The following is a 114,208-nucleotide window of genomic DNA, read 5'->3' on the forward strand; positions in this document are numbered from 1 at the left end:
ATGTACAGTGGTGTTGGGTACAGTGGTGTTGGGTACAGTGGTGTTGGGTACAGTGGTGTTGGGTACAGTGGTGTTGGGTACAGTGGTGTTGGGTACAGTGGTGTTGGGTACAGTGGTGTTGGGTACAGTGGTCAGTGGTGTTAGGTACAGTGGTGTTAGGTACAGTGGTGTTAGGTACAGTGGTGTTAGGTACAGTGGTGTTGGGTACAGTGGTGTTGGGTACAGTGGTGTTGGGTACAGTGGTGTTGGGTACAGTGGTGTTAGGTACAGTGGTGTTGGGGTCAGTGGTGTCAGGTACAGTGGTGTTGGGGTCAGTGGTGTTGGGGTCAGTGGCGTTAGGTACAGTGGTGTTAGGTACAGTGGTGTTAGGTACAGTGGTGTCAGGTACAGTGGTGTTGGGGTCAGTGGTGTTGGGGTCAGTGGTGTTGGGGTCAGTGGCGTTAGGTACAGTGGTGTTAGGTACAGTAGCTTTGTGCTAAAATATTTTTGCGGCGTTTGATCACTTTCATGTCGTGGTATTAACTCGAGTTGCAGAATTGGGATAAAAAGTCTACCCTTTTGGCTTATAGCTGTCTGGATCCAAATAATGTGGCCACGGCTTTGTTTCATCTGTTAGGAAGAATGACAACAAGTACTGCATGCTGTGTCTAGAGATTGCAGAAGAGGCTTGGGAATGTCCTTAACCACTGCCAAAATGTAGTGCTTTTTCGTGCACTTTTCAGCTGCCGTGGCATCACCCAGGTGGGTGCTACAAGTTTGGCAATGGAGGAGTGGGTCCTATAGAGGAACTGGCCATCAGAGACGCAGATGTGGTGCACTGATGAAGAGCTCCGGGCCGGTTTGTTTCTCTCTGGCTGTACCATCGATGCCCCGTCTGCTGAAGCTACACTGCCTTTCCAAGCCAAACGGCCTCAACTCCCAGCCTTTCACCAGAAGCCAAATGGAGACATTCGATGTCCATCTCTACCATCTGAATTTGAATTTAGTTTAGCTTTTTTATGCGCTTTGAGATGAACTGTAATGAAAAGCTCTGCAAGTTAAATTATTATTACAAAACAATGCCAATGACTAAATATACAAGGAAAGCTAACGTTGATTTATTGGAAATACATTAACAATAATAATGTACTAAAATGTATTTCAATACATTTTCCCCCAACACCTCTAGAGAATGCCAATCTGCAACCATTCATCAGTTAGGGGGTGTATTTATTATGAACCAAACGAAAGCCAACACTCTGAAACATTGAGGGACATACCTGAACTTGTCCAATAAGAAACTCTTGTTTTTGTTACAAAAGTTTAGAGTTTCAAAACATTTTGCTACAGTGTGCACTAATGAATACACCCAAGCCTTGACAATGTAGTAGCCTGGGTAGACCAGACTGAACAGTGTTTCATTGTGAGCGCAGAATTCAGTCTAGTTTAACCGGGGCCAGGCTATCAAAATATTCCCCAGATCCCTTGGTGAGATGGATGTTGGAGTAGAGTGACACAGGTCAATTTGGGCATTTTCACCAGAAGTGGTTTAGGTTAGGATTTGGGGAGGGTGAATTGATCCTAAATCTGTGCCTAAGGGCAACTTCTATCTGGAGCTGAAACGTCAGCCAACAGCAAGTAGTCCTTAAAGTTGTCCCTAGACACTGATCTAAGGTTAGTTTTAGCCTTGGGAGGGAAAGCTGGTCCTAGATCAGTCTACAGTATCTGGTGCTGATATGGTATGTCAGCCACCGCAATGTAGTCCTTAAAGTTGTCCCTAGACACTGATCTAAGGTTAGTTTTATCCTTGGGAGGGAAAGCTGGTCCTAGATCAGTCTACAGTATCTGGTGCTGATATGGTATGTCAGCCACTGTGATGCAAGCCTTAACATGTCTTCATGTGTTACCGTCTCTAGCTGTCGCTGCAGACGTCAAAGTCCCACTCAGTTGTAGCATGTGGTTATGTAAATAGTGATGGGAGAGAGAGGGGGGGAGTCACAGGGTGGTGGTAGTGTTGTCATGGACCAGCACAGGTGAAAATACAAGGTTCCTCTTTATCCCTACACACTTGTCAAGGAGTTGATTGGGCACTATACTATATAGGTGAAAAATGTATATAGGAAGTGAGTGGCCTGTGTCGTCCAGCAGCCGCTGACATGGCATGCATGCCAGAGACAGCGTGGCTTTGAATCCGGCCCACTGCCCGTTGACCCTTCCCCTATCTTTCCTGTCTTTCCAACACAATTGATAAATAAAGCGAGAAAAAAAAATAGAAAGGGAATATACCTTGTCCATAAAAAATAAAATAGTATTTTTGTTGGAATGATTATAGGTCAATTGTCGATGCAATAGCTTCCACTCGGCTACGCGTATTCTCAAGCAATAACATCGACATCTGTATTATCAACCCAAGAATACCCGTGGTCGAGACGGGAGCACCGGGTATAAACTCCTCCCTCCATCCTGTCTTCTTCCCTCTATCATTCTCTCCTCTTCTTCACCCGTAGAATGACAGATGAGAGGGAGGGAGGGAAGGGGCCGAAGACATCTGTGAAAATGGTGGCCTGGGAAAGAAAAGTGTTGGATTAGAAAACAAACAATAACATGCACTGTACACAAAGAAATACATAAATTGGTGCTTGAAGTGAACTGGTAAACAGTATCAAACAAGCTTTTAACCTACTGTAGCCCTCTCTCTCCCTGCCTGCCTGTCTCATTCTCTCTCTCTCTCGTCCTCTCTCCCCATTTTATTTTCCTCTCTTCCTGCCTCCCTCCCTCCTGCTCTCTACCTCCTCTCTCTGCCTGTCCCATTGCGAATAAGGCAGTCAGCATGACTCAACCACACTCTCACTTTCTAATTAGAGGCAGTGGATGTCAATCAACAGCTGGGAGTAGAAGAGGAAAAAGGGGGGAAGAGGAGAGGGAGAGATTGAATGTATCAGCACCATGGACAGCTCCCTGTGGAGAACTCAGGGCTGGTTTACAAACATTGAGTTTACTCCTCTCTCTCACACACACTCTCTCTACCTCTACTGTTGAATTTAAGGTTTATATCTTTATTGACTGATATTCTCTCTACCAGCCCATCAATCACATGGTGTAACCTGCACCTTGAATAGAGGAAATGAGAGAGAGTCCCACTCTGTCAAAACTCGCACCAACCTTCTTCCTGTCTGTCTACTTCCCCTCTCATCGTCATTGACAGGAAGTGCCAAAACAAGTCCGACACGTCAAGTATTCTGACACTATATCCCTCATTACCTGGCTTATAGCTTTCTACCTCTCGCTCGCACTCTTTCTCTATCTCCCTCTCTTCCGCTCTCTCTCTCATGTGGTAGACACTAGCAAAGAGGGTGTTTACTGGTAGGCTATGAGAACAGCAAGCTCATCATTAAAGGAGGACATTCCTCCTCTACATTACTGTTGGAACAAAAGCACTGCTGTCAATATGTTGCTGCTGTTTGTCTACAGCATCAGCTCTCCTCCAGGCCCTCTAGCCCCTGATGCTGGAGTCAGAGTCACTATCCTGGAACTTCAGGGATCTCCAGGCCCTATAGCCACTGATGCTGGAGTCAGAGTCACTATCCTCGAACTTCAGGGATCCATTGACAACGTGATCAATCTGTAGCACACGTATTGCATTTTGTTCCTCATAGTTTTTGGTGTCACTTAGTGACAAAGAAAGAGGTGTTTTGTAGAAGAGGCTAAATACACAGTAATGACTATTCCATAAAGACACCTTCTGACCATTGTTAATAGCAGCACCTGTTTTGTCGTCTACGTGAGAGGATTGTGTATTAGGGTTTCTTTGTTTGTAGATACTGTACATCCGGTAGACCAGTTCCTCTAAGTGGAACATACTCTACATTATTCATCTCATATGTATACGTATATACTGTACTCTATATCATCTACTGCATCTTTATGTAATACATGTATCACTAGCCACTTTAACTATGCCACTTTGTTTACATACTCATCTCATATGTATATACTGTACTCAATACCATCTACTGTATCTTGCCTATGCCGCTCTGTACCATCACTCATTCATATATCTTTATGTACATATTCTTTATCCCCTTACACTTGTGTCTATAAGGTAGTAGTTTTGGAATTGTTAGCTAGATTACTTGTTGGTTATTACTGCATTGTCGGAACTAGAAGCACAAGCATTTCGCTACACTCGCTTTAACATCTGCTAACCATGTGTATGTGACAAAATAAAATTTGATTTGATTTGATTTAGTAAGCTACTCAGAATAGCAGTGAACTGATTCTTTCAGCCTTATACTGCACACTGTTCATTTCCCCCTCAAGTAACAGACCTTAAAGCAGCCATCAGCAGTAGAAACAGTAACAAAGCTCTTTCCTCGTCCGTTTCTGTAAAAAGCTGAGGGGATGGGTCTGGAGAAATGCAACCACTCTCAAATTCACTGACTTCGCTTTGGATGCAAGGACTGACCATGCAAGATATCAAAATGATAGTTGTAATCATGTTTTGGGCTCTGATGGGGTACGACAGTTGAACTAAGCTCATGAGGCATTTATTTACAAGTTAAGTTCTATTCTTCAAGAATCAATTGGTACATATGACTTTATAAGTAAAATAAAATGATGTAGCAACTGCTGATTTCCCTTTTAATTATTCCTAAAATAAAGAAATTAAATAACATTCCAAGAACAACAAAATAGCCTAACCAATATAACACAGTAGAATAATATTCTGTGATATTGTTGACAGTTTTGACAGTGCATGTTTATTTTTAATGGGACCTGTCTTTGGTTATCTATTCATCAACATATTACTGCTTCCTTCCATCAATAAACAATGTGTTATTCATCTATACTGAACAAAAATATAAATGTAACATGTAAAGTGTTGGTTCCATGTTTCATGAGCTGAAATAAAAGATCCCGGAATTTTCCCATACCCACAAAAAAGCTTATTTCTTTCTAATCTTGTGCACACATTTGTTTACATCTCTGTTAGTGAGCATTTATCCTTTGCCAAGATAATCCATCCACCTGACAGGTGTGGCATATCAAGAAGCTGATTAATCAGCATGATCATTACACAGGTGCACCTTGTGCTGGGGACAATACTGGCCACTCTTAAATGTGCAGTTTTGTCACACAACACAATGCCACAGATGTCTACATTTTGAGGGAGCATGCAATTGGCATGCTGACTGTAGGAATGTTCACCAGAGCTGTTGCCAGATAATTTAATGTTAATTTCTCTACCATAAATCGCCTCCAACGTCGTTTTAGATAAATTGGCAGTACCCCCCGACCAGCCTCGCAACCGTAGACCACGTGTAACCACGCCAGCCCAGGACCTCTACATCTGGCTTCTTGACCTGCATGATCATCTGAGACCAGGCACCCTGACAGCTGATGAAATTGAGGAGTATTTCTGTCTGTAATCATGCCCATTTGTGGGGAAAAACAAATTCTGATTGGCTGGGCCTGGTTCTACAGCACGTCTGCCCAGTCATGTGAAATCCATGAATTAGGGCCTAATGAATGTATTTAAATTTACTGATTTCCTTATATGAACTGTAACTCAGTAAAATCGTTGAAATTGTTGCATGTTGCGTTTATATTTTTGTTCAGTATAGATTTCGTTTAGAATAGCCTACCAACAAAAATATAAATAAAACTCGATACTAAGCCACTGGTGAATTGTAGCCTAAATGTCGCAACACCCGGCACGAAATGACAGGCTTAATAGCTCATAATAATAAGTGATAAGCTCACCCATCCATCGCACTTCCACCGTTGTCCCAGATCGAATATCTCGAGTCCGTACCACATAGAGTAACCATGTTTTCATAAAAAATATATCAGCGAGAAACGCCCCCCAATTCATTTATCTTTCGCGGTTTGCATGGTTTAGGCGGTAGGGACGTTCCAAGGATCCCAGATAGCACTGATCCGAAAGCTCTGGGATGAACCAACGCTCGTGTCATCTCCCGGTTGATTCTGAACTGCACCCTCTCACTTCTCCGACCCCCATCCTGAAAAAAGAGCACGCCCTCCATCACTCCTAGCTCACACGCTCCTGTAGAAAATGCATAAAACCAAAAGGCCCAGTGGACTTCTTCTTCAAGCTTATTTCCACTGAACAAGAGTGAGGAAAGTCAAATGATGTCCAACAACGACGTGCGTAGAGGCTAAATGACAGTCGGATTGAAGTTACTGTACAACTCCATATAATGACCATTGTACTAGGTTGCTAAGGGGAATGGTAGCTGTGCCACTTACCTTGGCCCAGAGCGTGTCCAACTTGTGCTCTCTCTGCCTGCCTCTCTCTTTCTCACACACGGTTAATGGCTCCATAATCGTCCGAGGCAGACTATTTGGTAATCAGGCGACTGCAGCAAGGCAAAGACCAATATTTGTAATTTACTACGACAGATAGTAGACTCTCTTTGTATTCTGGGGTTCGGTGGTTTGCATTTGGACTTGATCAACACACACACACACACACACACACACACACACACACACACACACACACACACACACACACACACACACACACACACACACACACACACACACACACACACACACACACACACACACACAGCATTAGCAGAGGAATACTAATGGTCCTGGTTGCATGGTGGTCCAGATAGTATACAGTGTCAAGTGTGTGTGTGTGGGGTCCAGACTCCAGACAGACTGTGACTCCAGGGTCATAGGCATTGTGCCAGGCATACAGAGTGTGAGTCAGGGAGGAGACATCACCATAGCACCAGGAGTCAGAACACACTCATACACACACACACTCTCATTTATAAAACGGGCTAGATGAGTAGACACGTCTGCTTTTCTTTGCCAACCCGATATCTATGACTGCCTCCAAAATGGCACCCTATTCCCTACACAGTGCACTACATTTGACCACAATGGGCTATATACAGTATATAGTAGTGCACTATGTTCAACGTCTAGTTTTGATTTACATTTGGTTGAGTTGTCAACTAACGTGAATTCAACATGAAATCAAAACATTTCACCATGTCATTGGATTTAGGTTGAATGTTGCGTAAAAAAATAGGAAATGCCTTTAAGTTGATGACTGTTTACTAATCCAATCAGTTTTCCACTTTGATTCAACGTTATCACATAGATTGTTTTGGTTGAAATGGTATGGAAACAATGTTGATTCAACGTTATCACATATATTGTTTTGGTTGAAATGGTATGGAAACAATGTTGATTCAACGTTATCACATAGATTGTTTTGGTTGAAATGGTATGGAAACAATGTTGATTCAACGTTATCACATAGATTGTTTTGGTTGAAATGGTATGGAAACAATGTTGATTCAACGTTATCACATAGATTGTTTTGGTTGAAATGGTATGGAAACAATGTTGATTCAACCAGCTTTTGCCCATTTGGTGTCAAGTGTAAATTAGATGGAGAGAACTTCATGAAGAGGGGGAGGAGGGTGGGAGAGACGAGGGGGAGGAGGGTGGGAGAGAGACATAGGAGTAGAGCGAGAGAGGGATAGAGGGGGAGAGAGAGAAAGAGGGAGATAGGAGTGTGTGTGTGTGTGTGTGTGAGAGTGAGCGAGAGAGGGACAGGAGGAGAGGGAGAGAGTGTGTGTAGGAGAGAGAGGGAGACAGTGTGTGTACGTGAGTGTGTAGGAGAGAGGGAGAGAGAGGGAGACAGTGTGTGTACGTGAGTGTGTATAGGAGAGAGGGACAGGAGGAGAGGGAGACAGAGAGAGAGAGGGAGACAGTGTGTGTACGTGAGTGTGTGTAGGAGAGAGAGGGAGACAGTGTGTGTACGTGAGTGTGTGTAGGAGAGAGAGAAGCAGGTGCATCACTAATGTCTTTTTAAAAAGGTTACAGCATGGCACTCCTCTTTTCTAATGGGGCTCCGACTGTGCTTGAGAGGCAATTTCCGGAGAAGATGATGGGGCTACGAGAGAGTGCTGGGAGTTCTCAGTGTGTGTGTGTGTGTGACTTTGTGTGTGATAGAGAGAGAAGATGTGTGTAGATATGCCAGCTTGCATCTGTCTGCATATTTTAAAATAATTATTGTAGCTTATCAATTAATGTATTTGAAAAATGCTGTACATAATATCAGCCAGCTGTTCCAAACACCCATTCTCAGCATTTTGTCAAATATCACATTTCCAAATTGAGTCTAAATTCATCAAAACGAATGCTTAATAACCCACATCAGCTTTTTTTTTATCAAACTGTGATGCGTGCATTTTCCTCTCAATAAATTACAAGTGAGGTAAATGTCGCCACCATGTGGCAACAGAACACTCTCACAGTTTGAGATTGACCGTTCCATGATTTCGAATGATTTGTTTGGAACCAATTTGTCCAAAATAAACAGCAACATTCGCTCACATGTTTTATTAGAAGAGAAACTGTGCCTTTATTTCTTTAAAGGGGCAAACTGCGATTGCTACATCCATTTTTTGACTTTTAAAATAAGAATATACACCCATTGATTCTTGAAGAATTATAAATGCCTCACAAGCTTAGTTACATTTTCAAACCCCAGCAGAAGCAAAAATATGAGCTTGTTTTAGTCTCCTTTATTTGTAAAAAAAAGAAGAAGAAGATGCAATTGTTAACAAATAGCCTCAAAACATGCTTAAAACTATCCGTTTGAATTGGAATTTGAGAGTGAGTTAATTTCTCCAGTCACATCCCTCCACTATTTACCAAAATACTGGCGGGGAGTTCGCCTGTTGTTGTTGGAACTGCAGATACACCTCTCATTCAGGGAGAAATATGTTCATAGAACACTAGGTGAAACATTGCACCGTACTGGATTGCTTTTCTCAGTGTCCTTACATTTCTTTTTGCTGAATTCTACTAGGAATCTCCACGAGTTAGAGTGGAATCCTTAAAGAAACGATACCTTCAGGGCTTAATCATATAAACATGTAATTAGTGAGAGGAATACGTTTTCTTCCAACCAGAGCTTCCAACAGCGCGGTGAAAATAACGAGAGCTTGTCAACCTTGGTATAACAAAAGGCATTTATTTTTCTGACAAATCTATACAAAATAGAGGATACATCCTAATATGAATACAACATTATGATGAGCACCGTCTTCATGGAGACAGCTTTGTAAGAGGTTCTCAACGAGTCCTCAGAGTGCCTGAAGAACCACTAAGTTATGATGACTGCATAGTTATGGTAGGAGTATATGACAGCCAGGGAACCCTAAAAAAAAAGTTTGGATCACCACATTAACAGTTAGGATGTTATGTTTTTCTCTCTCTCTCACACACACACACACACACACACACACACACACACACACACACACACACACACACACACACACACACACACACACACACACACACACACACACACACACACACACACACACACACACACACACTTCAGTCAGTCACCCAAGTTGAGTTAATTGTTGATCACTGACTGTACAGCCTGTGCGTTAACAATGCGTCTGTTTTAGAATGTCACTTCATCTCTCTCTCTTTATGCTACAATCCAGCTAAAGTTAGATGTTTGCTACTCTTGCTCTTAACAGACAGTTTCAGGATGTTTGATGCTCTGGTTAGGATGACTGATATAACATACAGTATAACATAATCAAACACAACAAGAAACCTATATACCTTTAAGACACGATACACTCTTGTTCCAGTGTTGTAACTTGACTGGAGACAGAATGGGGTAAAGGTGAAAGAGAGAATGAACGAGGGATCTAGATAGAGTGGTGAATAGGGATGAGAGGAGGCACAGTACAGATGTTGACCTGACAAAGACGGGGTTGAAGAGAAGCCTGGACTCCCAAGTGAACATGGTTCCATTTCACTTTTGTTACAACAGATCGATAGTTGCATTTCAAGCTATATTAAGGAGAAGGAGAAGTATGAAAGGGGAAAGTGATGACAATGGGGAGGAAGAGGAGCAGGAGGAAGAGGGCATGGTCTGTGTAAATGGATAGCAGCAAAACTGCCATGCTAAGTGAAAGCGAGAACCACACTGACCTCGCAGCAACATTTCACTTCATAAATATAAAAACGCTAGAAATACATCAATAGGTAAACAAACCACAGAAGTCCACTTCAACAGTGATAATGAACGACAGGTAGCCAGTCCACTTCAACAGTGATAATGAATGACAGGTAGCCAGTCCACTTCAACAGTGATAATGAATGACAGGTAGCCAGTCCACTTCAATAGTGATAATGAATGACAGGTAGCCAGTCCACTTCAATAGTGATAATGAATGACAGGTAGCCAGTCCACTTCAACAGTGATAATGAATGACAGGTAGCCAGTCCACTTCAACAGTGATAATGAATGACAGGTAGCCAGTCCACTTCAACAGTGATAATGAATGACAGGTAGCCAGTCCACTTCAACAGTGATAATGAATGACAGGTAGCCAGTCCACTTCAACAGTGATAATGAACGACAGGTAGCCAGTCCACTTCAATAGTGATAATGAATGACAGGTAGCCAGTCCACTTCAATAGTGATAATGAACGACAGGTAGCCAGTCCACTTCAATATTGATTATGAATGACAGGTAGCCAGTCCACTTCAATAGTGATAATGAATGACAGGTAGCCAGTCCACTTCAACAGTGATAATGAATGACAGGTAGCCAGTCCACTTCAACAGTGATAATGAATGACAGGTAGCCAGTCCACTTCAACAGTGATAATGAATGACAGGTAGCCAGTCCACTTCAACAGTGATAATGAATGACAGGTAGCCAGTCCACTTCAACAGTGATAATGAATGACAGGTAGCCAGTCCACTTCAACAGTGATAATGAATGACAGGTAGCCAGTCCACTTCAACAGTGATAATGAACGACAGGTAGCCAGTCCACTTCAATAGTGATAATGAATGACAGGTAGCCAGTCCACTTCAATAGTGATAATGAACGACAGGTAGCCAGTCCACTTCAATATTGATTATGAATGACAGGTAGCCAGTCCACTTCAATAGTGATAATGAATGACAGGTAGCCAGTCCACTTCAACAGTGATAATGAATGACAGGTAGCCAGTCCACTTCAACAGTGATAATGAATGACAGGTAGCCAGTCCACTTCAACAGTGATAATGAATGACAGGTAGCCAGTCCACTTCAATAGTGATAATGAATGACAGGTAGCCAGTCCACTTCAATAGTGATAATGAATGACAGGTAGCCAGTCCACTTCAACAGTGATAATGAACGACAGGTAGCCAGTCCACTTCAACAGTGATAATGAATGACAGGTAGCCAGTCCACTTCAATAGTGATAATGAATGACAGGTAGCCAGTCCACTTCAACAGTGATATTGAATGACAGGTAGCCAGTCCACTTCAACAGTGATAATGAATGACAGGTAGCCAGTCCACTTCAGTAGTGATAATGAATGACAGGTAGCCAGTCCACTTCAACAGTGATAATGAGCGACAGGTAGCCAGTCCACTTCAGTAGTGATAATGAATGACAGGTAGCCAGTCCACTTCAACAGTGATAATGAATGACAGGTAGCCAGTTCACTTCAGTAGTGATAATGAATGACAGGTAGCCAGTCCACTTCAGTAGTGATAATGAATGACAGGTAGCCAGTCCACTTCAACAGTGATAATGAATGACAGGTAGCCAGTTCACTTCAGTAGTGATAATGAATGACAGGTAGCCAGTCCACTTCAGTAGTGATAATGAATGTATATTTAAAGAAATATATCAAATGTATATTCCAGAATGTAGGAAAGTTATTGGGTGTTAGTAACTGGGCTGTTGCCTCGTGACGTCTTGAGGGTTGTTTGAGCTATTAATGTATGTTTTGTAACATTTGTATCCACCTGTATAATAACAGTCATGTAATCACATGTTGTTACAGTATATCCAGTTGAATGTTACTCCTTGTCAGGTGAGGGAAAACAACATCACATTACTATAGTGTGAAGCTACAGCAGAGGAGAGACTAGTATTTAACTAAACTAAATATCTCTCAAAACACAAAATACACAACATATACTTAATCATATATAAGCATATAAGCCTCTGGTAGTTAAACTGCGCCATCACCATCATTTGCAAAAGTGCATCTTCATTCATCACATACAAATATTTAAAATATCTTCTTAACTGTTCTTATTCCTTTGTCCTGGTTATTTTTCCTGAGTTTTACAAACAGCTCCTTTGATTCCATCGTTCAGTCACTGAGGACTTACAGTACCAGTCAAAAGTTTGGACACACATACTCATTCAAGGGTTTTTCTTTATTTTTACTATTTTCTACATTGTAGAATAATAGTGAAGACATCAAAACTATGGAATAACAAATATGGAATCATGTAGTAACCAGAAAAGTTTTAAACAAATTAAAATATATTTTATATTTGAGATTATTCAAAGTAGCCACCCTTTGACTTGATGACAGCCTTGCACACTCTTGACATTCTCTCAACCAGCTTCATGAGGTAGTCACCTGGAATGCATTTCAATTAACAGGTGTGCCTTGTTAAAAGTTAATTTGTGGAATTTCTTTCCTTTTTAATGCGTTTGAGGCGAATCAGTTGTGTTGTGACAAGTGAGGGGTGGCATACAGAAGATAGCCCTATTTGGTAAAAGACCAAGTCCATATTATAGCAAGAACAGCTCAAATAAGCAAAGAGAAATGACAGTCCATCATTACTTTAAGACATGAAGGTCAGTCAATATGGAACATTTCGAGAACTTTGAAAGTTTCTTCAAGTGGAGTCGCAAAAACCACCAAGCGCTGTGATGAAACTTGCTCTCATGAGGACCGCCACAGGAAAGGAAGAACAAGAGTTACCTCTGCTGCAGAGAATAAGTTCATTAGAGTTACCAGCCTCAGAAATTGTAGCCCAAATATATGCTTCACAGAGTTCAAGTAACAGACACATCTCAACATCAACTGTTCAGAGGAGACTGAGTGTATCAGTGCTTCATGGTCGAATTGCTGCAAAGAAACCATTACTAAAGGACACCAATAAGAAGAAGAGACTTGCTTGGGCCAAGAAATATGAGCAATGGACATTAGACCAATTTGTCCTTTGGTCTGATGAGTCCAAATTTGAGATTTTTGATCTCTGCATGTGTGGTTCCCACTGTGAAGCATGGAAGAGATGGTGTGATGGTGTGGGGTGACACTGCTTTGCTGGTGACACTGTCAGTCATTTACTTACAATTCAAGGCACACTTAACCAGCATGGCTACCACAGCATTCTGCAGCGATACGCCATTGCTGATTTTCAACAGCACAATGACCCAACACACCTCCAGGCTGTGTAAGGCCTATTTGACCAAGAAGGAGAGTGGTGTAGGGCTAAATCAGATGACCTGGCCTCCACACTCACCTGGCCTCAGCCCAATTGAGATGGTTTGGGATGAGTTGGACCGCAGAGTGAAGGAAAAAGCAGCCAACAAGTGTTCAGCGTATGTGGGAACTCCTTCAAGACTGTTGGAAAAGCATTCCAGGTGAAGCTGATTGAGAGAATGCCAAGAGTGTGCAAAGCTGTCATCAACGTAAATGGTGGCTACTTTGAAGAATCTCAAATATAAAATATTAACTTTTTTGGTTGCTACATGATTCCATATGTGTTATTTTATAGTTTTGATGTCTTCACTATTATTCTACAATGTAGAAAATAGTACAAATAAACAAACTTTTGACCGGTACTGTATATTGATCTCATCTTTCCATTGTGTTTTGTTTATTTTTATGCACCGTGCCCCTCTTTCTGTGTCGTTCAACCACTGTTTAGTGTTCTCTGTCTGTACATGAAAGTAGAGTAGAAGAAGACTTCTCTGTCTGTACATGAAAGTAGAGTAGAAGAAGACTTCTCTGTCTGTACATTAAAGTAGAGTAGAAGAAGAAGAAAAAGAGGAGACCCAAAAGGAGAAGTGGAGACAAAACAATAGAACTGTGGCGAAGGGAAAGGTACTGTAATTGCTTCCACAGCTCTTAGTAGTCTTGGCTTTGGTGAGTTTGTATTTGTACACCACTGGGTCATCTTGGGAAAAAATCTAAAGAGTAGAAGGCAAAAAAACAACATTTGATGAACAAGGTCGAGGCAGACAGAGGGAAAGGACGCCATATCCAATCAAATCCGTTTAGCCCGCAGAGGACTTAGCCGGTTACCATGGCCGTGGCCTGGGTCGTCTCCTTGGTGATGGAGGCTAACCACAGATCTAGGATCAGATTCCCCTTACCCCCAACCCTAACCATACAAGGATGACAAGATATTTGACCATGTATTAATGGTTAGGGTAAACTTCTACCTACTTCAGGGTCGTATTCATTACTGCACACCGTAGCAAAATGTTTTGCAACGGAAAACGAAAACAAGCCTTTCTTATTGGACAAGTCCAGGTAGTCCCTCCCAGGTAAGGTTGTTTTGAGGTTGGATCTGGGTGATTTAGGTTCTAGGTTCCATGTTCTAGACCTGGGTGGAGAATGAGCGTCGGAGAGGGGGCCGCCCCTCAGGGTGGGCGGGGCAGGGGGCGTGGTGCTCAGAGATGGATGGCAGGTCTAGACTTCGCTGGAGATGAAGCGCCGCGAGGGAAGGAGCACATCGGGAGGGACGGGACACAGGTATGGCTGATGGTCATGTGATCTCAGTGTACGGTCTTGGAACCTGGGGGAGGGGAGAGAGAAGGAGAGAACAAGGTTAGGAGGCAAGAAGGATAGGAATGTGTTAAATAATTAGAAGTACAGGGTAACTGAGGGGAATAATACAAATGGGATTGGAAGATTTAAAGAGGTAGAGGTCTGTGTTGGGAGGGGACAAGGTTTAGACAGATCGGGTTTCATAAAGCTGGAAAAGGGGAGGATAATATTACTGAACAGTATAATCTATTTAAATTAGATTTATCCAGGTTAATCATAAGGGATATGAGGGTTAACCAGGCAAGAGAACACATGTAGCAACCAAACCAATAAACTAAAGAGTAGAGGTCGACCGATTATGATTTTTCAGCGCCGATACCGATTATTGGAGGACCAAAAAGCCGATACCGATTAGTCTGACGATTTTTTTATTTTCTTTATTTGTAATAATGACAATTACAACAATACTGAATGAACACTTATTTTAACTTAATATAATACATCAATAAAAATGTATTTAGCCTCAAATAAATAATGAAACATGTTCAATTTGGTTTAAATAATGCAAAAACAAAAAAAAAGTGTTGGAGAAATAAAAGTGCAATATGTGCCATGTAAAAAAGCTAACGTTTAAGTTCCTTGCTCAGAACATGAGAACATATGAAAGTTGGTGGTTCCTTTTAACATGAAACTTCCAAGGTAAGAGGTTTTAGGTTGTAGTTAATATAGTATTTATAGGACTATCTCTCTATACCATTTGTATTTCATATACCTTTGGCTATTGGATGTTCTTATAGGCACTATAGTATTGCCAGTGTAACAGTATAGCTTCCGTCCCTCTCCTCGCCCCTACCTGGGCTCGAACCAGAAACACATCGACAACAGCCACACTCGAAGCAGCATTACCCATGCAGAGCAAGCGGAACAACTACTCTAAGTCTCAGAGCAAGTGACGTTTGAAACGCTATTAGCGCACACCCAGCTAACTAGCTAGCCATTTCACATCGGTTACACCAGCCATTAGGCCGATAGGCTTGAAGTCATAAACAGCGCTGTGCTTGGGAAGGGCTGCTGGCAAAACGCACAAAGTGCTGTTTGAATGAATGCTTACGAGCCTGTTGCTGCCTACCATCGCTCAGTCAGACTGTTCTATCAAATCATAGACTTAATTATAACATAATAACACACAGAAATACGAGCCTTTGGTCATTAATATGGTCGAATCCGGAAACTATAATTTAGAAAACAAAACGTTTATTATTTCAGTGAAATACGGAACCGTTTGGTATTTTATCTAACGGGTGGCATCCCTAAGTCTAAATATTCTTGTTACATTGCACAACCTTCACTGTTATGTCATAATTACGTAAAATTCTGGCAAATTAGTTCGCAATGAGCCAGGCTGCCCAAACTGTTGCATATACCCTGACTCTGCATGCAATGAACACCAGAGAAATGACACAATTTCACCTGGTTAATATTGCCTGCTAACCTGGATTTCTTTTAGCTAAATATGCAGGTTTAAAAATATATACTTCTGTGTATTGATTTTAAGAAAGGCATTGGTGTTTATGGTTAGGTACAGTCGTCCCAACGATTGTGCTTTTTTCGCAAATGCGCTTTTGTTAAATCATCCCCGAGCATTGCATCGATTATATGCAATGCAGGACAGGCTAGATAAACTAGTAATATCATCAACCATGTGTAGTTAACTAGTGATTATGATTGATTGATTGTTTTTTATAAGATACGTTTAATGCTAGCTAGCAACTTACCTTGGCTTCTACTGCATTCGCGTAACAGGCAGGCTCCTTGTGGAGTGCAATGGGAGGCAGGTGGTTAGAGCGTTGGACTAGTTAACTGTAAGGTTGCAAGATTGGATCTCCCGAGCTGACAAGGTTAAAATCTGTTGTTCTGCCCCTGAACAAGGCAGTTAACCCACCGTTCCTAGGCCGTCATTGAAAATAAGAATGTGTTCTTAACTGACTTGCCTAGTTAAATAAAGGTATAAAAAAATATATATAAAAAAAATTATCGGCAAAATAGGCGCCCAAAAATACCGATTTCCAATTGTTATGAAAACTTGATATCTGCCCTAATTAATCGGCCATTCCGATTAATTGGTCGACCTCTACTAAAGAGATCCATAAAAAATACCCTTCTTGTAAGAATGAATATGAACAAATGAATTAATTGAATTCACATTCATATTTACAAGAGATGTGAGGATGGCTCATTTTATGAGAACACTATCCCCTGTGACCCCCCAGCCCTTACCTGAGGGCAACTTAACTTTTCAAGTGGACTCTCCACGCGAGGTAGGGTGGACAGTAGCATGCCGTGGGGGGGCTGAGGGCGCTGGGGGGGCAGCGGGGGCAGGGCTGATGCCGTCTGCTGGAAATTGTTGATCACACATGTCACCTGGTAGAGAGAGGTGGAGATTGAAAGGATGGATGGAAAGAGAGACACAGAGAGAGAATGAGAGCGATAGATGGAGAGAGAAGGGGTAGGGAGAGAAGGGGTAGGGAGAGAAGGAAAGAGAGAGAGAGAGAGAGAAAGAGAGAGAGAGAGAGAGACTGTAAAAATGTGCTGCTGAAGACAAGTTATTTAAAGTGATGTAAATTGAAACATTGCAGCTCTAACTTGAAACTGAATGGGTAATGTCCCCATCCCCACCCCTACCCCCATCTAGCCCTCATCCCCACCACTACTCCCACCACTACCCCTACCCCCATCTAGCCCTCATCCCTACCTCTACTCCCACCACTACCCCTACCTCCATCTAGCCCTCATCCCCACCACTACTCCCACCACTACCCCTACCCCCATCTAGCCCTCACCCCCACCACTACTCCCACCACTACCCCTACCCCCATCTAGCCCTCATCCCTACCTCTATTCCCACCACTACCCCTACCTCCATCTAGCCCTCATCCCCACCACTACTCCCGCCACTACCCCTACCCCCATCTAGCCCTCATCCCTACCTCTACTCCCACCACTACCCCTACCTCCATCTAGCCCTCATCCCCACCACTACTCCCACCACTACCCCTACCCCCATCTAGCCCTCACCCCCACCACTACTCCCACCACTACCCCTACCCCCATCTAGCCCTCATCCCTACCTCTATTCCCACCACTACCCCTACCCCCATCTAGCCCTCATCCCCACCACTACTCCCACCACAACCCCTACCCCCATCTACCCCTCATCCCCACCACTACTCCCACCACTACCCCTACCCCCATCTTAGCCCTCATCCCTACCTCTACTCCCACCACTACCCCTACCCCCATCTAGCCCTCATCCCCACCACTACTCCCACCACTACCCCTACCCCCATCTAGCCCTCATCCCCACCACTACTCCCACCACTACCCCTACCCCCATCTAGCCCTCATCCCCACCACTACTCCCACCACTACCCCTACCCCCATCTAGCCCTCATCCCAACCACTACTCCCACCACTACCCCTACCCCCATCTAGCCCTCACCCCCACCACTACTCCCACCACTACCCCTACCCCCATCTAGCCCTCATCCCTACCTCTATTCCCACCACTACCCCTACCTCCATCTAGCCCTCATCCCCACCACTACTCCCGCCACTACCCCTACCCCCATCTAGCCCTCATCCCCACCACTACTCCCACCACAACCCCTACCCCCATCTAGCCCTCATCCCCACCACTACTCCCACCACTACCCCTACCCCCATCTTAGCCCTCATCCCTACCTCTACTCCCACCACTACCCCTACCCCCATCTAGCCCTCATCCCCACCACTACTCCCACCACTACCCCTACCCCCATCTAGCCCTCATCCCCACCACTACTCCCACCACTACCCCTACCCCCATCTAGCCCTCATCCCCACCACTACTCCCACCACTACCCCTACCCCCATCTAGCCCTCATCCCCACCACTACTCCCACCACTACCCCTACCCCCATCTAGCCCTCATCCCCACCTCTACTCCCACCAATACCCCCATCTAGCCCTCATCCCCACCTCTACTCCCACCACTACTCCTACCCCCATCTAGCCCTCAACCCCACCTCTACTCTCACCACTACCCCTACCCCCATCTAGCCCTCATCCCCACCACTACTCCCACCACTACCCCTACCCCCATCTAGCCCTCATCCCCACCACTACTCCCACCACTACCCCTACCCCCATCTAGCCCTCATCCACACCACTACTCCCACCACTACCCCTACCCCCATCTAGCCCTCATCCCCACCACTACTCCCACCACTACCCCTACCCCCATCTAGCCCTCATCCCCACCACTACTCCCACCACTACCCCTACCCCCATCTAGCCCTCATCCCCACCACTACTCCCACCACAACCCCTACCCCCATCTAGCCCTCATCCCCACCACTACTCCCACCACTACCCCTACCCCCATCTTAGCCCTCATCCCTACCTCTACTCCCACCACTACCCCTACCCCCATCTAGCCCTCATCCCCACCACTACTCCCACCACTACCCCTACCCCCATCTAGCCCTCATCCCCACCACTACTCCCACCACTACCCCTACCCCCATCTAGCCCTCATCCACACCACTACTCCCACCACTACCCCTACCCCCATCTAGCCCTCATCCCCACCACTACTCCCACCACTACCCCTACCCCCATCTAGCCCTCATCCCCACCACTACTCCCACCACTACCCCTACCCCCATCTAGCCCTCATCCCCACCTCTACTCCCACCACTACCCCTACCCCCATCTAGCCCTCATCCCCACCACTACTCCCACCACTACCCCTACCCCCATCTAGCCCTCATCCCCACCTCTACTCCCACCAATACCCCCATCTAGCCCTCATCCCCACCTCTACTCCCACCACTACTCCTACCCCCATCTAGCCCTCAACCCCACCTCTACTCTCACCACTACCCCTACCCCCATCTAGCCTAGTTAAATAAAGGTAAAATTAAATAAAAATAAAAATCCCCACCTCTACTCCCACCACTGCCCTCATCTCCCCATCTAGCCCCTACCCCCATCTCCACATCTAGCCCTCATCCCCACCCCTACACCCACCACTACACCTAACCCCATCTCCCCATCTAGCCCTCATCACTACTCCCATCTCCCCATCTAGCCCTCATCACTACCCCTACCCACATCTAACCCCATCTAGCCCTCATCTCCCCATCAACCCCCCCTACAACTAGCCCTCACCCCTACACCCACCACTACCCCTACCCCCATCTAGCCCTCATCACTACCCCATATAGCCCTCATCCCCACCTCTACTCCCCCAGTCCCCAGACAAGGAAGATAGCGATGGCCCCCCCAGTCAGGTATCCAACCAGGACGTTCGCCACCCTACCCCCACCTCCCCACCCCCTACTCCCGAGTCTTCTCACCAGGAAGGCAGCGATGGCCCCTCCGGTCAGGTATCCAGCCAAGACGTCACCCCAATGGTTCCTGTACTCCGTGACCCTCACCACCCCCACCAGCACAGCCAGGGACAGGAGGGTCAGACACAGGGTGGGCTTGGTCAGCCGGGTGCCCTTTGTACGGAACACCAGCGTCACGTACATCTGAAACACACACACAGAAAGGAATAGTTCATTTAAAAGTTATTCTGCAGACACACACACACAGGGGTGGAGGTTAAGATGCAAGCAGAGCTATACGTTCTAGATATACAGTACCTCCACAGAAGCACACACAGAGGTGGAGGTTAAGATGCAAGCAGAGCTATACATTCTAGATATACAGTACCGCCACAGAAGCACACACAGAGCTATAAAAGTCTACATATACAGGATATCACGACTTCCGCCGAAGTTGGTCCCTCTCCTTGTTCGGGCGGTGTTCGGCGGTCGAAGTCGCTGACTGACCTTCTAGCCATCGCTGATCCTCTTTTCATTTTCCTTTGGTTATGTCTTGTCTTGTATCACACCTGGTTCCAATCCCATTCATTACATGTGTGTATTTAACCCTCTGTTCCCCCTCATTGTCCTTGTCGGTGATTGTTTGTTTGTAAACTATGTGCAGGATATGTTCTGGTGTGCGACGGGTTTTGTACCCACTTGTATTATTTTGTATATTTTGGTTTTTGAGCACTTTTTAAACTGCTCCGTTTTATACCAAGTTCGATCTCCTGCGCCTGACTTCCCTGCCACCAGCACGCACTCTTACACAGTACCTCCACAGAAGCACACACAGAGCTATACATTCTAGATATACAGTACCTCCACAGAAGCACACAGAGAGCTATGAAGTCTAGATATACCGTACCTCCACAGAAGCACACACAGAGATATAAAGTCTAAATATACAGTGCCTCCACAGAAGCAGACAGAGCTATAGAGTCTAGATATACATCACCGCCACAGAAGCACACACAGAGTTATAAAGTCTAAATATACAGTACCTCCACAGAAGCACACACAGAGATATAAATTCTAGATATACCCTCTTCCTCCACTAAGCACATAGAAATGTACAGAAACATACATTCACACTTCAAAACACTGATATCAGAAAACATATCTCTATTCTTCCCGGTGTCACACTTTATTCCTTCCCCTCTAACTTCCCCCTAGTTCCTACCACTGTGTAGACAGCAGAGTAGATGCTGAGGGCCGCGTCCTTGGAGGGGAAGGACTTGCGTGCAGACGCAACCAGGTAGGGGTTCCCAGTGCAGGCGCGGCGCTCTGTGATGTACTGCATGGGGGACTGGCAGCCCAAGACTGTGTAGTTGGGGCGGCAAGCAGACAGGAAGTGAGGGGTCTGGTTTCCTGTCACCACCTGGCCTGCGTTGGCGAAGATGGTGGTGGCGAAGAGGCCAAAGGAGTAGACGCCTGAGGGGGCGGAGGAGGAGAACGGGGGTGGAGGAGGTGGAGGGTGAGGGGAGAGGATGGGGGAGGAGAGAGAGAGGGATAGGAAGAGAGGGAGAGGAGAAGGGAGAAACAGAGAGACAGACGAGAGGGCAGAGAGAGATAAAAACCCTTCATTCAATGCTGAATGACAGTAGTGAGGCAGCATGCCCAATATATTGCACAATATATTAGGACCAATATACACCAGGTTTAATATGGTCTAATGTACAGTGGGACCTATAGCCGAGGCTCACCCAGAAAGCGTACTATCCTGCGGAGGAGGGGGTTGAAGTAACAGCAGTCAGCCGTCACAATGGTCTTCTCCTGAGCCCCCTCCGCTTTCACAAAGAACGTTGTCACCTCTCCAATCAGAATCTACAGACAGACGAACAGACGGACGGATGGACAGACAGACAGAGAGAAAGGCAGAGAGGTTAGTGTAAAACACTGAAAGAGCTACGAGCAAATCCAAACCCACTACAAAAGAACGGTATCCTGTATTTGTTCAAAGTATACTCAGTTCTTGTATATGGCATTATTTATGGCTAGTTTCAGACAGCCACAGTAACCTATGTGGTCATACAGTATTAACAGTACAACAACTGGAAGTATTCCATTCAGTTACTTTCCTCTGGGGAAGAAACCCGCCGACTGTACATTACATTTTTATGGTTGCTGAATAATCAATGTTCAGTGGAGGAAACAGCAGGGCAGGACCCTGGTTTAGTGTAGAGAGGAGGTGGGTACTGGTTTAGTGTGGAGAGGAGGTGGGGACTGGTTTAGTGTGGAGAGGAGGTGGGTACTGGTTTAGTGTGGAGAGGAGGTGGGTACTGGTTTAGTGTGGAGAGGAGGTGGGTACTTGTTTAGTGTGGAGAGGAGGTGGGTACTGGTTTAGTGTGGAGAGGAGGTGGGTACTGGTTTAGTGTGGAGAGGAGGTGGGTACTGGTTTAGTGTGTAGAGGAGGTGGGTACTGGTTTAGTGTGGAGAGGAGGTGGGTACTGGTTTAGTGTGTAGAGGAGGTGGGGCCTGGTTTAGTGTGGAGAGGAGGTGGGTACTGGTTTAGTGTGGAGAGGAGGTGGGTACTGGTTTAGTGTGGAGAGGAGGTGGGTACTGGTTTAGTGTGGAGAGGAGGTGGGTACTGGTTTAGTGTGGAGAGGAGGTGGGTAATGGTTTAGTGTGGAGAGGGGGTGGGGACTGGTTTAGTGTGGAGAGGAGGTGGGTACTGGTTTAGTGTGGAGAGGAGGTGGGTACTGGTTTAGTGTGGAGAGGAGGTGGGTACTGATTTAGTGTGGAGAGGAGGTGGGTACTGGTTTAGTGTGGAGAGGAGGTGGGGACTGGTTTAGTGTGGAGAGGAGGTGGGTACTGGTTTAGTGTGGAGAGGAGGTGGGTACTGGTTTAGTGTGGAGAGGAGGTGGGTACTGGTTTAGTGTGGAGAGGAGGTGGGTACTGGTTTAGTGTGGAGAGGAGGTGTGTACTGGTTTAGTGTGGAGAGGAGGTGGGTACTGGTTTAGTGTGGAGAGGAGGTGGGTAATGGTTTAGTGTGGAGAGGAGGTGGGGACTGGTTTAGTGTGGAGAGGAGGTGGGTACTGGTTTAGTGTGGAGAGGAGGTGGGTACTGGTTTAGTGTGGAGAGGAGGTGGGTACTGGTTTAGTGTAGAGAGGAGGTGGGTACTGGTTTAGTGTGGAGAGGAGGTGGGTACTGGTTTAGTGTGGAGAGGAGGTGGGTACTGGTTTAGTGTGGAGAGGAGGTGGGTACTGGTTTAGTGTGGAGAGGAGGTGGGTACTGGTTTAGTGTGGAGAGGAGGTGAGTACTGGTTTAGTGTGGAGAGGAGGTGGGTACTAGTTTAGTGTGGAGAGAGGAAGGTTTCTGGTTTAGTGTGGAGAGGAGGTGGGTACTGGTTTAGTGTGGAGAGGAGGTGGGTAATGGTTTAGTGTGGAGAGGAGGTGGGTACTGGTTTAGTGTGGAGAGGAGGTGGGTACTGGTTTAGTGTGGAGAGGAGGTGAGTACTGGTTTAGTGTAGAGAGGAGGAGGGTACTAGTTTAGTGTGGAGAGAGGAAGGGTTCTGGTTTAGTGTGGAGAGGAGGTGGGTACTGGTTTAGTGTGGAGAGGAGGTGGGTAATGGTTTAGTGTGGAGAGAGGAAGGGTTCTGGTTTAGTGTGGAGAGGAGGTGGGTACTGGTTTAGTGTGGAGAGGAGGTGGGTACTGGTTTAGTGTGGAGAGGAGGTGGGTACTGGTTTAGTGTGGAGAGGAGGTGGGTACTGGTTTAGTGTGGAGAGGAGGTGGGGACTGGTTTAGTGTGGAGAGGAGGTGGGTACTGGTTTAGTGTGGAGAGGAGGTGGGTACTGGTTTAGTGTGGAGAGGAGGTGGGTACTGGTTTAGTGTGGAGAGGAGGTGGGTACTGGTTTAGTGTGGAGAGGAGGTGTGTACTGGTTTAGTGTGGAGAGGAGGTGGGTACTGGTTTAGTGTGGAGAGGAGGTGGGTAATGGTTTAGTGTGGAGAGGAGGTGGGGACTGGTTTAGTGTGGAGAGGAGGTGGGTACTGGTTTAGTGTGGAGAGGAGGTGGGTACTGGTTTAGTGTGGAGAGGAGGTGGGTACTGGTTTAGTGTGGAGAGGAGGTGGGTACTGGTTTAGTGTGAAGAGGAGGTGGGTACTGGTTTAGTGTGGAGAGGAGGTGGGTACTGGTTTAGTGTGGAGAGGAGGTGGGTACTGGTTTAGTGTGGAGAGGAGGTGTGTACTGGTTTAGTGTGGAGAGGAGGTGGGTAATGGTTTAGTGTGAAGAGTAGGTGGGTACTGGTATAGTGGAGAGAGGTGGGTACTGGTATAGTGGGTACTGGTATAGTGGGAAGAGGTGGGTACTGGTCTGGTATAGTGGGGAGAGGTGGGTAATGACATAGTGGGGAGAGGTGGGTATTGGTTTCGTGGGTAGCAGTGGGTACTGGTATAGTGGGGAGAAGAGGGTACTGGTGTAGTGGGGAGAGGTGGGTACTGGTATAGTGGGGAGAAGTGGGTACTGGCATAGAGGGGAGAGGTGGGTATTGGTATTGTGGGTAGAGGTGGGTACTGGTATAGTGGGGAGAGGTGGGTACTGGCATAGTGGGGAGAGGTGGGTATTGGTATAGTGGGGAGAGGTGGGTACTGGTATAGTGGGTAGAGGTGGGTACTGGCATAGTGGGGAGAGGTGGGTACTGGCATAGTGGGAAGAGGTGGGTACTGGTATAGTGGGTAGAGGTGGGTACTGGCATAGTGGGGAGAGGTGGGTACTGGCATAGTGGGGAGAGGTGGGTACTGGCATAGTGGGGAGAGGTGGGTACTGGCATAGTGGGGAGAGTGGGTACTGGCATAGTGGGGAGAGGTGGGTACTGGCATAGTGGGGAGAGTGGGTAGTGGTATATTTTTCTCTCATAGACAAAGATGTAGATGACGCAGTTATGTGAAAGACATAACTACTGTTAGAGATATAACTACTGCATAGAGATACACTATAACTACTGTATAGAGATATAAATACTGTTAGAGATATAACTACTGCAGAGAGATACACTATAACTACTTTATAGAGATATAACTACTGCATAGAGATATAACTCCTGTATAGAGATATAACTACTGCATAGAGATATAACTCCTGTATAGAGATATAACTACTGCATAGAGATATAACTACTGCATAGAGATATAACTCCTGTATAGAGATATAACTCCTGTATAGAGATATAACTACTGCATAGAGATATAACTCTTGTATAGAAATATAACTACTGTATGTTATATACCCTTTGTTGGCAATGGTCGTTGCACAATTGGTGGCTGACTAAATACATATAAATACAATAAATACATTTTACCCCACTGTATCTAGTTCTATTGATAGTTCTATATACATTGATACTGCTGCTTAACACAGCGGACAAGATTTACCATGTGACGTGGTTGTAAACTGTTTTTCTGGCTGAGAAGACGTCATTAGCTAACCAGATTACAACCACATAGACATTTTTTACTGTTTGCAACAACAAAAAGGGTGTAAAAAAACATCCTTTTATAACCAGTAAACAACCTGACCAGAACCACAACTCCTGGATGGATGCTGTAGTTCAATTAAATCTTATTACATACTGATCTAAACACATACTCTTCCATGTTACACAGACGGTTCTACATGGAACCCAAAATAGTTCTACCTGGAACCAAAAAAGGTTATTCAAAGGGTTCTCCTATGGGGACAGCCGAGGAATCATTTTAGGGTCTAGATTGCACCTTTTTTTCTAATAGTGTTCAGTATGCGGTGAGATTTAGCTATGTAGCGTTTTAGCATCCCACGCTCCTACCGCACCATGCATATTGCATGATCATGTACCCTACATCCTCGGTCTCTCTCTGTCAAAGGGTCTTGTGATCATTGGAGGGGCTCAGCAGTATTCTGATCAGAGCTGTTTGGAGGATCTAACAGGGGTTAGGGAGATAAAGGGCTTGTGTGTGAGTATGTGTGAATCTGTGTCAAAGGGGAGGTCTCTCTCTCTCTCTGTGTGTGTGTGTGTGTGTGTGTGTGTGTGTGTGTGTGTGTGTGTGTGTGTGTGTGATCAGATGAGTGGTTGTGTGTGTGTGTGCTACTGAGGATCTAAAGAGAAGAGGTTGAAACAGGGGTTGTGTGATCCACTGGGCTAACTCCCACTATGACCACCATAATAGAGAGAGTGTGTGTGTGTGTGTGTGTGTGTGTGTGTGTGTGTGTGTGTGTGTGTGTGTGTGTGTGTGTGTGGAAGTGAGGAAGTGAGTGGAGAAGCAGGGATGTGAGGAAGTGAGTGGAGAAGCAGGGATGTGAGTGGTGAAGCAGGGATGTGAGGAAGTGAGTGGTGAAGCAGGGATGTGAGGAAGTGAGCGGGGAAGCAGGGATGTGAGGAAGTGAGCGGGGAAGCAGGGATGTGAGGAAGTGAGTGGGGAAGCAGGGATGTGAGGAAGTGAGTGGTGAAGCAGGGATGTGAGGAAGTGAGTGGAGAAGCAGGGATGTGAGGAAGCAGGGATGTGAGGAAGTGAGTAGGGAAGCAGGGATGTGAGGAAGTGAGTGGGGAAGCAGGGATGTGAGGAAGCAGGGATGTGAGGAAGTGAGTGGGGAATCAGGGATGTGAGGAAGTGAGTGGAGAAGCAGGGATGTGAGGAAGCAGGGATGTGAGGAAGTGAGTGGGGAAGCAGGGATGTGAGGAAGTGAGTGGGGAAGCAGGGATGTGAGGAAGTGAGTGGAGAAGCAGGGATGTGAGGAAGTGAGTGGAGAAGCAGGGATGTGAGGAAGTGAGTGGTGAAGCAGGGATGTGAGGAAGTGAGTGGTGAAGCAGGGATGTGAGGAAGTGAGCGGGGAAGCAGGGATGTGAGGAAGTGAGCGGGGAAGCAGGGATGTGAGGAAGTGAGTGGGGAAGCAGGGATGTGAGGAAGTGAGTGGTGAAGCAGGGATGTGAGGAAGTGAGTGGAGAAGCAGGGATGTGAGGAAGCAGGGATGTGAGGAAGTGAGTGGGGAAGCAGGGATGTTAGGAAGTGAGTGGGGAAGCAGGGATGTGAGGAAGCAGGGATGTGAGGAAGTGAGTGGTGAAGCAGGGATGTGAGGAAGTGAGTGGTGAAGCAGGGATGTGAGGAAGTGAGCGGGGAAGCAGGGATGTGAGGAAGTGAGCGGGGAAGCAGGGATGTGAGGAAGTGAGTGGGGAAGCAGGGATGTGAGGAAGTGAGTGGTGAAGCAGGGATGTGAGGAAGTGAGTGGAGAAGCAGGGATGTGAGGAAGCAGGGATGTGAGGAAGTGAGTGGGGAAGCAGGGATGTGAGGAAGCAGGGATGTGAGGAAGTGAGTGGGGAATCAGGGATGTGAGGAAGTGAGTGGAGAAGCAGGGATGTGAGGAAGCAGGGATGTGAGGAAGTGAGTGGGGACGCAGGGATGTGAGGAAGTGAGTGGGGAAGCAGGGATGTGAGGAAGTGAGTGGAGAAGCAGGGATGTGAGGAAGTGAGTGGAGAAGCAGGGATGTGAGGAAGTGAGTGGGGAAGCAGGGATGTGAGGAAGTGAGTGTGGAAGCAGGGATGTGAGGAAGTGAGTGGTGAAGCAGGGATGTGAGGAAGCAGGGAAGTGAGGAAGTGAGTGGTGAAGCAGGGATGTGAGGAAGCAGGGATGTGAGGAAGTGAGCGGTGAAGCAGGGATGTGAGGAAGCAGGGATGTGAGGAAGTGAGCAATGAAGCAGGGATGTGAGGAAGTGAGCGGTGAAACAGGGATGTGAGGAAGTGAGTGGGGAAGCAGGGATGTGAGGAAGCAGGGATGTGAGGAAGTGAGCAATGAAGCAGGGATGTGAGGAAGTGAGCGGTGAAGCAGGGATGTGAGGATGTGAGGACAGCAGTATAACTATGGGACTCAAACAGAGAGGTAAATGGAGAACAGCTATGGTGTAAAACAGCTGTGGTGTAAAACAGTTATGGTGTAAAACAGCTATGGTGTAAAACAGTTATGGTGTAAAACAGCTATGGTGTAAAACAGCTATGGTGTAAAACAGTTATGGTGTAAAACAGCTGTGGTGTAAAACAGCTATGGTGTAAAACAGTTATGGTGTAAAACAGCTATGGTGTAAAACAGCTATGGTGTAAAACAGTTATGGTGTAAAACAGCTGTGGTGTAAAACAGCTATGGTGTAAAACAGCTATGGTGTAAAACAGCTATGGTGTAAAACAGCTATGGTGTAAAACAGTTATGGTGTAAAACAGCTATGGTGTAAAACAGTTATGGTGTAAAACAGCTATGGTGTAAAACAGCTATGGTGTAAAACAGTTATGGTGTAAAACAGCTATGGTGTAAAACAGCTATGGTGTAAAACAGTTATGGTGTAAAACAGCTGTGGTGTAAAACAGCTGTGGTGTAAAACAGTTATGGTGTAAAACAGTTATGGTGTAAAACAGCTATGGTGTAAAACAGCTATGGTGTAAAACAGCTATGGTGTAAAACAGTTATGGTGTAAAACAGCTATGGTGTAAAACCGTTATGGTGTAAAACAGCTATGGTGTAAAACAGCTATGGTGTAAAACAGCTATGGTGTAAAACAGCTATAGTGTAAAACAGCTATGGTGTAAAACAGCTATGGTGTAAAACAGTTATGGTGTAAAACAGCTATGGTGTAAAACAGCTATGGTGTAAAACAGCTATGGTGTAAAACAGCTATGGTGTAAAACAGTTATGGTGTAAAACAGCTATGGTGTAAAACAGCTATGGTGTAAAACCGTTATGGTGTAAAACAGCTGTGGTGTAAAACAGCTATGGTGTAAAACAGTTATGGTGTAAAACAGCTATGGTGTAAAACAGCTATGGTGTAAAACAGCTGTGGTGTAAAACAGCTATGGTGTAAAACAGCTATGGTGTAAAACAGCTATGGTGTAAAACCGTTATGGTGTAAAACAGCTATGGTGTAAAACAGCTGTGGTGTAAAACAGCTATGGTGTAAAACAGCTATGGTGTAAAACAGCTATGGTGTAAAACAGCTGTGGTGTAAAACAGCTATGGTGTAAAACAGCTATGGTGTAAAACAGCTATGGTGTAAAACCGTTGTGGTGTAAAACAGCTATGGTGTAAAACAGCTATGGTGTAAAACAGCTATGGTGTAAAACAGCTGTGGTGTAAAACAGCTATGGTTAAAACAGCTGTGGTGTAAAACAGCTATGGTGTAAAACAGCTATGGTGTAAAACCGTTATGGTGTAAAACAGCTATGGTGTAAAACAGCTATGGTGTAAAACCGTTATGGTGTAAAACAGCTATGGTTAAAACAGCTGTGGTGTAAAACAGCTATGGTGTAAAACAGCTATGGTGTAAAACAGCTATGGTGTAAAACAGCTATGGTGTAAAACAGCTATGGTGTAAAACCGTTATGGTGTAAAACAGTTATGGTGTAAAACAGTTATGGTGTAAAACAGTTATGGTGTAAAACCGTTATGGTGTAAAACAGCTGTGGTGTAAAACAGCTGTGGTGTAAAACAGTTATGGTGTAAAACAGCTATGGTTAAAACAGCTGTGGTGTAAAACAGCTATGGTGTAAAACAGCTATGGTGTAAAACAGCTATGGTGTAAAACAGCTATGGTGTAAAACAGTTATGGTGTAAAACAGCTATGGTGTAAAACAGCTATGGTGTAAAACAGTTATGGTGTAAAACAGCTGTGGTGTAAAACAGCTATGGTGTAAAACAGTTATGGTGTAAAACCGTTATGGTGTAAAACAGCTATGGTGTAAAACAGTTATGGTGTAAAACCGTTATGGTGTAAAACAGCTATGGTGTAAAACAGTTATGGTGTAAAACCGTTATGGTGTAAAACAGCTATGGTGTAAAACAGTTATGGTGTAAAACCGTTATGGTGTAAAACAGCTATGGTGTAAAACAGCTATGGTGTAAAACAGCTATGGTGTAAAACAGTTATGGTGTAAAACAGCTGTGGTGTAAAACAGTTATGGTGTAAAACAGCTATGGTGTAAAACAGTTATGGTGTAAAACAGCTATGGTGTAAAACAGCTATGGTGTAAAACAGCTATGGTGTAAAACAGCTGTGGTGTAAAACAGCTATGGTGTAAAACAGTTATGGTGTAAAACAGCTATGGTGTAAAACCGTTATGGTGTAAAACAGCTGTGGTGTAAAACCGTTATGGTGTAAAACAGCTGTGGTGTAAAACCGTTATGGTGTAAAACAGCTGTGGTGTAAAACAGCTATGGTGTAAAACAGTTATGGTGTAAAACAGCTATGGTGTAAAACCGTTATGGTGTAAAACAGCTGTGGTGTAAAACCGTTATGGTGTAAAACAGCTATGGTGTAAAACCGTTATGGTGTAAAACAGCTGTGGTGTAAAACCGTTATGGTGTAAAACAGCTGTGGTGTAAAACCGTTATGGTGTAAAACAGCTATGGTGTAAAACCGTTATGGTGTAAAACAGCTGTGGTGTAAAACCGTTATGGTGTAAAACAGCTGTGGTGTAAAACCGTTATGGTGTAAAACAGCTGTGGTGTAAAACAGCTATGGTGTAAAACAGTTATGGTGTAAAACCTTTTGTGAACACGGGGTCTATTTGTTTGGATGTGGAGTGGAGGTTATGTGTAATATCATTGTGCTCTCTTGTGCTCCTACTCTGTTGCACTTTGAACCTTTTAATCCAAATATGGATTCTGATTCCCGACAGGGACTGGATGCACAGTTGGAGGACAAACCCTGTAACCTCAGGATCTCACCACAGGCGCGATTCTAGTGTACCGTCAAACGTCAATACAACTCAATGGAAACCTATTAGATGAGTCGAGGCTTGAAATCGACCCAATATGGCAACCCTAATTAACAGAACCAACATCGCTACCCATATTATAATGGACTGTAATGGACTTCACACCGGCCTCACTTCAATATTAACACACACAACACATGTTAAGTGACTGAGCATTCACCACGTTTGGTTCAGTGTTAGCCTCCAGGCCTAATGTTAGTGGTGATGGTTAGTGTTTAGTGTTAGTCTGTAGTGTGTGTCTTTTTACAGGTGAGATACCAGTGTTCTACTACAGCAGTATGAAGGGAGGGGAAACAATAATAACACATTTTAAACAGTCAGCTATGGCACATCCTCTAACCAGGAGCCTTTACATTATTAACATGCACAAGTACACACACACACACACACACAGACACACAGACACACACACACACACACACACACACACACACACACACACACACACACACACACACACACACACACATACTGTACGTGTGCGCACGTACAGTACCAGGCATACACACACAAACACACCGCTGCACAGGCCTATGGGCATGAATACGCACAGACACACACACACTGAGGTTTGCTTGCAATGTCGGGCCCTTTGTGGATTCATGTGAACAGCTGCTGCCACAATATTATCAATAGGTAAACACTCTTAAAGAGACTTAGACTGTGTTAGACATACTGGTGACAATGAGTTTACATAACTGGCACTCACAGAGGAGTAGAACCTACAAATACTGGTATTCTGCTGTCTGTGACACTCGAAGACACTGCTGGACTCCAACGTGGAGCTTTAGATCAGAAGATGAGAAGTGAAGAGAGGACTGACAGACAGATGTGAAACACTAGTTAGAACAGATCAAATGAACCAAAGATGGACCTGCTCCTTCCTGCTGACTTTCAAGAGTAGCAGGAAGGGATGGAGGAAAGGAGAGGGAGAAAGAGAGAGATAGAGAGAGAGAGCAACAGAGAGAGAGAGAGATGAAGATGAAGAAAAATGAGGGAGGAGAGAGAGAAAGATGAAGAGAGAGAGAGAGGGGGGGGGGAGGGAGAGAGAGACAGAGAGAGAAGATGATAGATGAGGGTGACCAACGATGACTGATACTGGCTGTCTTCTCCTTCAGAGAGGATCACATTGCTGTGTTTTCCTTTGAAGTGTGTATATGTGTTTGTGTGTGTGTGTGTGTGTGTGTGTGTGTGAGAGAGAGAGTCTATGTGTGAACTGTGTGTGTGTGTATACTGTATCAGTGTGTGAGTGAGTGTGTGTGTGTGTTGGTGCTTGTGACTGCTGGTAGATCTGTCAAATCTCACGGTTGGAAAGTGGAGCAGAAGAGCTTTCTCATGTCCAACAGTGGAGCGTGTTCAGGAGTCACAGCCGTTTACAATAGAAGAGGAGAATGGATGATGGAGAGACGAGGGGAGAGGTTAATAAGTGATATAGAGATTTTATAATTATTTAATAAGATAATGTTGATGGGCAGTGGTAGGATTGGGCGGTATGCAGATATTCATACCGTCGTACCGTTTCTGTACTATACCGGAGCATATGGTATTACCAGAAGTGCACACAAGGGGTGCTATTTCAACCTAAATTATTGTTATTATTATATCTGTTTTTTTTGACGCACCAAACAATTTAGGTAACAGGGACCTTGATCCAGGAAGGGATTGAATGTCTCTGCTGTAACCTAGAAGCTTGATCTTGACATGTAGCCACCTAGCTAGCAAGTCAGCAAACCAAATCCAAAGCTGGATGTCATTTATTTGACACATCTTATTTTCCTTATAGATATACTTAACTTAAGCAGTGGTATAGCACACACCCACGCACACACCCACGCACACACCCACGCACACACCCACGCACGCACACACCCACGCACACACCCACGCACACACCCACGCACACACCCACGCACACACCCACGCACACACCCACGCACACGCACACACCCACACACACACCCACACACACACCCACACACACACCCACGCACACACCCACGCACACACCCACACACACACCCACGCACACACCCACACACACACCCACACACACACCCACGCACACACCCACACACACACCCACGCACACACCCACGCACACACCCACACACACACCCACGCACACACCCACACACACACCCACACACACACCCACACACACACCCACACACACACCCACACACACACCCACGCACACACCCACGCACACACCCACACACACACCCACGCACACACCCACACACACACCCACACACACACCCACACACACACCCACACACACACCCACACACACACCCACACACACACCCACACAACAAAAGTAACTCAAATAAACTAAATGTAAACAAAGCGTTCCACAGGGAGGCTGGTCGACTCCAATGCTTCCCACAGTTGTGTCAGGTTGTCTGGATGTCCTTTAGGTGGTGGACCCTTCCTGATACACACAGGAAACTGTTGAGTGTGAAAAACCCAGTAGCGCTGCAGTTCTTGACACAAACCTGTACCTTTTGGGATTCTGTGCATATTGTTTTGTATTGCTAGTTATTATTAGCATCTGCAAACCTATGCAAGTGACAACAATGAACTTTGATTTGATATTTCCCTATTGTTTGTTACACATCGTCATCTCACGGTATACACATGCATGTGTGTGTGTGTGTGTGTGTGTGTGTGTGTGTGTGTGTGTGTGTGTGTGTGTGTGTGTGTGTGTGTGTGTGTGTGTGTGTGTGTGTGTGTGTGTGTGTGTGTGTGTGTGTGTGTGTGTGTGTGTGTGTGTGTGTGTGTGTGTGAGTGAGTGAGTGTGTGAGTGAGTGAGTGAGTGAGTGAGTGAGTGAGTGAGTGAGTGAGTGAGTGCGTGTGAGTGTGATGGGGTCCGATGCATATAGTTAGTGCCTTACAAATTCTATATAAAAACGTTTGTAATAAATAACAGTTGAAGTCAGAAGTTTACATTCACTTAGATTGGAGTAATTAAAACTAGTTTTTCAACCACTCCACAAATGTTTTGTTAACAAACTATAGTTTTGATAAGTCGGTAAGGACATCTACTTTGTGCATGACACAAGTCATTTTTCCAACAATTGTTTTTCCAACAACCAATGTGTCGGAGGAAACACCGTGCACCTGGCAACCCGGCCCGCCACAGGAGTCGCTGGTGCCCGATGAGACAAGGACATCCCTACCGATGTAGGTGCATCGCCCCATGGACCTCCCGGTCACGGGCGGTTACGACAGAGCCTGGGCACGAACCCAGAGTCTCTGATGGCACAGCTGGCGCTGCAGTACCCGGGAGGCCACGTACACTAAGTTGACTGTGCCTTTAAACAGATTGGAAAATTCCCAAAAATGATGTCATGGCTTTAGAAGCTTCTGATAGGCTAATTGACATAATTTGAGTCAATTGGAGGTGTACCAGTGGATGTATTTCAAGGCCTACCTTCAAACTCAGTGCCTCTTTGCTTGACATCATTGGAAAATCAAAATAAATCAGCCAAGACCTCAGAAAAAAAATGTAGACCTGCACAAGTGTGGTTCATCCTTGGGAGCAATTTACAAACATCTGAAGGTACCACGTTCATCTGTACAAACAATAGTACGCAAGTATAAAACACCATGGGACCACGCAGCCGTCATACCGCTCAGGAAGGAGACGCGTTCTGTCTCCTAGAGATGAACGTACTTTGGTGCAAAAAGTGCAAATCAATCCCAGAACTCCAGCAAAGGACCTTGTGAAGATGCTGGAGGAAACAGGTACAAAAGTATCTATATCCAGAGTAAAATGGGTCCTATATCGGCATAACCTGAAAGGCTGCTCAGCAAGGAAGAAGCCACTGCTCCAAAACCACCACAAAAAAGCCAGACTGCGGTTTGCAACTGCATATGGGGACAAAGATCGTACTTTTTGGAGAAATGTCTTCTGGTCTGATGAAACAAAAATAGAACTGTTTGGCCATAATGACCGTCGTTATGTTTGGAGAAAAAAGGGGGAGGCTTGCAAGCCGAAGAATACCATCCCAACCGTGAAGCATGGGGGTGGCAGCATCATGTTGTGGGGGTGCTTTACTGCAGGAGGGACTGGTGCACTTCACAATATAGATGGCATCATGAGAACGAAAATTAAGTGGATATACTGAAGCAGTATCTCAAGACATCAGTCAGGAAATGAAAGCTTGTTTGCAAATTGCCAATGACCTCAAGCATACTTCCAAAGTTGTGGCAAAATGGCTTAAGGACAACAAAGTCAAGGTGACTGACCGCAATCCTATAGAAAATTTGTGGGCAGAACTGAAAAAGTGTGTTCAAGCAAGGAGGCCTACAAACCTGACTCAGTTACACCAGCTCTGTCAGGAGGAATGGCCAAAATTCACCCAACTTATTGTGGAAAACTTGTGGAATTCTACCCAAAATGTTTGACCCAAGTTAAACAATTTAAAGGCAATGCTACCAAATACTAATAATGAGTGTATGTAAATTTCTGACCCACTGGGAATGTGATGGAAGAAATATAAGCCCAAATAAATAATTCTCTCTAATATTATTTTGACATTTCACATTCTTAAAATAAAGTGGTGATCTTAACTGACCTAAGACAGGGAATTTTTACAAGATTAAATGATAGGAATTGTGAAAAACTGAGTTTAAATGTGTTTGGGTAAGGTGTATGTAAACTTCCGACTTCAACTGTACATGGCATAGAGTCTCACAAACCAGTCTTAGTGTTACCATGACGATTTAGCTTCCTACCCACACTCTCTCTTGCTCTTCCTTCTCTCTCATCCTTCCTTTATTCTCTCTTTCATTCCTGCCTGGGCAGACTTCCCGGTCGCTTTGTGGAGAATCTAGGTTATAGTCCAGACCATTTCTCCCCTTCCATCGCTCTCTTTCTATTCCATTTCATATGATCTCCCTCTCTCTTTCTATTCCATTTCATATGATCTCCCTCTCTCTTTCTACTCCATTTCATATGATCTCCCTCTCTCTTTCTACTCCATTTCATATGATCTCCCTCTCTCTTTCTATTCCATTTCATATGATCTCCCTCTCTCTTTCTACTCCATTTCATATGATCTCCCTCTCTCTTTCTACTCCATTTCATATGATCTCCCTCTCTCTTTCTACTCCATTTCATATGATCTCTCTCTCTCTTTCTACTCCATTTCATATGATCTCCCTCTCTTTCTACTCCATTTCATATGATCTCCCTCTCTCTTTCTATTCCATTTCATATGATCTCCCTCTCACTTTCTATTCCATTTCATATGATCTCCCTCTCTCTTTCTATTCCATTTCATATGATCTCCCTCTCTCTTTCTACTCCATTTCATATGATCTCCCTCTCTCTTTCTACTCCATTTCATATGATCTCCCTCTCACTTTCTATTCCATTTCATATGATCTCCCTCTCTCTTTCTATTCCATTTCATATGATCTCCCTCTCTCTTTCTACTCCATTTCATATGATCTCCCTCTCTCTTTCTACTCCATTTCATATGATCTCCCTCTCTCTTTCTACTCCATTTCATATGATCTCTCTCTCTCTTTCTACTCCATTTCATATGATCTCCCTCTCTCTTTCTGTCCTTCCCTCTCTTTCTATCCCTCTTTTTTTCTCCTCACAGTTCAACAAAATCCTGTTTAGTTGGACAAAGACACACAGACAGAGACACACAGACAGAGACACAGATAGAGACACAGACAGAGACAGACAGACAGACACACACACACACAGACACACAGACAGAGACACACACGAAGACAGACACACAGACAGAGACACACACACAGACAGACAGACATACAGACAAACAGAGACACACAGACAGACAGACACACACACAGATAGACAGACAGACAGACAGAGGGTAGTCTACTCTCTCTCACCTATTTTTCTTTATATAGGGAGGAACCAATCTCAATATCCAGGTCCCATTCAGTGGGACCGAGACAGAGGGGAAGGGTGTTGATGTGACACCACCACTATCCTCTGTCCTCTGGCTCTCTCTGGTTGCGTCCTAAATGTCACCCTTTTCCCGACATATATAGTGCACTACTTTTGCCCAGGGCCCATACCAAAAGTAGTGCACTATATAGAGGGAATAGGGTGCCATTTGGGACACAATCTATGTATGGTTATCAGCAGCAGCAGCTCTATCTGCCTGTCAGGATCCATTCCATAATTCAGGAGGAGAAGGGGACTTCCTACGGCTTGACTGACAGGCAACACAAACACACAAACAACAAGCCTCTCTTTCTCTCTCTCTCTCTCTCTCTCTCTCTCTCTCTCTCTCTCTCTCTCTCCCTCCCCCTCTATCATTCTCTGTCGTTCTTCCTCTTTCCTACTTTCTTCTTTCCTCCCCCTCTACTCTCTTTTCTCTTTATATCACCCTCTAAACTCCCTCTCTCTCTCTGCTCTCTATCCTTCTCCTCTTTCTCTCCCAGTCTTCCCCTCTTCTCTCTGTCTTCCCCCTTTCCTCTCTACTGTCTCTCTCTTTTTCTCCTTTCGCTACCTCGCCCTCTCTCCCTCTCCATAATGTTCCAAGGGCTTAGCAGCAGAACAGAGAACAGCTCTTCAGGGCACCAGTATTTAGCATTAGGTATGTGTGTGGGTGTGTGTGTGTGTGTGACCCAGATATTTACAAAGTTTCTAAAATAGCTCTTCAACTTCAAGCTGAGTTCCCATTCCCCACATCCCCTCCTATAGGGCACATGTATTATATGTAGGGTATTTTCAGACTTTATTGAACAGACAACGAGGATAACAGCGTGGAAAGATAGACGTTGTGTCAAAAGGCAGTAGGCCGGGGTTTAAACCTACTGTATGCCGACACCGTAGACGTGTACTGGAGGCTGCGGCATTACCGCTACACCAGCCAGACTACTTCCACATTCTATACATGGCTAACATGACCAAACGTTAACGCTGTTGAGCAGACGATCAGTTCAAATGTTAAACTGGTAAGTGCTTGTAACTCAACCCTCTCATTGTGTAGGTCCAAGGGTGGCTTGTCACATACAACACACGCACACACAACACACACACACGCACTCACACAGACACACACACATGTAATTAGCCACCGGGGCTTACAGTCCAGATATGGTATAAGTAGTGCTTCCAACTGCAGTGTTGCCATGTAGATGGCTACTGTAATTACTACTAGAGGCTGAGTGGTGTGTGTGTGTGTGTGTGTGTGTGTGTGTGTGTGTGTGTGTGTGTGTGTGTGTGTGTGTGTGTGTGTGTGTGTTGGCCAGAATTGTGCCCCACTTAGCCTTGGCATTCTCAATGGCTCTCATAGTGTGTAGAGCCTCCACACACACACACCTGCACACACACACCTACACACACACACACACACACACACACGACACACACACACACACACACTGGTGGTGAGATGTATCCGTCACACAGAATGTAACCCATTTCCGTAGCTGGAAGTGAAGGATGCTATAGCTGCCTGCTGTCCGCCCCCACACACACCAGACTACAGTGCCCTGTGATGTGCAGAGATGTTCTCCCTCGTATACGGATAGATAGAGGCAGACACATATTCACACACACGCAAGCAGGTAGTTGCGCACACACACTTGCATGGATGCACATATACAGTAAAACACACTTAACATGCTGTACAGATTCACTGTCTCTCACAAATACTGTCATCTCCACATAGACACACCCACCCACCCACCCACCCACACACCCACCCATCTATCCATTTATACTGAACTAAAATATAAACGCATCATGCAACAATTTCAAAGATTTGACTGAGTTACAGTTCATTTAAGGAAATCAGTCAATTGAAATAAATTCATTAGGCCCTAATCTATGGATTTCACATGACTTGGGAATGCAGATATTCACAGTTAGTCATCTGTTAGTCACAGATACCTTAAAAAAAGTTAGGGTCGTGGATCAGAAAACCAGTCAGTATCTGGTGTGACCACCATTTGCCTCATGCAGCGCAGCACATCTCCTTCTCATAGAGTTGATCAGGCTGTTGATTGTGGCCTGTGGAATGTTGTCCCACTCCTCTTCAATGGCTGGATATTGGAGGGAACTGGAAGACGCTTTCGTACATGTTGATCCAGAGCATCCCGAACATGCTCAATGGGTGACATGTCTGGTGAGTATACAGGCCATGGAAGAACTGGGGCATTTTCAGCTTCTAAGAATTGTGTACAGGTCCTCGTGACATGGGGCCGTGCGTTATCATGCTGAAACATGAGGTGATGGCGGTCCCGGTATCTCTGAGCATTCAGATTGTCATCGATAAAATGCAAATGTGTTTGTTCTCTGTAGATTATGCCTGCTCATACCATAACCCCACCGCCACCATGGGGCACTCTGTTCACAACAGTTGGTACTGCCAAATTCTCTAGCACTACGTTGGAGGCGGCTTATGGTAGAGAAATTATCTGGCAACAGCTCTGGTGGACATTCCTGCAGTCAACATGCCAATTGCACGCTCCCTCAAAACTTGGGAAATCTGGGGCATTGTGTTGTGTGACAATACTGCACATTTTAGAGTGACCTTTTATTGTCCCAAGCACAAGGTGCACCTGTGAATGTCATGCTGTTTAATGAGCTTCTTGTTATGCCACACCTGTCAGGTGGAAGGATTATCTTGGCAAAGTAGAAATGCTCACTAACAGGGATGTACACAAATTTGTGCCCAAAATTAGACAGAAATAAGCTTTTTGTGGGTATGGGTACTTTTATTTTAGCTCATGAAACATGGGACCAACACTTTACATGTTGAGTTTATATTATTGTTCAGTGTACATGCAATCTAATGTCCAAAGCCAGAGATTGCAGAAGTTCCAGTTTTCAGTGCAACTTATGGCTTCAATAAGCACTAAGGCGCGTGTCCAGTCCCTTGCCCACCCCTGCAACACTCAGCCACAGTCCACCACTGTTAATATCACACCCTTAATGTACTGGGCTCAGAGCTAAAGCCTTAATGAAGTGATAGGAGTAGACTGAAGTAGAGCATAGAGACCAGCCTGGAGGGGAAGGTCAAGGGTCAGCTCTGTCTATGGGGTTCACTTCTACTCGTACAATGTATAATTTATACTATACTGTACTGTAGTGTCTAATACTCATCCACGCATACTGTAGATATGTGAATGCATTGACATCCCATGGGAACACACACGCATACCATGCACACTGACGCCACACACACACACACACATACGCACGCACGCACACACACACACACACACACACACACACACACACACACACACACACACACACACACACACACACACACACACACACACACACACACACACACACACACACACACACACACACACACACACACACTCACCACACAAGCTGCTGCTACAGTCTATTATCTATCCTGTTGCCTAGTCACTTTACCCCTCCCTATATGTACATAGCTACCTCAGTTACCTTGTATTCCTGCACATCGACTCGCTGCTGCTACTTCCTGTATATAGACATGTTATTTTGACTCATTATTGTTATTCGTTATTCACTGTGTATTTATTACTCATGTCACTATTTGTATATACTGTATATATATATATATATATATATATATTTATTTATTTATTTATCATTAACTCTGCATTGTTGGAAAAGGGCCCATAAGTAAGCATTTCCCTGGTAGTCTACACCTGATGTTTATGAAGCATTTGACAAATTCAATTTCATTTGAAAGCATATGTATGTCAGTCTGTGTGGGAAGAAACCTCCCATATTATATTATATACACACATGCTGCATACTCACTGACACATGCTGCATACTCACTGACACATGCTGCATACTCACTGACACATGCTGCATACTCACTGACACATGCTGCATACTCACTGACACACATGCTGCATACTCACTGACACACATGCTGCATACTCACTGACACATTCTGCATACTCACTGACACATGTGGCATACTCACTGACACATTCTGCATACTCACTGACACATGCTGCATACTCACTGACACATGCTGCATACTCACTGACACATGCTGCATACTCACTGACACATGCTGCATACTCACTGACACATGCTGCATACTCACTGACACACATGCTGCATACTCACTGACACACATGCTGCATACTCACTGACACATTCTGCATACTCACTGACACATGTGGCATACTCACTGACACATTCTGCATACTCACTGACACATGCTGCATACTCACTGACACATGCTGCATACTCACTGACACATGCTGCATACCCACTGATATACATGCTGCATACTCACTGACACATGCTGCATACTCACTGACACATGCTGCATACCCACTGACACATGCTGCATACCCACTGACACATGCTGCATACCCACTGACACATGCTGCATACCCACTGACACATGCTGCATACCCACTGACACATGCTGCATACCCACTGACACATGCTGCATACCCACTGACACATGCTGCATACCCACTGACACATGCTGCATACTCACTGACACACATGCTGCATACCCACTGACACATGCTGCATACCCACTGACACATGCTGCATACCCACTGACACATGCTGCATACCCACTGACACATGCTGCATACCCACTGACACATGCTGCATACCCACTGACACATGCTGCATACCCACTGACACATGCTGCATACCCACTGACACATGCTGCATACTCACTGACACATGCTGCATACTCACTGACACATGCTGCATACTCACTGACACATGCTGCATACTCACTGACACATGCTGCATACTCACTGACACATGCTGCATACTCACTGACACATGCTGCATACTCACTGACATACATGCTGCATACTCACTGACACATGCTGCATACTCACTGACACATGCTGCATACTCACTGACACATGCTGCATACTCACTGACACATGCTGCATACTCACTGACACATGCTGCATACTCACTGACACATGCTGCATACTCACTGACACACATGCTGCATACTCACTGACACACATGCTGCATACTCACTGACACACATGCTGCATACTCACTGACACATGCTGCATACTCACTAACACACATGCTGCATACTCACTGACACATGCTGCATACTCACTGACATACATGCTGCATACCCCCTGACACACAACATATGGTATACACTTGCTCAACATAAAGTTTATGCTGCACACATTGAGTTCAATAGATAAAACAAATTATTGCATTATTCCTCCAAAGAAATGTTAGTAACACATGGATACACACCCACTTATAAACACACACCTCCATCCAAACACCACGTGTGTGACGCTACGCCAGGTGTGTGTGTGTGTGTGTGTGTGTCTGTAGGCTACTCCAGTCCAGTCTTACCGTGACAGTGGGGATAGCGGTGACCAGAGAGTAGACCAGTGCCGGCGGCGCCTTGCTGTCATCCTCGGGTCCGGGGTACGGTTTGGAGAACGTCTTGTCGAAACAGAAGAACCCTTGGACGTGAACGGGGAACGTGTCTGTGTACTCAAAGTAGTACGCCAGGAGAACCGTCCCAGCCATGATCACCAGCTGGAAATAGAACATGGTTCTAGGTTTAGAAAGAAGGGAAGAGAACCGAAGAGAACTGAAGAGAACCGAAGGATAGTAAGGTGGATGGGAAAACAAAAATAAGCTATTGATGAGAAAAAGGAGAGAGGAGAAGGAGGCGATTCCTTTTTGAGCGCGGTGACATATGCTTCCGGAGTGTGTAGAATGAAAGAGAGCAAAAGAGGACAGAGAGAGAGAGAGAAACAGAAAGAGAAAGAGCGAAACAGAGAGAGAGAGAGAAACAGATAATGAGAGAGAGAAAGAGCGAAACAGAGAGAGAAACAGAGAGAGAGAGAAACAGAGATAATGAGCGAGAGAAACAGAGAGAGAAACAGAGAGAAACAGAGAGAGAAACAGAAGAGAGAGAAAGAGGGAGAGAAAAAAAGAGGATAGAGAGAGAAATAGAGAGACATACACAGAGACCGAGGAAGAGAGAGAAAGAGAGAGTGAGAGTGAGAGTGAGAGTGAGAGTGAGAGTGAGAGTGAGAGATAGATAGAGTGAGAGAGAGAGGTAGAGCGAGAGAGATAGAGAGAGAGAGAGAGAGAGAGAGAGAGAGAGAGAGAGAGCGAGAGAGAGAGAGAGACTGAGCGAGAGAGAGAGAGAGAGAGAGAGAGAGAGAGAGTTGGAGAGAGAGAGAGAGTTGGAGAGAGAGAGAGAGAGAGACTGAGTCCGAAGGATGAGGGTAAAAGAAAGAAACAGAACATGAAGAAAGATGCTGCTGTTCTGTAAAGGGGGAAAAAATAAATGGAATTACAGTGGAAGAGTGAGAGAGAAAAGAGGCAGAAAGAGAGAGAAATAGGTGGGAAGAGCAAGGAGGATAGCACAAGTGCAAGCATGGGAGGGAGGGAAAGGGGGTGTGTGCTGTGTGTGTGTGTGACGCTGGTGTGCTGTCGATCACATGCAGTGTATGCATGAGTGGTAGTGTGCCGTACACTAGAGCGAGAGGTGATTCACAAAAACATATTTGGAGACTGCAATGTGCACAGCATGATACTAAACATCTGTTAGCACGTTATCATGAATATGTCTGTGTGTGTGTGTGTGTTTGTGTGTGTGTTCAAGAAACACTGGACATGTGCATGTGTGAATGAATTGTACACATTCATTGACTGTGTTTCTTGTCTGTGTGTGTGGGTGGGCTCAGCAGGTGTGTGTATTTATAGACTGTTTATAACCATACATCCATATTGTCCTGTGGAGCTTTCTCTCCTTTGCTGTCTATCTGTGGGAGGTAAAGCTCTTTGAACTGTGGGTCCCCTGTGAATCAATATGGGTTTTGTGTGAGTGTGTGTGTGTACATACTTCTGCTACAACGGCATACCCCTGCAGGGCTCCAACCATCATGTCAAGAGCAAAGTCATTGGGGACAACAAACAAACAAACAAACAAACAAACAAACAAACAAACAAACACACACACACACACACACACACACACACACACACACACACACACACACACACACACACACACACACACACACACACACACACACACACACACACACACACACACACACACACACACACAGGCAAAGCGTCTAGCAGCAGTCAGCACAGTAGTTTATTTATAGATGCACACATCAAGCTACGTGCATCTCCTCTCCATACGCTGCTCTGGGATGCACACCGCATCCTGATCATCCCTCTTTCTCTATGTAGCTGCTCAGAAACATTATGTACCAATAAAGAGCAACATTTTCAGGAGACATTCTCCCATCGACCAAAGCTCAGCGTTCAACACCATAGTGCCCTCCAGGCTCATCACTAAGCTCAAGACCCTGGGTCTGAACATCTCCCTCTGCAACTGGATCCTGATTTCCTGACGGCAACAACACATCCGCCACGCTGTCACTCAACACAGGGCCCTCTTAGGGGTGCATGCTTAGTCCCCTCCTGTACTCCCTGTTCACCCATTACTCCGTGGCCGCGCATGACTCCAACACCATCATTAAGTTTGCTGACAACACCACGGTGGTGTCACCGATGACGATGAGACAGCCTACAGTGACCTGGCAGTGTGGACAACAACCTCTCCCTCAGCCTCTCCCTCCATGTCAGCAAGACAAAGGAGCTGATTGTGGACTAAAGGAAGCGGAGGGCTGGGCACATCGCCATCCACATCGACAGGGCTGTAGTGGAGCAGGTCAAGGTCCTCGGTGGCTACATGGTGAATTATCATGGTCCACGCACACCAACACAGACATGAAGAAGGCACAAAGGTCCTCGGTGGCTACAAGGTGAATTATCATGGTCCACACACACCAACACAGACATGAAGAAGGCACAAAGTTCCTCGGTGGCTACATGGTAAATTATCATGGTCCACACACACCAACACAGACATGAAGAAGGCACAAAGTTCCTCGGTGGCTACATGGTGAATTATCATGGTCCACACACACCAACACAGACATGAAGAAGGCACAACAGCGCCTCTTCCTCCTCAGGAGGCTGAAAAGATTTGTAACGGGCCCTCAGATGTTCAAAAACGTCTACAGCTGCACCATTGAGAGCATCTTGACTGGCTGCATCACTGCTAGGTATGGCAACAGCTCGGCATCCGACCGCAAGGTGCTTCAGAGGGTAGTGCGTACAGCCCAGTACATCACTGGGGCTGAGCTCCCTGTCATCTAGGACCTCTATACCAGGTGGTGTCAGAGGAAGGGCCTAAAAAAGACTTCAGCCACCCAAGTCACAGTCTGTTCTCTGTACTGTCTGGGATGATGGTGTTGATGTGAGCCATGAGCAGCCTTTAAAAGCATTTCATGGCTACATATGTGAGCGCTACGGGGCGATAGTCATTTAGACAGCTTGCCTTTGTGTTCTTGGGCACAGGGAACATGGGGGTCTGCTTGAAACCTGTACATGTAAACCTGGGTCAGGGAGAGATTGAAAATGTCAGTAAAGACACTTGCCAGCTGGTCAGCGCATACCGTGAGTACGTGTTCTGGTAATCTGTCTGGCCCGCAGCCATGTGAATGTTAACCTGTTTAAATGTCTTACTTACATCGGTTACGGAGAGCGAGATAACACAGTTGTCTGGAACAGAAGGTGCTCTCATGCATGGTTCAGTGTTGCTTGCCTCGAAGCGAGCATAGAAGGCATTTAGCTTGTTTGGTAGGCTTGCATCACTGGGCAGCTTGCGGCTGGGGTTCCCTTTGTAATCCGCTTTTGCAAGCCCTGTCACATCAGACGAGCGTCAGAGCCGACGTAGTAGGAACCGATCTTAGTCCTGTACTGATGCTTTGGCTGTTTGATGGCTCGTCGGAGGTCTGTCACTTTTCAAGAACTCCTGTAGCTAACTTTCTCCCTCGGGGAAATATTTCTAATTTTTGATACGACCTCCCCCTTTCGTCCTATGTTACTAGTTCTTTTACTGAACCGATGACAGACTGCCACATTAAAACTGTTCATAAGGTGTCCTCTGTTTGGTAAAGTGTGTTTCTAGAGCCTTTTCTCTGTATTTAACCTGTGTACTAACACTATCAGTCTCTGTCTCCTGCTCTCAGCGGGGTGTTCACCTTGGACAGACAGGGACACATCGACCTCTCCAGCTTCCTCTCCTCCTTTTGTCCCCATTCAGTACACAGAGCAACCCACGCACTGCAGCCTCCCAGTCTCCATAGACTAACACTGGAACACTCTCCCTCACATAGAGGAGCATCGAGTCCTTGGGAGACTTTAACACCACCAGATACAACTGTCTACTGTTTAAACTCCTGTAGGACAGTTCTTGTCTCAGGGATCACTGTGACACTGCATACCATTAATCATCTCACTGATTTGTTCTGTATTTATGTTAATGTGGCCCAAATTGCCCTCTAACATGCTCCTAGATTTTCTCAAAAACAAGACGTCACATTTTTTACATTTACGTAACTCAAAGCAGAATTATATTACACAGCTTAATTTTTGGCACCATTCGCAGGGAAAATGAACTTATAAGAGGAATATTTATTTCAAGCTTATTGCTCTTATACAAGCTGACTCCACGCTAGAGGAGGCTCACATTAACACACAGGCAGAGACGAGGGTCATAACGTTTGTTACAGGCAGCTGGCCTTTGGTTGCGGCAGCCATTTTGACTTTTGGCCAATGGATTCCTTCCTCAAACAAAGCTTCAGCGATGCTTCAAATGAACTGTTCCTACTAGTGGAACTGAATGACGTGGCCTGGCTGGTCTGGCTGTAATGCCACGACCTCTGACACACGTCTACATTGTCGGCATGGATTGAAATCCAGCCTCCTGCCCTTTGCTACAACCTTTCTCTCTTTCCCACTGGCATCCTCTGTCACCATCTGTTCAATAAAATCAAAAAAATCGCTTAAAAATGTTTTTTCAATTTAAGATGTTAAAGTGTCTCTCTTGATGTTGTGGGTAAATAAATAAATGACTAAATAAGTAAGTACGCAGATACAGTAAGACAGCGTCTGTGAGTCAGTCTGAATCCCAAATGGCACCCTATGCCCTACATAGTGCACTACGTTTGACAAGAGCCCTATGGGCCCAGGTCAAAAGTAGTGCACTATGTGGGATAGGGCACAATTTGGGACGCAAACTAGTTAGAAGATGGTGTTGTGTTTGCTTAGCATAGCTAATGTCCCTGGGGTTTAGACACTGTGAGGCTTGTACATAAGCGTTGACATTAGACGCTGTCACAAGTGCTACGTCGACCTCTAGCTTCAGCAGAACACCAGATGGCAGAAGAGTCACCCGTAAAGGCAAACGTGTGTGTATATCACAGTGTGTGTGTGTTCAGATGACAGCAGCACCCTATGGAGACGAGTCCTGGGGCGGGTGAGCAGTAAGTGGAGAAACAATGGAAGACAGTTTCTTTGTTGTACATGGATTATAAAATAAAACATCTACATGTGTGTGTTCCAGAGAGAGAGAGAGGGAGAGGGAGAGAGAGGGGGAGAGAGAGAGAGGGAGAGGGAGAGAGAGGGGGAGAGAGAGAGGGAGAGAGAGGGAGAGAAAGGGAGAGAGAGGGAGAGAAAGGGGGAGAGAGAGGGGGAGAGAGAGAGGGAGAGAGAGGGAGAGAAAGGGGGAGAGAGAGGGGGAGAGAGAGAGGGAGAGAGAGGGAGAGAAAGGGGGAGAGAGGGACAGAGAGGGGCAGAGAGGGAGAGAGAGGGGGAGAGGGAGGGGGGGGAGAGAGGGAGAGAGAGGGGGAGAGAGAGAGGGAGAGAGAGGGAGAGAAAGGGGGAGAGGGACAGAGAGGGAGAGAGGGAGAGAGAGGGAGAGAGAGGGGGGGAGAGAGAGGGAGAGAGAGAGAGATGATGTGTTTAGATCAGTATGTAATAAGATTTAATTGAACTACAGCATCCATCCAGGAGTTTGAAAAATGTATCTAAAGAGTTTGGGAATCCCTGAAAAGAGTGATCTCTGATGCTAGATACTGTTCCTTCTATTTGAAAAACATTGTTCTGCTCTTGCACAGCCTTCACATTACTTCAGATAGTCTGACATCACAAGGGAAGGATCAAGGATCCTACAAAGCCCTACACATCTCCTCCTCCTCTCCTCACTTATCCTCTGCTATTCAAGACAGCCAAGCCTTCAAGTGTGACTCTCACACTCTGACAGATGATTAGAAGACCCAGACCTAGATTTCTGCCACTACATGGCCCTCCTCAGGCTATGGAGCGGTAAACAGACACACACACGGTAAACACACACACACACACACACACACACACACACACACACACACACACACACACACACACACACACACACACACACACACACACACACACACACAATCTTGGAAAAAAGGGTTCCAAAAGGGTTTATGCGGCTGTCCCAACAGGAGAACCCTTTTTGGTTCCAGGTAGAATTATTTTGGTTCCATGTAGAATCCTCTGTGGAAAGGCTTCTACATGGAACCCAAAAGGGTTCTACCTGGAACAAAAAGTGTTTCTTCAAAGTGTACTCTTATGGACAGCCAAATAACACTTTTCGGTTCTAGATAGCACCTTTTTTTCTAAAAGTGTACATGCAGTTTCACTTCAAGCACTAAAAGAGGTCAAAACCATCAAAGCGTCTCATGTGTTTACATGTGCACGCACGCATGTGTGTGTGTATATGGGTGTGTGAATGTGTGTGTGTGTGTGTGTGTGTGTGTGTATATGGGTGTGTGAATGTGTGTGTGTGTGTGTGTGTGTGTGTGTGTATATGGGTGTGTGAATGTGTGTGTGTGTGTGTGTGTGTGTGTGTGTGTGTGTGTGTGTATGGGTGTGTGAATGTGTGTGTGAGTGTATGCATCATATGAGAGACTTTCTTAGATTACAGGGACCAGTCTGTCACCTTGTGTTGGAAATGTGCGTAGCAACAATCTCAACGGGGGGACTTGTGTTGAGAAAGATGAGCTGCCTGATAGAAATGAATGGATGGACCAGAGGGAAGGAAGATAGTGAGGCTTGAAAGAGATGAGGGAGAAAACCAAAGTGAGGGAAAGAGATAAAAGACTTAATGAGTGTTAGGGACATGGAGGGAAGCGCTGCATAGGATGCCCTAGGGAAATAAAGTGGTCTGAGGAGGAGAGAGGCAGGGAAATAAAGTGGTCTGAGGAGGAGAGAGGCAGGGAAATAAAGTGGTCTGAGGAGGAGAGAGGCAGGGAAATAAAGTGGTCTGAGGAGGAGAGAGGCAGGGAAATAAAGTGGTCTGAGGAGGAGAGAGGCAGGGAAATAAAGTGGTCTGAGGAGGAGAGAGGCAGGGAAATAAAGTGGTCTGAGGAGGAGAGAGACAGGGAAATAAAGTGGTCTGAGGAGGAGAGAGGCAGGAAAATAAAGTGGTCTGAGGAGGAGAGAGACAGGGAAATAAAGTGGTCTGAGGAGGAGAGAGGCAGGGAAATAAAGTGGTCTGAGGAGGAGAGAGGCAGGGAAATAAAGTGGTCTGAGGAGGAGAGAGGCAGGGAAATAAAGTGGTCTGAGGAGGAGAGAGGCAGGGAAATAAAGTGGTCTGAGGAGGAGAGAGGCAGGGAAATAAAGTGGTCTGAGGAGGAGAGAGACAGGGAAATAAAGTGGTCTGAGGAGGAGAGAGGCAGGGAAATAAAGTGGTCTGAGGAGGAGAGAGGCAGGGAAATAAAGTGGTCTGAGGAGGAGAGAGGCAGGGAAATAAAGTGGTCTGAGGAGGAGAGAGACAGGGAAATAAAGTGGTCTGAGGAGGAGAGAGGCAGGGAAATAAAGTGGTCTGAGGAGGAGAGAGGCAGGGAAATAAAGTGGTCTGAGGAGGAGAGAGGCAGGGAAATAAAGTGGTCTGAGGAGGAGAGAGACAGGGAAATAAAGTGGTCTGAGGAGGAGAGAGACAGGGAAATAAAGTGGTCTGAGGAGGAGAGAGACAGGGAAATAAAGTGGTCTGAGGAGGAGAGAGACAGGGAAATAAAGTGGTCTGAGGAGGAGAGAGGCAGGGAAATAAAGTGGTCTGAGGAGGAGAGAGGCAGGGAAATAAAGTGGTCTGAGGAGGAGAGAGGCAGGGAAATAAAGTGGTCTGAGGAGGAGAGAGACAGGGAAATAAAGTGGTCTGAGGAGGAGAGAGGCAGGGAAATAAAGTGGTCTGAGCAGGAGAGAGGCAGGGAAATAAAGTGGTCTGAGGAGGAGAGAGGCAGGGAAATAAAGTGGTCTGAGGAGGAGAGAGACAGGGAAATAAAGTGGTCTGAGGAGGAGAGAGGCAGGGAAATAAAGTGGTCTGAGGAGGAGAGAGGCAGGGAAATAAAGTGGTCTGAGGAGGAGAGAGGCAGGGAAATAAAGTGGTCTGAGGAGGAGAGAGACAGGGAAATAAAGTGGTCTGAGGAGGAGAGAGACAGGGAAATAAAGTGGTCTGAGGAGGAGAGAGGCAGGGAAATAAAGTGGTCTGAGGAGGAGAGAGGCAGGGAAATAAAGTGGTCTGAGGAGGAGAGGCAGGGAAATAAAGTGGTCTGAGCAGGAGAGAGGCAGGGAAATAAAGTGGTCTGAGGAGGAGAGAGACAGGGAAATAAAGTGGTCTGAGGAGGAGAGAGGCAGGGAAATAAAGTGGTCTGAGGAGGAGAGAGACAGGGAAATAAAGTGGTCTGAGGAGGAGAGAGACAGGGAAATAAAGTGGTCTGAGGAGGAGAGAGACAGGGAAATAAAGTGGTCTGAGGAGGAGAGAGACAGGGAAATAAAGTGGTCTGAGGAGGAGAGAGGCAGGGAAATAAAGTGGTCTGAGGAGGAGAGAGACAGGGAAATAAAGTGGTCTGAGGAGGAGAGAGGCAGGGAAATAAAGTGGTCTGAGGAGGAGAGAGGCAGGGAAATAAAGTGGTCTGAGGAGGAGAGAGACAGGGAAATAAAGTGGTCTGAGGAGGAGAGAGACAGTGCTAAATTTGTCAATTGGTGCCGGAACAAAAAGTGAGCCAAGAGGGGGATGACCTGGGGGGCTCTGAAGTACCAGAACGCATGAATAAAAATCACCTTTATAATAAAGCATTGCAGGCATTATCCTCGCTTGTGTGTGCTGCAGTAGAAGAGTAAAGCCGCATGCAGATGATGCACAGATGTGCAAAAAAAAAGCCTCAAGCCTCGAGTTCAGAATTTTTGGGGGGCCTTTTATAAGTGCATTTCATGCAACTCTACATCATTTTAGATGACTGGAGACTTCAGCAGAATCTGTTTTAATACCTCACAGATGATGGAGATGACAGGATAGACTGACACTGACAAGAGTCTGAGATCAAGAAAAACAACCTTGTCATGAATCCATCATTAGTGGGCCTAGGTAGGTGGAGACACATATTGTTCAATATGAGGAGGAAATTACAGTCCTACAAAAAGCTTCCCAGTTTCACTGACTCACCCGGTGCACAGTTCACTTAATGGCGATGGCTGACGTGCTCGTGCCAAACTCCTATCTCTCTGCGAAGACGTCTATGTTGGTTCGCTACTACAGGACTAGTAAAGACCCAGTGCACTTACTTTTGTGATGATCTTTTCCTCCCAACTTTTTCAGGGGGTGTTGCAGCACCCTCAGCACCCCTACTTCCAGCTGCTGTGCTATTGATCTTCTGTGGCTAAATGACAGGCCTACTCCTGATGTAGTCATCTAAATGATGTCACTTCTTTCTGAACACACAGCAGTAATCACATCACTTTGGCACATGTATTTAGATTCTTCAGGGCTGCTGAGGCACCTCCGTCTCCCTTCGCACGTCTATGATTCTACAAGGAAAATACATGATGAAGGGCAACGCAAGGAGAGACGTTTTGCAGGCTCATGTCTATCAGAACAGAGAGAGGGAGAGAGACCATAGAAAGTGAATGTCATTCTGGTTCTGCGGGAGACAGCGATGGCCCGCGCAAACCATGATCCTGGGCCGGACCAAGACAAATCCATTCGTAGAATATCAGGCACATTTTTACGTTACTTTTTTAGGGGGCGTGAGAATTACAGAGGAGGCAGCTTGAATTGTTCATGCCACCAGAGGTACCGGATCCTGGTAAATGGGTTCCAGAACGAAACAGTCCAAAACTGAGAGGTGCCTGATACTGTTCCGGTAGGAACTGGCTCAAATGAAGCACTGGAGAGAGGAGGGGGAGAGAGAGGGACAGAGAGGGAGAGAGAGAGGGTGAGAGAGAGGGGGAGAGAGAGGGAGAGAGAGAGAGACAGAGAGGGAGAGAGAGAGGGAGAGAGAGAGGGAGAGAGAGAGGGAGAGAGAGGGACAGAGAGGAAGAGAGAGGGAGAGAGAGAGGGAGAGAGAGAGGGAGAGAGAGAGGGACAGAGAGAAAGAGAGAGGGAGAGAGAGGGAGAGAGAGAGGGAGAGAGGGAGAGAGAGGGAGAGAGAGAGGGAGAGAGAGAGGGACAGAGAGGAAGAGAGAGAGAGAGAGAGGAAGAGAGAGAGAGAGAGAGAGAGAGAGAGAGGGAGAGGGAAAGAGAGGGAGGGAGAGGGAGAGCGCGACAGACACAGAGAGAGTAGAGGGAGGGTGAGGAGCAGGAGGGGGAGGTAAAGAAATAGAGAAAGGAGATAGAGAGAGAAACATGGCGATTGTGAAGGATCAAAGCATTAGCATGCATACATCTTTTGGCGCCCACACACTCCTCTACACCCTCCTTCTGTTCTCTCCTTTGTTTCCCTCACCACCCGTCATTCTTTCCTAATCCATGTTTTTCTTTCATTAGAATGTCCTCTTCAGAATCCTATCTGTCAAATCCTTTTCTACATATTTTCTCTCTCTCTCAATTCAATTCAAAGGGCTTTATTGGCATGGGAAACATATGTTTACACTGTGCAATAAACAATCAAAAATGAACAGTAAACATTACACTCACAAAAGTTCCAAAGGAATAGAGACATTTCAGATGGCATATTATGGCGAAAGTATAACGATGTGCAAATAGTTAAAGTCCAAAATGCTGCTGTGATGGCACACTGTGTGTGGTATTTCACCCAATAGATATGGGACTTTATCAAAACTGGATGTATTTTCTAATTCTTGAAGGTGTCAGTGTAATCTCAGGGAAATATGTCTCTCTAATATGGTCACACATTTGGTAGGAAGTCAGGAAGTGCATCTCAGTTTCTACCTCATTTTGTGGGCAGTGTGCACATAGCCTGTCTTCTCTTGAGAGCCAGGTCTGCCTACAGCGCCTTCTCTCAATAGCAAGGCTATGCTCACTGAGTCTGTACATAGTCAAAGACTTCCTTCATTTTGGGTCAGTCACAGTGGTATTCTGCCATTGTGTACTCTCTGTTTAGGGCCAAATAACATTCTAGTTTGCTTTTTTGTTCATTCTTTCCAATATGTCAAGTAATTATCTTTTTGTTTTCTCATGATTTGGTTGGGTCTAATTGTGCTGCTGTCCTGAGTCTCTGTGGGGTCTGTTTGTGTTTGTAAACAGAGCCCCAGGACCAGCTTGCTGAGGGGACTCTTCTCCAGGTTCGTCTATCTGTAGGTGATGGCTTTGTTATGGAAGGTTTGGGAATCGCTTCCTTTTAGGTGGTTGTAGAATTTAACAGCTTGTTTCTTGATTTTGATCATTAGCTGGTATCGGCCTAATTCGACTCTGCATGCATTATTTGGTGTTTAACGTTGTACACTGAGGATATGACATTTAATTCCAAAATCATGGGCATTAAAATGGAGCTGGTCCCCCCTATGCTGCTATAACAGCCTCCACTCTTCTGGGAAGGCTATCCACTAGATCACATATGTCAGAGTCAAGGCCCGCGGGCCACATCCGGCCCGCAAGAAGGTTTTTTACGGCCCCTGGGATGATCTTGATTTATTATTAGAACCGGCCCGCAGCAAGCCGGCAGCCCGCAGATCTTTTACACGCACCAATACTACATTTCCCACAATGCAAAGGTGACGCACCGAGCAGTAGGCTGCTTCATTTCAATATTTATTGGCACAGCAGTCGTCAGCATCACAGTAAAATTAACTTTCAGATACCCATCAAAAATGGCAAAACGGAAGGTGGATACTGAGAACCGGGGGTTTCAAACAAGGTGGGAGTCGGAGTATATGTTCACGAAGGTAGCTGGAAAACCTGTGTGTCTTCTGTGTGGAGAAAGTGTGGCGGTACTGAAAGAGTATAATCTGAGACGACATTATGAAACGAAACACGCGGACAAAAACAAGAATATGGACATGGAACAAAGGCTACAAAAGGCAGAGGAATTAAAACGAGGCCTCAAATCTCGACAGGCTCTGTTCAAAAAAGCCAAATCACAAGGCCAGGCTGCTGTCAAGGCCAGTTTTATTTTGGCAGAAGAGATCGCTAAATCAGCCCGGCCATTTACGGAGGGGGATTTCATCAAAAACTGCATGATTAAAGTTTGTGACGAAGTTTGCCCAGAAAAAAGGCAACTCTTTTTAAATGTGAGTCTGAGCAGAAACACCATTGCCGAGAGAGTAGACCAGTTGTCCATCAATCTAAAAGAGCAGCTTGTGAAAAAGGGAAAAGATTTTATTGCATATTCCTTGGCTGTGGATGAGAGCACCGACATTTCTGACATTGCCCAGTTGTCAATTTTCATCCGCGGAGTGGACTCCAACCTAAGCGTGACAGAGGAGTTTTTGGCTTTACGTCCTATGCATGGCACAACTACGGGGCATGATTTGTATGAAGAGGTGTCAAGATGTGTAAATGAGATGGAGCTGCCTTGGGAAAAACTCGTGGGTTTGACAACCGACGGAGCACCTGCGATGTGTGGACACAGGAGCGGACTGGTGGCGAAGATACGGGAAAAGATGCAAGAGGAAAACGCGACAGGTGAGCTGACAGCTTATCATTGTATCATACACCAGGAAGCGTTGTGCGGTAAAGCCTTGAAAATGGAGCATGTAATGAGCATCATCACGCGCACAGTTAACTTTATCAGAGCCAAAGGTTTGAATCACCGCCAGTTCAAGGCATTTCTGACGGAGTTAGAAACGGAGCATGGTGATTTGCCTTATCACACAGAGGTGCGATGGCTAAGCCAGGGAAAGGTGCTTCAAAGATGTTTCGAGCTTCGTGAGGAGATTTGTCTGTTCTTGGACAGCAAAGGCAAAGACACAACACAACTCCGAGACGAAATGTTTCTGTGTGAAATGGCTTTTCTGTGTGACATTACGAGTCATCTGAATGCAATAAACTTGCAGCTGCAGGGTCGGGATCGTGTCATCTCTGATATGTACAGTACAGTGAAGGCATTTAAAACCAAACTGACTCTGTGGGAGACGCAGATGCGGAAAGAAAATTTGAGCCACTTTCCCAGCTGCCAGACCATGAAAGAGAAGCTCTCTACCAGTGCGTTCCCGAGCACACAGTTGGCTGATAAAATAGGTATGCTTGCCGCTGACTTTCGACGCCGATTTGCTGACTTTGAAGCACAAAAAAGCAGGTTGGAACTGCTCGGTAACCCATTTGCTGTTGACGTGGAAAGCTCACCACCAAACCTCCAAATGGAGTTGATTGACCTCCAATGCAATGATGCACTGAGGGCAAAATATGCGGCAGTGGGTGCTGCGGAGTTCGCCCGTTTCCTCCCCGGCACAATGCCCCAGCTGCGCATCCAGGCTGCTCAAACGTTGTCTATGTTTGGCAGCACATACCTGTGTGAACAACTGTTTTCTTTGATGAACCTGAACAAAACATCACACAGAAGTCGACTTACTGCTGAACACCTCCACTCAATTCTGAGGATTTCTTCAGCTCAGAGCCTTACCCCGAACATTGATGAACTTGTGGAAAAGATGGGACACCACCAAGTATCACCCTCAACCTCAAACAAGTGAACATTACTGTGCAATCACATATTTAGAGTTTTTACTCAGTTCAAGTTTAAAAGTTAAAATTTAATATTTGTTTTCACTGCATGTTACTTCTCCTTAAACAAAGTGTTGTTTTTGATTAATAGATTTTTGCACTTTATTTTTTTGTATTTCAATCCAATTATATTTTAAAAATATTTCAGTTGAGTGGATGATAGAAAATTGCTATTATTGTTTTTTCTTTGAAGTAAATTTAGCCCACTTTTGCTAAAATAGAAAATATAGTCTACTGATGGTGCCTTGAATACCGGTTTCTTTCATTTAATGTTCATGTTATGGGGATATTTATATAAAGGAAATTTGTCTTTTGTGTCTGTTGAAAATTAAAGATTACTGACAGAGCCATAAGAAAATATTGCTTTATTTATCTGATCATATTGTAATATATTTGTTAGGTTTTCAGTAGGTTCAATTAGGTTCACTAGACTATATGCGTCATTTAAAAATTTTTCAATGAACATTCGAACAGTCCGGCCCTCGTCTTGTAGCTGATTTTTTTATTTGGCCCTCCGTCCATTTGACTTTGACACCCCTGCACTAGATGATGGAACATTGCTGTGGGGACTTGCTTCCATTCAGCCACAAGAGCATTAGTGAGGTCAGGCACTGATGTTGAGCGATTAGGCCTGACTCGCAGTCCGTGTTCCAATTCATCCCAAAGGTGTTTGATGGGGTTGAGGTCAGGCATCTGGTGCAGGCCAGTCAAGTTCTTCCACACCGATCTCAACAAACCATTTCTGTATGGACCTCACTTTGTGCACAGGGGCATTGTCATGCTGAAACAAGAAAGGGGCTTCCCTAAATTGTTGCCACACAGTTGGAAGCACAGAATCGTCTAGAATGTAATTGTATGCTGTAACATTAAGATTTTCCTTCACTGGAACTAAGGGGCCTAGCCCGAACAGCCCCAGACCATTATTCCTCCTCCACCAAACTTTACAGTTGGCACTATGCATTGGGGCAGGTAGCGTTCTCCTGGCATCTGTCAAACCCAGATTTGTCTGTCGGACTGCCAGATGTTGACGTGTTATTCATTACTCCAGAGTCCAATGGAGGCTACTTTTACACCACTCCAGCGACGCTTGGCATTGCTCATGGTGATCTTAGGCTTGTGTGTGGCTGCTTGACCATGGAAACCCATTTCATGAAGCTCCCGACGAACAGTTATTGTGCTGATGTTACTTCCAGAGGCAGTTTGGAACTCGGTAGTGAATGTTGCAACCGAGGACAGATTATTTTTATGCTCTACGCGCTTCAGTGGTCCCGTTCTGTGAGCTTGTGTGGCCTACTACTTTGCGCCTGAGCCGTTGTTGCTTCTAGACGTTTCCACTTTACAATAACAGCACTTGACTAGGGCAGCTCTGGCAGGGCAGAAATTTGACGAACTGACGTGTTGGAAAGGTGGCATCCTATGACGGTGCCACGTTGAAAGTCACTGAGCTCTCCAGTAAGACCATTCTAATGCCATGTCTATGGCGGTGTGATAGATTTTATACACTTGTCAGAAACGGGTGTGGCTGAAATAGCCAAAACCACTAATTTGAAGGGGTGTCTACATACTTCTGTATATACAGTATAGTGTATTTTTTTAACTTAATCTTTATTTAACTAGGCAAGTCAGTTAAGAATAAATTAGGAACAGTGGGTTAACTGCCTTGTTCAGGGGCAGAGCGACAGATTTTTACCTTGTCAGCTCAGGGATTTGATCTTGCAACCTTACAGTTACTAGTCCAATGCTCTAACCACTAGGCTACCTGCCGCCCCCATGTGTATATGTTGAAGAGGTTGGGGCTCAAGCTGCACCACTGTCTTACCCCACGGCCCTGTGGAAAGAAATGGGTGTGTTTTTTGCCAATTCTAACCACACACCTGTTTGTGTACTTTCATATTGTTGTATGTTTTTCCCCCAACACCGCTTTCCATCCATTTGTATAGTAGGCCCTCATGCCAAATAGAAATCAACAAAGCATGAGAAGACTTTGCCTTTGTTTTGTTTTGTTTGTTAGTACATTGGGGTGTGTAGATGTATACATGGTCTGTCGTATGGTAATTTGGTAAAAAGCCATTGAACATTTGCTCAGTACATAGTTTTTTTTGGATGGACAGGTTTCTCAATATCTTCCTTAGGTTTATGCATTCTTCATCAAACCATCTGCCATTTGTTTCTCTCTCTCTCCTGTCTCTCTCTCTAACCCCCCCTCCTCTCTCCCTATTCCTGATAGAATGAGACAAGGCTTGGTCTACATAATGACATCACCTCAGTAGTTTACTCTTAGGGGAAACTCAGCAACATTGTGTTAAACATGGTTTACAATGCAGCACAGTAGATGAGCAACTCTGCATTGAACATCACATAGGCAAGAAGATATGGACATTACACACAGTCCATGTGTCTCAGCACATTAGTAGGAACATACCGTATGTGTTCACATATTACGCACATCTGACACAGTCCCTTGCATTTACTCAGTACACATAACCAGTGATAACCAAGACCTTCTGTTAGATGGGTGCAATAATGTATGTGTATTTCTGGTATTGTGAAGTCTCTATCTCTCTTTCTCTCGCGCCTCTCCTCTGTCTCTCCCTCCCTCTCGCTCCTTCTCTCTCTCCCACCCTTCTCTCACTACCCCCCACACCCCTCTTCCCCCATCTCCTAAACCCTTCCCTCTCGCTCCTTCTCTCTCTCGCTCCTTCTCTCACTACCCCCCACCCCTCTTCCCCCATCTCCTAAACCCTTCCCTCTAGCTCTCTCTCCGTCTCCCTATCTCTCTCATATTAACAAACAGGTGGGAGCTAACGAGTGCTTCGGGCTGCATCCGTTAGATCATCACTGCAGGTGCTATTCATAGAACCACTCCTCCTTTTCTTCATGACTGTCTTAAAGTCCTCTTTTCCTCCCCCATACTCCTCCGAGAGAGACTCTAGACCATCTAGTGTGAGTGGGCTACTAACTCTTTCTTGACAGCCAGAAAGAGATGGATTTGAATGAGGTGTGTGTGTCTGTGTGTGTGTGTGTGTGTGTGTGTGTGTGTGTGTGTGTGTGTGTGTGTGTGTGTGTGTGTGTGTGTGTGTGTGAGTGCATACAGGCGGACTTGATACACAACCTTACGCAACCAATGCCTATTCTGGAAACTGGAAACATGGACAGGTGTCCACCTCTTATCTATACAGAACCAACATCCTACTGCCGTTTCTGTTGACTGTGGTTTGTGTGTTTCTATGCTGCAGCTATGTAGCATAAATACGACAATGCTGGTTGGAGGGACAAATGGCACCCTATTCCCTATACAGAAGAGTGTGCTACCTTTGACCAGGGCCCATAGGGAATGTCTCAGATGAGTTCTCTATGGGGCGATCTGAATACAAAACACTTGTCAGTTTTCTCATCAGCCATTCATTTAGTAAACTAATGAATGTAGTTTACAAGAAAAGATGCCAAATCATTTGACAGTTGTCGGGTACGACAGTTGAACTAAACTCATGAGGTATTTCATTAAAAAGTTAGACTCTTCAAGAATCAATGGGAATATTATGAATGAAAAAGAAAACAAAAATGGATGTACCAATTGCTGATTGCCCCTGTATTTCCATATAGTATGACCTTCCAATTGCCACTTCCTTCCTCTTCCACTGAAGCCCGGAGCAAAATCAGTTACAGTACATCAAAACGACTCTTTATGCGCTTCAGTCTTTGAAGTGAAGGAGCCAGTTAGCCTTGAGAGCAGACACTTTGTGCCACTTTGTGCCCCTACAGCACGTCTACCATGTTACACACTGCTGGACCAGGAGAGACGAGAAAGAACGAGAGAGAGTGTGTCTGTGCGTCCGTGCATGTGCATGTGCATTTCAGTGTGTCTATGTGTGTGAGTGTGTGTGTGCGTGTCTTTTCACACCAGGATTATTCTGCCTGGAAGGAGGAGAGGTTAGAAGAGAGAGATGGAGCAGCTTAGCTTCCATTTTCCATTCTGAAGTTCTCATCCCAGTCAAAAGGATGGGAAGGGGGAGATCCTGTGTAATCCCTTGTTTATTAACGGGACTGATAAGAAATGTTCGCACGTTCTAGGCTAGAGAAAGATGGAAATGGTTGGAAAATACGAAAAAATGCCCAGAGAAAGAGAGAGACAGAGAAAGAGAGAGACAGAGAATGAGAGAGAGCGAGAGAGAGAGAGAGAGAGAGAGAGAAAGCAAGCCAGAGAGAGCGAGAGAGAAAGACAGAATAAGAGATGAAGAGAAGAGAGGCGTAAAAAAGGAGAATGTCAGCCCGTTTGTTTTAGAGAATAGAGTGTAATGAGATGCTAATGTAACAACAGAAGACTGGATGCCCTCTGGGGTGCTGTACAGTAGCAAGGCGTTTACTCTCTCACTCCCTTCCACCGACGGACGAGAGGAGGAGAGAAGAAGGAGAGGAGGGATGGAGAAAGAGAGGAGAGGGGACCCTGGAGGAGTGTTGGAGAGAGGGATGAGAGGAGGAGAGAAGAAGGAGAGGAGGGATGGAGAAAGAGAGGAGAGGGGACCCTGGAGGAGTGTTGGAGAGAGGGATGAGAGGAGGAGAGAAGAAGGAGAGGAGGGATGGAGAAAGAGAGGAGAGGGGACCCTGGAGGAGTGTTGGAGAGAGGGATGAGTGTTTTGGAGGAGTGTAAAAATAGCTGGATGGCTTGGTTGTAAGAGTGGAGGAGTATGTTTGAAGAAAGGAGGGCTAAAGGAGGTGAAAGGAGGCTCAGGTCAAAAGTAGTGCGCTATAAAGGGAATAGGGTGCCATTTGGGACACAAACTGAGTGTGTCGGGTAGAGAATGGTATAATGTGTGTAGGAGGCGAATGCCCCAGAGATGTACTACTGTTTTCTCCGACTACAGTGGTACAAACACACATTAAACTCCAGCTCTCACGACACCCCATTGGGGTATGCTGGCCCTGCGTCCCAAATGCCGCCATATTTCCTACATAGTGCACTACTTTTGACCAGAGCACTGTGGGCCCTATAGGGAATAGGGTGCCATTCGGGAACGTAGCCTGCATGTCTAGTGACTGAGCTCAAATTCGGACTCAACCGCTAATACGCTGCAAACTGCATTTTTGTTTACTGCTGTTTCTCCGACAGTCTGCGTCTGTACAAAAACACATTATGAAGTCCACTCTCCAACTCTCCGGACACCCTGGGATATAGCTACATCGATCCCAACCATTAACCCTATGTGGTACCATGACTAACTGCTAGCCCTACAATGTCTCTGATTTGAACAAAAACACATTATGAAGTCCACTCTCCAACTCTCCGGACACCCTGGGATATAGCTACATCGATCCCAACCATTAACCCTATGTGGTACCATGACTAACTGCTAGCCCTACAATGTCTCTGACTTGAACAAAAACACATTATGAAGTCCACTCTCCAACTCTCCGGACACCCTGGGATATAGCTACATCGATCCCAACCATTAACCCTATGTGGTACCATGACTAACTGCTAGCCCTACAATGTCTCTGACTTGAACAAAAACACATTATGAAGTCCACTCTCCAACTCTCCGGACACCCTGGGATATAGCTACATCGATCCCAACCATTAACCCTATGTGGTACCATGACTAACTGCTAGCCCTACAATGTCTCTGACTTGAACAAAAACACATTATGAAGTCCACTCTCCAACTCTCCGGACACCCTGGGATATAGCTACATCGATCCCAACCATTAACCCTATGTGGTACCATGACTAACTGCTAGCCCTACAATGTCTCTGATTTGAACAAAAACACATTATGAAGTCCACTCTCCAACTCTCCGGACACCCTGGGATATAGCTACATCGATCCCAACCATTAACCCTATGTGGTACCATGACTAACTGCTAGCCCTACAATGTCTCTGATTTGAACAAAAACACATTCAACTGTCATAACAGAGGTTTGACGGACATCACGCCGCTTGCTTAGCGAGTACCGTGTTCTCCTGATTTGGCTCACACCAAGGCTCGAACCCAGGACCTCTGCTTTGCTTGCACACGTGACGGCACTCCCGGAGCGTCTTACCAGTCAGCGCCACCGAAAATGTACAATTTGTTACAGCAAGTGAGGATATTTTAGGTTGCGGAGTACATTTCACACATCCCCATGTGCTACACATGAGAAATACAGTGGCTAGTTACATCTGATACCTAAACTGAATTCTACACTGTAAAGAGGTTAACCATGCTTACTGTCTAACTCGATAGCCCTACAGTTTCTCTCACTGCAGTTGAACAAAAACACATTTGTCCACTCCAACTGTCATAACACCCCACGGGATATATACAGTTGTCTTGTGGCTAAACTCAAAACAACCTCTTACCCTAAACTGTAGCTACTAATGTTAGCCCTGATATTAAAACCCCATGAAATATATAGTCCACTGTATAGCTAATACTAAAATCAACTTAGAACCCTATGATAATGCTAAAACTCTATAAACTTGCTACGCTAGCTCTGCCCACAGGCTCCGCGTGCACAGCTGGTGCACGGTCTCAGTAACGTGTTAGATATACTGTAAAGCTAATGGCAAAAATCCCCCTCTTACCTCATGATAATGCTAGAACTGCTAACTCTGCTAACCCACTACGCTAGCCCTTGTTGCAGGCTCTATGGGCAGTGGGCACAGCATTAGCAATAGCGTAGAGTGCTAGCGGCTGAGCGGGCTAATTGCATTTCCTTGTGTTAATTAGGCCGTTTAATTAGGAAATGCATGTGAGGGTTTATAGAATACAGAGGGACCTGAGAATGAGAGGGGGTAGAGGAGGGAGGAGAGGCGAGGAGAAGAAGAAGGGAGAGGAGAGGGGGGATAAGAGGAGGGAGGGGAACGGAGGATGGAGGGGGGGATGAGAGGAGAGGAAAGGAGGGAGAGGAGGAGAGGAGGAAGAGGGGGGATGTGAGGAGAGGAGGGAGAGGGGGATCAGAGGAGAGGAGAGGAAAGGAGAAGAGAAGAAGGGAAAGGAGAGGGGGGATGAGAGGAGCAGAGGGAGAGGAGGGAGAGGAGAGGAGCGGAGGAGAGGAGAGGAGGGAGAGGAGGAGAGGAGAGGAGAGGAGAGGAGAGGAGAGGAGAGGAGAGGAGAGGAGAGGAGAGGAGAGGAGAGGAGAAGAAGGGAGTGGAGAGGGGGGATGAGAGGAGCAGAGGGAGAGGAGGGAGAGGAGCAGAGGAGAGGAGAGGAGGAAGTACAGACAGAGCAATGAACAAAGAGGTCTCTGCACTGAAGCCATGTTCCAATATATAGGATTGGATTTATTGTGTGTTGAAAGGGGACAAGAGAAAGGGTGATTGAAATATTGGAATGTATCCTTTTTCTTTCACCATATCATACAAATGATTGGTCACTATGCTGCCCACTCACCTCCACTAACAGGAAGCAGGGTACGATGTAGGTGCTGGTCTTCTGTAGGTCTCTGTCCCCTATATTCCTCATTGTTCCTTCTTCCCAGTTCCTCTTCTGTTAGCTGGACTGATGCACCTGTAGAATCATAACCTTTAGCAACAGCACCAGAAAAGTATTGCTGTGCCAAATTGCTCCAGTTCAGTCCATTACGGAACCATTTTGAGTTATTTAAAAAAAATGTTTTTATCACACACACACACAAGCACACGCACACGGACACACACACACACACATACACGAAATATGGTTCCATTTGGGACGCAGGGACAGTCAGTCAGATACAGTTTTCAGATACAGTCAGTCAGACACAGTCAGTCAGATACAGTTTTCAGACACAGTCAGTCAGATACAGCTTTCAGACACAGTCAGTCAGTCAGACACAATCAGTCAGATACAGTTTTCAGACACAGTCAGTCAGACACAGTCAGTCAGTCATACAGTTTTCAGACACAGCCAGTCAGTCAGACACAGTCAGTCAAACACAGTCAGATACAGTTTTCAGACAGTCAGTCAGACACAGTCAGTCAGATACAGTTTTCAGACACAGTCAGTCAGATACAGTTTTCAGACACAGTCAGTCAGTCAGACACAGTCAGTCAGATACAGTTTTCAGACACAGTCAGTCAGACACAGTCAGTCAGTCATACAGTTTTCAGACACAGCCAGTCAGTCAGACACAGTCAGTCAAACACAGTCAGATGCAGTTTTCAGACACAGTCAGTCAGATACGGTCAGTCAGACACAGTCAGTCAGACACAGTCAGTCAGATACAGTCAGTCAGACACAGTCAGTCAGACACAGTCAGTCAGATACAGTCAGTCAGACACAGCCAGTCAGATACGGTCAGTCAGACACAGTCAGTCAGACACAGTCAGTCAGATACAGTTTTCAGACACAGTCAGTCAAACACAGTCAGTCAGATACGGTCAGTCAGACACAGTCAGTCAGACACAGTCAGTCAGATACAGTCAGTCAGACACAGTCAGTCAGATACAGTTTTCAGACACAGTCAGTCAAACACAGCATGGAAATAGGATATACATAAGAGCGACAGGGAGAGAAGGTTAAAAAAAGATGATTGAACGAGGGAAGAGAAAACATTGAACAACAACAATCCCAAATTGAAGTCAACTCAGGGATTCCCCCCACAGGACAGCAAAAGATAAGAGAACATATATTAAAGAAAGGCATTTGGCAAAGAAAGTGGCATAAGATAAGAAGGCTTCCTTCCACCTACCCACAAGCAGATACCCGCATGGGGAAAGAACTGTAGGCTCCAAGGACTATGGATACTGTTCCATCAAAGTCAACAGTACATTTCTCACCACGTAGCAGCAAAAAAAGCCTGTCTGAGTTGATTTGCAGTTGAAGTGTTTGATTCACACAGTCAATATTATTCTGGGTAGTGCATAAACCCCAAGTATGAATTCCGATACAGAGCGAGAATAATGCATTTCTTTACTTGAAAAGCAGTCCCAAGGTTTGATTGACAGCCCTTAGTCCCTTCTGTATACTCTTCTTAGAAAGCCTCCTTCGGGTCACCCTTTCCTCGCCTATGTCCCAAATGGCACCCTATTCCCTACATAGTGCACTACTTAGGGAACGGGGTGCCATTGGGGACGCGGTCCTGATCTCATGCCTTTCTGAACAGAATCCTGAATTGACATACACTACCGTTCAAAAAATGTGGGGTCACTTAGAAATTAAAATAACATCAAATTGATCTGAAATACAGTGTAGACATTGTTAATGTTGTAAATGACTACTGTAGCTGGAAACAACAGATTTTAATGGAATATCTACATAGGCGTACAGAGGCCCATTATCAGCAATTATCACACTTGTGTTCCAATGGCACGTTGTGTTAGCTAATCCAAGTTGATCATTTTAAAAAGCTAATTGATCATTAGAAAACCCTTTTGCAATTATGTTAGCACAGCTGAAAACTATTGTTCTCATTAAAGAAGCAATAAAACTGGCCTTCTTTAGACTAGATGAGTATCTGGAGCATCAGCATTTGTGGGTTCGATTACAGGCTCAAAATGGCAAGAAACAATGAACGTTCTTCTGAAACTCGTCAGTCTATTCTTATTCTGAGAAATTAAGGCTATTCCATGCAAGAAATTGCCAAGATACTGAAGATCTCGTACAACGCTGTGTACTACTCCCTTCACAGAACAGCGCACTACCGCTAACCAGAATAGAAAGAGGAGTGGGAGGCCCCGGTGCACAGCTGAGCAAGAGGACAAGTACATTAGAGTGTCTAGTTTGAGAAACAGACGCCTCACAAGTCCTCAACTGTCAGCTTCATTAAATAGTACCCACAAAACACCAGTCTCAATGTCAGTGAAGAGGCGACTCCGGGATGCTGGCCTTCTAGGCAGAGTTCCTCTGTCCAGTCTCTGTGTCCTTTTGCCCATCTTAATATTTTATTTTTATTGGCCAATCTGAGATATGGCTTTTTCTTTGCAACTCTGCCTAGGACAGCATCCCGGAGTCGCCTCTTCACTGTTGACGTTGAGACTGGTGTTTTGCGGGTACTATTTAATGAAGATGCCAGTTGAGGACTTGTGAGGCATCAATTTCTCATACTAGACACTCTAATGTACTTGTCCTCTTGCTCAGTTGTGCACCGGGGCCTCACACTCCTCTTTCTAGTCTGGTTAGAGCCAGTTTGCGTTCTGTGAAGGGAGTAGTATACAGCGTTGTACGAGATCTTCAGTTTCTTGGCAATTTCTCGCATTGAATAGCCTTCATTTCTCAGAACAAGAAGAGACTGATGAGTCTCAGAAGAAAGTTCTTTGTTTCTGGCCATTTTGAGCCTGTAATCGAACCCACAAATGTGGATGCTCCAGATACTCTCCTTCTCTCTCCTCACCCCACTCAGCCCATCTCTCCTTCTCTCTCCTCACCCCACTCAGCCCATCTCTCCTTCTCTCTCTTCACCCCACTCAGTCCTTCTCTCCTTCTCTCTCTTCACCCCACTCCGTCCATCTCTCCTTCTCTCTTCACCCCACTCAGTCCATCTCTCTCTCTCTCTTCACCCCACTCAGTCCATCTCTCCTTCTCTCTCTTCACCCCACTCAGTCCATCTCTCCTTCACTCTCTTCACCCCACTCAGTCCATCTCTCGTTCTCTCTCTTCGCCCGACTCGGTCCACCTCTCCTTCTCTCTCTTCACCCCACTCAGTCCACCTCTCCTTCTCTCTCTTCACCCCACTCAGTCCATCTCTCCTTCGCTCTCTTCACCCCACTCCGTCCATCTCTCTTTCTCTCTCTTCACCCAGCTCAGTCATCCCTCGTTTTTTCTCTTCATCTCTCTCTGTCTCACTCTCTCTCTCAATACATAATCTCTCTGTGTCTCTGTCATCATCTGTGTTCCATCTCATACCACTGCAGTATTGTCATGACACCCCAAAACCCTGCCTCACACACTACCACACACCTCCTCTCTCACTACCTACCAACAGCTACACACAATCCCACATACAGCGACACACAGTCCCACACAATTACACACACTCACCCACACACACGACTGATACGCTACTCTTTCTCCCTGACAATCCAGCAGATGTGTGTGTGTGCGTGTGTGTGTGTGTGTGCGTGTGTGTGTGTGTGTGGCGCAAGGGGAGTAAGACATTAATACAGCTCTGCATGTAGCACTACAGGTTCATCAATGTGGGTCAGGAAAGACGGAGACTGAGATATCTCTGCTACTGCACTCATCATCCTATCTATGGCTTTCTCTCTCTCTCTCTCTCACACACACACACACACACACACACACACACACACACACACACACACACACACACACACACACACACAGACACACACACACACACACACACACTATAACAGCGTCTACAGTATAATGTGTGTGGCAAAAACACACTTCTAATAATACTGTCTTTTATCAAAGAAAAAGAATGCCATGAATAAAATCTGGTCTTACCACAGATTCTGTGCAGAGAAGTAGTGGTGATGAAGTGTTGCTAGACAGTAGCCACAGCCTCTGCCTTTGACAGAGAAGAAGTGGAGTATTTTACAACTCGCTGAAGGCTCCCATCCTGCTGTCTTCTGTCTGTGTTTGTTTTATCTGCTCCGAGTCTTCAGTCAAAGTAGACCGCCTGCACTTTCACTGCTGCTTTCTCTAGTAAGCCAACGCTACAGAGACAGAATGAAAGAGAGAGAGAGAGAGAGATAGTGTGTTTGTCTGCTAGAGTGTGTGTTAATGTGTGTGTGTGTATAGATTCACAGTAAAGCACAAGCAACACAGTCTATCTATATGCACTGGGCAACATGCAGTCGCTACGCTACTTTGCTAATCTTCCATGGACGGACAAAGCTAATTAATGAATCCGTACGGCTTGAGGGGTTCAATAGAGAGAGAAAGAACTAGAGAGGCTGGGAGAGAGAGAGAGTGGAGGATGCGAGGAGTGAGAGATATAATTAGAGTAAGCGAAGGCAAGAGAGTGGAGAAGAGAGAGGAGATGAGAGAGAGTGAGGGAGAGTGAGAGTGAAAGAGTCGGAAGACGAAGGAATGAGAGCATGAGACCGCGGGAGAAGAGAGAACGCAGGCAGCGGAGTAGAGAGGGAGAGGGAGAGAATGAGTGAGAGAGAGAGAGGGAGAGGGAGAGGGAGAGAATGAGTGTGAGAGAGGGAGAGAATGAGTGAGGGAGAGGGAGAGAATGAGTGTGAGAGAGAGAGAGGGAGAGGGAGAGGGAGAGAATGAGTGTGAGAGAGAGAGAGAGAGAGAGAGAGAGAGAGAGAGAGATAGTGTGTGTATGTGTGTCAGCGGTATAGGAATAACAGCTGAATGATAGGCTAGTCTACACTCTTAGAGAAAAGGGTTCTTCAGCTGTCCACATAGGAGAACCCTTTTTGGTTCTAGGTACAACTCTTTTGGGTTCCATGTAGAGCCCAACGTGGAAAGGGTTCTACATAGAACCCAAAGGGGTTCTTCTTGGAACCAAAAGTGTTTTTACCAGGAACCAAAAGGGGTTTTACAAAGGGTTCACCAATGAGGACAGCCGAAGAACCCTTTAAGGTTGTAGATGGTTTGTAGTTGTTTTCTATGATTGTAGGGGCAGGCAGCATACCTTTAGAAAGCTAAGCCCATGGCTGTGAGTGTGTGTTTGTGTGTGTGTGTGTGTGTGTGTGTGTGTGTGTGTGTGTGTGTGTGTGTGTGTGTGTGTGTGTGTGTGTGTGTGTGTGTGTGTGTGTGTGTATAAACGCGTGGGCTCAGGTGAGTGCCTCAGAATGACGGGATTAATGATGCGTCACCAAGTGGAAAAGTGGGGCATTTCAGACACACACACACACGCGCGCGCACACACGCACACACACACACACACCTGTGCACCAGGCCCTATATGGGTCATGGGCCTTCAAGTGCCAGGCACCAGCAGCCTCAGGCGGTGTGTGTGTGTGTGTGTGTGTGTGTGTGTGTGTGTTTCCCCACAAGAATAGTAAACTAACAAAAATTTGACCAACTGGGGATATTTTGTTGGTCCCCACGAGGTCAAATGCTGTTTCTAGGTGGTTTAGGGTTAAGGTTAGAATTAGTGTTAGGGTTAGAACTAGGTTAGGGTTAGGAGCTAGGGTTAGGTTTAGGGTTAAGTTTTTTTTGTTAAGGTTACGGTGAGAACATGGGTTATTGTGAATAGGATTTTGAACAGGACTGAATTGTGTGTCCCCACAAGGTTACCTGTACAAGACTGTGTATGTGTGTGTGTGTGTGTGTGTGTGTGTGTGTGTGTGTGTGTGTGCATGACTCCCCAAGGCAGTATGTACTGTACGTGGGCTGTGTATTCATGTGTAACGGATGTGAAACGGCTAGCTTAGTTAGCGTGGGCGCTAAATAGCGTTTCAATCAGTGACGTCACTTGCTCTGAGACCTTGAAGTAGTAGTTCCCCTTGCGATGGGTAACGATGCTTCGAGGGTGACTGTTGATGTGTGCAGAAGGTCCCTAGTTCGCGCCCGGGTATGGGCGAGGGGACGGTCTAAATTTGTACTGTTACACATGCATGTTCGTCCTGGGGGCTGCTGCTCCAGCCTGGATGTGGTATGACTTGCATCATGCTGCTGGATGTGCCTGTTACTCCACAAACGGTTCTGTACATACTGTACTAGTTTACCATAATGAACAACTATTGAATATTCCACATAGCTACAGCAAGGCCTTCAGGTCTGTGGTGGGGCTGGTTATCATTTCTCCCTGGTAGTTCATTGATTGGTAATGTCACTGATTGGTCCAAAGAGTCACTCACCAGGTGTCCCCCGGGTCTGAATCAGTCCCTGATTGGAGGGGAAGGATGACAACTTGAGGCCTGCATTTCAATAAGCCTGTTGGAGAGTGTGGATAGGATATATCATGTAAACACGCCTTCAATACAATATGTCCAGTGCATAGACCTGGCAAAGGGAGAGAGTTAGTTTCCTTGTGACTGACTGTTAAAAGCATCAAGATTTTTTTGTGTGTGTAGTTCCCATGGAAACACAGCATCCCATTCCCATGATAAGGAGTGACATTCATTGAGGCACGCACACATGTACACACGTACACCCACACGCAGTATGGTTGAGAGGGACATTGGCTGGGACTGTACTGCATCAACCCCAGACGATTTTAATGAGGTCTAAAGGAAGAGGTTTCAACAATACACCACCTGGCCAAGAGAGTAACAGTAGTTATTCATATCTTTACTGCAGTCTCTAACGGGCCACTCTCAAAGGACAAATAACATTAAATACTTTCTCACTACTTTGCAGATATGCGTTTTTCAATCATGTGATGTAAGATATTATTATGCATCATTTTTTACCTGTCTGAGAGCCATTATGATAATGTGTGAGCTCAAGCACAGATGCCAAGTCATGCATATTAACATAGTTTTAATAAGAGTCAAAGTCATGCATATGAATGTAGTTTTAATAAGAGTCAAAGGCATGCATATGAATGTAGTTTTAATAAGAGTCAAAGTCATGCATATGAATGTAGTTTTAATAAGAGTCAAAGTCATGCATATGAATGTAGTTTTAATAAGAGTCAAAGTCATGCATATGAATGTAGTTTTAATAAGAGTCAAAGGAGTAAAAGTGGAATACAAGGGCAAATCAGGGACAGTAGCAACCTCAATAGACAGGTACACTGTGGAGACGAAAGTAGAGCATGAGACAACGACTAACATACACTCTCTTGCTTTGTGCACGCACACGTGGGGGCATGTATGCGTGCGCATACGTGCGCATGAACGCGCACACACACATTGTTGGAAGGGACATGACTAATACAGTATTTGGCTCTCAATGTGAAGAACTCCTACGGTTTCCTTTTTATTCAAGAATCAAAACTAGGGCGATTCAGGGTACGTGTTATTGTGCCCATGTGTGTGTTTGTGAGAGTCCATTTGATGGATTACAGTCAAGGATATTATGTTTAAATAGCTTGGGAGTTAGTTTGGACATAATTATTCAGATCGGAATATGGAGCAATGAAATATATATAAGTAATCTGTAATTTACGGGAACGAGAATATTGCCCACATCTCCAGACGTTAAAATAGTAATGCCACTGTTGCTCTGGGTGCATTTAGCCTATATTCCAATATCACGCTTGTAGAATGAGAACATAGGAGGATACCGGGATGGATCAGGCTACTACTGCTCCCTTCTAGATGCTATTACTCTTTGTTTTGTCGATAACTTTTGTGATGTTCACATTGCCCATTCTCCATTTCACGTCACATAATAAACTATTGTCAGTTGTGTTACCTGTTGCTCCCTGGTTTCAATGTCTATGGTTGCTCCTGTGGAATGGAAAGTCCACTTCTCACTACCTACAGTTGGTACATACGAACAACACGCAACTATCCCTGTGCTGCTCTCTGAAAAGAGGGTTGGCCACCCAGCACAGCACAACACGGAACATGAGTCAGGTAACTGTAACAGAACGTTGCTTCTGAGCTCCCGTGCATTTTGGACACGCACCGACTCGGTTTGGGAGGCAGGGAGTGACAAACATATTTCTCTGAAAGGGATTTTGCTGTACTCCCATGTCTATTTTAAAAACCTAATAGACGTTTTAAGTTTTACGTTTTCGTGTGTCTGCTGCACTGATGTGACGTTTGGCGTTTCACAAGCGGATAAAACGCTCAGGTGTTTGTTTTTCATAGGTGGATTTCCTGCCTTTTTTAAAAAACAATTCCTAAGTAGAGGAGCGACAAGAGGCTTTCCCCTGCGGTATATTTCTTTATTGCAAAACTCTTGTTAAACCACGTCAGTGTTTTTCTTGCTTTCGTTTTTAAATATTTAATTTCTAACCACCGACAACGCCGAGTGGCCACGTTGGAACAAACAGGTAAGTGTCTGCAATAATATTATTAGGCAACACCTTTCGATTTCAAAGTTACTTTGCTTTTGTTTTCTACTGAATTTGACAGTTTTCCTGACTGCAGAAAGTTAGTAAACGTCCTTGGGTTGACACCTTTTCAACTCGTGCTACAAATGTGATCCGTGTGCGCGCGCAACGACAGGCCTGGCTGCAAGCGGATGATTTGCAACGTGCATGACCTCTGTAAACCATTAAGCCACAGATTCACCGAATAATTATAGAATCATAGTTACATTTGGTCCCATCTTATTTGTTGATATATTCATTCATCAGCTTAGAAATGAACTTGACAGTGAGTGTGGATAGTCACAAAGAGGCCTCATAGGGAAGAAAAACCACATTTGGAAGGAAAGGTTATATAATGTTGCCAAAATGATGTCGAGCTTTTCCATATCAATTCGAGTTATTTCACAGATCTCCCACATTTCTAGAGGGTACATTCAGAAATCATGATACACTTGAATGGAGTATTTAAATACAGAGGATATAATATACCTCAAAGGGACGGGTAAATGTAGCTCATTATAACCTAGTTAATGAATGCGTTCTGGGATGACGGAACAAATTGGGCCAGCTTTCTATCGCGGAGACTAATAGAGCATGGTGATAGTGCCTAGCTGCTGTTGCACCACCTACACACACAACAACATAGCCGACACGCTAAACTATTACCCATCCAACAGAATCCCTTGGCTCACACTGATTATGTGTCCTGTGTAAATGCAAGGGACCGTTAGATGTAGGAACTGACTTGCGTAATATGTGAACACATACGGTATGTTCCTACTAATGTGCTGAGACACATGGACTGTGTGTAATGTCCATATCTTCTTGCCTATGTGATGTTCAATGCACAGAGTTGCTCATTCACTCTGCTGCATTGTAAACTGCTGAGGTGACATCATTATGTAGACCAAGCCTGGTCTCATTCTGAGAGAAGAAGCCAGGGGCTTTAACCTGAGTCATCTAAAACCAACAGCACATAGATCTGCTTAGCTAGCAAACAGAGACATATGCATGTGGGGGGAGGGATCCCAGGTTACAGGGGAGACTCCCAACAGGTCTCGAGGGACGTACTCTTTAAAGTCTTCCTTCGCTGAACCCCCTAGGCCCTAACTGTGTGTGCTAGCCCGAGGGTGTCGTGAACATAATTGAACCTCTGACTCATTTTGTTTCTAGGAAGTAGTATGGTGTTCAGTTCACTCTTTAAGTCCCTATAACCAGGGGCATATTCATTACTGCACATTGTAGCTTTCTGTTTTGCAACAGAAAATCGAAAAACAAATGTTTCTTAATGGACAAATTCAGGTAGTTACTCCCTGTTTCATCCGTTTTTCTTCTGTTTGGTATCTAGTGAACCTGCCTGGTCTCAGAGCATTTTGTATTATTTTGGATGTAAATTTCACTTATTCAGATGTTTCGTATGGTGTATATGTTTAATGTCATCATCTATAAGTCTTTGCTAGGTAAAGCCCCGCCATTTTTCAGCTCACTGGTCAGCATAGCAACAGTAGCACGCGCTCCAGCAGGTATATTTCACTGGTCATCCCCAAAGCCAACACTTACTTTGGCCGCCTTTCCTTCCAGTTTTCTGCTGCCAATGACTCACTGAAGCTGGAGTCTTATATCTCCCTCTCCAACTTTAAGCATCAGCTGTCAGAGCAGCTTACCGATCACTGTACCTGTACATAGCCAATCTGTAAATGGCACACCCAACTACCTCATCCCCATATTGTTACTTATCCTCTTGCTCTTTTGCACCCCAGTATCTATACCTGCACATCATCATCTGCACATCTATCACTCCAGTGTTAATGCTAAATTGTAATTATTTCACTTCCATGGCCTATTTATTGCCTATCTCCCTACTCTTCTACATTTGCACACTGTACATTGATTTTTCTATTGTGTTATTGATTGTACGTTTGTTGATGTGTAACTCTGTGATGTTTTTGTTGCACTGCTTTGCTTTCTTGGCCAGTTGGCCAGTTTGCAGTTGTAAATTAACTTGTTCTCAACTGGCCTACCTGGTTAAATAAAGGTGAAATGAAATACAAATAAATAAAATATGTTACGAATTTGCTAAACATATGTTAATAATTCCAATTTGTTGTGGCTAATGTTAGCACCTGGCTAACGTTAGATAGGCTAGGGGTTAGGGTTTAAGGCTAAACAGTAGTAAGTAGGTAAAACGTTTCTAAAATGCTAAAGTTGTCCGTGATGAGATTCAAACACTCACCGTTTGGGTTGCTAGACGTTCACGTTATAGACCCTCTCTTAATTTTTACCTTGAGTAACCATCTGTCTTATGTAGCCATACCAAACGTAACATATCATACTAATTTGAGGTGTCTCAGATTTACATTTACCATGTTGTTTTTAGTCTATGAGACCAGGCTGAGTGAACCTGAACCAGACAGGGTTCAGAGACATCGAACTGGTCGTTCTGCTTTAAACCATCTGTGTTCGCCTTTGACTGAAGTCTTTCTCTCTGATGCCTGTGTGTGTGGTTGGTTTGTGTAAAATGTAATGCAGTGCACTATTAGATTAAGTAAGTTATTTACATTTGTTTTATATATTATTAGGCACACCACCACGTTCATGAAATTGGTTCGCGCCTACAACTACTGAGTCGCGTGGCCATGGCTCGTTATATGGCAAAACAAGTCACTTAAGCGACTGAGTGTGGTATGATTGCTAGTGCACCAGTTCCAGCCTCCTGGGATTTTCACACATAGCAGTGTCTAGGGTTTACAGAGAATGGTGTGAAAAAAACATTAATTCAACGGCAGTCCTGTGGGCGAAAACAGGTCATTGATGAGAGGTCGAATGAGAATGGTAAGAATCGTGTAAGCTAACAGACGGGCCACAAACGGGCAAATAACGGAGCAGAACGGCATCTCGGAACTCGTCAGTGCTTGTCACGGATTTGACTATTGCAGCAGATGACCCACACCGGGTTCCACTCCTATTAGCTAAAAACAAGACAAAGCGGCTCCAGTGGGCACACGATCATCAACAATGGACAACTGAGTTGAAAAACAATTCCTGATCTGACGAATCCTGGTTTCTGATGCGTCATGCTGATGGCAGTCAGGATTTGGCATAAGCAGCATGAGTCCATGGCCCCACCCTGACTGGTGTCAGAGGTACAGGTGGTAGCGGTAGTGTAATGGTGTGGGGAAGGTGTTCCTGGCACACGTTAGGTCCTTTGATACCAATTAAGTAACATTTCCATGCCTGGAAGAATAATCTGTTCTGGAGTGGGTCCGACACGGTACTAGATGTGTGTACCTAATAAACTGGCCACTGAGTGTGTGGGTGTGCATGCAAATTCAACATGTAAAGTGTTGGTCCCATGTTTCATAAGCTGAAATAAAAGTTTCCAGAAATGTTCAATACGCACAAAAATATTATTTCTCACATTTTGTGCACATTTTTTTCTCCATCCCTGTTAATGAGCATTTCTCCTTTGCCAAGATAATCCATCCACCTGACAGGTGTGGCATATGAAGAAGCTGATTAAACAGCATGATCATTACACAGGTGCACCTTGTGCTGGGGGACAATAAAATGCCACTAAATTGTGCAGTTGTCACACAACACAATGCCACAGATGTCCCAAGTTTTGAGGAAGTGTACAATTGTCCTGCTGACTGCAGGAAAGTCCCCCAGAGCTGTTTCTCTACCATAAACTGCCTCCAACGTTGTTTTAGAGAATTTGGCAGTACGTCCAACCAGCCTCACAACCGCAGACCACGTGTATGGCGTCGTGTATGTACCACGTGAATGGCACCTTGTGCTGGGGTGCACCTGTGCCCACACAACGCCATACACGTGGTCTGGTGTTCTGAGGCTGGTTGGACGTACTGCCAAATTCTCTAAAACAACGGAGGCAGTTTATGGTAGATCATTTTCTGTTAATTTATCTGACAACAGCTCTGGGGGACTTTCCTGCAGTCAGCATGACAATTGTACACTTCCTCAAAACTTGGGACATCTGTGGCATTGTCTGGGAGGAAGGGAGGAGACCATCCGCCACCTCATCAGGAGCATGCCCAGGCGTTGTAGGGAGGTCATACAGGCACGTGGAGGCCACACACAGTACTGAGCCTCATTTTGACTTGTTTTAAGGACATTACATCAAGGTTGGATCAGCCTGTAGTGTGGTTTTCCACTTTAATTTTGAGTGTGACTCCAAATCCAGACCTCCATGGGCTGATACATTTGATTTCCATTGATAATTTTTTGCGTGATTTTGTTGTCAGCACATTCAACTATGTAAAGAAAAAAGTATTTAATAAGAATATTTCATTCATTCAGATCTAGGATGTGTTATTTTAGTGTTCCCTTTATTTTTTTGAGCAGTGTATATACTGTATGTATATATACTGTATGTGTGAAATATATTGGTGTGGGTGAGATTGTTGGGGGAGAGAGAGGAGGGGTGCAAAAGAAAGATGAAACTGAAGTAAGCGTAACCACATCAGTTGGATTTTTATCTCTGCTATCCTGCTGTAGAGAGCGAGTGTCACACTGACAAGACCGAGGGAGATAAAAACAGAGAGATAAATCATGGTGAAGGGAGAGATGGAGTGATGAGATCTCTCTCTTCCCTGGGTGATGGATGACTAGTCTGCTGGAGGGAAATTCCTCAATGCCTCACACTGCCCTGCAGTGACTACGCTACCCCCCTTTCTCTCCGTTTCTCTCTCTAATACAATGTTTGCCTATTTTTCTCTACCTCTTTGTTTCTATTTTACTGTCTCTTTCTCTCTTTCAATTCCTCTATCGTTGTCTGTTTCTTCCAATTCCTCTATCGTTGTCTGTTTCTCTCTTTCATTCCTTCTTGCCGGTTCAGTTCTGCTCACTTGCACAACATAACAGTTCCTGTACATGACACTGACTAATTATTACCATTAGAAGTACTGTAGCAGAGATCCCATGCTCTCTACACTGTAGTACATAACTCCAGTGATCTGTCTCATCAGTCTGTGTGATGTCAGTCTTTTGTACCTGATCTTAGAGGCTCCCAAGGTGTTTGTGGTATGTGTAAGTGGGAATTTTTTTGTTTGTCAGTGTCTTGACTTTGTCCGGGAAGGTAGTGTGACCTGGAAAAGGTACAGTTTACATTTTGTGTGTCTCCACGGTCTAGAATCATCCGACAGTGATCTGAAAAAAAAGTTATCTTTCTCCTATCCCCACAGTACAAACCCCTCCTCCACGCCTGCTGGAAAGGCATCACTACAGACCACATAAAACACCAAGACAATTATGTGACACTTTAAATCATGTATTATTGATGTCGAGGTAATGGTCTGGGGGTGATAGTATAAACAAGGAAATAGGGCCTATTCTGACATGATAAAGTCAGCTGTTTAGCTCTTAGTAATTACCTAGCCCTTCATCACAGCGAGCAACCCATGAAACTGGTGTGTGTGGAAGTGGTAGGGCAAGTCCAAGATACCCGAATTACGCTGACTCAGGTTTTTCACTTTAAAATGTATGCCAAACAAAAACCAATGATTGCAAAGTTAGAGAAATCATACAGCTCTATTTACAAGGACTACTTTTAACAATTTCCACAGAAATAAATACAAAAACACATTGTCTTAAATAGTGCCAAATCAAATTTTGGTAACAGAAGTATGGTTTGTGTGGTACAAACTGTACTTCTGTTACCAAACTTTGCACATTTTATCGTGGAATTGCCCAGTAGTATTAGTTTTACCTGAGACCCTAGTTAAGGAAGCTATTCCAGGCACCTAATTTATGACCGGGACGAGAGGCTATTTTAAGGTCGTCACAATGTTTATCTAACCTTAACTGTCTTTGCTATCTAACAATGATAGTAGCCGTTGATTTTTACTGCAGTGTGTGTGTGTGTGTGTGTGTGTGAGGGCGACTGAGTAAGCACACTGCTCTAAGGTAGAGGAGCCTGGTTTGTGAATTAGGTTTTTGATCAATGGGCATTTCAGCTGCCCGCAGGTTGTCATGACGCCAAGAGGTTGCCATGGTGTGAAAGGGCTGACTTGTCCTATGGGTGTGGACTAACCTAAGCCTCCTTTTTGGCTTTGAGTCAGTTTCGTTGGTATGGTCTCTTGTCTACAATAGAATCATTCACTGCATTGTACAACATTAGCTGATAGTTTGCTCATCGTGATAATGACTCTTATTTTGGAGTCTCCTTTGAATACTATTTGCATGATCAGCTACTGTTTGTTAGATATGTGCTCCCTTGGCCGGGCACGCTTAATCTGTGCAAGCAGTGTGAAAGACCAATGCAACTGCCATGTTTGGATGTCTGGGGGTGCAACCTGACGTCAGACATTGGTCTAATATATGGTATCTGTTTGCTTCAGGTTGCTTAGACCACACCCACCACCCCCGAGATGTTTGCTTAGGCCACACCCACCACCCTGAGGAGTTTGCTTAGGTCAGTTGGGTAGCCTACTTGACAGTTCATAACATGGTAACTCAGATTTAAACGGTTCCACTCAGACCAGATCAGGTGGGTGATTTGACATAAACTGAGGTCAAAGGTCACTCTTAGTTCCTCAGCACTGTGAGCTGGGTCACCAGTACACCAGGGTCAGGAGGTGACAGTGTGGGATACCATGGTATGTCTGCATACCAGAAACATCGCTTAGGCAACGTGTACTCCCCTTAGATTCCCAAGGCTTTGTCAACATGGCTAGACTCATAAAGACATGCTAGTGAATCACAACCTGCTGGTGAATCACAGCCCCAGATGGCCTTTGGCCTTTGAAGGGATACCGTGCTCTAAATCCCACTGTTTGCTTCATTTCCTTATATTAATCCAATCACCCATATTTTCTGATTAACAATCCCACAGAAGATGGGTGATGTAGTGTCTCTCATTTCCTCCTCCAATGGGTTGGAATGGGACCGTGTTTGTCCGGTTGGAATGGGACTGTGTTTGTCCGGTTGGAATGGGACTGTGTTTGTCCGGTTGGAATGGGACTGTGTTTGTCCGGTTGGAATGGGACTGTGTTTGTCCGGTTGGAATGGGACTGTGTTTGTCCGGTTGGAATGGGACTGTGTTTGTCCGGTTGGAATGGGACTGTGTTTGTCCGGTTGGAATGGGACTGTGTTTGTCCGGTTGGAATGGGACTGTGTTTGTCCGGTTGGAATGGGACTGTGTTTGTCCGGTTGGAATGGGACTGTGTGTGTCCGGTTGGAATGGGACTGTGTTTGTCCGGTTGGAATGGGACTGTGTTTGTCCGGTTGGAATGGGACTGTGTTTGTCCTGTTGGAATGGGACTGTGTTTGTCCTGTTGGAATGGAACTGTGTTTGTCCGGTTGGAATGGGACTGTGTTTGTCCGGTTGGAATGGGACTGTGTTTGTCCAGTTGGAATGGGACTGTGTTTGTCCGGTTGGAATGGGACTGTGTTTGTCCGGTTGGAATGGAACTGTGTTTGTCCGGTTGGAATGGGACTGTGTTTGTCCGGTTGGAATGGGACTGTGTTTGTCCGGTTGGAATGGGACTGTGTTTGTCCGGTTGGAATGGGACTGTGTTTGTCCGGTTGGAATGGGACTGGGACTGGGACTATGTTTGTCCTGGGTGATAATGAGGAATGTTGACGTTAAACATTACAGCGGTTGTCTGTCTGCCTGCAGATGGAACACATCTATTCTAGGACTTTGTCTCTGTATCAGAAGTAGGGTAAGGAGTCACTGTGACCTGTCTGAAATGGGTCCTTCAGTTTAGATTTGCTTTCTCTGTTAACTTAGCTTAGACACGTTAGCTTAGCTGCTAGGCCCCAAGGCAAACACAGCTCCTGGTCTTCACCCAATAATAACAGTGGAGATGAACTGAGACCAGATTACACCAGTCCTGGATACCTTTCTCCAAACCTGTTTCAGAGTTACACAGATATGCATACATGCAGGCACACACACACACGCGCTATAATCCTTTACACACACACACACAGAGAGACAAAACAGGGGAAAGCACTGAAGCAAGCCATTACATGTCACACCTCTCAGAGCTGGGATGAGACTGCTGCTGCACCCAGACAATGTTAGGCGGAGGTGACTCAGTATTCTCATTACAGAACAGCCCAAAATAGTTAGATCAAAAGTAGGTCAAATGACAGAACCATACAATATCATGTCCTATTGTCTGTGTGAGCAGCTAGGTTTAGGTGTGTTAGGCTTGTTTGTATTAGGCTTGTTTGTATTTTGCGCCTGTGTGTGTGTGAGAATACACGTGGCCCTGTGTATATTCAACGAGCTGGTTTGGCATGTCATTTTGTGCTTTAACTAATGGAGTCAGTGATGACAAAGGGGATAATAAGTAGGGATGTCAGTTCTCTGAAACATCTGAAAGTCTCTGGCGACAATTGGAAATGGTGTGTGTGTGTGACATGTTTGTGCTGTGAGGCAGCCCGGGGTGTCTTGTCAGAACAGGTGTCTCAACCTGGGCCCCTGTTAGTCTCTTGATCTTATTCTCTCTCGCGCTCGATCGCTCTCTCTCTCTCTCCCTTGCTCACTCTGTTTCTCTCTGACACTTTCAATTAAATTCAAGAAACAAGGTTTATTGATATGGAAAGTGTAGCAACTTACAAAGTCAAACATTTTGCCAAAGCAAACGTGTAAGAACCTTTAAAATAAATAAATAATAATGTACCCAGCAGTTCTGTCTCTCCGACTCCTCCTCTATCTGACTCCTCCCCCTCTCCTGGTTATGTCAATCAACTGGTGCTTCACCTCGCGTGTGTGTGGTGGGATTTGTGTTACCTGTCAGGTTGTGTTTAAACAGTGGTTCTAGATACGAGACCTACATGCTGACCTTTCACCCCTCTCTCACCTCTATATATATACACACACTCCCACATTTCCTGAAGATATAGAGCCTGACATATGAGTGCTTATGATTAACTCAAATAAGCCACACACACAATCACAGACATATCAGTGTTTCAACAGCATGTCGTGTCCTGCTCGGTCTCAGTAGAATGCTGTTGTCCTCTCATCTCTTGTTCTCTCTCTCATGGCTTAGTCTTAGACAGTCAGCATGGCTTACTCTCCAACTACATAGAACCCTCAGCTCTCTGCCTGATCAATGGCAAATGTTACACTTTTTTTTTGTCTGGTACTTTATCCTTTTTAACTCCCCTCAATTCACTGTATGCGTCCCAATGGCACCCTATTCCCTACGTAGTACACTACTTTTGACCCAGACCCATAGAGCTCTGGTCAAAAGTAGTGCACTATGTAGGCAATGGGTTGCCATTGGGACGCAGCCAGTGTAGCTCAGATAGTTCAGCTGGTAATTCCCCTGAGAGAAGTGTTCAGTAGGCCAGGCTTAGAGAGCTGCCTCCAGAGTTGAGGGATCAGGTAGGCAGTGAGCGAAGGGATGGTGTGTGTGTGTGTGTTGTACCTTAGTTTCCACTGCACCAGTGGAGGATATTGCAGAGAGCGCGGTGGAGGAGGAGAAGCCCGGCCCCTGGACAAACAGAGACATTATTGTGTGTGTGTGTGTGTGTGTGTGTGCGGTACTCAAAGGAGCACCTGACAGAGGGGGCATTGATGCACCCTGGGCTGAGACTCCTTATAGCCCAACACTGTGAAGAGGAGGAAACATCCCACACAAACCTACATGTTATTTGTCATGTACTGTATAATGACATTACTGTGCACGCCAAGCACCGTTGCAGATGATTATTTCAGTATTGCATCATTGTGTGTGTGTAAGAAGTCATTGAATCCACCAGACATTTGTTATGTGGAGTAACTTGATAAATGACTAAGAATAGTGATCTGTAGTTTTCTTTGGTGATCCCTGCCACACTCCCAGTCTGTTCACTGTTGACACTGGGCTGCTATTGCAGCATACACATACACACACACACTGCTCAATAGGAATGCAGTGTTTTCATTCCCCTGACCCAGCCTGTCACAAAGAAATTATAGTGGGCAGTGTGCTGTTGGATCTGGCCCAAGCAAACACCATAGATTCCTGTCATCACACACACAATATATATATATATAAAGTGCCAGTCATAAGTTTGGACACACCTACTCCTTCAGGGGTTTTTCTTTATTTTTACTATTTTATACTTTGTGGAACAATAGTGAAGACATCAACTATGAAATAACACATGTAGTAACCAAAAAAGTGTTAAACAAATCAAAATATATTTTAGTTTCTTCAAATTAGCCACCCTTTGCCTTGATGACAACTTTGCACACTTGGCATTCTCTCAACCAGCTTCACCTGGAATGCTTTTCCAAACATCTTGAAGGAGTTCCCAAAATGCTGAGCACTCGTTGGCTGCTTTTTCTTCACTCTGCAGTCCATCTCATCTCAAACCATCTCAATTGGGTTGAGTTTGGGTGATTTGTGGAGGCCAGGTCATCTGATGCAGCACTCCATCACTCTCCTTCTTGGTCAAATTGCCCTTACACAGCCTGGAGGTGTGTTTTTGGGTCATAGTCTTGTTGAAAAACAAATGACAGTCCAACTAAGCGCAAACCAGGTGGGATGGTGTATCTCTGCAGAATGCTGTGGTAGCCATGCTGGTTAAGTGTGCCTTGAATTCTAAATAAATCACTGACAGTGTCACCAGCAAAGCACCATCACACCACTACCTCCATGCTTCACGTGCAGAGATCATCCGTTCACCTACTCTGCGTCTCACAAAGACACGGCGGTTGGAACCAAAAATCTCAAATTTGGACTCATCAGACCAAAGGACAGATTACCACCGGTCTAATGTCCATTGCCCGTGTTTCTTGGCACAAGCAGGTCTCTTCTTATTGGTGTCCTTTTAGTAGTGGTTTCTTTGCAGCAATTCGACCATGAAGGCCTGATTTACGCCGTCTCTTCTGAACATTTGATGTTGTGCTGTTTCTGTTACTTGAGCTCTGAAGCATTTATTTGGGCTGCAATATCTGAGGCTGGTAACTCCAATGAACTTATCCTCTGCAGCAGAGGTAACTCTGGGTCTTCCACTCCTGTGGTGGTCCCTATGAGAGCCAGTTTCATCATAGCGCTTGATGTTTTTGTGTTGTTCTGTGTTCACTGACCATACCTTAAAGTAGTGATGGACTCTCGTTTCTTTGCTTATTTGAGCTGTTCTTGCCATAATATGGACTTGGTCTTTTACCAAATAAGGCTATATTCTGTATACTATCCCTACCTTGTCATATCACAACTGATTGGCTCAAACATATTAAGAAGGAAAGAAATTCCACAAAATACAATTTAACATGGCACATCTGTTAATTGAAATGCATTCCAGGTGACAACCTCATGAAGCTGGTTGAGAGAGTGCCAAGAGTGTGCAAAGCTGTCATTAAGGCAAAGGGTGGCTACTTTAATTGAACTTTTTTTTGCGTAATACATGATTCTATATGTGTTATGTCATACAATGTAGAAAATAGTAAAATCAAAGAAAAACCCTTGAATGAGTAGGTGTCCAAATTTGACTTGTACTGTATATCAGACACACTTGGTCACGTACACACTCTTCTCATCTCTCTCACACACACTCGCAACACTATGATTGATTTATCTGGCTCCTCCTAGGTTGGTGTCTGTATCTAAACCAGCAGCACAACCATGACAAAGAGGATTTCTCTACTAGACTGACCCTCTGTGAGGAACTGAAAATCTATGGATGATGAAAAAGCACTTTGCATCAAATCGCCCCCTCAAGCTACAGACTCTATGATTGAGTGTACACACACACAAACAGAGGAATTGCCTTTGATTATTTTCTCACACACATAAAGAATGAGGACTCTTTCCAGGAACTCTATGTTATGATTGGTGGGGTCTATTTCAATCAACTCCTGACTGGCAGCCAATAACAACAGCAGGGGATGTGTGTGAGATCTGGGTGTTTGTGATTGGATGGCTCGTCGCCGATCGTCTGGAGGACACTAACTGGTGTGTGTTCTTTCCCTCTTCCCAAACACAGAGAGAGAGATGCGATGCCAGTTTCCAATGGCCTTGGACTGTGGCAATGTGTCTGACACGGATAGACAGAGGAAGAAGCCTTGATTCTTTATTTTTATTTGTTGGGCCCATGGTGCTATTCGGCATCCTTTGAAAGGCTGTCTTGTTGTGTTGGATGCTGAATGCTGAAGCCTGTCCACCCCACCGCCCCCACCCCAAAGACACACACACCACCTTATCCCCACAACACATCTCTCTCACATTCACACACCAGACCGGACTTCCTTTCTGTCGACAAGAGGTGGCTAGTCGAGCACAGTTGCACTTCCTCCCAGAGGCTCGGGGCGTAGAGCCCAGATAATTCTGATTTGTTGAAGTCCTCTCGGAAAGTAAAATACTTCCTCTGGCCGCTCAGACTTAAAATATACTTATTCACACTCTAGATTGGATTAACTCTGTCTCCATGGCAACATGTGAGTCCTATTACGATCTCATCTTCACTCCCAAATGACCCAACCTTCAGTGCAATGTGTATTGCTCCAGTACGACCTCCAGTGTAGTGTAAACCATTGTCTTATCCCATGGCATGACGCCTAGGTACAGATCAGAACCCTGGGGTACTAGTGGAATAGCCTGGATAGGATCCCAGTCTGTTTATGCTTTAGCCACTACTGTATAACTGTTGTCTGCACCCTAAAAACATCATGCATGTAAATGAAGCCATACTCGTACATTTACTTAACATTACTGCGCTAACTGAGGTAGTGTTGACATGCTCCACTAGCAAGTACTACCTCTACCTGTGCTAATGGACAAAGGGTGTGTGTGTGTGTGTGTGTGTGTGTTTCCTGTTTGAACCTCACAGGGTCAGCCTGGTCTCTGTCCCCCTCTAACTCCAAATGTTAGGAGGAAATGGAGCAGAAACAGTCATTGCTTTGAAGTGTGTCGTGCTGCGTCGGTCGCCGACGGCAACACAGGGGTAATTGTGTCAGTGTGCGTGGCTGAACTCTGTTTGATCGCCACGGTGATGTCACCGTATGGACTGATTTAGCCTTTTCCCAACCTGACCCTCATCATTTGATCTGAGACTTGACTAGAAACCCCTCATGTGAGTTTGACACAACCCCCAACACGTCCACCTCAATGTGTACTTGTGCACGACACGTCCACAACCTTCTATTACTGCTGAGTAACCGTGTGTCTGTGAGAGACCGACATGTGGTCACATCACGTCCCACGACATACCCGGGCCCGGAGCTGCGGGCCCCCTATGTAATTTGAATACCGCCCCACCGTGCCCAAGTATTAATTGTTGACGCGGGTCCATCACGTCTACGATTTGACGAGAAGATCTGTCTTTAACGTAGGCTATATGATACATGATCCCACTGATGGTTTCACCAACAAAATGTTTTTTTTTTTGCCACTACATACGTCAATCAATCAATCACATTTATTTTATATAGCCCTTCGTACATCAGCTGATATCTCAAAGTGCTGTACAGAAACCCAGCCTAAAACCCCAAACAGCAAGCAATGCAGGTGAAGAAGCACGGTGGCTAGGAAAAACTCCCTAGAAAGGCCAAAACCTAGGAAGAAACCTAGAGAGGAACCAGGCTATGTGGGGTGGCCAGTCCTCTTCTGGCTGTGCCGGGTGGAGATTATAACAAAACATGGTCAAGATGTTCAAATGTTCATAAATGACCAGCATGGTCGAATAATAATAAGGCAGAATAGTTGAAACTGGAGCAGCAGCACAGTCAGGTGGACTGGGGACAGCAAGGAGTCATCATGTCAGGTATTCCTGGGGCATGGTCCTAGGGCTCAGGTCCTCCGAGAGAGAGAAAGAAAGAGAGAATTAGAGAACGCACACTTAGATTCGAATAGGACAGGAGAAGTACTCCAGATATAACAAACTGACCCTAGCCCCCCGACACATAAACTACTGCAGCATAAATACTGGAGGCTGAGACAGGAGGGGTCAGGAGACACTGTGGCCCACTCCGAGGACACCCCCGGACAGGGCCAAACAGGAAGGATATAAGGATATATACGTCAGCGTGATATTTTAGTGTATTGATGACAATAAATCCAATTAACTTGCTAAATAAATCATATTATTTAATAGTTTCAATGCCATGTTAAGATAATGAAATGCATTCTGGGATTCATTGTGCAAATACTCTCCAAAGCATTGTTGTTTCTGTCATCGTTGAGCTAACTATCGAGACAACGGCCGTAAAAATGAGTAAAGAGAGAAAGTCCAGAATAAAAAATTACGGATTTAAAAAGTGGAGGCCAAAAATGAGAAAGCAAAGGAGGTATCAAAATTAGTTTCATTTTTCAGATGCAGTTCAAGTGCAGCCGTTACTAGCACAAGCAATGCAACGGGAACAGAAGAGGATGTAGGTTTCTCATCGCCAGCAGCAGCTTTTAGCGGGTCAAGTGAGCCAAGGCCAAGCTGTTCCATCGTGCCAGAAGAAGCAGCTTTGACAGAGGAGGATACAGGTTGTCAGATATCGGAGGATATGACCCTGAGCACAAGCCAGGCCGGACAAGCTATCCCCGGGCGTGGAGGAAGAGGAGCAGGGCGAGGCTAGAATCGTGGCGGCTGTGGAAGTGGGACAGATGGCCTTTTTACCAATCCAACTGACGGGGCATTATGCAACAAATGTGGATGCAAAAGTTAAATGGCACGTTATTGCATTAGGCTCGTGTAAACCTACTGGCCCATTCCCAAGAGATGACGAAAGGCGGTGTTTTTCCAAGTCATACTACACCACTACAACCAAGTCTGGAATCAAATTACCACTTACATGACTATGCTATTCGGCCAAGCTAGATTGCGCGTATTGTGATCCTTGCTGGCTGTTCGGAGATTGGAGTGCCCCTTTCTTCTCTGATGCGAGGGTGAATGGGGTGAGAGATTGGTGCCATCTAACATCCAAAATAGCATGTCATGAGACATCCCAGATTCACATGGGTGCCTGTTTGGTATATGAGCAGTGGAAGCTCAATGGCACCTTTTGACGCAGAAATGGAGAAAGGCGTGGGTAACGCAGCTAATTTCTGGCGACAGGTGTTGCAGCGCATAGTTAACTTTTTTAGGATAGGGTGCAGTATTCGTAAGTTTGGATGACTGAGTTGCCCAAAAATTGCCTGTTACTCAGGCCCAGAAGCTAGGATATGCATATAATTGGTAGATTTGGATAGAAAACACACTGGCGTTTCCAAAACTGTTAAAATGATGTCTGTGAGTATAACAGAACTGATATGGCAGGCGAAAACCTGAGGAAAATCCATCCATGAAGTGTGATATTTTTGATGTGTGTAATTTTCAATTGAATGCCTATACATTCTGTTGGGTTAGGACCCAGATTGCAGTTCCTATGGCTTCCACTAGATGTCAACAGTCTTTAGACATTTGTTTTAGGCTTGTATTCTGAAAAATGAGGAAGAATGAGACCATTTTGTAAGTGGCATGCAGAATTAACCAGAGCTCCTTTGCGCGCGTGACCAAATGCGCGCCCTTTGTTATTTTTCCTTTCAATTGAAGACACTATTGTCCGGTTGAAATATTATCAATTATTTAGACAATAGACAACCTGAGGATTAATTATTAACATTGTTTGACATGTTTCGACAAACTTTACCGGTACTATTAGGATGAATTCGTCTGCCTGTTGTGACCGCCTCTGAGCCAGTGGATTACTGAACAAAACGTGCCAACAAAACTGAGTTTTTGGGACATAAAGAGGAACTTTATCGAACAAAACAGGGACTCTTGTGAGTGCAACCAGATGAAGATCATCAAAGGTAAGTGATTAATTTTATCGCTATTTCTGACTTTTGTGACTCTTCTACTTGACTTGAAAATGTTTGTATGCTTTTGTAAGCGGGGCGCTGTCCTCAGATAATTGCATGGTATGCTTTCGCCGTAAAGCCTGGATTAACAAGATGTTAATCTTTATTTTGATGTATAACACTTGTATTTTCATGAATGTTAAATATTTATGTAATTTGAATTTCGCGCTCTGCAATTTCACCGGATGTTGTCGAGGTGTGCCGCTAGCGGGACGCCTATCCTATTAATGCAACTTTCACGCTTTTCTCAGTTAAATTTTCAGGATCCGTTAACTATCCCAGTCCTCAAATCCAAAATGAGCTGATTTAAATCTTCGCCGAGCGAGTGAAGTGTGACATTCAGGGAGGCCCATTTTTAAAATTTTCTTTCTATTATGGACACCAGACCAGTTAATTCAAGTTTATCGCTATGTGAGATTGATAAGGGATGTAAATAATGTCACCACAGATCTGACCATCACAGTTGTTTTTGGGATTTCTGGACTCGACATAAAATCCTGGGCAGCATAGAGGATAATGGGCTGGATATTTCAAAATGGCGTGGGCAGGGGTATGATGGAGCTGCTAACATGAGCCGGGTTTATCCGGCGTGTGCCGGCCAGAATATCAGATAAAGAGCCGCTTGCTGTTTATGTGCATTGCGCAGCGCACAATCTTAACCTGACTCTCAACAACTCTGTCAAAAATGTGCCAGAGATTAAATAGTTTTATGATACTGTTGAACTGTTATACAACTTCTTCGGGCATAGCATAAAGAGATGGTAAGTGTTGAGTGGTATTTGATTTTGCATCAGAAAAGACAATGCAACTCTAAAACGACCAGCGTGTGGGACACAGTCATCTAGATACGAGTCCTTTGACGCCCTGAGATACAGATATGTGAACGTGATGACGGCCCTCACCGAAACGGTGCTGTTAAGTAACAAGAAGGATGAGAGGGATGATGCAGCAGCACTGAAAAAGAAAATGGTTTTAGTCTGCAGACTAAGGCTTTAGAAAATGGTTTTAGTCTGCAGACTAAGGCTTTAGAAAATGGTTTTAGTCTGCAGACTAAGGCTTTAGAAAATGGTTTTAGTCTGCAGACTAAGGCTTTAGAAAATGGTTTTAGTCTGCAGACTAAGGCTTTTAGAAAATGGTTTTAGTCTGCAGACTAAGGCTTTAGAAAATGGTTTTAGTCTGCAGACTAAGGCTTTAGAAAATGGTTTTAGTCTGCAGACTAAGGCTTTAGAAAATGGTTTTAGTCTGCAGACTAAGGCTTTAGAAAATGGTTTTAGTCTGCAGACTAAGGCTTTAGAAAATGGTTTTAGTCTGCAGACTAAGGTTTTAGAAAATGTGAACGTCGTCTCCAAAATGCTACAGGCCGAAGACGCAGACCTGCACAGGGCAGTCAGCCCACTCAAGGACATTATAGAGGTCCTGTCCGGATTCTAAGACCCTTGCCGACAAACGGGGAGCTCAGAACGCATTTGAAGACACTCGGAGGAGGAAGGCGAGGTGTCATTTTGATGTGCTATGCGAGGACGAGCGATTGTCTTCTGGGGAGAGTAGTTTTAGAGTCAACAACTTTAATGCAAAGATTGACATCGTTATCCACCAGCTGTCAAACAGATTTAAAAGTCTGCGGGCAACGTCGAGTCTGTTTGACTCCATCCATCCATCCCACTACCTTGGCCAACGCAGATGATGATGCGCTCTACGAGACCGCAGGCCTGACTGGCTGAACATCACAGCAAAGATGTATCAGCAAGCTTCCCTGGCCAATTACTCTCTATCAGGGCCTGTTTTTAAGAAGGAAATAGTAAGGCACACAACGCTGAGAGACCTGGTCAGGATTGTGCATTACAATTCAGTCACATTTTGGGAAGTAGTTACAGCGGTGCTCCTTTTCATGACTCTGCCTGTAACGGTAGCCAGTGCCGAGCGCTCCTTTTCCAAACTGAAAATAATTCAATCATACCTGAGGAGCAGCATGGGGCAGGAGAGACTGAGTGGGTTGGCTGTTCTGTCCGTTGAAATCACCAGGGCCGGCACCATGGATTTGAATGCCTTAGTCAACGACTTCGCAGAGCTCAAGGCCCGTCGAATGTCAATCAAATGAGTGAGTAAGCTTATATTTTCTACAGGGCAGGCTGCCCAGACAGCCTATTTAAATCCAGATTTATTGAGATTAATCTACATTGCTTGTCAATCTACGACTATGCACGATCTGTCTTAGGAAACCATGTTTTGGTGCACGGCCACTGAGCCATTTCATTGTCATCATAGCCTATACGTTTAACTAGGCTATATGAGTAATTAGTAAGCACATGCGTGTCATACAGTGTTAAGAGACATGCTGCCATTTAAGCAGATCTGTTTGAATACTCCTCTTGATTGATTTGCTGGTGTTTTTGCTATCGGCCTCTGCAGGAGGCAGATCATTTGAAATAGCGGTATGTCAGTTTTGCCACCGTGCACGACTTCAGCGAACATGTCCTGGGTCATTAGCTGTGTTTCTGTCGAGAGATTGCTCTATGTACTTATGTTTTATAATATAGGCTATTGCCTATTATTTGCCGATAAAAGTTATTTTTATGATTTTTTTTGTTTGTATTTGTGCTGAATATATTGGCTATATTGCGGCTTCTCTGGTAACAGCTTCAAATGTGCCCTTAGATTAGGTTCTGCTCTGCTGTTACAATGCTTAGTTATATTAACACACAGCCGTACCAACAAAATCATTGACATTTTAAGGGAAATATGGGTGGTGGTAGGGGCCCGTTTCGGCTTTTTGGGGCACCTGGGCCCGTCATGATTAAGATACGCTACTGCCCCTGCTATACAACCACCTGTTCCCACAGCAAGTGCTAACGCTACGCTAGCAGAAACCATGTAGCCTCCCCACAGGGCAAATATACATCCTTTTACACACTGTGTGTGTTTCACACCAAGGCTCTGAGAGTGTTTGCACTGAAGCCATGCCAACCAAATAAACGTTAGTCACCGCTAGCTAGTGTGGTGGGTCCATAAGATGACGTTTCTCACCTACTGTAGCGGACACTATATACATATATATATATTAGTTACTCATTGTGTATTTATTCCTTGTGTTATTATTTCTCTCTCTGCATTGTTGGGAAGGACCTGTATGTCAGCATTTCACTGTTAGTCTACACTTACAATTTGATTTGTAAATGTCATTGAGTTAACAGTGTAGTGCGTATGGACCTGGTCTGGAAGGAGTGTCTGTTACACACTGGCCCTCATGTGGCGTAGAAGCATGTAGGAGATCACCACTCCTCTTGGACTAATACGAAGTCATTGTGCAAGTTTTCTCCAACTTTCTCTCTCCCTCTCTCTGCTGTGTATCATCATATTGTATCTAATTATCAGACTCGGTCTGTAGGGAGCTCAACAATGCTCCTCATCAAAGACGGTTTGTTTATCTCCTCACTGCTATTCCTGGCTCCTCATGAGACCTGACGTAGTCCCTACGGAGGCTCATAAGCTGGTTATAAGCTGCCATAGCCCCAATGCCTCCAAACACCAGGGAGGTTGGGGTTTGAGGGAGGTATCAGGGAGTTTTCTAAGGCTTGGAGCAGAGGATAGGAACTGTGTGTAGAAGAATGAAGGGTAGGTGGGGATTGGTTTCTTTTTACACCAGATCGCAGGTATAAACTAGTCATTGTCATGTTTTTCTAGTGGACTTGATCATTTTGTGTGCGTTGGGTCTAGTCTCCAGTATTCCCTTGGGGAGTAGGAAATATCACTGTTGTTTCTACACAGTAGAAGTATATCTCCTGGTTCTCTATAAATCAGTTTGTAGAGCATGGCGGTTGCAAAGCCAGGATAGTGGGTTCAATTCCTGGGACCACCCGTATGTAAAATGTATGCAGGCTTTGGATAAAAGCGTCTGCTAAATGGCATATATGATCTGTTTCTACGTTGTAGGAAACAAAGGCTCTATAATAAAGGTTGGCGAGTACAGCACATCCTCCAGGCTGTGTTCATACGTACCAAGTCAGGCTAGTCATATTGTCCCGCTGTGTGTCAGCTGTGAGGATACAAACATGTAGTTACACAGTCATTTGCCTTGTGATGCCTGAGGCCATGTCACAAGGGATACGTAATGTGAAACAACACAAGCTAGATAGAAACGTCCAGATAAACAACTAAGGCTTCCAGGTATCTCAGGGTCAGAGTGCTGATCAAGGATCAGGTCCCCACCTGTCCATATAACCGTATTAATTGTGCTCTAAAAGGCTAAACTGTTCCTAGAGCAGCACTTTAACTACTTCCTAAGGTAAATGATATCTGTGACCTATAACCTTTAACTTCTTGTCACACAGATTGAAGATGGACGAGGCAGAGAAGTACCAACAGAGACTGCAGGCGATCACTGTGAGTCAAGCACCTGACACACACAACCACACATACAGGCCCATGGAAACTAAGCACTGCTCCTTGCGCTGTATGTCCGTAGCTACTGAATAATTTACCCATAGTGCAGTGTGTCGCACCAGGCCGTCTCCCTCAGCCCAGTAAAACAACGCCACAGTATTTCCATGGAGACACAGTGACTGTTATAGGGTGGCCACCTCTCTATGGTGAGGGTTCCTGTGTGACAGGTTTGACCAGGTGTTCTCCTCTTTTCTTTTACATCTTCACCTCTTCTTTCTGTTTTCTCTTTATTCTCCCTCTGTTTCTATTTTCTTCCTCTTTGTTTATCACTCCACCTCTCTCTCTCGCGCCCCCTCACCACTCCATCCTCTCTCTCTCGCGCCCCCTCACCCCTCCATCCTCTCTCTCTCGCGCCCCCTCACCACTCCATCCTCTCTCTCTCGCGCCCCCTCACCCCTCCATCCTCTCTCTCTCGCGCCCCCTCACCCCTCCATCCTCTCTCTCTCGCGCCCCCTCACCACTCCATCCTCTCTCTCTCGCGCCCCCTCACCCCTCCATCCTCTCTCTCTCGCGCCCCCTCACCACTCCATCCTCTCTCTCTCGCGCCCCCTCACCCCTCCATCCTCTCTCTCTCGTGCCCCCTCACCCCTCCATCCTCTCTCTCTCGCGCCCCCTCACCCCTCCACCTCTCTCTCTCGCGCCCCCTCACCACTCATCCTCTCTCTCTCGCGCCCCCTCACCACTCATCCTCTCTCTCTCGCGCCCCCTCACCCCTCCATCCTCTCTCTCTCGCGCCCCCTCACCACTCATCCTCTCTCTCTCGCGCCCCCTCACCCCTCCATCCTCTCTCTCTCGCGCCCCCTCACCACTCATCCTCTCTCTCTCGCGCCCCCTCACCCCTCCATCCTCTCTCTCTCGCGCCCCCTCACCCCTCCATCCTCTCTCTCGTGCCCCCTCACCCCTCCATCCTCTCTCTCTCTTTCTCCCCCCCTCCATCCTCTCTCTCTCTTTCTCCCCCCCTCTCTCTTGCTCCCCCCTTCTCTCTTACTCCCCCCCTCTCTCTTGCTCCCCCCTCTCTCTTGCTCTCCCCCTCTCTCTTGCTCTCCCCCTCTCTCTTGCTCTCCCCCTCTCTCTTGCTCTCCCCCCTCTCTCTTGCTCTCCCCCTCTCTCTTGCTCTCCCCCTCTCTCTTGCTCTCCCCCTCTCTCTTGCTCTCCCCCTCTCTCTTGCTCTCCCCCCTCTCTCTTGCTCTCCCCCTCTCTCTTGCTCTCCCCCCTCTCTCTTGCTCTCTCCTCCCTCTCTCTTGCTCTCCCCCCTCTCTCTCCCTCTCTCTTGCTCTCTCCTCCCTCTCTCTCGCTCTCTCCCCTCTCTCTCAGGAGAAGCGTCGTCTGCAGGAGGAACAGGAGAGGGCCAAGAGGGAGATGGAGGAGGAGCGGCTGAGGCTACAGCAGCTCAAGGTGACACACACACACACACACACTCTGAAGGTCTGACCATCACCCTCTCACTGTCCCCGGCCCGTCACCCCTCTCACTGTCCCCGGCCCGTCACCCCTCTCACTGTCCCCGACCCGTCACCCCTCTCACTATGTAGGACTATTTATTCTGAAGTGTAACGTCAATTGGTCAGAAAAGTGACCACATACACTCAGAGACACAGGCTCTCTCTGTGAATATGGTGGTGGATGCTGGACAGAACCCCCACACTCATTCTTCTTTCCCCACAAATGTAGAATGTAGCCATAATGTTGTTCCGCCAAAACTCTGTACGGACTCATTCCAGCTTGTTAGCAAGGGGCTTACTTCAGTTCCAAACTCCATTCCAAGCAACACACAACTCCTAGTCTACTTGAGAACACACACACCCTTCCTGAAACGGCCTGCCAGAGTTTGGAGGTTTGGCCTTCCTTCACTAGAATGGTGTGCGTGTGTTTACGTGCTCTGCTCTCTGCACTGGACGGATCCATTGTTTTCACACCACTTCCAGATTGGCGTTCCCACTGCCCTGGGGCGCATTCCTCAAATCCTTGCTTTTGTACACCCAATGAGGAACTGGTTTCAGGTGACTGGTCTGCCTTAGTCTGCTATCTGGATCCACCTCCAAGAATGATTTCCCCAACCACCCTTATGAGGCTAAATTGTAACGAACTTGTATAAACCACCGTTTTTGGTTGGCTAACTTCTAGCCTACAATAACGCCTCTTGTCTGCAACTGTACTGTATCGACTACCGAAGGAACAAACCCTGCTCTGTACTCCTCAGAGGTAAAGGTAGTATTGACCTCTCAATGGCTGTCACCAGAAGTGGTCTCTAGACCCAGACACAGCTTTAAAAGGGCTATTAAAGTGGCCTAACATGAATAAGAAGAAGCCACGCAATGCTAACTGCAAAGTCCACTCAGTGAAATGCATTTAAATGGACCGTTTTAAAGAGGTCGTCTATTAAGGGAACAGACTCATTGAAGCGGCATACTCTGAAGGTAGTGTAAAAGTAGCCTATAAAGTTGCTGCCTCGCAGTTCAACAGAGGTACTTTAGCCTTCTAATTGTTATAATCATGTAACCTGATCTGATTTTAGTCCTCTGGGGGAAGGGGGTGGACTGTTTTGTTTTCAGCCACTCTTGGAGGACGATGGGTATTTCTTAATTATGCAAAAAGTTGTGAGGGTGTCCGCACTCAAAAAGATGTCTCATAAAGCTTACTGTATTTCAATAATAGATGACTATTTTCCCTGCGTCGGGGATAGCGTGCACAGGTGTTTCGTCTTTGCAGCCTTCTTCAGTACCTACACACTGTAAAGCCGAAACGTCTGTGTACTCTATCCCTGATGCAGTGAAAATACATACTACATTTAATTATAAAATAATAAGGTTTATGCGACATCTTTTTGAGTACGGACCCATCACATCTTTTTACTTATCTGAATTTCTGGGTTTTCCCCACCACTCAAACTTCTGGCCCTCTTGATTAGGTATTTCTTAGAATGAGAAAACAATACATTTAATTGAACTTCATATTAGTCCTGTTGGGTTAGAGGGAGGTGTTCTGCAAACACACATTTTGGCACTCTGAGAGGACCTGTGCCGCTACAGAAACAGGAAGGAAGTGCTCTCTGCAGACTTCCTGTCAGTGCTCTGCTGTGCATTTCACCTTCAGCTGAGGTGGTGAGAGGGGGCCAGCGGAGAGGAGTGGTGGGATAGGAAGGGAGTGGTGGGATAGGAGAGACCCTGTGTCCCAATTAGTTACCTTGCTCGCAAAAGCGTACACTCATTCACTCCCCCTCATGCATTTAAAAGCATTGGATTGGTGTAAGCATAGGCTAGTAATCTTAAATCGATAAGGTGAAGTGAGCAAGTGCACACTTGGGGCAGAAAGGAGTGTGTTCCTGTCCGAATGTATGGGATATGGGATGGGGCACCTATTGAGGGCTTTATTGGAGTGTTAAAGGGATGGGGCACCTGTTGAGCGGCTATTTAAGTGTTAAAGGGATGGGACACCTGTTGAGCGGTTTATTGAAGAGTTAAAGGGATGGGGCACCTATTGAGCGGTTTATTGAAGTGTTAAAGGGATGGGGCACCTGTTGAGGGCTTTATTGAAGTGTTAAAGGGATGGGACACCTGTTGAGGGCTTTATTGAAGTGTTAAAGGGATGGGACACCTGTTGAGGGCTTTATTGAAGTGTTAAAGGGATGGGGCACCTATTGAGCGGTTTATTGAAGTGTTAAAGGGATGGGGCACCTGTTGAGCGGTTTATTGAAGTGTTAAAGGGATGGGGCACCTGTTGAGGGCTTTATTGAAGTGTTAAAGGGATGGGGCACCTATTGAGCGGTTTATTGAAGAGTTAAAGGGATGGGGCACCTATTGAGCGGTTTATTGAAGTGTTAAAGGGATGGGGCACCTGTTGAGGGCTTTATTGAAGTGTTAAAGGGATGGGGCACCTATTGAGCGGTTTATTGAAGAGTTAAAGGGATGGGACACCTGTTGAGCGGTTTACTGAAAGGAAGTGGAGTGGGGAATGAGGTCTAATAGAGAGATGTGACCTAAGCTGATTGGATGGGGAGGTTTAAAGGTCACAGCCACCGGCTGACACCATAACAATAGTGTGTGAGAATGAAGACAAACCTGTCAGATTTAAAGACAATGCCATGTTGCATTCAGCTCATGTTGTGTCTGAGTAGGAGTGCATGATTTGGATGATGCCTATGACGTTGACAATATTGACTGACATGCTTCTCTTGCTCTCCTTGTGTCCTCCCTCTCCCTGTGTCCTCCCTCCCTCCCTCTCTCCATGTGCCCTCCATGTGTCCTTCCTCCCTTCCTCTCTCCCTGTGTCCTCCCTCCCTCAATCTCTCCCTGTGTCCTCCCTCCCTCTCTCGCACTTTCTTTCTCCATCCAGAGGAAGTCTCTTAGAGACCAGTGGCTGATGGACGGCCCCTCTTCCCCCACATCCTCAGAGCCTCGTTCCCCGCTGTGGGGCTCCCAGGCCCAGGAGATGGAGCAACACATAGACAAGTAGGAATATCCTATTATACACCCCATACTCACTACATTACCTGTATAGGGCTACCTGTATACTCACTACATTACCTGTATAGGGCTACCTGTATACTCACCACATTACCTGTATAGGGCTACCTGTATACTCACTACATTACCTGTATAGGGCTACCTGTATACTCACTACATTACCTGTATAGGGCTACCTGTATACTCACCACATTACCTGTATAGGGCTACCTGTATACTCACTGCATTACCTGTATAGGGCTATCTGTGTACTCACTACATTACCTGTATAGGGCTACCTGTGTACTCACCGCATTACCTGTATAGGGCTATCTGTGTACTCACTACATTACCTGTATAGGGCTACCTGTATACTCACTGCATTACCTGTATAGGGCTACCTGTATACTCACTGCATTACCTGTATAGGGCTACCTGTATACTCACTGCATTACCTGTATAGGGCTACCTGTATACTCACTACATTACCTGTATAGGGCTACCTGTATACTCACTGCATTACCTGTATAGGGCTACCTGTATACTCACTACATTACCTGTATAGGGCTACCTGTATACTCACTACATTACCTGTATAGGGCTACCTGTGACCTTAGTGGTTATAGTCTCTACACCTCGAAGGGGTTGTAGTCTCTGCACCTCGTAGGGGTTGTAGTCTCTGCACCTCGTAGGGGTTGTAGTCTCTGCACCTCGTAGGGGTTGTAGTCTCTGCACCTCGTAGGGGTTGTAGTCTCTGCACCTCGTAGGGCTTGTAGTCTCTGCACCTCGTAGGGCTTGTAGTCTCTGCACCTCGTAGGGCTTGTAGTCTCTGCACCTCGTAGGGGTTGTAGTCTCTGCACCTCGTAGGGCTTGTAGTCTCTGCACCTCGTAGGGCTTGTAGTCTCTGCACCTCGTAGGGCTTGTAGTCTCTGCACCTCGTAGGGCTTGTAGTCTCTGCACCTCGTAGTACACCTCGTAATCTCTGCAGCTCGTAGTACACCTCGTAGTCTTTACACCTCATAGGGGTTATAGTCTCTGCACCTCGTAGTACACCTCGTAGTGGTTATAGTCTCTACACCTCGTAGGGGTTATAGTCTCTGCACCTCGTAGGGGTTATAGTCTCTACACCTCGTAGGGGTTATAGTCTCTACACCTCGTAGGGGTTATAGTCTCTGCACCTCGTAGGGGTTATAGTCTCTACACCTTGTAGGGGTTATAGTCTCTGTACCTCGTAGGGGTTATAGTCTCTACACCTTGTAGTACACCTCGTAGAGGTTATAGTCTCTACACCTCGTAGGGGTTATAGTCTCTACACCTCGTAGGGGTTATAGTCTCTACACCTCGTAGGGGTTATAGTCTCTGCACCTCGTAGGGGTTATAGTCTCTGCACCTCATAGGGGTTATAGTCTCTGCACCTCGTAGGGGTTATAGTCTCTGCACCTCGTAGGGGTTATAGTCTCTGCACCTCGTAGGGGTTATAGTCTCTGCACCTCGTAGGGGTTATTGTCTCTACACCTCGTAGGGGTTATAGTCTCTACACCTCGTAGGGGTTATAGTCTCTGCACCTCGTAGGGGTTATAGTCTCTACACCTCGTAGGGGTTATAGTCTCTACACCTCGTAGTACACCTCGTAGGGGTTATAGTCTCTACACCTCGTAGGGGTTATAGTCTCTGCACCTCGTAGGGGTTATAGTCTCTGCACCTCGTAGTACACCTCGTTGGGGTTATAGTCTACACCTCGTAGGGGTTATAGTCTGCACCTCGTAGTGGTTATAGTCTCTGCACCTCGTAGGGGTTATAGTCTCTGCACCTCGTAGTGGTTATAGTCTCTGCACCTCGTAGTGGTTATAGTCTCTGCACCTCGTAGTGGTTATAGTCTCTACACCTCGTAGTGGTTATAGTCTCTACACCTCGTAGTACACCTCGTAGGGGTTATAGTCTACACCTCGTAGAGGTTATAGTCTCTACACCTCGTAGGGGTTATAGTATCTGCACCTCGTAGGGGTTATAGTCTCTACACCTCGTAGTACACCTCGTAGGGGTTATAGTCTACACCTCGTAGGGGTTATAGTCTCTACACCTCGTAGGGGTTATAGTCTCTGCACCTCGTAGGGGTTATAGTCTCTACACCTCGTAGTACACCTCGTAGGGGTTATAGTCTACACCTCGTAGGGGTTATAGTCTGCACCTCGTAGTGGTTATAGTCTCTGCACCTCGTAGGGGTTATAGTCTCTGCACCTCGTAGTGGTTATAGTCTCTGCACCTCGTAGTGGTTATAGTCTCTGCACCTCGTAGGGGTTATAGTCTCTACACCTCGTAGGGGTTATAGTCTCTGCACCTCGTAGGGGTTATAGTCTCTACACCTCGTAGTGGTTATAGTCTCTACACCTCGTAGTACACCTCGTAGGGGTTATAGTCTACACCTCGTAGAGGTTATAGTCTCTACACCTCGTAGGGGTTATAGTATCTGCACCTCGTAGGGGTTATAGTCTCTACACCTCGTAGTACACCTCGTAGGGGTTATAGTCTACACCTCGTAGGGGTTATAGTCTACACCTCGTAGGGGTTATTGTCTGCACCTCGTAGGGGTTATAGTCTCTACACCTCGTAGTACACCTCGTAGGGGTTATAGTCTACACCTCGTAGGGGTTATAGTCTACACCTCGTAGGGGTTATAGTCTCTGCACCTCGTAGGGGTTATAGTCTCTGCACCTCGTAGTGGTTATAGTCTCTGCACCTCGTAGTGGTTATAGTCTCTACACCTCGTAGTACACCTCGTAGGGGTTATAGTCTACACCTCGTAGAGGTTATAGTCTCTACACCTCGTAGGGGTTATAGTATCTGCACCTCGTAGGGGTTATAGTCTCTACACCTCGTAGTACACCTCGTAGGGGTTATAGTCTACACCTCGTAGGGGTTATAGTCTACACCTCGTAGGGGTTATAGTCTGCACCTCGTAGGGGTTATAGTCTCTACACCTCGTAGTACACCTCGTAGGGGTTATAGTCTACACCTCGTAGGGGTTATAGTCTACACCTCGTAGGGGTTATAGTCTCTGCACCTCGTAGGGGTTATAGTCTCTGCACCTCGTAGTGGTTATAGTCTCTGCACCTCGTAGGGGTTATAGTCTCTACACCTCGTAGGGGTTATAGTCTCTGCACCTCGTAGTGGTTATAGTCTCTACACCTCGTAGGGGTTATAGTCTCTGCACCTCGTAGTGGTTATAGTCTCTACACCTCGTAGTGGTTATAGTCTCTACACCTCGTAGGGGTTATAGTCTCTACACCTCGTAGGGGTTATAGTCTCTACACCTCGTAGGGGTTATAGTCTCTACACCTCGTAGTGGTTATAGTCTCTACACCTCGTAGTGGTTATAGTCTCTGCACCTCGTAGGGGTTATAGTCTCTACACCTCGTAGGGGTTATAGTCTCTGCACCTCGTAGTGGTTATAGTCTCTGCACCTCGTAGTGGTTATAGTCTCTGCACCTCGTAGTGTATTTGCATGTATTGTAAGTTTCTTATAGCACTACCTTTTTATCAATGTGAGGTTAAAAGTGAAGGGTTTGTTCTGGCTGAGGTTGGAACCGAACGCTAAAGAACTGTGTGTCTGTGTGTGTGTCAGGTTGCAGACAGAGAGTCAACGGTTAGCGGAGGAGGAGGAGAAACTGGAGCAGCAGATGGAAGATGGCCGAGCTGTGAGTGACACACACACTATGTCTTACTATACTTGTGAAGACCTTTTGGGGACCAACAATTGATTCACATTTTTCCCCTAAACTCTAATTCAAAGCCGAAAAATATATTTTTTACAAGTCAGGACTGGCCTCACTTGGTTTACTACTCTTGTGAGGACATCTGGCACTAAAATGTGCACACCTACACACACCTACACACACCTACAGACACCTACAGACACCTACAGACACCTACAGACACCTACAGACACCTACAGACACCTACAGACACCTACAGACACCTACAGACACCTACAGACACCTACAGACACCTACACACACCTACAGACACATAGAGAATTAGGATGGCCAAGCTGTGAGTAACGCACACAAACACTCACTGATGCACGCAGACCAATTGAATGGGTAGAATACATGCTAGAACAAGCAGCCCCGATCATTACGTCCGTTCTTCCCACCAGTCCTGACCGACGAGGCTCCTTTCGGAGGAATAATACATTTTCCCATAATAATACGTTCATGCAGCTTTGATGTAGCCCCTCTCGTTCAGAAGCAGGAGCTTTACCAAGACCAAGCCCTCCGTGCATCAACAATGTACCACTTAGACGTGTGTAATCGCTCCACCTCAAGGCAACCGCGACTGTTTACCTCAGAATGACCTTGTATTTTACAACAAAGAATTCTCCTCCTCTTCAAGTCTTTTTTTTGTATTTCTTCTCCTAACCTTTGATTTTAGAGGTTGTAGAGACGGGAATCACACACCGAGCGTGTTGTTTAGTCTCGTAGCCAAGGAGCAGACCTGTGAAGGTTGACTCGTATGATAGTGGGGGTTTTTGTGGCATGGCAGAGATGGGACTACCCTCAACACTGGGCTTTTGATTTTAAAGGTTGACTCGGTGATCTGACGTAGAAGCAGAAAGTAAACGGCATAGTGGGTCAATTTCCGTAACAACTAAGAGCGCTGAAGCGCGAGGCTCAACTTCTATGCTGTTTCGGTGCCCTGGCTACCAGGCTGTAACTGAGAGAACCCCGTACACACGCGCAGATACTGTGTGAGAGGGAAGTCTTTGCATCTCACTCATCTCAATATCTGCGGTGCTGCTTGTGGCAACGTCATTTCACTGAGTCTGCCTTTTTAAAGTAGGGATATTTAGTATTGAGTAGTCGCTGGTGGAGGGTGGGCCCTAAAGTCTCATTAGCTCTAAAGTCTCATTAGCTCATTAGCTCCCTCTTGTGGGTTGAAAATGCGTGAACGACATTGCTCATCTACCCTTTTTATAATGGCATTCCTCATCTAGGGTCACGGTTACAACTTGAGACTGAAAAGAATAAAAGAATGGCATGTGGTTGGAGTGTCTAACCCCGCCCCTGTCTGTCTCCTCCAATAGAATGCAGCGGTGGTGGTGGAGGCTACAGCAGGTAGGTGTCACCCGTCTCTGAATGAATGAGCGACTGTCTAGCTGTCACCACCGGTTACTGTTAGCAACCGCTGGTAGCGGTCGTTGTTCCACTAGCTTGATATTACTTGACCCAATCAATTGAATTGTTGAAAGATAAAAGAATACGTCTTTGTTTCTGCTTGAGTTGGTAGTGAATGTGATGTGGGGTAAAAAGACATCGTAAATAACCCAATAAATTTGAACAGAATCGGGACAGTTGAATGTTGAATGGTGGGCTTAATAAACACTGATTTTAAAAAGAGTCTTATTTCCATATATTCCCACAGAAGCAGACCAAGCTGTTATCTTGGAGAATGGACAGGAAGAAGTAGAGGCTGAATCCGGTAAGGGGTTAACAATGTTACCTTCATCTCTCCTTACTCTGAATCAACTGAAATGGGTTCTAGTCCCAGAAGACACTACAGACTGTACTGGCCTTTGATGGTATTTGTATTACAAAGGCAACACGTTGTATTCATTCGTCAGTGGAAGTTCATACATGCATACAGTATCTATGCATTTGAATGAGATGGAATACATATAAATTGATGCTGATGAAGAATCTCATGTGTGAAGTTATCAGGGGAAAGCATAGAAATAGAATTTCTAGAACGTGAAAATTCCTTTAGACCACTGCTGTTTGGCTGCACCATGATGGGTCTAGTAATTCTATTTCTATGGGGCAAAGAGCACACAACACAAGCCAAGTCAGTGGAAATGTTCTGGTTGGTTAGATTCAGGGTCACAGGGATGGGCAACATGCCTTTGGCTTGGTGCTGAAATGTCACTCCTATCATTAGGACCTTCTGTCATGAGTCCAGAACAGCGTTGATTCTGGAAGCTGCTCTCTCTTCACTTCTTTTGGATTTCTAATATCACTCGTCCCATTGGCTGGCCTCTTTTTTCTTGTCTTTCTCCTTTACTCTCCATAACTTTCTCCAAGTTTCTACAAATGTTCCACTCTCCTGCTTCTTCCGTGCTCACTATTCTAGCTGGACTTTCCAGAGCTTGGTAAGATTAATGTGCATCCTTGCCAAGGGTCTTGCTGATAGAAGACTGGGAAGATGATTGAAACATTTCCTAACTATGATCTGTCTGTCTTGTCACAGTTTTAGGAACAGTTGAGGCAGCACTATTGGAACGAGCTGAGATCCTCACCAATGGGAGAGGAGAGGGGGAGGGGCAAGCTGCTACCCACAATGCATCAGAGGAAGGCGGACTGCACAACAGCACCAACGGTCCAGTGACAGTCGTCCCTGAAGATGGTGCCATTACCATGACGTTCCTGGGGCTCACGGAGGCGGAGCCAGGCGAGGCTCCGGTAATCGAGGAAGGAGGACTGATCATGATGCGAGCGGAGCGAGTGATTATCAATGACGATGGAGACGAGCTGGCAAATGATCTTTCCTCTACGGGTCAGGAACAGGAAGTAGACTCAGCCGTGTCCAATCAGAGGTCAGAATCTCCTGAGGAAGGAGGAATTGAGGAGACGAAACCAGAGACAACTCCTGAAGAGTCCTCAGAAGTAGCAAAAGAGACTGAGACAGAGGCAGACACAGTAACCAGAGGTTTAGGAGAAGGACAGATGGACACCGTAACTAGAGATTTAGGAGAAGGACAGATGGACACAGTAACCGGAGATTTAGGAGAAGGACAGATGGACACAGTAATAGGAGATTTAGGAGAAGGACAGATGGACACAGTAATAGGAGATTTAGGAGAAAGACAGATGGAGGGTGTGGGAAACAGTGGTGGAGAGGAAGAGGCGCAGCCAGTAGAGGAAGCTCCTGTGTCTGACTTGCAGGCCCCAGATGATGGCGTTGTGGCTGCCGTTCCCATCTACTCTGAGACCTTACTCACCCCCAGGCCCGACGCAGAGGGAGAGGCTGCAGGCGAGCCGGCAGAGGGCGATGTGGAAGTGAAGACTGAAGTGGAAGTCAAGGGGGAAGAGGAGGCCTCGCTGGCCCCAGAATCAGCCATCCTCCCTGGGGGCCAGTTCCTGGAGGTGTCCCTAGTGGAGCCCCGGACTGAGCCAGAGCAGGAGCCCCTGCTGTTCCCATCCAAGGCCCAGACCCTGGCCTTGGGGGAGCAGGCTCCAGCCACCCCAGAGACACTGACCGCTACCAGGGGAGAGGCGGAGGGAGGGGTCGATATGGCTCCCAAACGCAAGACCTGCCAGTGCTGCTCTGTCATGTGATCAATCATTTTGTTCGCTCTCTATCTCTCTACCAAATTCTCCAATGCTTTCTCTGTGTAATACTACAAGAGGGACTTGAGTCTGCCTCTAACACTGTGAATGATGGTGTTATTACTGAAGTGCCTTGTGGATCTCCTTCCCTAAGGGTATAGCTCAGTTACCCATCCAGAGGAACCTGGGTTTTGTTCAGTAGGGCGAAGTGCTTTGAAATGAAAATTCAAAACCAGTGTTTTTCTTATTGGACCAGGTCCAGGTAGGCCCTCCCTGTTCGAGTCAGTTTTTTTTATTTTGATGAACACAACCCTGATGAACACAACCCTGATGAACACAACCCTGATGAACACAACCCTGATGAACACAACCCTGATGAACTCAAGTTTTTTTCCTAATGAACACAACCCTGTCAGCCTTGCCTGTGTTACTGTTGGCTGGTACTGAGAATGAAAGACCAGTCTTGATCCATTATGCTGTATCTGTGTATCCACCCTACTATTCACACAGAACCTGCTTTAAACTGAACTGTGCAGGCTGTGATAGGAATTCTGTTTGGGGGGGCGCTTATGTGTGTTTTTAGTGAATTATTTTACAAGGGAAATGCTTATCGAAGGCCCTTATCTTATTTTGTCCAATGCAAGGCCTGAGGATTGAATCATGACCAGTACAGTAGGTATGTGTCAAAGGCCTGAGGGTTGAATCATGACCAGTACAGTAGGTATGTGTCACAAATGAAACCCTAGTCCTAACAAAGTGCTCTACTGTTGCCCATGGTCTATGGTCTCTGGTTGAAAGTAGGTCACTGACTGTACAAAACATTAGGAACACCTACTCTTTCCATGACAGACTGACCAGGTGAAAGCTATGATCCCTTATTGATGTCACTTGTTAAATCCACTTGCACATGGATTGTGCATGTGTGCCATTGAGGGTCAATGGGCAATCAACCTATTGAAATGCCTTTGCACAGGGTTTGGTAACAGGTGTCAGGCGCACCGGTTTCAGTGTTAAGAACTGCAACAGCTCCAACCAACTTGACACAACTGTGGGAAGCATTGGAGTCAACATTTCTCAATCTTATTTTGGTCCATTATCAATTGTTAAAGGGAAAGTATGTTTTTATATCTAAATTCTATGCATTTTATTTTCTCAGTGTATTTTCCATAGAATACAAACAGTGCTCTGACATGTATATAGCCACCATGAAATCAAGTGGGAGGGGGGTTTATGCATATCTTTCTTTCAACAGGATACTTTTGAACTAATCAATAATGGTTTAGTGATTAAACTGACACTTGTGAAATATTATTTGATGTCCTGTCTCCTGTCTCACCATTTGTCAACATTGGACAATGAAAAACTACCATGTTGCTCCATTCTAAGCTAAAACACACAGATTATGGAGTAACCTTTGACGGGAAGAGTCCAAACACACAACGGTGCATCCCAAATGGCACCCCGCTCCCTTCATAGTGCACTACCCTTGACCAGGTCCCTTGGGCACTACCTTTGACCAGGGCTCTTGAGCATTAGGGTGCCATTTGGGATGCAGACACTAACTTTTTCCCACAGAGGCTTTTGCCACACCAGTGCTCTGAACATAGCAAAGGTCAATTGTATTTTATAAACTGTGTGGTTTGTGCCCTGGATGCTGATTGTCTGATCGCTGTGGCATATCAGACCGTATAGCACGGGTATGACAAAACCAGTCATTTGTTTCCTTGGTAACCAGTTTATAATAGCAATAAGACACCTCAGGGGTTTGTGGTATGTGGCCAATATATCATGGCCTGTATCCAGGCACTCCGTGTTGATTCGTGCATAAGAACAGCCTTTAGCTGTGGTATATTGGCCAAATACCACACCCCTCTCGTGCCTTATTACTTAAAAGTATACTATACCAGATCACTGGTTCAAATGAGCACACAACTGTACATGAGATGAGCATTAAAAAAAGCTTTTTTTATTTTGCAATCCTGGAATTTGCCATAGAAAATAGTCATTTTCCTGGCACTCTACAACTGTGCAACTTTCTGACATTTGAAGAACATTTCACCATAGCAGGACAGCAGAGCTTTGACTGGACCCCTCTATCCCAGCACCAGTGTTCTATACACACAGACACATCAATGAAGTATATGATATAGAAATACAAGAGAAATACAAGAGAAATATAGTGATACATGTTGGAGATATGATAGATATACTGTAGAAATGGTGTATAGATATAGTGAAACCTAGATACTGAAGCCATGTTCGCTCTATATGCCACAGCTCTCCTCTGCTTCCTGTCTTCGAGCCAATCAGCTCCTGCTGCTGCTCTAGGCTGTGAGGACCTCCTTAAGCCCATGGATCCACCACGACTAGACCAGCAGTTCTTGGGAAGATGGGCCCTCGTCGCAGACAGTGTGAGCCACCTCTGGTATTACTCAACCATGTTGGCTCTCAAGGTAGCACCCTATTCCCTACATGGCACCCTCTTCCCTGTATGTAGAGCACTGCTTTTGTCCGTGGTCTAAATTAAAGCTTTATATAGGGAATGGGGTGCCATTTTGGATTAAATTGCATGTTACTTGTCATTCCCCATTATTCATTGTAATTGTTTTTTTATTGTTTTTTTATATTGTGATTGTTTCTATTGTTTTTGTGGCTGCTGTATGAAAACGAATAATAACCACATCTCTTCTCTCACAGAGATAAGACAGTCACCATGGAGTTTACATCTGCTACCAACACCAGAACCGGAACCGGCATGGCGGCTGGTGTAAGTAATGTATATACCCGACAGCATCTCCATTGTCAACGGCAACAGCACCTTTCAGTTAGACATGAGGGGCTTTTGGAACATCACTGGGGTCTCCCTGGAGACCTCCTGCCCAGACTTCCTGGTGATGAGGTGGGTAGCATGATTAACTACAGTACCCATAATGCTCTGTGTAACATAAACCTATTTGGTCCCATTAAAGATGTTCTTCAAGCTAAGGTAATGGTATCTCATCTCCTTTTCAATACAAGGTGAGCTCCGTAATAAGGGAGTCCACAGACCTGTACTTGCTGAGGAAGGTGGAGGGCAGGACGGGACAGAGGTGGAGGGCGGGACGGGACTGAGGTGGAGGAAGAGGAGATGGAGGAGTTCAGGAAACGTGGCGTGCCTGGGGCTTCCCGCCGCCAGTGCTGATGTAGCTTGGGGAATCCCTCTGTGATTCCTCTCGTCCCTGATTCCCTGCCCTCTTAAGACGGGTAGAAGAAGATCCATTAATGTGATGGAAGTATAGATTCTGGGAGAGTGGGGGCAGTGAGAGAGAGACGTGGAGACACTTTTTCTGTTTTGTAATAAATCAGTTCTGTATGTACTGTTTGTCAATGTACTGTATGCTTGTACTGTACTGGATGATTTATCCTATTCTGTCGTCTTGGCTTCTTTAACAGCTTTAATGACATTCATTGAGTTAAAGTCCCAGAGCTTCAGTTCATTCACAGAGACAGTGGAATCCAGTAGGGATGTTCACAGCAAATTCTTCAGCGTTGAATCAACTCTGAGTGTTCAATTTAACACTTTTCCAGACTATAGGGTCCACACTATTCAGAGCTAAATTAAGACTTTGTTAGGAGCTGATGCCATTACACTTACTCAGTGTTAAGGCCTGCAGTTTTACAGGAACTCGTTTTGGGTGTTGACTATTTGAATCAGATGTGCCAGTTCAGGGTTAAAACAAAAATGTGAAACGTCTGGGGTGCGAGGAGAGGGTTGGGAAACCATGTAGTGGAGAACGCTGTCTGGCTTCACTTTTAGCTTACGCATCAGATTCATCTGCTGTGGTGTTATAAACCGAAATAATACCCCCCAAAATATTTTCGATCGAATGTTCTCACATTTTAAGAATATTTAGGATTTTAAAGATATTTGTATATTGTGTATTTTGAAGTGCAGTACCAGTCGAATGTTTGGACACACCTACTCATTCAAGGGTTTTTCTTCATTTGTACTGTTTTCTACATTGTAGAATAAAAGTGAACACATCAAAACTATGAAATAACACATATGGAATCCTTGTAGTAACCAAAAGTGTTAAACAAATCAAAATATATTTTAGATTCTTTAAAAGTAGCCACCCTTAGCCTTGATGACAGCTTTGCACACTCTTGGAATTCTCTAAACCAGCTTCATGAAGTAGTCACCTGGAATGCATTTCAATTAACAGGTGTGCCTTGTTAATTTGTGAAATGTATTTTCTTCTTAATATGTTTGAGCCAATCAGTTGTGTTGTGACAAGGTATACAGAAGATAGCCCTACTTGGTAAAATACCAAGTCCATATTATGGCAAGAACAGCTCAAATAATACTTTACAAGACATGAAGGTCCGTCAATCCGGAAAATCAACCAACTCTAAACCATAGGGTTTTACAAGCCAAACTTTTCTTGTCAACAAAGGCAGAATCTCTACGAACAATACAAACCTGTTTTTATCCAGGGTGTTCCCATTTCCACAACTAGGCATTTGTAGACATGAAAGTAAAAGTTAGAATTGTTAAATAAATACCTAGTTGTGGTACGACGCTAAGCCACACCAGTGTTCTGAACGTACAAAAGGTCAATTGCACTGTGTATTGTACCAGAGCAATTCTTAAAATGTTATTTCACCTTTATTTAACCAGGTAGGCTAGTTGAGAAAAAGTTCTCATTTACAACTGCGGCCTGGCCAAGATAAAACAAAACAGAGTTACACATGGGATAAACAAACGTATAGTCAATAACACAATTGATACACTGTATGCCTGCAGAAAAACTAGGAGAATCCTAGAAGAATTAGGAGAACACTAGAAGAGTTAGGAGAACACTAGAAGAGTTAAGAGAACACTAGAAGGGTTAAGAGAACACTAGAAGAGTTAGGAGAACACTAGAAGAGTTAAGAGAACACTAGAAGGGTTAAGAGAACACTAGAAGAGTTAGGAGAACACTAGAAGAGTTAAGAGAACACTAGAAGAGTTAGGAGAACACTAGAAGAGTTAAGAGAACACTAGAAGAGTTAAGAGAACACTAGAAGCGTTAGGAGAACACTAGAAGAGTTAGGAGAACACTAGAAGAGTTAGGAGAACACTAGAAGAGTTAGGAGAACACTAGAAGAGTTAGGAGAACACTAGAAGAGTTAGGAGAACACTAGAAGCGTTAGGAGAACACTAGAAGAGTTAAGAGAACACTAGAAGAGTTAGGAGAACACTAGAAGCGTTAGGAGAACACTAGAAGAGTTAGGAGAACACTAGAAGAGTTAGGAGAATACTAGACGTAAATGAGTCTCATGGATTGTTTCATGTTTGACACTATGGAATAATGTCTCAGATAAAAGCATGCAACTTTTCACCAGATAAGCACAGAACATAGATTAACAAAAAGTATCGTTTTTATTTCACAACCTTGGAATTGCCTTGGAAAAGTGCCAGTTTACTGGTACTCTGCAACTGTGGAACTTTCTGACATTGAAGAACATTGTACCATAGCAGAGCTATAAGACTGGGCCCCTCAATCCCAGCACCAGTGGTCCATACACACAGACACATCAATGACACATAGACATACAGTAGATAGATGCTGTAGGTATAGTGATATATATAAGATAGATATAGTGATACATATCGTAGATTCTATAGCTATAGATAGACCCACAGTAGATAGATATACTGGTGCATAGATATAGTGAGACCTAGACACTGAAGCCATGTTCGCTCTATGTGCCACGACTTTCCTGTACTTCCTGTCTTTTAGCCAATCAGCTCCTGCTGCAGCTCTAGCCTGTGAGGACCTCCTTAAGCCCATGGATCCACCACGACTAGACCAGCAGCTCTTGAGGAAATGGGCCCTCGTCGCAGGCAGCCTGAGCCACCCTGCATCCCTGGAGAGTCTCAAGGTAGCACCCTATCCACTATGTGGCACCCTATTCCCTAGAGTCCTATGCGGACCCTGGTCCAAAGTTAAAACAAGGGATAGGCCTGGAAAAATGTGAGTTATGAAAGCAAGGACTGACCATCCAAGATATCACAATTATAGTTTTAAGCATGTTTTGAGGCATTTACAATGTTTACAAAACATTGGATTGAAACAAGCTTATATTTGGGGTTCTGTATGGGGTATGACAGTTGAACTAAGCTCATGAGGCATTTATAAGTTCTATTCTTCAAGAATCAATGGGTACATATCATAAATATTTAAGTCCAAAAATGGATGTAACATCTGCAGATTGCCCCCTTTAAATATATTTGTAGCACACTTGTCATCTAGGCTACATTTAACCTGCCTTTCCACATTCAATGTACCGGTAATTGTTCTGTGGCAATTTTGTATGTTGTATGGATTGTTTCTATAGTGGTTTCTGTATGAAAACGAATAATAATCACATCTCATCTCTCTCACAGACCAGAGACGGCATCACCATGGAGTTTTCACCCTCTACCCCCAACACCACCCAGAACTCCAACACCACCACAACCGTCCACTACACCCAGACTAACCGTTTCGGCAGCCGATGCAAGTCTCTAACCTACAATATCTCACTCATCAACGACAACAGCACCTTCCAGTTCGACGTGGGGGGCCGATTCAACCTCACTGGGGTCTTCCTGGAGACCTCCTGCCCAGACTGTCTGGTGATGAAGTGGGTCATTTATAGAATTGTACATTTGAGCCATTTTAGCAGACACTCTTATCCAGAACAACTTACTGTTAGGGGGTATTCCAGTGTTTTTCAACTCTGGTCCAGGTGTACCCACGTTTCTGTTGGAGATCCACACAAAACACACCTGATTCTACTAGTCAACTAATCACCAAGGCCTTGACAAGTTGAGTCAGGTGTGGTTGCCCAGGGCTACAGCAAGAATGTGTACTGTTGGGGGTAGATTAGGACTGGAGTTGAGAAACACTGGTGTAGGCTATTCAACTCAGGTCAGGTAGGTAGAAACAACCACATACTGCATTACAATCACTGCAAGTGAACCGTTCTTCAAAACACCCACTGGGCACAGAAGTCATTTCACTGAAATGACGTGGAAACAACATTGATTCAACCAGTGTGTGCCCAGTGGATAGCCTCTATCACCCTCAAACTCAACTCTGGACCGGGACTGATTTAGACTTGGGACACCAGGTGGGTGAAATTAATTATCAGGTAGAACAGAAGAACCAGCAGGCTCTGGATCTCGTAGGGTAAGAGTTGAATACGCTCTATCAGCTAAACCAGTGCCAGGAAGAAAAACAAGTGCTGGTGTGAGTACAAGAAAGCAAAGTACAACAGTAAAGTATAATTATTTTTTTAGGTGGGAGGTGAGCTCCAGGAGGAGGGAGTCTACGGACCTGTACCTGCTGAGGAAGACGGAGGGTGGGAGAGAGGTGGAGGAAGAGGAGATGGAGGAGTTCAGGAAACAGGTGGAGTGTATGGGGCTGCCGCCGCCAGTGGTGATGGAGCCAGGGAATGCCCTCTGTGGTTCCTATGAGCTCCCCTGGAAACACTGAGGAGGAGGAGAAGACGAAGACGAAGCTCGATCAGTGTGATCAGAGAGTGGGGGCCGTGAGACCGATGTAGAGACACGTTTTCTGTCATCTGTTTTGTAATCCAACATTTCTGTGTTTACTGTTTGTCGATGACCTGTAGAATTTTGAGGGGGAAAAAAGATGCAGGATTTGTCATATTATTCTGTCTTCTTTGCCTCTTTAACAGATGTAATTTCGTTCACAGACTGATTTAATGTCCCAGAGCTGAAGCTAATTCACAGAGACAGTGGGATCCAGCAGGAATGTCAGGACGTCATTAGGACCGCTCCAAACTCTATGCACAATGGGAAAGAAAATTATTTTATAATTGGATTACTTTTGTATAATTTGGCATAACCTCATTTGTCCATGCTTTAAAGTTCTCATACTATTAATTCTCAGATTAAACTGGATGGAACAGTGAACAATTTGCCATTTGTGAGTGAGAGAGTGTTTCTGCAGATGTGGGCGTGCACAAGCAAGGGGGGAAATGTGGGTGTGAGTACGGACATGGACAGGGCCAGGGAGAGAGTAACCTACTTTCAGAACTATTGGGTACTTGGTCCTACTTGGGCACTTGGTTCTGATTAGACATGACGTACCTGTAGGATCGACGTCCCAAATTCCACAACAAGAATAAGAAGCTCCCCTGTAGATCAGGAACGTTCCAGCCCAGTGGCGTCGTCACCAGCACAGACGATACCACATCAACAGGTAGGTGCCATAAACTTACTAGGTATTGAGGGGCTCCTTTAAAGTGATGTCCCAGTGTGTGCCATGCACTGTATGTAACCATTGTACTGGTACAGTGTAGTCCTTGTTGTGAGAAGGTTAGCTTTATCAGATTATAGATTCCTGTTACAGATCTCATTTGTAATATGCTGTTGGTTTAATGTCTTTATTCAATGTTTATTACATGGAAAACATATTTTACATACCACTAGTTGTCCATATAAAATAATTGCCAGCCATAAAAGAAAATATGAAGTTTATATGCAATACCCCCTGTGGGAAATGTATATTTAATGATCATCACATTTCCTGAAGCTCCTTTGATCAAGTTTAGCCTCGTTGCTAATGAGGAGAGATATTATCCTATTATATTATATCCCACTGATCTGCATCTTCCCAACTCCCTGTTACCTCACGGCACATGGGAATATCCTGGGACAGTCCCATTGGAGGTCAGCTTTGTGCTCCCTGTAAAATACACTATATATGCAAAAGTATGTGGACACCCCTTTGAATTAGTGAATTCGGCTAGTTAAGTCACACCCGTTGCTGACAGTTGTGTAAAATCGAGCACACCGCCATGCAATCTCCATAGACAAACACTGGGAGTAGAATGGCCTTACTGAAGAGCTCAGTGACGTTAAAGATGGCACCGTCATAGGATTCCACCTTTCCAACAAGTCATTTTGTCAAATTTCTGTCCTGCTAGAGCTCCCTCACACGAAGAGTAAACAAAAAAACATCTGACCAACTGGGAACATTTTGTCAGTCCCCACAAGAAAAAAGGCTAATTCTAGCCGTTTAGGGTTAAGGCAAGAATTAGTGTTCAGGTTAGGTTTTGGGGTTAAAGTTCAAGTCAGGGTTTAGGGAAAATAGGATTTTGAATGGGAATCAATTGTGTGTCCCCACAAGGTTAGTTAAACAAGACCGTCTGTCTGTGTGTGTGTTCCTAAATAGGGATTTAAGGAGCTTTCTTTCTCACAATAGTTAAATGTTTTCTCCTCCCTACTGTGGCAAAACATCATTTTCATGTGTGTGTGTCCCTCCTCTTTCATAGCCCAAGGACCTGTTATTTTCTCAAGTGGAGGAACACCCATTTACATATCCATTTGAAATGTATTCACTGTTGGAATCCAAGTCAGGCTGCGTCCCAATGTACACTACCTTTGTGGTTGACTTGCACGTTTCCAATATTCTTATGTTGTAAAAAGTATGATCTACTTTGAAGATAGAAATGTAATGGTTAGAGGGGACAGCCTTGTCTGTCACAATATCATTTATCTGTAAAAAGGTGCATGTCCAATCTTGATATTCTAGCTCTATCCACAACATTTTCCCGCCAATGAATAGCCTGCAGGGCAGGAGGTGAACCAATGAATAGGCTGCAGGGCAGGAGGTGAACCAATGAATAGCCTGCAGGGCAGGACCCTATGGCCAGTTATAAACCCATCACCCCATGTCCTATCCCATGTTCCTCCATTCATAGTGAAGGGGTCCAGGCTTGTCCGCTCTAACAGGGCATTGTTATGTGAATGTAATCACGTCCAGGTCAGGACATGGCATTGTTTTCTGAATATAACGTGCAGTATGCCAGGCCAGGACCGCTGCACACTGTCGTACTGTCCCAGATCTACTGTTCATCCCATTGGTTCACTGTCCTCTCTGTTCTGTCCCACATGCCTCTGCTAATGATTCCTTACAGCGCGTGCCAAAACCCAGGGCACTGTGAGTGTGAGTGTGTTTGTGTGTGTGTGTGTGTGTGTGCGTGTGTGCGTGCGTGCGTGCGTGCGTGTGTGTGCGTCTGTGCGTGTTAAAAGCCACAGTACTGTGAATCACACTGTGAATGGTTTAGCAGGGAGGGGAAGCAGGGAGGATGGATGCAGAATCTGTTTTTTCTGTCTGGTGTTAGAAACTGGGGACCTGAGTAACCAGGAAGAGAGAGAAGGGGGAGGCTAGAGAGAAAGTGTGACTGTGGGAGAGAAGGGGGATAAATGAGATGCTTGAGAGAAAGTGTGACTGTGAGAGAGAAGGGGGGTAAATGAGATGTCTAGAGAGAAAGTGTGACTGTGAGAGAGAGAGAGAAGGGGGATAAATGAGATGTCTAGAGAGAAAGTGTGACTGTGAGAGAGAAGGGGGATAAATGAGATGCTAGAGAGAAAGTGTGACTGTGGGAGAGAGAAGGGGGATAAATGAGATGCTAGAGAGAAAGTGTGACTGTGAGAGAGAAGGGGGGTAAATTAGATGCTAGAGAGAAAGTGTTGATTAAAGTAAGGATGGGGAGAAAAATATACTATAATGGTTTTGGGGCTTAAGTGATAAATTGGAAAGTGAGACTGTTTTGCAGTGTAAATGAACCTATTCAAGTTGTTTGAAAGGGAGAGAGAGAGAGGTGCCATGGGTGCCATGGCAATAATGAGGACAAAGTACAGACCCATTGTTCTGCTCACTCAGCTGGTGTACAACACTCGCATGCATGTGTGTGAGAGAGAGCATTGCTGAGCCTCTGGCTCTGAGGTGGTTAAGCACATTAAAGATTGACCCACTCAGCAGAAAACTTTCCAAGTTACACTGCAGAGGTTGCCTGGCTACCCAACCATATTGCTCCAAC

General features: G+C 45.3%; 3 protein-coding genes and 1 long non-coding RNA gene across 10 annotated transcripts; 3 read left to right on the forward strand and 1 right to left on the reverse strand.

The window, feature by feature from the left end:
* Nucleotides 1-12,223: 12,223 nt before the first annotated feature.
* On the reverse strand, nt 12,224-67,486 carry LOC118940354 (phospholipid phosphatase-related protein type 2). 3 transcript variants are annotated; one of them, XM_090195709.1, is made up of 9 exons: nt 66,905-67,116; nt 62,906-63,022; nt 42,060-42,248; nt 21,713-21,833; nt 21,190-21,440; nt 19,995-20,171; nt 16,873-17,016; nt 16,371-16,406; nt 13,920-14,623 (listed from the first exon to the last, which is right to left on the reverse strand). In XM_090195709.1, exons 2-9 carry the CDS (start codon nt 62,975-62,977, stop codon nt 14,594-14,596), a joined length of 1,020 nt encoding a protein of 339 aa, XP_090051835.1. In that variant the 5' UTR covers nt 62,978-63,022; nt 66,905-67,116; the 3' UTR covers nt 13,920-14,593. The 3 variants fall into 3 exon arrangements, with proteins under 3 accessions (XP_090051836.1, XP_090051834.1, XP_090051835.1); XM_090195710.1 differs by lacking the exon at nt 16,371-16,406 and having other exon boundaries at nt 12,224-14,623; XM_090195708.1 differs by lacking the exon at nt 16,371-16,406 and having other exon boundaries at nt 13,556-14,623; nt 16,889-17,016; nt 66,905-67,486.
* Nucleotides 67,487-70,329: 2,843 nt separating this feature from the next.
* Nucleotides 70,330-104,656, forward strand: LOC110487277 (uncharacterized). 5 transcript variants are annotated; one of them, XR_016485736.1, is made up of 9 exons: nt 70,330-70,890; nt 91,471-91,522; nt 92,897-92,977; nt 95,914-96,029; nt 99,646-99,718; nt 101,107-101,137; nt 101,445-101,501; nt 102,267-104,021; nt 104,067-104,656. XR_016485736.1 is itself a non-coding variant. In XM_090195714.1 (8 exons), the coding sequence occupies exons 2-8, from the start codon at nt 91,478-91,480 to the stop codon at nt 103,352-103,354; spliced, it is 1,491 nt and encodes a 496-aa protein (XP_090051840.1). In that variant the 5' UTR covers nt 70,725-70,890; nt 91,471-91,477; the 3' UTR covers nt 103,355-104,656. The 5 variants fall into 5 exon arrangements, 3 of the variants coding, with proteins under 3 accessions (XP_090051840.1, XP_090051839.1, XP_090051841.1); XR_016485735.1 differs by having other exon boundaries at nt 70,790-71,312; XM_090195714.1 differs by having other exon boundaries at nt 70,725-70,890; nt 102,267-104,656.
* A 1,386-nt stretch (nt 104,657-106,042) lies between these two features.
* Nucleotides 106,043-107,385, forward strand: LOC110485661 (uncharacterized). The gene is made up of 2 exons (XR_002467955.3): nt 106,043-106,244; nt 106,364-107,385. It is a non-coding gene; the product is annotated as an uncharacterized LOC110485661 (long non-coding RNA).
* Nucleotides 107,386-108,331: 946 nt separating this feature from the next.
* On the forward strand, nt 108,332-111,293 carry LOC110485666 (uncharacterized). Its single transcript, XM_021556769.3, has 3 exons — nt 108,332-109,252; nt 109,758-109,996; nt 110,655-111,293. Exons 1-3 carry the CDS (start codon nt 109,064-109,066, stop codon nt 110,848-110,850), a joined length of 624 nt encoding a protein of 207 aa, XP_021412444.2. The 5' UTR covers nt 108,332-109,063; the 3' UTR covers nt 110,851-111,293.
* Nucleotides 111,294-114,208: the final 2,915 nt, after the last annotated feature.

The sequence above is a fragment of the Oncorhynchus mykiss genome, chromosome 13 (assembly GCF_057628025.1).
Source record: "Oncorhynchus mykiss isolate SJ-2025 chromosome 13, ASM5762802v1, whole genome shotgun sequence".
NCBI lineage: Eukaryota > Metazoa > Chordata > Actinopteri > Salmoniformes > Salmonidae > Oncorhynchus > Oncorhynchus mykiss.

Excerpts from the sequence above, each read along its gene's own strand:
- LOC110485666 (XM_021556769.3), top strand. The coding sequence starts at position 109,064 with ATGTTCGCTCTATGTGCCACGACTTTCCTGTACTTCCTGTCTTTTAGC. Across the intron at positions 109,253-109,757 it reads CATCCCTGGAGAGTCTCAAG|ACCAGAGACGGCATCACCAT; the intron begins GTAGCACCCTAT and ends TCTCTCTCACAG. Across the intron at positions 109,997-110,654 it reads CCAGACTGTCTGGTGATGAA|GTGGGAGGTGAGCTCCAGGA; the intron begins GTGGGTCATTTA and ends TTATTTTTTTAG.
- LOC118940354 (XM_090195708.1), bottom strand. The coding sequence starts at position 62,977 with ATGAGGAATATAGGGGACAGAGACCTACAGAAGACCAGCACCTACATC. Across the intron at positions 21,441-21,712 it reads CAGGATAGTACGCTTTCTGG|GCGTCTACTCCTTTGGCCTC; the intron begins GTGAGCCTCGGC and ends CCGCCCCCTCAG. Across the intron at positions 17,017-19,994 it reads GGGCCATCGCTGCCTTCCTG|GTGACATGTGTGATCAACAA; the intron begins GTGAGAAGACTC and ends TCTCTCTACCAG.
- LOC110487277 (XM_090195714.1), top strand. The coding sequence starts at position 91,478 with ATGGACGAGGCAGAGAAGTACCAACAGAGACTGCAGGCGATCACT. Across the intron at positions 99,719-101,106 it reads AGATGGAAGATGGCCGAGCT|AATGCAGCGGTGGTGGTGGA; the intron begins GTGAGTGACACA and ends CTCCTCCAATAG. Across the intron at positions 101,502-102,266 it reads AGAAGTAGAGGCTGAATCCG|TTTTAGGAACAGTTGAGGCA; the intron begins GTAAGGGGTTAA and ends GTCTTGTCACAG.